At 42.7% G+C, this 144,179-nt stretch overlaps 4 protein-coding genes across 4 annotated transcripts in view; 3 read left to right on the top strand and 1 right to left on the bottom strand.

The window, feature by feature from the left end:
- Window positions 1–21,478, top strand: part of LOC145395755 (2-Hydroxyacid oxidase 1-like) — a 31,210-nt gene extending 9,732 nt beyond the window's left edge. The window contains exons 2-10 of the mRNA XM_080269297.1: window positions 4,596–4,762; window positions 5,671–5,822; window positions 6,514–6,634; window positions 9,450–9,584; window positions 15,871–16,002; window positions 18,437–18,569; window positions 19,304–19,420; window positions 20,183–20,294; window positions 20,927–21,478. Coding sequence (XP_080125423.1) covers window positions 4,626–4,762; window positions 5,671–5,822; window positions 6,514–6,634; window positions 9,450–9,584; window positions 15,871–16,002; window positions 18,437–18,569; window positions 19,304–19,420; window positions 20,183–20,294; window positions 20,927–20,994 — 1,107 coding nt within the window. The 5' untranslated portion in view covers window positions 4,596–4,625 and the 3' untranslated portion in view covers window positions 20,995–21,478. The remainder of the gene's footprint in view (window positions 1–4,595; window positions 4,763–5,670; window positions 5,823–6,513; window positions 6,635–9,449; window positions 9,585–15,870; window positions 16,003–18,436; window positions 18,570–19,303; window positions 19,421–20,182; window positions 20,295–20,926) is intronic.
- Window positions 21,479–33,942: 12,464 nt separating this feature from the next.
- Window positions 33,943–48,646, top strand: LOC145395765 (2-Hydroxyacid oxidase 1-like). The gene is made up of 9 exons (XM_080269308.1): window positions 33,943–34,103; window positions 34,475–34,626; window positions 35,350–35,470; window positions 41,981–42,115; window positions 44,790–44,921; window positions 45,699–45,831; window positions 46,698–46,814; window positions 47,558–47,669; window positions 48,277–48,646. Exons 1-9 carry the CDS (start codon window positions 33,967–33,969, stop codon window positions 48,342–48,344), a joined length of 1,107 nt encoding a protein of 368 aa, XP_080125434.1. The 5' UTR covers window positions 33,943–33,966; the 3' UTR covers window positions 48,345–48,646.
- Window positions 48,647–67,381: 18,735 nt separating this feature from the next.
- On the top strand, window positions 67,382–73,752 carry LOC145395744 (single insulin-like growth factor-binding domain protein-1). The gene is made up of 3 exons (XM_080269286.1): window positions 67,382–67,448; window positions 70,542–70,665; window positions 73,133–73,752. Exons 1-3 carry the CDS (start codon window positions 67,390–67,392, stop codon window positions 73,265–73,267), a joined length of 318 nt encoding a protein of 105 aa, XP_080125412.1. The 5' UTR covers window positions 67,382–67,389; the 3' UTR covers window positions 73,268–73,752.
- A 5,859-nt stretch (window positions 73,753–79,611) lies between these two features.
- On the bottom strand, window positions 79,612–140,024 carry LOC145396792 (uncharacterized). The gene is made up of 10 exons (XM_080270084.1): window positions 140,013–140,024; window positions 136,608–136,777; window positions 129,495–129,689; window positions 122,358–122,472; window positions 113,452–113,521; window positions 110,648–110,771; window positions 103,154–103,280; window positions 97,734–97,862; window positions 93,125–93,279; window positions 79,612–79,908 (listed from the first exon to the last, which is right to left on the bottom strand). Exons 1-10 carry the CDS (start codon window positions 140,022–140,024, stop codon window positions 79,746–79,748), a joined length of 1,260 nt encoding a protein of 419 aa, XP_080126210.1. The 3' UTR covers window positions 79,612–79,745.
- Between the last annotated feature and the right edge of the window lie 4,155 nt (window positions 140,025–144,179).

Below are 144,179 nucleotides of genomic sequence, written 5' to 3'. Positions count from 1 at the left end.
AGGTGTTCCCCCCGAGATGGCCTGTAGCCGCTCAACATCCCTCCTGAAGGAGACGGCCTGTAGCTGCTCCCGCCTTTGTCAGATGGCTGGTAGCCACTCCGAAGGCGTTCCCCCTGAGACGCCCTGTAGCCGCTCACCCCTCCTGAAGGAGATGGCCTGTAGCCGCTCACCCCTCCTGAAGGAGACGGGCTGTAGCTGCTCTGAGGGTAATGAGAAGACGGCCTGTAGCCGCTCCCACCTTCGTCAGACAGCCTGTAGCCTCTCCAAAGGTGTTCCCCCTGAGATGGCCTGTAGCCGCTCAACACCCCTCCTGCAGGAGACGGCCTGTAGCCGTTATCGCCTTCGTCAGACGCCCTGTAGCCGCTCTGAATGTGCCCCCGGGTTTGCTGGCAGCCACCCACTCTCTCAGGCCACGGCCAGTAGCCGAGCCTTGGCGACGGCCTGTAGCCACACCCCTAGGAAGCCATGGCCAGTAGCCGGGCCTTATGGCAGGAGACGTCCTGTAGCCGCTCCCCTGCCTGGAACTGACGTCTGTTCCTCGACCCCTGACACAGAGGGAGTCTCGGGCGTAGAAGAGTATTGGAGAGGCCCTGTAGTCTCACCCGGCCTCTGCTCCCTACAACTGGCTCTGGAGGAGACCCACCTGACGGACCCTGACACAGACCAGTGCCAGTGCCACAGCCCCTTCCTGTCAGCGCCTCCAAGCCCCGGGGACCGCAGCCCTTGGGAACCCCAGACCGCCCCCAGAACTCCCGGGCAGGAACTCCCCATACCTCGACGGCGTAGGTCCTCATCCTCTGTCACGAGTCTGAACGACCGATTAAGGCAATTGTTCGGCCCCAGTCCTGAGGGCCACACTCCTGTCCCAAGCCCTGACAGCGCTGGACCCTTCGCCACCCACAGCCCTGGACGAGACCGGACGTCCCTGCGTGTAATCCCGTGCCCTCTGAGTACGGAGGCCCCTGGTGGTGCCCAGCCCCGTCAGTAACGGAGCTGTGCCGCCCCTCTGCCCGCGCCCCTGCCGCCAGATACGACCGGAGTGGCCCTAACTGTGCAATGTCAGTGATCAAACAGTGCTTAGGCAAAACAGTGAATTGGCCCTTTTGCAGAAGTCAGTGACAATACTAAGTGTTGAAGAGAATAATAGATACAGTGAACAGTGTACGGAATAATACAATAATAATATGAAAGTGGTAGAGTAAGTGATAATAACTGGTTAAAAGCAAAATACGAGTGGAGGGTAACAAAGTAAATACGCTGCCATCAGAAATTATCTCGCACTACTATAATCATAATCAGACCCCAGTGCCTTACACAACCCTCCCCAGTGTGAAATAACCTTAACAACTCCACACGCATAGAAACCCTGGACTTCCCTAATTAAGAACACTCTGCCTCAAGTGCTATCCACTGTGACTCAAAACAGTATCTTGCGAGATACTACTAACCATATCTAGATACAAGAGTTTATAATAGCCCAGTATACTTGGTCTGTAACATCTACTTATTCCCCTGTCTAACTAAGCAAGGCACGTGTAAGGTTGTTGCCTGGAGTTTTTGTGTCCTGCCTGTCTCTTATTTGTCTAAGCTCTGGTCTCGAAAGAGAGCCCCGCTATACGCTAGGCGTTTACGGAACGGGAAGCCGAACCTAAAACACCTAGCATTACAGTATGTATATTGAAAGGGAATTGAACTGAGACAATAGATGTGTTAAGGTGTCCTGCCGTTTTTATGCACTGTTCCTTTGTAAGTGTTCTACTTCCGATCTAGAAAGAGGACCCCGCTCAGTCGCTGGTGTCTTTAGAGCGAGAAGTCGGTCTAAAAACATCCAGCATAACAAATAAAGTGGCAGAATTGGTCGTAGGCTTCAGTCACTACCTTACCTGTGAGGAACATAGTGTTCAGTGTGATACTCGTCTGAAAGGTGAATACTTCAAAATACTTGATAGCTGCTCTTGAGATAGTTTAAGAATCTTCGAGTCCTTGTATATTACACTGCATAAACTCCAACTTAATAATACTATATCATCCCATACCTTAAACATTGCTTAATTCTCTTCTTTACCACTATTCTATCTTTAGTGCGCTTTGATATTTACATGTAAGTAATCTTAATCATTTTATCATTTTAGACATAAAGGAAATGTCGAAACGTCTGATAATAAAATCCAGTATGTTTGTCATGACATTGTGTTTACTTTTCCCGCAAGCGATGCCATCACCCAGCTTCCTGGAGCGTGCGTTTTCTGTCAGCGAGGAAGGCCTGAGCCAATGATAACTCAGCAAGCTGCGCGGTGCCCTCTGGTTGGCTGCCGGGCTAGCGGGCGTTGACGTAACTGTAGCATTCCCTGACCTTGTGGTTTGAGACTTGAGTTAGTTGGCGCGCATCTCTCGTACTGCGTACAATCTCCACTGCTGTTGCGCACGTTTCTCATATGTTGTAGTACTGAGTGGTGAGTACTGACATTATTCAGTCTCTGCAGTCTAGATTGATGATTCCAGTGCCAATACATTCATACCGGTAATAATGATATTGTTATTAATGTCAATAATCAACCATTCTAGATTTTAGAGAGTATACTGTAGTTCTATCAGTTTTTAATTATGATAATAATTATTAATTACGCCATGATTTTGGATAGGGGAATATCGTGGCATGTGGTTTATGTGAAGCTACAGAACGTGGTGAATGTTTGGGGCGTATCTTGCCAGGATTCCGGGGGCTTGAATGATGTGTGAATGGAAGCGTGGCCTATTAGACTGGGCAAATTGGGCTGTTTGGACATCGCTACTCCTCACCCTGCCCTAGGGTGGGAAAGGAGGTCCGGATGTTGATGATGATGATGATGATGATGATGATGATTATAAAAGTAGTGGTAGTATTATGCTAATATCTTTTCCAGGTATCATCCTCTCATTTTCATCAATTGAGTATCTATTTACCACTCAATAATTGTTGGAATTATGTTCTGTGCTATTACAATTGGTAATCACAAACAACAATAACTGTACCATGCTATTTTATTATTTTGTTCGGCAAATTACTCTTAAAGTCTGGCACTAATTTTGACAAATCGACATGTTAAAATCAACCTTGTTCAAAACCATTTGTACGAATTTCAGTGACTTTCACAGTTATTTTTAGTATACCTTAAACTCCATTGTGACCAAATATGGTCACACTGGCATTAACAGTAAACAAAATATACAGGACGCTTAGCACCGTTACTCTAGGCATCGCCTCTTCTGTGGGTTAGGTTAGGTTAGGATGGGCCAGGTTAGGTTCCATAGAATGTTATTTTTTGTTAGGTTAGGTTCTGTACTCCTCTTTTCTAGACATAATTGGCAGGGCCGTGCCCAGGATTTTTGAAAGGGTGGGTTGAAAAAAAATATCATAACAGTTTAGCTTATCCGCTGTATTTCATTCATTCATCATCTAATCCTATGTTGACCCACAAGGAGCCCAGCGCTAGGCAAGTTGGTATTGACATTTAAGATGAGAGTGACCAGTCTCACGCATCCCTGAGTGGCATTACCTGAGGCTCAATCCGTTTGAAGCGCCTAAATTACCCACTAAATGCAATACTGCAAACTTAGGTACTGTAACTAAAGTGCTGAAAGGATACAAACTCAGGGTAATTTACATACTGAACTCTACAGAACCTTGGAAGTGAAACAGAGAATTCGGTCGATACTTGACATCTTTCACTGAAAAATACAGGAAAAACGATAGAAAACACTTCTTCACTCACTGATTTCTGCCAGTCCTCACTCAGCACTGAAGTACCTTTTTTATTCCCTTATGGATCATTCTAGATTTTTCTATTACATTCTACAAACTTTTTTTTCAATAGCCTCCCCTGACCTTCCATTATATTCTCTTCGGTAACAAAACATTATAGGACCTTCGTGAAACATTTTAATTCGTTCTTTCATATATTTTGTAGAATAGTAACACTCTCAACAGGGTTTAATTTAATGAGTGTGCGTTTTTAGCATTATTTTCATTTGCATTATTTATTCTTTTCAAATGGGGGACCCCAACCCCCCCCCCATGTGCACGGCCTTGATATCTGGTTAAGCTTGGAATTACATTATTACAGTATGTCAAGAAAAGAGAAGTGCAAAACCTAACCCTATCAAAAAAAATAACTTTCTGGGCAACCTAAGCTATTCCACCCCAATCTTACATAACCCATCACGTTGGGGCAGTGTTGTTCCAAATCCTTACTGAGGTGCGAATGAACCAGAAGGGAAGTGTGTTGAGAATCTTGACTTGATTGCATGTTGGTGACGCAGCTTTCGAGTATGTGACTATGACGAAGTGTATGCGGAGAGGAAGCTCAATGTCGTTGCTTGTAAAAATTAGATTATCATATCTGAGAAAATTATTCATTCAAGTTTATGGTTATAAAGTACACTGAGAATTATTTATACTTTGGACTCAGAATAAGGTACAATTAGCTGAAAAAGAAGATTTTAAATGCCTTCGAATAGCAATGAGTAAGTATCAAGGCATGGATGGTGAAGTGCAAACTGCCTGTAGGCTACTGTACTGAAAATTAAAGTTACACTGTTAAATGGATCTGTTACAGTATCACATCACTACTCAGTCTGAGCTGAGGATGGCACCTCCATTAGTGTGTGTGAGCGATTACGAGAAGGAGGCCCGCAGACTACTCCCTCTCAATGCTTTCGGCTACTACCAGTCTGGGGCACTGGATGAGGTCACACTCAAGGAAAACAAGGACGCAATGAATCGGTATGAACTTTGCCAGTACTGCTTTGTGCTCGGATGGTATCTAGGGCTGCCATAATAAAAAGGACTTCGACATTATCTATTTCCAACCTGAAGGATGACCTCCACCTTGAGTAATACTATCAAATTTACTGCATAGATATAACTTAAAACACCCGTATCTACATTGCACTACCTTTTTGGATGGCATGCTTCCTCCAGTTTAACAAATAGTCTGGTGGCAGACAAAATAATTCTTAAGTGTACCGGTATTCATTGGTAGTTAAGTATGCTTCCAAACAAATAAACACATAAGAATTACTCAAAGCCATATATTCATCCTGTCACACAGGTATATCATATTTTGGTATGTACAGCTTCGGCCAAGTGTAAGTATCCACCCTCTTCCAGCCAAATCGTACATGTGGCACCGTCGCAACTATGGATTTGATGGGTGGAGCAGGGCAAGACTCATCAACCAGAGTCGAATCAGTTACTTGAGCTAGCGAGATGGTAATAAAAGGCAATGTTTCTCATTTATGACAGATGGGCATAGAACATTATATAATACTCGTAATTATATTGTCACCTATACAGTTCACGCGGTATCTTTATGTGCCGTATAATACTCATGCCATTTTTGTAGCAGGTGGACTCATGTAACATCTATCGTTTTCAGGCGTATCATTAACAATATTTTGTCTCTAGGTTCCCATTGTGCAGAACCTCGACGAAAGTCGTTCAAACGATAACACACACACACACACACACACACACACGGTCTCGCTGATCCGACTCAGGTTGATGAGTTGTGCCCTGCTTCACCTCTCGTATCCATGAGTGCGATGGTCCAAATGTCCGGTTTGACTGGAGAGGGTGGAAACTTACACTTGGCCGAAGCTGTACAAGCTAATTCACACCTAGATTTCCAGGTGGTACATTCGTCCACGGCTTCTGCGTGATATGTCCCAAAGAAGCACGTCCACCACAATATTGGGTCACAAGGTCAGTGGACCGATTGGCATTGCACCCACTGCCATGCAGAGGATGGCAAGTACAGATGGGGAGTGTGCTAATGCCAGAGGTGAGCTTAACAATACTTAAACGTTTATGTTCAAATCCCATTGCTATATTGTACCTAATACTGTACTGAACTATATAATGAATATGATGCATAAATGGTAGGTACTCTATTAAGTGGACTGATGTGGTGAGTGTGTGAAAAGGCAAGATCATGGAGCTGATAACGGTGATTGAGGTGGCTGGATTTTGTACTGTACGTATGAAGCAGCACATTACAAGAATTTGACACCTACTTTTGAACCTGACAGTCAATGAAATGATTCTACCTTGCAGGGGAATGTGGAGTGTGTCCATTAATAAGAACACAAAATAAACTTTGAGAAGAGGATTAGGCCTGTGAGGTGGAGCCAGTACTCCAGGGGTTTGAAAGATGTGTGAATGATTGTGTGGGCCATTCCACTGTTGTTGACAGGGCTTCACTTTCATACCCTTTTTTTTTTTTTTTCCCTTGTTTCTGGATCCTACCCCAGCCAAGTCTTGAGTGGGAAAAAAAAGATTACCAAGATGATTATGGAGAAGACTATACTGTACATACGGGACAGAAGAGCCTGCAACCATAATTTTTACATACCTACAATTTACACTCTGTAATCAGACCCTAATAAGAAAAATATTCAGTCAAGGTCAGTACCAATCATTAAAGAAATAGGGAAATGTCTTGAAACAGATTTTTTTGTTGTTTCCCTAATCAGCCGCAGCAAGGTTTGGCACTGTCTTTACCATGAGCACCCTCTCAACATCCAGCATTGAGGAAGTTGCTGAACGCGCACCATCCTCACTACGCTTCTTCCAGGTCTACATTTACAAGGACAGGTAACAAACTGAGACTGCGGCTAATAAGAATTAATGTATAGATGTGAGGAAAAAAGTTCATAGAATCTAGAACAATGAGAACTACATGGAAACAAGACAATAATATAGAAAGCTAATGGGAGACTTCTGGAAATCATCTGCCACCAGATGTCTCTTATTGTTAACAGCTTCTCTGTCCTGATCACATTTCAATTACCGTGATCTTTGTTGATGTGAGAACCTGCATGGCAAAATACTGTCATACACTATTGAAGTATTGAAAAATCTTCGTAGCAAAATTATAGTAGAGGAGACTACATTGCTCTTGTTTTATTTCCCTGAAAACGAAGCCCGAATTTTGCAAACCTGGCACTTATATATATATATTTATTTATTTTTTAAGGAAGCTCCTATAAGGCTGAGTTAATTCTTGTCCCCTGAAATGTTGGATACAGTACAGTACATACTGTAGTTTTAGCCATGCACTTGTTTGTTTCAGTCTCTCTTTTGGTGGAAAGTTAATGATGTATTATTCTACACCAGCCATCCTAGCTCAGACAGTCCCCGTTCCAAGATCTGATCATGACTTATCCCCCTAGGAATACCACTGAGCTATATGGTATGGAGGGGCTATCTCCGCAGTGAGCATGTGATTTTGGCCGCCACATTAAAACACCCACACTCGTCACTTCCACCATGGTAATGCAATTGGAACAGTTTTTACCTTGCAGTTTCTTTTTCACTGTTGCTTACATAAACTGAGCAGTGGGCGATGGCACTATATTTTAGCTGCTCAGTGGACCATGGCACCATATTTTCCAAATTCATTGGCTGATTTCAAAAGGTGTGGACTTCAGGTGTAGTGCATATACATGATCAGTGCTGCCCTGGGCCCATGGCATCAGGCACACAAACTATGTGACGCTACCCATGAGAAAGCCCCTCCGTATAAAAAAGCTCAGGAAAATGCTCTAACACCAGTTTCAAATAAATCATATAATCTTGGAATGGGGACAGTCTCTGAGTTAGGATGGCTAATGTAGAATGATTTAACCCACCCCGTCCCGACCGATTTTCCACCACTGATTCCCTTCTATCCCGACCAATTTTGGAAAAAAAAACTTTTTTGGCTCAAACCTCTGCTTTTAGTGAGAAACATCGAAAATTCACAGAGAAATTGCTCACCTGAGGTTTAAAATACTCGATACAGCTAGCAGTACTCCTTACCTTACTGGGTTTTCTATCGGGCTGGCTCCAAAGAAAACGAGTTCTATAGGAGGGTAACTGTTCCACACCACTCATAAACGGTATTTATTTATTTATTTGGTACGAATTTATATGTAGTACGAGAGTATTGTGATTTTCACACAGTAATATAGGCAATGTGAACATTGTTTCACTCACACATCAACATACCTGACCTTTTTTGGTGACATTACCTGATCATCATTTCTGGCTGTTTCTTCCTCTAATGCTATGTAAACTTTGTCCTCCACATTGTCATCGATTGGGGAATCACTCTGGCCCTGAATGTCTTTATTGGCCAGGTCACTGATAACATGTGAATTGCGGAGACAATGGTGTGCGAGGGGGGGGGAGGTCATGCACGATAAGGCATTGTCCCTGCCTGGCATCTTGTAGAGGAAGGTGTCCCGTGTTTATGTACGAAAAATAACACGCAAAAATTGAAAATTGTGCAAATTATGAACCTTGCAATTGTGCAACCTACTGGTACGACGATGAGACTAGCTGTGACAAAATGTTGCGACGTACCCATACGTCGACAGGACGCCTCGGGTTAATACATCATTAAATTTCTGCCAAAAGTGAGACTGACACAAACAAGTGCTTGGCTGAAACTACAGTATATATCAAACATTTCAGGAGGCAAAAATTAACTCAGCTTCGTAGCAGCTTCATTAAAAATGACGAAAAGAAATATATAAGTGCTGGGTTTTCAAAATTCGGGCTTCGTTTTCAGGGAAATAATACAACAAGAGCAATGTATTCTTCCCTGTCATATTTTTGTTACGAAGTTTTTTCAGTACTTCAGTAATGTATGATGGTATATTGCCACACAGGTTCTCACATCAACAGAGAAAAACCATGATAATTTAACATGTACTTGGAGCAGACAAGCTGTTAACGGTGGTGGCCTGTAGCAGCAGGCAGCTTCACAAGCCCCTCATATAAATGTCTATCTACTTATAACCAGACGCCAAAATCCTGAAAAAGGTGGCCATTTTTCTTTGAGTTAATCGTTTTATGGGGAGGGACATTAACTCTCCGCCAACTCACTTGTTGACATAAGGAACACATATGGGTTGGTTATATGGTTACCACCCAGTATTGTAAATGGTTACCTGGCTTACAGGACACCACTCAGCTTGTCATTCAGTGTAATGCCAGCTGAAATGGAAAGAAGAGTATGGGAGAAATAGGAAGAGAGGATGGCAAACACAGAAAAAGATGACAAAGGTCAAGGAAGAAGTAGGTAGGTAGGTAGCACTACATCTAGTGAGTGGATGATGGTCGCCACTACCTACAACTATAATATAAACGTTGTATGCAATATTTCTCGCATTATACAAGCATATTGAACTTTATCTTAGAATAAATGTGTTGAACAATAGATTGCCTATACACTACATAACACTATCATACACCGATTAAATGATGCAATAAAACAGTACAATACAGGGAATATGGTAGAGGAAAAGTACCCAGTGAAAAACATTAATGAGACAACTGAAGCATAAGATTAGGAATAAAAGTAATCTTATAGTCAGCTCCTAACTACTAAATAATATCTCCAATCATTATATCCCCAAACCAGAGAAGTAACAGCCAAACTAGTGCAAAGAGCAGAGGCTGCAGGGTTCTCAGCGTTGGTGCTCACAGTTGATACACCCAGTCTTGGCATACGCAGAGAAGACGAGAGGACCAAGTTTACTCTGCCCTCACACTTAAAGTAATGTCAATTCACTTCTTGCACAGCTTTTTTTTTAGCATCTTAACAATAATATATGCATTTTGCTACTGATATACTTTACTTTCCTACTAACATTCCTGACATCTTATTTCAGCATAACAACTAATGACCATGTTTACTATCCCACCAGCATAACTTCACACACGGCTTAACACCTGAACAGTAGTGATGATTTGTATTTTACTTCTACGACCAAAGTCAATTCAGGTTAATGGGAATATGTTATGCAGCGTATCCTGGGTTCAACTTCTTGAACTCAGCATACGGAAATGGACTTGGGTTCTTTTGTTTAGGACTGGGCAAGAGCATTCAATAGAGGAATAGGGCTCAAACACAAACTAACCAGTCTTACACGTATATTACAAAAATACAGTGGACTTGCACAATACAAAACTATAGAATACACAAGTAAAGCACAGAGTCTAGATAACAGATAGGTGCTGGTGGCGGCCAGATGTGGGAGGGGGGGCCATCAGGGCTGCGCTCTTGGGAGAGGCACTGGTCTCGGGCTGTGTAGTTGGGTATCCTGTGTAGGCTGAAGGGTGGCGTTGTGGGACGCCCTTTCCTGGTGGGGAGCATAGGGGTGTGGTGGCCCTCGGTCCAGTAGGCATGCCGCTCGGCACCTGCCCTTGACTGTGGTGGGAGTCCTGGTGGAGGGTCCAGGTTGGTTCGGGCCTGGGGTCGTTGGGGCACCCCTCGAGGGTCGGGGGCTGCAGTCTCATTGAGAGGGGGAGGACTCCCCTGCCACTGCTCGCTCCTGGGGAGTCCAACAGCTACTGGAGGCATCGAGGGCTCGGCTGCAGGGACAGGACGCCCAGGCTCACAACAGGTCCGCTCCAGACGTTGTCCAGCAGGAACTCTGTAGGGGAACAATCTCCACCCTTAGGGGTACAGGGGGAGCGTGAGGGGCGTCTTGCTCAGCCTCTGGAGGGGCAGACTGAGCCAGGGATGCTGCCCTCGGCAAGAGCCTCCGGAGTAGTGGAGGGAAGACCGGTTGTCTTTCCTTCAGGTTGGCAGGTCTGGAAGACTCTGCCAGAACTCTATTCCGGGGTACTGGAAGGAGATCCAGTGGATTCTCCCTCCACCTAGCAAGTCCGGTGGATGTTACCAAGGTTCTCCTGGGGTGTTGGAGGAAGGAAATCCAGTGGACTTTCCTCCCACCTGGCAAGTCTGATGGACGTTGCCGGGACACCACCCGTCCTGGGGACAGCAGGAGGAGGAAGTCCGATGGATGTTCCGACTCCTTCAGCAGGTCTGTTGGACTCTACCATGGTCCTGCAGCTGGGAGAAGGTTGCAGCCGAGGGGTATCTGGTGGATTCCCCCTCTATGGCAGGTCCAGTGAACTCTACCAAGGCTCTACTCCCTTCCATGGGACTGCAGTGGGGGAAGTCTGATGGACGTTCCTGTCCCCCTGCTCCCAAAGATGGGTGGCACAAGAAGGAGGTCCGATGGACGCTCACTCTACAGTAGATCCGGTGGACCCTACTGTGCCACTGCTCCCCCTAGGGTACGTAGGACTGGGAAGTTATTCCTTCTCTTCTAGTGGCAGGTCCAGTGGACTCTAGTGCTGAGGGCTTATGTGGGACTGTATCAAAACAAGTCCCATCCTGAGTCTGGTGAGCGCTGTCCTGGTCGAAGGGTAATGCACTTGGGCGATGCACTTCCCGCTGGTCTCACTGGGTGGAAGAGGGGCATATGGTAGTGGGGGAAGTGGGCCAGTGTGGCTCAGAGCCTCTGTGCACCTCCCTGTGGCTTCCTCTTGGGGTGGGTGTAGTGCCTTCCACGGGGTCACCTCGTTGGCTGGGTATTTTTGAAAATAAATGAATAAATAAAGCAATAAGTTAATGTCAGTTCACTGTTTCGTTTCGTTTTTGAAGACTCCAACATGCATGCATCAGCCTTGGTCACCTAATTGCAGCTCTCCGTGCTGCTCAATCTATGGCAGCCTCCCTATTAAGCACCTTAACCCTGGGGTCGCACTTAACGGCCTTGTCCCACGTCTTTTTCGGTCCACCATTTGCAACCCCACCCCCAATATTAATGCCTCACTTTCTGCATCCAATTATCATCCTATATCTTCTCCACATGCCCAAACCACCTTTATCTACCTGTCCTCATCACAACACCAATAAACCCCAGTCCCATCCTGCCTCTCATCTCGTCCATCGTAAACCCAGCCCCCCCAGGCCTTGCACGCAGGGACGCACTGCACATCCACCTAATGATTGTCATTTCTCTTTGTTTGAGCCTGCGAATATCCTCTTCCTTTGCTGCCCAGGTCTCACCATACAGTATTACACTCCTAACACATGCTTCATGCTAAGATGCCTTAGTACATATGGAGAGCCCTCTCAATGTCAGGAGAGTCAACAGCTCCCTGAACTTCTTCCAACCACTTCTTACCCTAGCCACAGAGCTAGTTCTAACCCCACCTCCAGCACACAACTTGTCTCCCAACTAACAAAACTTCCTTACACTCAAGAGACTCACCAGCAAGTTCAGTCCTTTCATACCTGACAATCTCCACCTGCTCTCCCCAGCAGGCAGCACACTGTGCACACATAAAATCAGTATTATCTCGCAGTCCACCTCTAATACCACTACATCACTCATGCACCCATTTATCATAAACACTGCACAAGATGGAATTACTTCCCACGCCCTTGTGGCAAACTGCACATGGCCACTCAGCCTTTTCATTGACAGAACTGCCACCAGCCCTAGATACCATCACTTATTTTATCTGCATTTACGCTCATGCCCTTGTGCCCCATACCATTTCTCCACTTCCTATATCATTCCTCTGCCTCCCTTTCATTCTCCGCAGCCAACATCAGATCATCAGCATACATCTCCCACGGGAGTCCATTTCTGAAATCACATGAGAGAGCTTCAAGTACCATGTTAAACAACAATGGACTCAAAGCTGACCCCTGATGCATGCCAGCATTCACAGAAAACTCATCACTCAAGTCTCCATTCACTCTTACCTTGGTGCAAGCACCCACATTTATGGCCATAACCACCCTAACCAGCCACTCCTCCATCCCAAGCTTTCTCATTGCCAACTTCACCACCTCTCTAGGGACTCTGTCAGAGGCCATCTCCAAATCAACAAAAGGTACAGTTCTCTTTTACATATATTTTTCCTGAATCTGTCGAACAGTGAATATGGCATCAATGGTGCCCCTGCCTGGCATAAACCCAAACTGCATCTCATCAATATTCACTCTCTAATCATACCTTGTAGAACCCTCTCCATTACCTTCATTATCTGATCTGAAAGCTTTAAACCCCTATAATTTCCTCTTTCCGGGTCATCACCCTTCCCCTTGTACGCATTTACAATTACACTCTTCAGCCAATAATCTGGGACTACACACTCATAGATAATCATATTTATCAGGTCAGTGACTAGCCTAACCCCTTATCTCCTGAGACTTTCAACATTTCTGCAGTCGACCCATACACACCTGATGCCTTCTCCACCTGCATCCTGCCCATTTCACTCACAGTAACAGCGTCAATCAAAGGCCAAAGGCCAAACACTGGATCTGCTGGATCCAAACCTTCCCTATCCCAGTCAAACTCCTCATTCAACAACCGGCTATAATGCTCTCTCAGTGCATCTTTGATATCCCCACTGTTCACCACTACCCTTCTATCATCATTCTTCACACACTGCCCACCTGTAATATCCCGATTATCCCTCTTCGCCTGATTTGCCACCTTAAGTATCATATTCTTCCTTTCCACACGATATAGTTATCAAGGAAAAGTCTCTGTGACTCAGACTTCGTCCAGTATACCTCTCTTCTTGCCCTACGCTTGGCAGCCAAGTATTCCTCTTTGTTACCACCCTTCTTCCATTCCCGGAGAAGCCTTCTTTTCTCCTTAACTGCAGCTTCTACATAATCATCCCACCACGAAGTTACTTTATGTCTTGGTGGGCCTCTTGTCCAACCACATACTGCATCAGCAACTCTCAAGAGCTTGTTTTTTAGGGCTCTGTACTGTTCAACCCTTAAACAGCGGGTTACTTTTCAATTTTACATTCGTGTGGGACGAATTATTATGGAAAAAAATAAAGTGTTATGAAATCATGCAAAACATGCATAAATCGATCAGAATAGCTGAAAAATGAAAGAATTTAATGTTACTGTCTTTAAATTGCGCACTGGCTGGGTGGTGGTGAGAGGTGAGAGGGGTGGTGGTGTGTCAAGGTCACTCTCAGTGTCGCTCGACTGAAAGCAGGCAGGCAGAGAGTCTTGTTTTCTGCTCTTATTTGTAACAGCAGCCTAAAATATATTTTTACATTATGTACACTGTTCTGTGTGTTCGTGGTGCACTTCGAACGCAACACACTATATTTTAATGTAAAATTTTTCTTATCAGATGTCTGTACAGTTATAATACAGGAGACGGCCGGTAGCCGCTCTGAAGGTGCTCCTAACAAGATGGCCTGTAGCCGCTCGACCCTCCTGCAGGAGACGGCCTGTAACCGCTCGACCCTCCCACAGGAGACAGCCTGCAGCTGCTCCAGAGGGAGCCAGGAGACAGCTGGTGGCCACTCCCGCCTTCGTCACGAGACGGCCTGTAGCCACTCTGAAGGTGCCCCTGAGTCGGCCTGTAGCCGCTCCCTTCCCCAGGCCACGGCCAGTAGTTGGGGCTTAGTGACGGCCTGCAGCCGCTCCCTTCCCCAGGCCACGGCCAGTAGTTGGGGCTTAGTGACGGCCTGCAGCCGCTCCCTTCCCCAGGCCACGGCCAGTAGTTGGGGCTTAGTGACGGCCTGCAGCCACGCCCCCACAAGGCCAGTAGCTGAGCCCTACAGTAGGAGACGGCCGGTAGCTGCTCCTCCGTTAGGTGCTGACTCCAGTTCACCGACCTACGACCCAGAGGGAGCCCCCACCCTGGAGGAGTACTGGAGAAGCCCCTTGACTGCCACCGGGCTCTTCTCCCTGCAGCCGGATCCTGAGAGGACTCACCTGACAGACCCTGACGTAGGCTGACGCCGCAGCCCCCTCCTGATGGTGTCTCCAAACACTGGGGACCGCAGCCCTCGGGACCTTCGGGCCGCCCCCAGGATCCCCGGGCGGGACCTCCCTACACCCAGACGCCAGAGATCTTCGTCCTCCGTCAGGCGCCTGAGCGAGAAGTTCAGGCAGCTATTCAGTCCCAGCCCCAAGGGCCAGACTCCCGCCCCAAGCCCCGAAAGCGCGAAACCCTTCGCCACCAGCAACCCTGGACAAGAGAGGACGCCCATACGCGTGATCCCATGGCCCCTGAACACAGAGGCCCCAAGCGGAACCCAGCCCCACCAATAGTGAGGCTGAGTCACCTCCGCCGCCCTTGTACCTGACCGCCACGACGCCCAGACCTGAATGGAGTGACAGTGAAAGTATAGTGTCCGTGAAATAGTGAAGTAAAGGCAGAACAGTGCATTAACAGTATAAAGGAAGTCGGTGAGAAAAGCATTAGTGACAATATTAAAGAGTGTTGGAATAAGTAAGGTGACAGTGAAACAGTGAACACGGCAAGACAGTGAAATACGGGTCTATCACAGTGAACACGCTACCAGATAATAACGCCCCACCACACTAAGATCATACGCAGGCCCTAGAAATTAAAGTAGTAATTACCCACAGTGAAATAGTACCATCAATTCCACCAATATATAAAACTTGGACTTCCTGCAATAATAGTGCATAACCCCTCTGCCCTAAGTGCTATTCACCTTACCCGACCTTGACCTGAGTAGTATCCTGCGCGATACTAGCAACCCATATCTAGGCCGAAGAATTATAATTGCCCAGTATCTCTGTATTCGTGACATCTACCCGTTCCACTGTAGAATTTAGTAATACACGGGTAATGTTGTTGCCTTGAGTTTTTGTGTCCTGCCTCTTTCCTATTTATCTAAGCTCCGGTCTAGAAAAAGAACCCAGCTACACACTAGGCGTTAGAGGGACGGGAAGCCGACCCTAAAACACCTAGCATTACAATATCTTATATGTTTCAAACTTACACATGATGGATTTCTCAACTAAAAAATAGATACAATGTTCCGGTAATAAAAATACTCTAATAATACTACTACATTCCCCACTTTAAAATTATTTGAAACACCTGAATGAATCATGAGTGAAATTCATATTCTGTTTTTCAGTGGGAAATAAGTTAGGATGAAGACGAATATAAAAATTTTAGACAGTGCTAATACTGTACACTATTAATTTGTTTATGCTTCTGCTGTTTCCACTGCAGGATAGCTAATTTCCTGACAAACGACATGTCAAGCAGGATGAACACTTCTGCTGGCGGATCTGGTGCAAATGAATATGTGAAGAGTTTATTTGATCCTACCCTCAACTGGGGAGATGTTGACTGGCTTAAGAGGTAAGAAGTTCTTACACCTTCCATCCCTCTGTGCAGTATAGTACTTCTCCACCAGGAGTGTAGGCCCCTGGTTAAGGTGCTCAGTCCATACATTTAAGGCAAAAGTGAGTAGCTGTCTCCATAGTGGCATTATGTGAGCAATAAATGCCAACTGCCTCTCAAAAGTAGAATCTTGTTTATGACATCTGGTTAAGAATGCCCAAATCACTAGACCACCAGGTATATATATATATATATATATATATATATATATATATATATATATATATATATATATATATATATATGAAAACAAAATCCATGATGGCAACCAGACTAATAAACTACATCAGTAAACAGCACGACGACCCACCCTTAGGCCCAATTCACACTATAGGGACGGTCGCGCTCCGCTCACGGTCCGGTCAAATATCATTACATGCATTTCAGTGCAAGCATTCACATTGGCAGTAACGGTCCAGGAACGCTCCGCTCACGATCCATGCAAAAGATATTTTGACCGGATTTCGTTCGTTCGTTCGTTCGGAGATTTCCTGCACAAATAGTGCAGGCCGGGCCATACGTTAGCCCGGTCAGTGGGGTATGGGCTGATTAAAAAGTAGTAAGTGGGGAGGACAGGACCTGGGGAATGCCCAGCACACACGTCCTGCCTCCTGACTGGCTTTGTGGTGTGTGATTTTATTTTATTTTGACCGGAGCGAGAGTGGACCGTGAACGGAGCGAACCGAAGCTGTGAACACCCGCCACGGTCTCACTCCGCTCCGGTCTTGATTCACCCCTCTGAATGATGTGTTTTCCTTTTTCAGGTCATCTTCAGTTTTTGATAGTATTTTTCAAATGTTCCAGTGTTCATCCTAAAATAACTGTGAAATTTACTTTCATCATCAATCAAATGAGGAAACAGTGTATGGAATTCCCCTTCACTTTTCCTATCTCGCAAGATTGGATGAACCCTTTTTTCGACTTTATTTTCAAAGTTGTTTTATTGTTTTATTTTTTTTTTGTGGTAGGTGGGGACGCTTACCATCCGCTCACTCGATGTAGTGCTGCTCTCGGGTGTCTGCCCTTTCCTCTCCTCCATCTTTCTTTCCTTGTCCTTCTGCCTACAGGTGACTTAACATTCCCTCTTCTGTCTTCCTTTATTCTTTTCTCCTCCTCCTGCCTGTGAGTGACTCTACACTGAGTAACAAGCCAAATGGTTTCCTGTACACCAGGAAGCCATTTACTATGCTGGGTGGTAACCATATAACCAAATTTTGGCGCCTGGTGGTTTAGTGGGTAATTATTGCGCTCTAATCGGATTGAGCTGGTGGAGGTTTATATCCAAGGGATGGTTGGGGTTGACTGCTCATGTAATGCCACTCAGGGATGAGTGGGGCTTGTCACTCATCTTAAATGTCGGGACCAACTGCCTAGCCCGGTGCTCCTACGCTCCTCATGGGGCAATGTAGGATTGAATGATGTATGGATGGTTTTCTTCTTTCTTCTTCCTCATCCAGTGCAGTGGCGATCATTGCCAACTCGGCTCGTGAAAAGTCACACATCCTCCGTCAGTTGGTGGTGGCACTTCTACTGTTGAGGGAGAGGGGATGACGGGACCGTGAGCGACGCGAGAGCGGACCGGCCGTGTGAATGCACCAGGACCGTGAGCGGAGCGAGAGTGGAGCGTGACTGGAGCATGGCCGTCCCCATAGTGTGAATAGGGCCTTAATGTCCCTGTGTGCACTAGACACTGTCCCAGAAAGGGGAGAGCACTGATTTGTGACATGGGATGTTCTTACACAAGTCCTCAATACAGGCAACCTACATCAATGCCACAACACCATCTACTGTTGAAAATTAGAGATTTTACTGTACATTTTGCACTGGATGAGTTTATGGAAAAGAAAGACTGTTCAAATGTAAGGAAAGCTTCATTGAGATTTGATGGTGTATTGAAGGCTAAGTATTCAGGGTGGTGCAAAAGTACGTTGACATGTTTTATCATATTTGCAAAAGTGTTTTGTTATGTAAAACTTTTATGTAAAAGTCTTATGTTATATATTAACCATTTATTCCAACACAGCCATTTACCATTTATTCCAATACAAAAGACACACTAAAAGTGTGTATTTTGTGTTGGAATAAATGGTAAATGTCAACCTACTTTTGCACCACCCTGTACAAACATGTTTAGATTCAGATGAGCAGGTAGTTCATATTGTAAGAAACAGTAAATAACAGAAAAATTGTATCAGCTAATAAGCTTAAATTTCTCATCACAAAGCTGGTTTGCCAGTTTTCTACAATTTACAGTGCTAGGTGTATGATAAACTGTGACATTTTGGAACACATCCTTCATTTATATTGTACTGAATGTTGCCTGTGCTGTATTCTTATATAGTATTAAGTGCTCTGTACTCAATAAACCTCACTAGCTAACATTATTTTCCAGGCTAACCAAACTACCCATTGTGTTGAAGGGCATACTAACAGCAGAGGATGCCCTGCTGGGTCTGGAGGCTGGTGCGGCGGCCATATGGGTATCAAACCACGGTGCTCGCCAGGTGGATGGTGTGCCACCAACAGTAAGTATCTTGTTACAGAAAACTTCACTATACAATACAGAAGTTTTTTGTTTTTGTAGCATTAAACTTTTATTAGCACATCAGAGCCATGGACGTCTTGGGCTTGGCTCCTCAATCAAGACATATCAGGCAGGAGTAACCAGTCACTTACACAAATGGTACAGTATTATGGGTAAGTAATTTGTACAGTAACACCTCGTTATAATGCACTCCAGTTAATACATAAAGCCCCACTATGTTTAGTTCTGCCTGTTACTGGAAACTTAATAATAACGTACTTTATTAGACTTTCTTCAGTATAACTAATAAAAAAAATAATGTTCGGGCTAACTTCCGTTTTACACATATTATGCTTCATTAATTTTAACATGTACTGTATTTCTTTCTGCATTATTTACTTTGTTGTTCTCAACTGAAATACTAGCTAGTATGGTAAAACTAACATTAAAAATTTATATTTACTCACAATTCACCAGGAAAGAATTGCAAAACATGAAGTAGCTGCATTGTGAGGATATTTACCCCTTGAATCTGAATGACATCCTTTGTATTTAAGTCTAGTTACTATCAGATGATTTTATTCAATCTTGGAAAGACCTCATATTGAATAGGTTTATTAAGGCTATTTCTAACTTGTCTAGTTTTATAATCTATGAAAAGCCAAATAAAACTATCGGAAGGTAAGAATATGATGAAAAAGACATCTGAAATCATTAAATATCTTCCCAAATCAGATAGAAGCCCTGCCTGAAATAGTCAAGGCTGTGGATGGTCGGTGTGAGGTGTATGTTGACGGGGGATTTTCTTCAGGCACACACATCTTTACAGCTCTTGCCCTTGGTGCTCAAATGGTACGTACTGCACTATTCCCTCTTTCTCTCTCTCACTTTCTTGAAATGAGTAAATCTTCTTCATCATCATCCTAACTCTTACTCCCAACTAAAAAGATGAGGTGATGTGCAAACCAAACACATACTAGAGGGGCAGTCAGAGAGCGCATACCTCCGCCAATATTGGATCCGGATCCGCCCGAAAATATAAAGAATTCTTTCTTGGCCCATGGCTCACTTTTCCACAAAATTTCATTGAAAGTAATTGAGAAATTCTGATGATACTGTGCGATAGAATCCGGATCCTGATCCATCCCAAAATTTAATCAATTACAAACAAAAAATTCTGGATCACAACCAAAATATAATCGATTGTTCACTGGGCCATACCCTATCCCTCAAAAAAAAAAAAAAAAAAAAAATCAACAATATCCATTCATAACTTTTTGAGTAATTCTGCTAACAGAAAGACAGGCAGACAAACAAACAAACGCGGGGTAAAATACATATTGTACCTCCTGGCGGAGGTAAATACTGTAAAGCATAAATGTGTGAGAACTATAACAGAATGCCCTGACACCAAGCCTCTACTCCAACATCACTTAATGATTGCTAAAGAGCCCCAAGATAGATAGATGGATAGATAGACAGATAGCCAGATATCACTTTGCATATTTTCTTCACAGATGCAAGTTACATACAAGTAAATCATACAATACAAAGAACCAATACTCTCAGGAATTCCTAAATTACAGCAGTAAGAGCTAATGTGTATGTGTGCAGGTGTTCCTCGGGCGTCCGCTGTTGTGGGGGCTGACATGTGAGGGTGAGGAAGGGGCTTATAACATCCTGAATATCCTACAACAGGAGCTGGGCTCGACCATGGCACTCTCAGGTAAGCATATGTCATCATGATACAGTTGCAGACTATATCATCCCGCTTTATGATCAAACAAATCTGACACTCACATAACATCCTTTAATAACTGGTTGGCTTCCGAAGATTATAATTATCACTGTTCTTGGTTTCAATAATCTCTGCCCAATCTCTGTCATTTATCATACAGTACAACTGATACCATTTAAAACTCTGGCCTACACTACCACTGAAGGCTAATTTAAATATTTATAAACCATCTGTACCGCTATGGATATAACATAACCTCAGCACCCAGCATATACTGCATGCAGCTTCATACCTCCTACAGCACAGCAGGAAGAGTATGTGCTGTTTTGTCTTTCCTGATTCATAGCCCGAAAGAAACGGAGTATTACTCTGTATACCACTGACTCAGGTACACCTAATAAGTAGTAGCTAGTCGCACTCATTAGGTACTGGCAAGCAGTTCTACTGTACATAATTAAGAAATAGTACCTGGACGCATTCAGTAGTACATTACTGATGACTGCTCATAAATTGCCTATGCTCCTGACAAGACCCATAACATTTTTGCAACACACAGTACAATAAGCTTACTGTATATCACTAACAAAACAGTGCAGTAATTTAACAAATTATATCCACAGGTTGTGCTACAGTGAAGGACATCACAAGGGACATGGTTATTCGTAAAGAGTTTTACTCACGTCTCTGAAACAGCACACAGTTTTAAGCAAGTACAGTACCTATGCTAAAGACAGGCAGCTTTTATCACAACTAAATCCAAATACAGCACCAAAGTCTGTATATTATCACTCATCTGTGGGTGATAAATACACCTTTGTTCACTACATCTTATTCAAGCATCCTGCAATAAGAAAGAGGAAGGAGAGGGAAAGAAACTTTAGTATATGACTGTACAATGAACTCGTGGGATCTATTTTTGTCCGCTATGAAGCCTCACTATCACCTCTTCCTTGGGCATTAACTTTGCATGTTGCATCTAGATATTTTCTTGCATCAATGTTATTCGTACAAGTACCTTTATAAAATTAGCAGTTTGTATCAAAACATTTTGTATGCCACACCTGAATATTCTTTCACATCCATATTAGTCATACGTTAATGAGATCAACAAAGTTTGCATAAATATTACTGACAAGAATATTAAAATGGTGTATGACAACAAACTGTTAATAATGAGGTACAGTAAGCCTCTTAACTAATAACACCATGGGCAAATGTGTATAAATGACAATCAATACATTTCCAATGTTGGTGTTTCTTTTGCAGTATATATATACTTTAGGGCTAATACAGGTATAAGAATATTCCATAGTGCTTTACAATATTGTATTACAATTCAGTAGCCAAATACATGGCATTATACTAGATAGTTCTGCACCACAGTCTTCATTTAGAGGGTTTCTATTATCGAATGCAATAATATTGTGTATATAAAAAAAGACAATTTAGAGAAATTGTTCTGCAGGTGTCTCTTCAATGTATTTACCGGAAACAGTCTCTAAACTTCATCATCATCATAAAGCATTTTCCCCCAAGTAAGGGTGTCATAAGGTAGGATCCAGAAACTGGGAAAAAGAAAGCATGAAATAAAACACAAGAATTCAGTGTCTAGCTCATAGGTTCTCAAACTGGGAGCCATGGCCTAAGGGAGCCACAGCGGGATTTTAGGGGAGCCAAAGTGGCCTAGTGTAAGTAGTAAATCAGAGTGAGTCTGTGTAATCACACTTAGAGTCCACTTGCCATCTCTCACAATATGTTTATGTGAATCTGATTTCTCCGCCCTTCTCCACATGAAAAGTAAAAACCGAAACTGGTTGGATATGGACCCAGATATATGAGATGTGCGTTATCAGTGACTCAGCCTCGACTCAGCTGAATGACTGAAAGCAGTGTCATCCATCCCACTGATATGGAACAGAATATGCATTCTGATTGATAGTTGTAAGGATTAAAATAAATGGAGGGCACCAAAACAGTCTTTTTTTTTTCATAATTTGTGATGGGCTTGAGAGAAAACTGAAGGGGGGGCTACGAGGATGTTAAGATCCTCACAAGTGGGCAATGAAGTGAAAAAGCTTGAGAAACACTGGTCTAGATATATATATCCCAACATGTCCCAGCCTTAGCATGAACTATATGAAGTGGCCAAAAGAAAGAAAAAAACTGTTGTTATATTCGAGGGGTTAAGAAGACTTTTATGAGATTCTTAATTAACCTCCCAAATAAGTAAATATTTAAATAAACAAAATACATAACAAAAATAACTCAAATGTTATCATGGTGAAAGAGTTCAAGGATATTTTGATCACTTCACTACAAGAGATTAATCCTCAACAAAGAAGAAATATAGATATCTTTGCAGGAAAAGAATGAAACAAATATTGAAGTAAAAGGCAGATATTCTGATTCTTTCACTACAGGAGTTGCAACCTTATCAGAAAATCAAAAATGCAGTGAAAAAACTGAAACAAAATTAATCACATCAGTAAAACGATACGATTGTTTTGAAAGGGTCAAAAAAAAAAAAAAAAAAAAATACATGCCACTTCGTTTTTACACCATCCTCTACATAAAACTGAAAATTTTGCACTTAATGGTTTAGGGGTGTCTCTGCAGCGGGTGTATGTGGGGTGTATGGAGTGCATGGCTCCTTCAACTCTGGCGCTGGGGTCATGAGTGTCATGGGAGGAGCATCATATTCAGGAGGAGGTTCATACATACGGATGTGCTTCCCTCCTCGACGCAACATCTTGTCTGGAAAACGAAAAAAAAAAAAAGGGTCAGTACTGGTATCAATCTTTTACTACAGCCAAACACCTCAGACCCAGAGGGGGTGGCCACAAACAGACTCCAAGTCACCATGTTCTATGCAATCAAGCTGCCTTCCCTGCCTCACACCACTCTCATACCTTTCCACACGGTCCATTCACCTAACCCTCAGTCTCCACCCTCCGAGTAATCATATACAGGCAGTTCTCATTACCTGTATGTATAAGGAAAGAACCAGATTTGATAAACAAACATATTCATTTTGCAATTGAATAGTAAATAACTGGAATGTATTACCTCAATATGTAGTGGATTCGAAGTAAGTTTTGCAGTCTGAGAGATATTTAGATAAAATCTGAAGTACTCACTAGGTTTCGTCTCGTTTTTAAAGGCTCCAACATGCTTGCATGCGTTGGCCTTGGTCGCCTAATGGTGGCTCTCCAAGCTGCTCGATCTCAGGCAGCCTCCCTATTCAGTCCCTTATCCTTGAGGACACACTCAGTGATCTCGTGCCCGTTCTTCTTCGGTCTGCTTCTGGGAACCTATCACTAACGTTAACACTTCTCACATTCTGCACCCACTTGTCATCCCCCATCCTCTCCACATGCCCAAACCATCTCAATCTACCTCTGCTCATGACAACACCAATACTGTGCTCTCCAGTCCCATCCTACCTCTTAACTCTTGCATCGTAAACCTTAGTCCTACTCCCCTCAGGCTTCGCATTCAAGGACACACTGCACATCCAACTAATCATTGTCATTTCACCACGTTTCAGCCTGCAAAAATCCTCTTCCTTTACTGTCTGGGTCTCACTACCATACAGCACTGAATATTAAACTCCCAACACATGCCGCATACAATGATCCCTTAGCACAAAGGGAGAAGTCTCTGAATGTCAAGAGAGGCAATAGCTCCCTGAACTTCTTCCAACCACTCCTCATTCTAGCCACTGAGCTAGCTCCATCCCCACCTCCTGCACATAACATGTCTCCCAAACAACAAAACTCTTCCAGACTTGAGAAACTCACCAGGAAGATCAAGCCTTTCAAGCCAGTCTCCACATGCTCTTCCCGACACACCTCACAAATGAAATCATCATTATCTCGCATCTACCTCTAATACCACTACATCACTGATGCACCCACTCATCACAAACAATGCACAAGATGGAATTATATCCCACGCCCTCGTGGCAAACCACACGTGGTCACTCTCCCTCATTTTTGACAGTACTGCCACCAGCCTTGGATACCATCACCTTTGTTTTATCTGCATTTACTCTCAACCCCTTGTGCCCCATACCATCTCTCCATTTCCTAAATCTTCCTATGTCTCCCTTTCATTCTCTGCAAATCAACACCAAATCATCAGCATACAACATCTCCCACGCGAGTCCATTTCTGAAGTCACGTGAGAGGGCTTCAAGCACCACAGTAAACAACAAGGGGCTCAAGACTGACCCCTGATGCACACCAACATTCACAGAAACTCATCACTCAAATCTCCATTCACTCTCACCCTGGGTTCAAGCATCCACATACATTCCCATAACTATTCTAACCAGTCACTCCTTGATCCCAAGTTTTCTCACTGACCACCTCACTACCTCCCTAGGGACTCTGTTAAAAGCCCTCTCCAAATCAACACAAACAAAGTACAGACCCCTTTTCTTTTCTCTATATTTTTCCTGAAGCTGTCAAACAATGGATATGGCATCAATGGTCCCTTTGCCTGGCATAAACGCAAACTGAATCTCACCAATATTCACTCTCTTGAATCATATCTTCTAAAACTCTCTCCATTACCTTCATTATTTGGTCCGAAAGGTTTATGCCTCCATAATTTCCTCTTTCCAGGGCATCATCCTTCCCCTTGTACACATATACAGTCACACTCTTCAGCCATTCATCTGGGACAACACAGACAAATTTAATCATACTAATCAAGTCAGTAACTAACCCCACTCATGTATTTCCTGAGGCCTACTGCATTCAGTAGTCAACCCAAACACACCTACCGCCTTCCCCACCTGCATCCTGCCTATAGCCCTGTTCGCGGTAACCATAGATATATATACATGGATGCCGAACGAGGAGGCAAAACATGCGTCAGCTTGGCCGCCATGTCGGAAAGGTCGAGTGCACGTCGTCTGTTATGATCTGCTGTAAAATTGTACCGCCTTTAACTTCTCTGTAGTGCCACAGTGTTACACTAACAAGCGAACAATTGGCACCAGACAACAGGGAATAACTTTGCATGGGTAAGTATAAACAATTTGTTGTACTATAAAACCAATACAAACGTCATATAGCCCTGCACTGCTCAGACTGATGCATCCAGACGTGCAGTACTTCCACACTGAGTTTAGTTGTAATATAAACAAACTAGTCAATCTGAATGTTAGGTGACCTTATAATATGACGTTTCACAGTACCACAATGCATTGAATTCTTCTTCAGTATGGTAATCAGCGTACAGTACTCAGATTCTTATGTACTATTTGTCTCTATCAATTGCCAGACGTCTTAATCCCGTAAGAGGTGGCCACAAACAAATCATCTCCATGTCGCCCTGTCCCCCGCCATTTCACTGCCAGCTCCCAGCTCAGGTACTAGGGCACGTACTATTGCGGACAGGAGTTCTCAACCACCCTCGTCCAGCCAACCTGTGTATGTGGCAGTTCCGTGTCAGTACACAAATGTGTATGTGTGTGTGTGTGTGTGTGTGTGTGTCTCTCTCTCTCTCTCTCTCTCTCTCTCTCTCTCACACACACACACACGATTATATATATATATATATATATATATATATATATATATATATATATATATATATATATATATATATATATATACCTCAGACTAGTTCCAGTTTGGGTTCACATCGTCAGCAACAGTAGAGGAAGAACCTGGACTTCAGGCCATGGCTACGTGGGCCTGTAGTAGTAGCAGTTAAAATATACGATAATTTTCACATGCATCAGATATATTTTTACGATAATTTGGGTGGGAAAACGATCATTTTGAAACATCAGTACGATAACTCGATCAAAAAAGTCTGGCAACCCAGCTGCGGCGGGACCGATGGGGCGCCGAAACCCTTTAAGTGCCGTCCACATCTCTGCATGCAGTACTCCCCTACGGGGTTCATCTTATTATAAATGCACTGCATTAGAAATTCAGAAATATAGTCGATAATTAGTAACATTTATATATTGAGACGGTTACCTTAAAATTCTTCCCAGCAGCGCCACTCAATTACTTTCACGTCCATGAGGTGCACACAATTTGTAACACCAAAGACTAGGTAACCAAATATCCAGAGTTAAGTTGCAACACCTAACCAACACCGATTCCTCCACAATGTTTGGAGGAGAGGGTGGGAAAGAGACAGCGATGAAGACAGTGAAATGACGAGGTTACCAAATGGGTAACTAGTGTCAGTTAACACTTGCAGCCGTAGGGTTCTTCTCTCATTTAAATATGTAATTATATAGCTTGACGCTAGTCAGTCCCCGGATTGAAGTTGTTAAGCCCCGTCCACACTATCTATCTATCCATCCACCCATCATCCAATCCTAATTGCCCCACGAGGAGCGTAGGAGCCCGGGGTTAGGCAAATTGGTCCTGACATTTAAGATGTGAGTGACCAGCCTCGCTCATCCCTGAGTGACATTACGTGAGCAATAAACCTCAACCATCCCATTGATATAAACCTTCACCGGCTCAATCCGATTGGAGTGCCGTATTTACCCACTAAACTACCAGGCGCCATAATTTGGTTATATGGTTACCACCCAGCGTTATAAATGGCTTCTGGTGTAAAGGAAACCATTTGGCTTGTCACTCAGTGAAGAGTCACTCATAAGCAGAAGGAAGAGGAAAGAATGAAGGAAAGAAAGGCAGAAGAGGGAGTGTAAAGTCACCAGTTGGCAGAAGGACGAGGAAAGAATGAAATAAAGACAGAAGAAGAAGGAAGGAGAAGAGGAAAGGGCAAACACCCGAGAACAGCACTACATCGAGTGAGTGGTTGGTAAAAGCCCTCACCTACCACCATATATCTGTATCTACATCATTCTATCTATTTATTTATCTATCTGTCTATATCTATCTATCTATCCATCTATCTGACTGTCTGTCTGTTTGTCTATCTGTCTATCTATCTATCTATCTATCTATATACTCGTGTGTGAGTGTACAGTATATATATATATATATATATATATATATATATATATATATATATATATATTGTGTGTGTGTGTGTGTGTGTGTGTGTGTGTGTGTGTGTGTGTGTGTGTGTGTGTGTGTAAGACGTTTGGGCCAATAATGTTAATGTTTTTTACCCTGCGAGGAAAAATCACCACAGCAACTGTTGCGTTCCACGATAAGGGAGTGGGAGGTCCTCAGGTGGAAGTCTCTCATCATTCAGAATCACGTAGCGTCACTACCCGACCGCCTTCAAGATGTGATTGCCTGCAGTGGTCTCTGGACAAGATATTGGGTTGAATTAAACTGGCAGACTTATTTTGTTTCAATTTCATCCAATGATGTGTTGTTTTCATGCAATAATATTCGTTTATACAATTATCCGAATAAAACAGGAATATTATTTATTTGTCGTATATAGATCACATGTTATTCTGAAGAGAACATTATTTAATATTGTTATGAGGAGTGACTATTCTGTCAGAGGAAAACTCAATGCAAATTATTTTGATTTTATTCTATACCTACCGATGATGAGATATATTAAAGCTGAAACATTATCAGCATTAGAGACAAATGTTAAGCAGAAACAAACTCTCACAACTGATTACCTTGCCGTCCCTGTATTCATTTTCACCACATCAGAAAACATTTCCTATGGAATGATTGCTATGAATTTTATTGCACAGGATAAAAGGAGATAAAACCCCAGTGAGATACGTGTTCGGGGAGGCGATGGTTCAATCGGTAGAGAGATGGCCTGCAGTCCTAGCGGACTCGGTTCGAATACCGGCTGAGGCAGGGAACAGTTTAAGGATTTGAATTTCATTAAATCAGGCTTTACTGATCTACCAGAAGACTCGCCGACATGTCGTCAAAATACCCCCGCTAATACCAATACACAAGTCCTATATGAGACAGCCCTAGCATGTATTCAGTATGGACGGTGGGTGTTAACGCCGAAGTGGTGACATGTAGAGGTGTATGGTATGTAGGAGGATTGCTGGGCCTTGATAGCAGGCTGTGAAGCCTATGCCCAGAGTCGAACACATTAAAAAAAAAAATCAGCGCCGTGCTCATCTCGCAGCTATGTTGCACTCGTTAATATCCAGGCAATCGATAGCGAATGCCTGTAAGTGGTACAAAAGTAAACTGTGCAACATATCAAGGCAAGCATATGCTCTTAAACCCGTCCACACAAGAGGGCAGTGCCCGGCGGGCACGAGTGATAAGCCTTTCATCGAATACTTTGTGGCATGCTTTGACGGGCAAATCACCGGACAGCCAGTGCCAGTACTTCAACGATATCACCAGACTCTTCCCAGTGGTTTAGCGCTGGACATGGGCCGACGACCCTGCCATCCTCAAAAAGTTACATCTGGCTCTTTAACCAGATTGTTTTTCTGCACTCTTTTCTATATTACAATTGCAACAATTAAGATGCTATACTGAGCTTTTTATTTTTCAACTGTGTTGTTCATGGTGATACCGCAATCAAGCGCTGCCGACCACCTACAGACTATTGGCCGACTTTACTGCCTGAGCAGCTACTCAGCAGTGTGGACATCACAGTCATGCCCGACAGACTGTGCCCGATTAGGGCCCAGTCCTCCAGTCACTGCCCAGTAGTGTGGACCGGGCTTAACTTCAATCCGGGGACTGACTAGCGTCAAGCAATATAATTACATATTTAAATGAGAGAACAACCCTACGGCTGCAAGTGTTAATTGACACTAGTTACCCATTTGGTAACCTCTTCATTTCACTGTCTTCATCGCTGTCTCTTTCCCACCCTCTCCTCCAAACATTGTGGAGGAATCGGTGTTGGTTAGGTGTTGCAACTTAAAACTGGATATTTGGTTACCTATACCCAGTTTTTTTTTTTTTTTTTTTTTTTTTGTATCGAAGCGAAGATGCACTTGACAGGTTGATGATGCTTGGCTGAATGCAACATGTCCGAGTAACGTCGCTGTATTTCTTATATTTACTGGTAATGTGAATCGAAACCTAGTAATTACCTAAAGTACAATGATGTTATTTGGACATGAAGCATTCAGCCAATCATCACCAGTCAGTTAAGTGCATCTTCGCCTCGATTAAAAAAAAAAAAAAAAATGAGTTGTCCCTGTTTGGTGTTACAAATTGTGTGCACCTCATGGACGTGAAAGTAATTGAGTGGCGCAGCTGGGAAGAATTTTAAGGTGACCGTCTCATAATATATGAATGTTACTGATTATCCGACAATATTTCTGCGTTTCTAATGCAGTGCATTGATAATAAGATGAACCCCGTAGGGGTGTACTGCATGCAGAGATGTGGGCGGCACTTGGAGGGTTTTGGCCCCCCGTCGGTCCCAAGTCAATCCCTTTCCGCTCGTCAGCTGTCCCTCCTTTCCTTAATTCTTCTTTCCCTCGTGCTTGCTGTCCCTCCTCTCTTGTCTCTTCTCGCTTGCGCTACAAGGTATTTCTGGCCTAGCGCAGTCTTCTCTCTTCCTATTTCAATATATCATACTGAGATAAAAGGTGATAGGGCAACAAGTTCAGTATTAATTTCATGCCGATGCATTTAAATAGATGTCTTGTGTCACAGAGGATAATAACCCTAGAAACTGATGAAATAGAATATCAATATTAGATTCCTTAAAGAAAGAATTGCCGGTTCTCTTCGTTAGAGGTCAACATCTATTAGTCTGATTCACTGGACTTCTTTTCAGCAGGTCCGAAGTTCATGAATAACTGAAATTACCAACTAACATGCTGCTCTTCTGTGCCCATGTTGCCAGCTACGTTTTACAGATTGCTAGCGCTTATTACTCTTTTATATTCCATGTTCGTTCATTAAATACTACAGTATTCTCTAAAAATTGTTTCCTACCACTAATTAGTTATTAACTTTCATTTCCACATAACAGTGCGAGATATTTGCTTCACCACCATTGAAAAGCTCAGCCAATCATGTTCCACCTGACACAGTGACTAGGTTCTGCGTGATTCAGTCATAAAGATACGTGGGCATACTACAGGGGACTGCCAAATGTCTCCATATACTCCCTTTCGCACTTTCTACTTGTCAAATTGGACGTGTGTATGTACTAAACGTGTATATGAAGGTGTGTGTGTGTGTGTGTGTATATATATATATATATATATATATATATATATATATTGAAAAGAAGGAAGGCTCCTAGAGATGAAACAGCAGCAGATTTACTGTCGGATGCAGGAGTGGCAGTACAAAACGGGCTCACCCACATTTGTTACCCAGTGTATAAAAAGGAAGAATATTAGCAAAACATGGTATAATGCCATAGTTAATTTTTAAAAAAGGCGACTCAAAAGATCTTAGTAACTATCGACCCATTAGCTTTTTATCAGTCATTTACACATTCTTCACTAAAGTCCTTACGAACAGAATAACAACAAATTTGGAAGAAAACCGACTTCGTGAACAGGCAGGATTCCGAAGCGGGTATTCGACTACTGATCATCTACACAATGAATCAGTTAATTGAGAAAACCATAGAATAAACCACTGTGCTTAAGTTTTGTTGATTACGAAAAGGCTTTTAACTCAGTGTAGCACATACTTATTATAAATCCATTGCGTGAACAAGGAGTAAATGAGAACATTGTAAAACTGCTCGAAAACATATGAAGAGGGAACTGCTAGAATTAAATTACATAAAGACTGAAAAAATTTAGACTGAGAAGGGCGTGCGTCAGGGAGATAAAATTTCACCAAAATTATTTAAGGCATTAGATGGAGAAAGCCTAAACCATTTAAGATTTGAAGATGACATTGTCCTAATCTCAGAAACAGCAGAGACATTGCAAGAAATGTTAAATGACCTGAACAGAGAAAGTCTCAATGTAGGGCTAAAAATGAACTGGAGTAAAAGTAATGTTTAATCCTCATACACCAAAGAGCATCACCAGAATAAACGAAGAAATTCTTGAAGAAGTCAAGGAGTACAATTAGTTGGGGCAAATATTGAAATTAACGAAATACCATGATAGTGAAATAAAATGTCACATAAAAATTGGATGGAAAGCTTTTGATAAACAGAGACATTATGTAGAGTATGAAACAAAAAAGTATATAACAAATGTATAATTCCAGCCATGACGTATGATTGTGAGACCTGGAAATTAACGAAATCGATGGAAAATAAACTAATCCGTTCTCAGAGAGCAATGGAAAAGTCAGTGTTGGGAATATCCTTAAGAGACAGGAAAAGATCAACTTGGGTGAGAGAGCAAACTAAAGTCAAAGACATTATAGAAGTTATAAAAGAACAGAAATGGGTGTGGGAAGGCCATGTAGCAAGAATAAGGGATAACCGATGGAGCAAGAGGCTGACTGGCTGGACACCAAGATACTGTAAGCGTAAGAGAAAAAGGTCAGACAGGAGGTGGGGAGATGAGATAGAGAAATTTGCAGGGAAAAAGTGACGGAGATTGGCTCATTCGAGTAATTCGTGGAGAAGGTTGGGGGAGGCTTTTGTTCAGCAGTGGACTTATAATGGCTACTGATGATGATGATGATGATATGTATACATATGTATATGTACATACATGTCTATATATTTGCCCTAATGACCAGGGGCTTCGGCCCCAATGCTCGATAGGGAAATGCTAAAAAAAAAAAAAAAAAAAAGTGGCAGAACGGGTCGTAGGCTTCAGTCACTACCTTAGCTGTGAGGAACACAGTGTTCAGTGTGAAACTCGTCTATAAGGTGAATAATTCAAAATGCTTGATAGTTGTTCTTGTGACAGTGTAAGAATCTTAGAGTCCATGTATACTGCACTGCATAAACTCCAACTTAATAATACTATATCATTCTACCCCTTAAATATTGCTTAATTGTCTTATTTACCACTTGTATCTTTAGTGCGCTTTGATATTTACATGTAAATAATATTATTAATTTGATATTTTTAGGCCACTGAAGATGACATTAAGGAAATGTCGAAAAGTTTGATAATAAAATCCAGTATGTTTGTCACGACATTGTGTTTCCTTTTCCTATAAGCGATGCCATCACCCAGCTTCCTGGAGCGTGCGTTTTCTGTCAGCCAGGACGGCCTGAGCCGGTGATACTCGTATCAGCTGCCGGGCTAGTGGGCGTTGAGTTAACTATAGCATTCCCTGACCTTGTGGTTCGAGTTAGTTGGCGCACATCTCTCGTACTGTGTATTACCTACTCTGCTGTTGCGCACGTTTCTGCTGTATATTACAGTACCGGTGAGTGCTGACACTATTCAGTCTCTACCAGTGCACCATTGCGCTCTAGTGAATATCGTTTGTGAACTGCACGAGACCATGCGCAATATTGAGCTTTCGCACATGAAAAGGTAGGTGTGCAAGAGCAAATTTAGTTGCGCTTGCACAACTAAATTTGAGCTTGAGCACCTGTCCTGTGGACTGCGCACTGCGCAATCCAAGGGACACATTGTCTTGGGAGCTTCCCGTATGTCTGGACAAGGAGTGGGGGAGGCTCGGGGGGGTCACTAGGGTTCTGCTGGGGGCAGGCGGGAGGGACGGAGGGTAGTAGCATTTCTTAAAATGCTTCAACAGAGATAATGTATTTTAATATTTATTTTTTAATATTATTATTAGTAAATAATAATAAATTAAAATACATTATTTATTAAGAGTAGCATATGCAATTCCTTACAAAAATCATTAAATCCATCCATCCATCCATCATCCAATCCTACATTGACCGATGAGGAGCGTAGGAGCCCGGGGCTAGGCAGTTGGTCCCGACATTCAAGATGATTTTTGCTGATTTCTGCTCGTCCTCACTCTGCACAGAAGTACCGATTATATACCCGTATGAAACATTCTAGAAATTTCCATTATGTTCCACAAACTTCCACTTTTTTCAACGGCCTTCCCTGACCTTCCATTATATTCTCTTCGGTAACAAAACATTTTATGACCTTCGTGAAACTTCTTAATTCGTTCTTTCTTATATTTTGTAGAACTTTTGAACTCTTTCTATTAATTTTCTATATCGTAACATTCTCAACACGGTTTAATTTACTTACTGTATTCGCATTTTTCATTCTTTCCAAATGGGGGACCCCCTAACCCTCCCCCCCCCCTGTGCGCGGCCTTGATACCTGGTTAAGCTGGGTATCAAATTATTACAAAGTGTCAAGAAGAGAGAGGTGCAAGAGCTAACCTTAGCAAACATAACATTCCGGGCAACCTAAACTATCCCACCCCAATCTTACGTAACCCATCACATTGGGGCAGTGCTGTTCCAAATCATTACTGAGGTGAGAATGAACCAGGAGGAAAGTGTGTAGACAATCTTTTCTTGTTTGTATGTTGGTGACGAAACTTTTGAGCAGCTATGTTAAGTGACCGTGACGAAATGTGTGCGAAGAGGAAACTCAATGTCATTGCTAGTAAAAATTTGATTATCATGTCTGAGAAAGTTATTCATTTACGTTTATGGTTATAAAGCATACAGAATTGTTTCAACTTTGGATTGAGAATGGGGTACGAGTAGCTGAAAAAGATGAGGATTTTAAATGCCTTCAAATAGCAATGAGTAAGTATTGAAGCATGACGGTGAAGTGCAAACTGCCTGTAAAAAAAATTAAAGTTACAATCAGTGTTCAATGGCTCTGTTACAGTATCACACTACAAGTCAGACCGGGCTGAGGATGGCACCACCCTTAGTGTGTGTGAGGGATTACGAGGAGGAGGCCCGCAGGCTACTCCCTCTCAATGCTCTCGTCTACTACCAGTCTGGGGCACTGGATGAGGTCACACTCCAAGAAAACAAGGACGCAATGAATCGGTATGAACTTTGGCAGTACTACTTTGTGCCCGTATGGTATCTAGGGCTACCATAATAAAAAAGATTTCAGCATCATCTTCCAACCAGATGGATGTCCTCCATCTTCCATAACACTATTAAATTTGCTGCTTAGATATAACTTAAAACACCCATATCTACATTACAATGTCTTTTTGGATGGCATGCTTCCTCCAGTTTAACAAATAGTCTGGTGGCAGACAAAATAATTATAAGTGTATTCACTGGTGGTTAAGTATGCTTCCAAACAAACACATGAATCAGAATTACTCAGAGCCATATATTCATTCTGTCACACAGGTATATCATAAATATTTTGGTACGTACAAGCCAAGTTACACCTTGTTTTCCAGGTGGTACATTCGTCCACGGCTTCTGCGTGATTTGTCCCAGAGAAGCACGTCCACCACCATACTCGGTCACACTGTCAGTGCACCGATTGGCGTTGCACCCACTGCCATGCAGAGGATGGCAAGTACGGATGGGGAGTGTGCTAGTGCCAGAGGTGAGCTTAACAATATTTAAACCTTTATGTTCAAAAGTCATTAGGCCTACTATATTGTACGTAATACTGCACTGAACTATATAATGAATATGATGCATAAATGATAGGGTACTCGATTAAGTGCATGGATGTGGTGAGTGACTGTGAAAAGGCAAGATCATGGAGCTGATAACAGTGATTGAGGTGGCTGGATGATGTACTGTACGTATGAAGCAGCACATTACAAGAGTTTGACACCTACTTTTGAACCTGACAGTCAATGAAATGATTCTACCTTGCAGGGGAATGTGACGTGCATCTATTAATAAGAACACAAAACAAACTTGAGCAGATGATTAGGCCTGTGAGGTGAAGACAGCACTCCAGGGGTTTAAATGATGTGTTAATGACTGTGTGGGCCATTCCACTGTTGTTGACAGGGCTCCCACTTCCATACCTTTTTTTTTTTTCCTTGTTTTTGGATCCTACCTTAACCCAGTCTTGGGACGGGGAAAAAAAAAAATACCAAGATGATTACAGTATAAGGACGACTATACATACAGGACAGAAGAGCCTCGAACCATCATTTAAACATACCTACAATTTACAGTCTGTAATCAGACCCTATTATGAAAAATATTCAAAGTCTAGGTCAATATCAATCATCAAAGAAATAGAGAAATGTTTTGAATGAGATTATTATTATTATTATTATTATTATTATCATTTTGTTTCCCCAATCAGCCGCAGCAAGGTTTGGCACTGTCTTTACCATGAGCACCATCTCAACATCCAGCATTGAGGAAGTTGCTCAACAAGCACCATCCTCACTACGCTTCTTCCAGCTCTTCATTTACAAGGACAGGTAACAAACTGAGACTACAGCTAATAAGAATTAATGTATAGATGAGGGCAAAAAAGTTTATAGAATCTAGAACAATGGGAACCGCATGGAAACAAGACACAATATGGAAAGCTAATGGGAGACTTCTGGAAATCGTCTGCCGCCAGATGTCTCTCAGTGTTAACAGCTTCTCTGTCATGAACACATTTTCATTTACCGTGATCTTCCTTTGTTGATGTGAGAACTTGTGTGGCAAAATATAATTATACACTATTGAAGTATTGAAAAATCTTCGTAACAAAATTATAGCAGAGGAGAATACATTGCTCTTATTTCCCTGAAATCGAAGCCCAAATTTTGAAAACCTGGCACTTATATATTTCTTTTCGTCGTTTTTAATGGCGTTCCTGCGAGGCTGAGTTGATTCTTGCCTCCTGAAATGTTTGATACAGTACATACTGTAGTTTTAGCCATGCACATGTTTTGTTTGTGTCAGTCTCTCTTTCGGTGGGAAGTTAATGATGATGTATTAAATTATTCTACACCAGCCATCCTAGCTCAGACAGTCCCCTTTCCAAGATTTGATCATGACTTATCCCCCTAGGAGTACCACTGAGCTGTATAGTATGGAGGGGCTATCTCAGCAGCGAGCGTGTGACTTTGACTGCCACATTAAAACAACCGCACTCGTCATCTCCACCATGATAATGCACCTGGAACACTGTTCTTGATAGCGTGGTCTTAGGTCCTTGTAGAGAGATAGGGAAATCGGTTATGGATTGCTAAGCTCAGCCAGAATAAATTAGTGACATGTAGTGTCAAAAAGGTGAGTTACAGCACCCTTGGGTTATGGAGTTTTTTGTACACAGTTATAATAGTGAATTACAGTGTAGCGGAACGTGACCCTAATGTCGGACCTTCTCTTTAGTCCTTTCCCCTTTCTCTGCTCTGAAGGGAATCTCTCCGACATTATATACAGCTTGGAGAGGATGTGTGTGTTGTAATATCTGGTAGATTTCCATCCACGTGGACTGATTGACTAGAGCTGGTTACTCCAAGTGTCTGAATACGTCATGAAATTCTTGGTCGTCTGGAATATGAAGAAGTTTGAGATTAATTATATGGTTAAGGATTCTTGATGGTCTGGGACAACAAGGTTGTGGTTATTTTATGTGAATTGACATTCCTAGTGAGAAACTGAGTATGTCCCGAGGAGACATTACATCCTGTACATTGTGTTTGTGAGATATATCCTAATGCCTATATAATGTCTACATATCGCTAGATCACGCGAAACTGGCGTACCATCGACAGTAAATATTGTCCTAACATATTAATGCATACTATATACACATTACAATTAACTTGTAACTTAATTAAGTGAAATACATAATACTGTAAAAGTAACATAACTGTATGAATATTGTATTATTGCAGTTACATTGTGTTAATGCTGTTGTAGTTACATCATTTTAATGCAACTGTTATGCAGGTGTGACTAACATAACATTCTTTTAATGCAACTGTTACATGATTGTGTTGGTCATAAAATTTTAGTTACATCTTGTTAATGCAACTGTTACATAATTGTGTTGGCCATAAAATTTTAGTTACATTTTTTTAATGCAACTCCTCCCCTGTTTCCTTGCTCGTTGTTGTCGAGGGGGAAGCTTCGGAGATGTCGATTGGGACCTGATGTGTAGGGGAGCTATAGCAGGGTACCTTAATGCACTCCAAAAGTGTGGGAGTCTGGTTGCTAGGTTGATGTTGCACTCACGCCTCCACTCTGCTCTACCCTCTTTCCTCTCCTTGAGTCCCTGTCACTGTCTCAACTAATTTTGCAAGGCTTTTTCCTTGTACTATTGCTTCTTCTTTCCTTTTCTCCTATCCTCTCTATCCTATCTTTGGCATTAAATAGTGTGGAAATTTCCACGTCCATCAAAAGTCTCATCTGTGACCTCGAGTAAAATGCAGCAGGAAGGATATGGGTGTGCCCGTGGGCTATTGGTCTGGCCAATGGTAGAGATCATGGTGGTTCGGCACCACCCCAGTATGTGGACCTTTGCAGAGATAGACCTCTGCAGAGGTGGAGTGGCAGCTTTCGGTTCCAGGGGTGCTGTCACTTGGGGTAGGACTCTCAGCCAATAGCCGGTGGCCCAACATTGTGCTAGAGGACTTGGTCCTCCCACACAGTGTTGCTATCCCTTCTAGTGTAGGGTAGGGAGTGCATGCTGGGAGCTTGACCTCTACTTGGGTCATTGGTCAGGCCTCTAGACTCCGCGTTCCGCACAAATAGTACTTTCTTTTTCAACAGTCACAATGACGTTTTTCCTTTCCTTAGTTAAAATTCATGGCTATTGGTACAGGTTCCCCCTCCCCCAGTTCTGCTGATTGGTTCACCCCAGCGACGACCCCATCCTCTCTTCCTGGACTTTCTCCTTGTCAGGCAGATTTCCCCCTCCCCTTCTTTTCCACCACATTCCTTCTCTTCCTGTTCTCCTCCTACTTTGTCTTCTTCCTCCTCTCCTCATATAGTTACATCACCATCTACGTTACCCCAACCTGTCTCTCTCCCTGACGTCCACATATCTCCAATTCCCTCTTCCTCACCCTCCCTCATCGTCACACTAAAACCTTTCCAGGTCCCAAATGGCATCACAGGGTCTTCAACCCCCTCTACCAACACGTCCCTGGCCTCCTCTACTTCATTTGCAACCCAGTCTCCACTCCCTTCTTGTACTTCTTCTATTTACTCCGTTAATTCTTCGTCTACCTCTATCGCTGCTTCTACCTCCCCTCTCCTCATCTCCTCCCCCCCCCCACTCTTCTGTCTTCTCTATTGCTCCCCCTCCCTCTTCCTCACTGTTTGACCCTGGAACTTGGACTAAGTTCTTCAGTATCCCTGCTGGCTCTCCTCTCTCTTCTGATGACCTTCTCTTTCAATCACAACTCATCTCTCAGGTTGGTCCCAGTGTTCTCTTTCACGCCCGTTTCGATGACTCACGCCTAGTTACTGTTCACTCTGAACAAGCTGCAGCCACGTCTAAACTTGTTGACCCATCAGGAGTCCCTATCCCTGTTCAACGTGATGAGCTTCATAACTCATGTACTGGCACAGTTGTCTTACCAACTTCCCTTAAACTTGGAGACAGGTCTCTTCTAGAGTGTTCCCCAATAATCTTAGACATACTCACTGAACAGGGTTTTCCAGTCCAGACTGTGACATGATATTCTGTCCCTCCGCGTCGGGCGGCTTTCAGCTGCTCCTGGATGTCATGTATGGGACAGCAGTGGTTACATGTGGAGAACTCCCATGGATTAATAGAGATAAAGTTGGTGGTCTCTCTGGGGTTAGGGTGCTTCTTTGTGGAGATGGTCCTTGGTATGATGGGAGGCCCCAGGGGCGCCGTGTTTTTGGGGGGGTGTTTGGGGCTTGGCAGGGAGAGGCTTACAGGTGGAGACTCGGGTCAATGCCCCAATTTGTTGGGGAGTGGTGCGGGCGGCGAGTAGGCGCCTAACCAACTGGACATCCTTGTCGAGGTCCCCAGTAGGATCGTAGATTGTAAAATGCTCTCTGACGACGCTGGGGAGGATCCTCAGGAGGGTACTGAACACGTGTTGGTCCCAGGTGTTGGTATCTGCCTCCGGGTAGGCGGTGGCAACAAGACATTGGGTTTGTATGAGGGTATCATCTAAGTTCCCACTATATGTAAGGGCATCTAACTGGGAGAAGGCAATGACCTTTCCAAGCGAGGGTGTGATGGCCTATGTCACAGTGTGTTGAAACTGCTCCCATTTCAGCTGTGAGACATTTTCTGTGGTGATGCTCGATACAATTTTCCCGAGATGTGGAAAGGTGACTGCTGTTTTCTCACCGTCATTTTCAAAATATATAATACAGATTTGATCATGGACATATAAGTGCGTATATCGTATAGTTCGGGGTCGAACGTAGGGAGTTAATCGTGTGGTTTGGCAGCCATGTTTGCAAATTTTCCTTCTTCCTTGTTGCTCTTACTGCCGGATCAAGAACCACCGCTAGCCACCAGTGTTATGCAGCGTAGTCTGCCCCCGACTCCTCGGGTTCAGGTACGGTGTGGGCCTTGGGTTCTTTGTTCTTGACCAGGCCAGAGTATGCAGACAAGGAAGGGAAGCCCAAACACCAACCAATCAAAGGCACACATATATTGAATACAGAACACCAAGGTCCATAACCAGACCTAATCAATATAATACATTAACCACTACAGAGAAATAAAGTACACACTTGTATAGAATAATTCCACGATACGATATGCATGTGGCACTTACAATACACTGAGTATGTCTCACTAGAATATACACAGAGGTGAGGACACCACAGAACCTCTAACACAGTCTATCTCGATATGCATACATGCGAGTGACAGGGACAGGAATATTCTCTCATTCCATAACACCTCCCCGTGACATAGACGCAATTTTATATCACCTATAACACATCCGCATGACATAGACGAGATACAAGCTGTCTTATGTTACACTCGCGTGACATGGGACGTGGGGATATATCACTTATTACCTACTCGCGTGACATGGATTCACAGAGTACGAAGTATTACCCTTAGCACACTCACTTGGCATTGACAGGATATCACTATGGGGAACATATTGTATACAACAACTCAGGGGACAGAGACACAACACTGATATGTCTATGGGCTTAACTGTGCATTACATGGGGAGGGGGGGTGCACACGTGAGTCAGCCGGGGCCGAGTGCCTTTGCACAACTATTAGCCTTAATGTGAGTTCTTTGCTGGGTTCACCATTCACTGGATGGGGGGGTGGGGGAATATCACAAGGGACACTGGGAGGAATCTACTTCACACAAGATTGTACTCTATCACACAAGGGGGAACACTGACAGGAGATATAACAATAGTCTAGAGTTCTTTTACTCACGGGTACAGGCAGTGAGTGGCGCTTAGGCACCCCGGGGCCCACTATGCTTGCAGCCGCAGGTGGCGGCCGAGCATAGGGGGTGGGCCGTCAGGAGTGCACTCCTGGTGTGAGTTGCTGTCGGGATCACCAGGTGTCCTGGTGGAGCTGAAGGGCGGAGTGGTGGGCAGTCCTTTCTTAGTTGGGGCCCTGGGAGAGGAGTGGCCTTCAGGACTAAGGGCGAACAGGGCTAGGAGGCACGCGGCAGTGCACGGCACCTACCCTTTGTCGTGGTGGGTATCCTGGGGGAGGACCTGGCCGAGTCTGGGCCAGGGGTTGGCTGCGAAACGGGCAGTGACCTCCTGGAGCTGCAGTTGCGCTTAGGGTAGGCAGCCATCAGGGGATGGCAGTGGCCACCTGCACTGGGGGGAGTCCAGCAGCTGCGGTGGGTGGCAGGGGCAGCTTGTTGGCACCAGGGGCTGTAGTCTCGCCTCAGGGAGGAGGCCATCAGGGGTGGTCTGCGGCCACTCACTCTAGGGGAGTCTGGCAGTGGCTATCGGTGGCAAGGGCGGTGCCGCAGTGACAGGGTCCCTGGCCTCGGGGTGGTCTTGCCCTGGCTTGTCTCTGGCGGGGTACCTGCTGGGGAGCAGTCTCCACTTTCCGCACAGGAGGGGAGGAGAGAGAGGCATCGGGTCACAAGAGAGATATGTCGTTTCTGCTCGAAGCACGGAAAAACCTCCCCATCATCTCCTTGTGAGGTGGGGGGTCAACACCTTGTGCCCTCCTCCTGGGGTGGTGGTGTCCAGCTCGCTTTGCTGAGTGGGTATTTCAATCAGAACCACCCTGGGCCCCTGACATCAGGCACACAAACTACGCAGCACTACCCATGAGAAAGCCCCTGCATATAATAGAGCTCAATGTGGAAAACACACTATCATTTCAAATAAGTCATATAATCCTGGAACTGGGACAGTCTCTGAGTTAGGATGGCTGATGTAGAATGATTTAATACATCATCATTAAAATTCTGAAAAAAGTGAGACTGACACACACAAAGCATGTGCTTGGCTGAAACTACAGTATATATCGAACATTTCAGGAGGCAAGAATTAACTCAGCTTCGTAGCAGCTTCATTAAAAATGATGAAAAGAAGTATGTAAGTGCCAGGTTTTCAAAATTAATGCCAGGTGAAATTGAAAGAAGAGTAATAATAAGTGACAGGAAGGATGGAAGAAATAGGAATAGAGGAGGGCAGACACAGAAAAAGAATGACAAAGGTGAAGGAAGAAGTAAGTAGCACTACATCAAGTGAGTGGATGATGGTCGCCACCACTTACCACTATAATATACACGTGATTTGCAATATTCTTGCATTATACAAGCAGATTGAACTTTATTTCAAAATTGTGTTGAACAATAGATTGCATATACTCTGCATAACACTGTCATACACCGATTAAATGATGCAGTAATACAATGCAGTACAGGGAATATGGTAGAGAAAAAGTACCCAGTGAAAAACATTAATGAGGCAACTTAGTACTAAAAGTAATCTTACAGTCAGCTCCAAACTGCTGAATAATATCTCCAATCATTATATCTCCAAACCAGGGAATTAACAGCCAAACTAGTGCGAAGAGCAGAGGCTGCAGGATTTTCAGCGTTGGTGCTTACAGTCGATGGAAGCAGTCTTGGCATACGCAGAGGAGACGAGAGGACCAAGTTTACTCTGCCCTCACACTTAAAGTAATGTCATTTCACTTATTTTCCACGGCTTTTTTTTAGCATCTTAACAATAATATACTGCATTTTGCTACTGATATACTGCACTTTGCTACTGATATTCCTGACAACGTATTTCAGCATAACAACTAATGACCCTGTTTACTATTCCACGAGTGTAACACCTCAACAGTAGTGATGACTTGTATTTTACTTCTACTGCCAAAGTCAATTCAGTTTAACAGGAAAATAAAATAAATAAATAAATAAATAAATAAAGCAATAAGGTAATGTCAGTTCACTTCGTTTCGTTTCGTTTTTGAAGGTTCCAACATGCTTGCATGCGTCGGCCTTGGTCACCTAATGGCAGCTCTTCATGCTGCTCGCTCTATGGCAGCCTCCCTGTTAAGTGCATTAACCCTGAGGTCACACTTAATGACCCTGTCCCACGTCTTTTTCGGTCTACCCTTCGCAACCCCACCCCCGATATTAATGCCTCTCACTTTCTCCATGCAGTTATCATCCTGTATACTCTCCACATGCCCAAACCATCTCAATCTACCTCTGCTCTTCACAACACCAATACACCCCAGTCCCAACCTACCGGTAGCTCTCAACTCTTCCATTGTAAACCCAGCCCCCCCAGGCCTTGCACACAGGGTCGCACTGCACGTCCACCTAATCATTGTCATTTCACTACGTTTGAGCCTGCGAATATCCTCTTCCTTCACTGCCCAGGTCTCACTACCATACAGTATTACACTCCTAACACATGCCCCATACAAAGATCCCTTAGCACGTATGGAGAGCCCTCTCAGTGTCAGGAGAGGCAACAGTTCCCTGAACTTCTTCCAACCACTTCTCACCCTAGCCACAGAACTAGCTCTAGCCCCACCTCCAGCACATAACATGTCTTCCAACTAACAAAACTTCCACACAGTCAAGAGACTCACCAGCAAGTTCAGTCTTTTTATGCCTGACAATCTCCACCTGCTCTCCCCAGCACGCCATACACATAAAATCAGCATTATCTTGCAGTCCACCTCTAATACCACTACATTTTTCATGCACCCACTTATGAACACTGCACGAGATGGAATTACTTCCCACGCCCTTGTGGCAAATTGCACATGACCACTCTGCCACTTCATTGTGTGTGGTATTCGGTAAAGCAATTAATACAGAGACCCACACCACACTCAGGGCACCACATACATCTCACCATTTACCTGGGAGTCTCACTGAATTCTTGCACACAACACACCTCCTCAATTGTTTACGGCCACTTGCATCAACTGGAAGTGACTCAAGGTGGTGTCGTGAGATATATTCATGTCCTAACAGACACTGTTGCCATATCTCCCATTTGTTTCATATTATAGGCCCGCAGAACAGGAATGTGTTCCAGAACGTCAACCGTCCGGGACGGTCGGGAATGTTGACCGCCCTTCAGGGGTTAATGCCTCTGATTACGGCTCCCTGTTCAGGCACCACTCTCTTCTTCTTGCTATAGAAAGCATCCCTTACTGCTTGGTTTTCCTGCTTCCATATTTTCCTCCTAGGTTCATAACTCCTCTTTTTCATCACTCATTCTTTAAGCACCATGTCACATATAAATAATTTGTGCTGCTGCACACACTCCTCACTTCCTATAACTTTTACAACCCTCACTAACCTCCTATCAGCCCTCCTGACCAGAAAATAACCTATCTGACTGCTATTTCCCCCAGACTCATATGTAATCAACCTACTCTCTCGTTTCCTAAAATGTTTGTTGCACACAATCATGTATATTGCCTCCCCAAACTCGAGTATCGTATTCCCTTTCTCATTTCTTGTACCATATGCACATTCTCTATATACTCTTTCATATCCTTGAGCTGTTTTACCTACATGACCATTTAAGTCCCCCTCCCAAAAGCACTATCTCATTATCCCCCATACCACTTACTTCACATATTAAGTCATCACAAAATCTATCTTTCTCTACCTCATTCAAGCCTGCCTGTGGAGAATATGCCGATATAACTGCAAACATCATTCCACCGAACAAAATTTTCACCACTAATATCCTATCACTCTCATAACATTCATAACATATTCCACCCATTTCTCCACAACCAACACACCCACACCCCCATGTACGTCTGCCCCCCTCCCCCTTGCCAAAACAACTTATAATAGCCATCCTTCCCAACAATCTTTCTGGCTGATCCATCCGTGTACCGGACTTCCCGCAAACATGCCACATCCACCTTCCTCCTACTGAATGCCTTAATGACTCCCCCTGTTTTTTTTTGTTTTTTTTAGTTAAGTAACTACAGTGACACACTGTATTTTATTCTTGTTCCTACCAGACATTTCAGCTCTGAAGAAACACTTTTTAGTGTATGAGTAAAGCCTACAGAACAACGTCTAGAATGTGTATGCAATATCTTACGTGTATGTTTCTAACTTGTACATGATGGACTTCTCAACAAAAAAATAGATACAGTATTCCGGTAATGAAAATACTGTAATAATACTGCTACATTCCCCACTTTAAAATTATTTGAAACACGTAAATGAATCAGGAGTGAAATTCATATTTCATTTTTCAGTGGGAAATAAGTTAGGATGACGATAACTATAAAAATTCTAGACAGTGCTAATACTGCACACTATTAATTTATTTCTGCTTCTGCTATTTTTACTGCAGGATAGCTAATTTCCTGGCAAACGACATGTCAAGCAGCATGAACACTTCTGCTGGCGGGTCTGATTTAATTGAATACATGAAGAGTTTATCTGATCTTTCCCTCAACTGGGGAGATGTTGCCTGGCTTAAGAGGTAAGAAGTTCTTATACCATCCATCCACCTATCCAGTATAGTACTTCCCCACCAGGAGTGTCGAGGTCCCTGGCTAAGGTGCTCAGTCCATACATTTAAGGCAAGAGTGACTAGCTTCTTGACCCTCAGTGGCATTATGGGAGCAATAAATGCCAACTGCCCCTCAGAAGTACACTCTTATGTATGACATCTGGTTGAGAATGCCAAAATCACTAGTCCACCAGGTATATATAAAAAAATGCATGATGGCAACCAGGCTAATACACTACATCAGTAAACAGCACGACCGTCCACCTTAATGTCCCTGTGTGCACCAGACACTGTCCCAGAAAGGGGAGAGTACTGAAGTGTGACATGGGATGTTCTTACACAAGTCCTCGGTACAGGCCACCTACATCAATGTCACAACACCATCTGTTGTTGGAAATCAGAGATTTTACTATACATTTTGCACTGGACGGGTTTGTGAAAAAGAAAGACTGTTCTAATTTAAGAAAAGCTTCAATGAGATTTGATGGTATATTGAAGGTTAAGTATACAAACATGTTTAGATTCAGATGAGAAGGCATTTCATATTATAAGAAACAGTAAACTAAAGAAAAACTGCATAGGCTTTGTCAGATTTCTGCATTTTACAGTGCTAGGTGTATGATAAACTGTGACATTTTGGAACACATCCTTCATTTATATTGTACTGAATGTTGCCTGTGCTGTATTCTTATATAGTATTAAGTGCTCTGTACTCAATAAACCTCACTAGCTAACATTATTTTCCAGGCTAACCAAACTACCCATTGTGTTGAAGGGCATACTAACAGCAGAGGATGCCCTGCTGGGTCTGGAGGCTGGTGCGGCGGCCATATGGGTATCAAACCACGGTGCTCGCCAGGTGGATGGTGTGCCACCAACAGTAAGTATCTTGTAACAGAAAACTTCACTATACAATACAGAAGTTTTTTGTTTTTGTAGCATTAAACTTTTATTAGCACATCAGAGCCATGGACGTCTTGGGCTTGGCTCTTTAGTGGCCGCCACTTCCTTCCCGGTGCGTACAGTGGCCGTCACCACAGGGCTGCAGGGGACAACAGCTGAAGGGCATACAGTGGGCGTCCCTTCCTAACCAGTGTGTACAGTGGCCGTCACCGCGATGCTGCTTGGGACTGTACTAGGACAAGTTCCACCCCGATCCTGGCAAGAGCTGGCCCGGCTGTGATGTAGTCTTCCGGGACTGCATTCCTGCTGGTGGCTGTGTTGAGGGGAAGAGGGGTGCAGGGTCGTGGGGAACCTAGGCCCGTATCGCCCGCGCCTTGCGCTCTCCCTACGCGCCTCACGGTGATCTCCTCCTGGGGTGGGTGTGGGGCCGTGGGGCATTCCTGGGGTGGGTTACACATACTGTACTTCATTAATATTCATACCGTTATGTATTTCTTTCTGCATTAATTTGCTGTTCTTAACTGAAACACCAGCTAGTATGGTAAAACTAACATTGAAAATTCACACCTACTCACAATTCACCAGGAAAGAATTGCAAAACATGAAGTAGCTGCACTGTGAGGATATTTACCCCTTGGATCTGAATGACATCCTTTGTATTTAAGTCTAGTTGCTATCAGATGATTTTATTCAATCTTGGAAAGACCTCATATTGAATAGGTTTATTAAGGCTATTTCTAACCTGTCTAGTTTTATAATCTTTGAAAAGCCAAATAAAACTGTCAGAAGGCAAGAATATGATGAAAAAGACATCTGAAATCATTAAATATCTTCCCAAATCAGATAGAAGCCCTGCCTGAAATAGTCAAGGCTGTGGATGGTCGGTGTGAGGTGTATGTTGACGGGGGATTTTCTTCAGGCACACACATCTTTACAGCTCTTGCCCTTGGTGCTCAAATGGTACGTACTGCACGGTTCCCTCTTTCTCTCTCTTACTTTCTTGAAATCAATAAATCTTCATCTTCATTACCATCCTAACTCCTACTCCCAACTAAAAAGATGAGGTGATGTGCAAACCAAACAAATACTTGAGGGGCAGTCAGAGAGCGCATACCTCCGCCAATGCCGGATCCGGATCCGCCCGAAAATATAAAGAATTCTTTCTTGGTCCATGGTCCACCCTTCCACAAAATTTCATTGAAATTCACTGAGAACTTTTGGAGATATTGTGTGGTAGGATCCGGATCTGGACCCACCCCAAAATTTAATCAATGGTTTATTGACTCATGGCCCACCTTTCCACAAAGTTTTATTGAAATTCATTGTCAACTTTTGGAGATACAATGTGAACAAACAAACCAAATATTCCGGATCACAACCCAAATTTAATCGTTTGTTCATCGGCCATACCCTATCCCACCAAAAATTCTCACCAAAATCCGTTCACAACTTTTTGAGTGATCCAGCTGACAGACAGACAGACAAACAAACAAGCAAACTACTCCAACATCACTTTAATGAGTATATACTTTAATGAGTACTGAAGAGCCCCAAGACAGATGGATAGATAGACAGATAGATATCACTTTGCATATTTTCTTCACAGATGCAAGTTACATACAAGTAAATCATACAGTACAAAGAACCAATACTCTCAGGAATTCCTAAATTACAGCAATAAGAGCTAATGTGTATGTGTGCAGGTGTTCCTCGGGCGTCCGCTGTTGTGGGGGCTGACATGTGAGGGTGAGGAAGGGGCTTATAACATCCTGAATATCCTACAACAGGAGCTGGACTCGACCATGGCACTCTCAGGTAAACATATCATCAAGGTACAGTTGCAGACTATATCACTTTATGATAAGACAAATATGAAACTTACATAACATTCTAAAAAAGTTATTTGGGTTCTGAAGATTACTGTTCTTGGTTGCAGTAATCATTGCTGATTGTCTGTCATTTATTATACAATACATCCGATACCATTTTAAACATTGGCCTACACTACCACTGCAGACTGATATAAATATTTAGAAACCATCTGTACTGCTATGAGTATTACATAACACCCAGCACATACTGCATGCAACCTCATACCTTCTACAGCACAGCAGGAGGAGGTGTGCTGTTTTGTCCCCCCTGATTCATAGCCCAAAGAAACAGAGTACTACTCTGTATACCACTGACTCAGGTACACCTAATTAAAGTAGTTAGTCTAGACACATCAGGTACTGGCAAACAGTTCTACCATACATAATCAAGACATGGTACCTGGACACATTCAAAGGTACATTACAGATGACTGCTCATAAATTGCTTATGGTCCTGACAAGACCCATAACCTTTTTGCAACACACAGTACAAGAAGCTTACCGTATATCACTAGCTAAACAGTGCAGTAATCTAACAAATTTACCCACAGGTTGTGCTACAGTGAAGGACATCACAAGGGACATGGTTATTCGTAAAGAGTACTACTCACGTCTCTGAAACAGCACACAGATTAAAAAAAGTACTGTACCTATGCTGAATACAGGCAGCTTTTATCACAACAAAATCAAAATACAGAATCAAAGTCCGTTTGCGTCTCCTACCTCTATTTTATCGCAGAATTCATTAACACTTGAACGGTATGTAGTGGACTTAGGTGTATATTATCATTCATCTGTGGGTGATAAATACACCTTTGTTCAATACATCTTATTCAAGCATCTATGAATCTTGCAATAAGAAAGAGAAAGGAGAGGGAAACAAATTTTAGTATGTGACTACAATGAACTCGTGGGAGCTATTTTTGTCTGCTAAGAGGCCTCACTATCACCTCTTCCCTGGGCATTAACTTTGCATGTTGTACCTGGATATTTTCTTGCATCAGTGTAAATCGTACAATTACCTTTATAAAATCAGCAGTTTGTATCAAAACATTGTACATGCCACACCTTAATATTCTTTCACATCCACATTAGTCATACCTTAATGAAATCAACAAGGTTTGCATAAATTTTACATACAATATCAAAATCATGTATGGCAAAATAAACTGTTAATAATGAGGTGCTAGCAAGCTTCTTAAGCTATTAACGACATGGGCAAAGGTGTATATATGAATTGAGGGGTCAATCAATACATTTCCAATGTTGGTGTTTATTTTACAGTATATATATGTTTTAGGACTAATACAGGTATAAGAGTACATGGCATTATACCAGATAGTTCTGCACCACAGTCTACATTTAGAGGGTTTCTGTTATCGAATTCAATAAAAGTGTGTATATTAAAAAAAGACAGTTTAGAGAAACTGTTCTGCAAGTGCCTCTTCAGTTTATTTACAGGAAACGGTCTCTAAACTTCATCACAAAGAATTTTCCCCCCAAAGTAAGGGTGTTTTAAGGCAGGATCCAGAAACAGGAGAAAAGAAAGCATGAAGTAAAGCACATGAATGCAGTGTCTAGATCACTGGTTCTCAAATTGGGAGCCATGGCCCCCAAGGAGGCGACAGAGGGATTTTATGAGGCCAAAGTGGACTAGTGTTAGTAGTAAATCAGAGTGCGTCTGTGAAATTACACTTAAAGTCCACTTGCCATTTCCCACGACATGTTGATGTGAATCTGGTTTCTCCGCCCTTCTCCACATGAAAATAAAAAGCCGAAACTGGTTGGATGTGGACCCAGATATGATAATCATGTGCGTTATCAGTGACTCAAGCTCGACTCAGTCGACTGACTGAAAGCAAATCTTGTCATCCATCCTATTGATATGTAACACAATATGCATTCTGATTGATGGTTGTAAGCATTAAAATAAATGAAGAGCACAAAAACATTTTTTTTTTTCATCATTATTTGTGAGGGGCTTGAGAGGAAACTGAAGGGTAGCTACGAGGATGTTAAGATCCTCACAAGTAGGAAATTAAATGAAAAAGCTTGAGAAACACTGGTCTAGATATATATCCCAACATGTCCCAGCCTTAGCATGAAGAACTATACGAGTATGAAGTGGCCGAAAGAAAAGCTGTTGTTATATTCGAGGGGTTAAGGAGACTTTCTGAACCATTAATTATGAGATTCTTAGTTAACCCCCCAAATAAACACATAAACAAAGTACATAATCAAAATAACTCTTAAATGTTATCATTGTGAAAGAGTTCAAGGATATTGTTTTTATCCTTGCACTACAACAGATTCCTTCTGAACAAAGAAGAAAGTGATATTTTTGTAGGAAAAGAATGAAATAGAAATATTAATGAAGTAAAAAGGAGATATGCTGATTCTTTCACTACAAGAGGTCCATCCTTAGCAGCAAAACAAAAATGCAGTGAAAAATCTGAAACAAATTTAATCACTGCAGTAAAACGATACAATTGTAGTGAAGGGATCAAAAATACAAAAATACATGCATGCCACTTTGTTTCTACACCATCTCCCTAAAAACTGATTGTTTTGCACTTGCTGATGTAGGGGTGTATCTGCAGCGGGTGTATGTGGGGTGTATGGAGTGTATGGCTCCTGCAACTCTGGCGCTGGGATCATGAGTGTCATGGGAGGAGCATCATATTCAGGAGGAGGTTCATACATACGGTTGTGCTTCCCTCCTCGACGCAACATCTTGTCTGGAAAAGGAAAAAAAAAGAATGTTCATTACTGGTATCAATCTTTTACTACAGCCAAACACCTCAGTCCCAGAGGGGGTGGCCACAACCAGACCACAAGTCACCATGTTCTATGCAATCAAGCTGCCTTCTCTGCCTCACTACACTTTCAATCATATACCTTTCCACACGGTCCATCCATTCACATAACCTTCAGTCTCATTCTCCCTCTGAGTCATAATATACAGACAGTTCTCATTACCTGTATGGATAACGAACGAACTAGAATAGATAAATAGAAATTATTACCTCAGTATGTAGTGCATTTGAAGTCAGTTTTGCATTCTGAGAGAAATTTAAAATTTGAAGAACTCGCTCATTTCGTTTTGTTTTTAAAGGCTCCACCATGCTTGCATGCATCGGCCTTGGTCGCCTAATTGTGGCTCTTCAGGCTGCTCGATCTCAGGCAAGCTCCCTATCCAATCCCTTATCTTTGAGGACACACTCGGTGACCTCGTGCCAGGTCATTTTCGGTATATCTCTGGCAGCCTTCCTCTAACGTTTACACTTCTCACATGCTGCACCCAGTTATCATCCCTCATCCTCTCCACATGCCCAAACCATCTCAATCTACCTCTGCTCATCACAACACCAATACTGTACTCTCTAGTCCCATCCTACCTCTATCCATCGTAAACCTAGTCCCCTCAGGCTTCGCACTCAAGGACACACTGTACATCCACCTAATCACTGTAATTTCTGCACTTTTCAGCCTGCAAATATCCTCTTCCTTTACTGCCCAGGTCGCACTACCATACAGCATTACACTTCTAACACATGCCGCATACAAAGATCCCTTAGCACGACGGGAGAGCTCTCTCAGTGTCAAGAGAGGCAACAGCTCCCTGACCTTCTTCCAACCACTCCTCACTCTAGTCAATGAGCTAGCTCCAGCCCCACTGCCTACATATAACATGTCTCCCAAACAACAAAACTCTTCCATACACTTGAGAAACTCACCAGCAATATCAGTGCTTTCAAGCCAGACAGTCTCCACCTGCTCTCCCCGACACACCTCACACATGAAATCAGCATTATCTCTCATCTAAATCTAATGCCACTACATCATTTACGTACCCACTTATCACAAACACTGCACAAGATTGAATTACTTCCCACGCCTTTGTGGCAAACCGCACATGGCCACTCTCCCTCATCTTTGACAGTACTGCCAGCAGCCTTGGATACCAACATCTTTGTTTTATCCACATTACTCTCACGCCTTTGTTCCCCATCCCATCTCTCCACTTCCTACATCTTTCCTCTGCCTCCCTTTCATTCTCTGCAATCAACACCAAATCATCAGCATACAACATCTCCCAAGGGAGGCCATTTCTGAAGTCATGTGAGAGGGCTTCAAGCACCATGATAAACAACAAAGGACTCAAGACTGACCTCTAATGCACCACAGCATTCACGGAAAACCCATCACTCAAATCTCCATTCACTCTCATCTGGGTGCGAGCATCCACATACATTGCCATGACCATTATAACCAGCCACTCCTCGATCCCAAGTTTTGTCATTGCCCACTTCACCACCTCCCTAGGGTCTCTGTCAAAAGTCTTCTCCAGTTCAACAAAAATAAAGTACAGACCCCTTTTCTTTCCTATATATTTTTCCTGAAGCTGTTAAACAATGGATATGGCATCAGTGGTCCCTTTGCCTGGCATAAACCTAAACTGCATCTCACCAATATTCACTCTCTCGAATCATACCTTCTAGAACTCTCTCTATTATCTTCATTATTTGGTCCGAAAGGTTTATGCCTCTATAATTTCCTCTTTCCAGGGCATCACCCTTCCCCTTGTACACATATTCAGTCACTCTTCAGCCAATCATCTGGCATAACACACTCATATGTACGTGCATTTATCAAGTCAGTAACTAACCCCACTCCTGAATCTTCTGAGGCCTTCAGCATTTCAACAGTCAACCCAAACACACCTGCCGCCTTCCCCACCTGCATTCTGCCTATTGCCCTGTTCACGGTAGTCAAATATATATATATATATATATATATATATATATATATATATATATATATATATATATATATATATATATATATATATATATATATATATATATATAGAGGTGCCGCACAAGGAGGCAAAACATGCGTCAGCTTGGCCGCCATGTTCGAAAAGTCGAATGCATGTCGTCTGTTATAGTCTGCTCTAAAACTGTACCGCCTTTAACTTCTCTGCAGTGTCAAGGTGTTACACTAACAAGCTAACAACTGGCACCAGACAACAGGGAATAGCTTTTTATGGGTAAGTATATACAATTTGGACTATAAAATCACAAACGTCTTATAGCCCTGCACTGCTCAGACTGATGCATGCAGTCGTGCAGTACTTCCACTCTGAGTTTAGTTGTAATGTGAACAAACTAGTCATTGTGAATGACAGCTGACCTTATAACTTTTGACAGTACCACAATGCATTAGTTCTACTGTATTTCACCACTGTGGTCAGCATACAGTAATCAGACTCTCATGTACTGAGCCACGTAAATATAGGCATGCATAATTGTTAGGTAAAGGTCAAGCAAGCCCACGCCACCTCACTTTCCAACTTTCGTTATTTCTTGCAATTTGTTGTTGGGATGGCAGTGTATACACATGATGCAAGCAATAGTAGAGAATGGTGAATATGTTAGAATTGTATTTATTCCAGGATAGCAATGTTGGGTCCCAGTAGTGTTGGAGTGAGAACCAGGAGATAGTAACAGCAAGGCCAGCTTGAGAGTTATTCTATTAGGTCCAGTTATGGGCGTACCCTGCCTCTAGCATGGCCTGGGTGAGACTGCCGGTCATTAGGGGTGGGCGTACTGCAGCCTCGTATCGATACCAAAATATCGATACTTTCGATAACAACTATTTAAGCTTAAGTATAGATACTTGTGCCGAGGTATCGATATTTCGATTACTAAAGAAAAATATTTCAATTTGGCAGTTTTTAAGGAGAAATTAAGTAACTGCAATATGCAGAGAAATAATTATTTAGTACGCTGAAAGGCAAGGATAATATTTTTGCGTCTGTCAGCCCGGTGTATTTGTCTTTTGTCGTTCACCTGGCTTGTGACCGATTGACCGTACTGTACAAATCAGTCACACCACTGACCGTGAGCGGAAATCACTGTTAGGGCAGTGGTGGCACCCCTGGGCTATATATTAAAAAATAACATTAATCAAAGGTCGAGGTATCGCTATCGGTAATCGATACTGCCGATACTAGTCAAAAAAATAATCGGCATCGTATCGATATGAAGTAGCTGGTACCGCCCACCACTACCCGTCAGGCCCCGCCCTTCCCCACAGACGCGGGCGGTGGCGCGTGCGGGAAAACTTCCCACGCAAATACAAACTCCAACACCCCCTCTCCGTTGCAGTGAACTCTCCACTTCCTGCAGTATTGATACAAAACACATTAATCGAGGAGGAAGGAGGTCACTGCAATAACAAAACAATGGGCAGATACTGATACTCATATAACTTAAGACTAAGCGTTACATGACTCTGTCCTGGCAAAATTTACATAATAGGCTACATATATCTATCTATCTATCTATCCATTGCCAGACGCCTAAATCCCATACGGGGTGGCTACAAACAAATCGCCTCCATGTTGCCCTGTCCCCTGTCATTTCACTTCCCTGCTCCCAGTTCACAACCCCCTCTCTCATATACCTCTCCACTCCATCCCTCCATCTCATCCTTGACCTCCCCCTCCCTCTCCCCCCCTCCACCTCTCACATACACTCTCCTCATCAGTCTCTCACTCTCCATCCTCTCCACATGGCCAAACCATAGTAATGTGTTTCTCCTAAAGCTTCCTATCACATCCACATCCACATCATAATGCTTCTTCACATCCTCATTTGTCAGTCTGTCTCTCCATGTGACTCCACATGCTCCTCTCAAACAACTCGTTTCCACCTCTCTCTTGACTTGTGTCCCTCCAACAAGGTCCAAGCTTCACTGCCATACATTAGAGTTGGTAGCACAATACTGTCATGTAGTAACTTTTTCACTTCCATGCTCTCTTCCCTGTTTCTTATCACTGCTGCTTTAAAGGAACCAGCAACCTTTCTTCCTTGCTGCACCCTTTCAAGCACTTCACCCTCCAAACTTCCATCCTTACTCATCACACTACCCAAGTACTAAAACGTACGCACATTTTCCATTTCCTCCTCATCCAACCTCACTGTGCATTCACTGACTTCACTTCTTTCGAAGACCGTAACTTTACTCTTCCCTACATTCACCTTTAGATCCCGTTTCTTATACACACTCTCCCAAACTCATCCAGCAAACCTTGCAGCTCCCCTTCGTCTGCACTTAACAACACAGTATCATCTGCAAACAACAGTACAGGGAGTTTCCAAACACTGCCCTCTCTCATTAGGGTCACTCCAACATCCACTGCCCTACCTTGTATCTCTTTTACAACCCCATCCATGTACAGATTGAACAACCATGGACCCAAGACACATCCCTGTTTCAACCCAACCTTCAAACAGAAACATTTACTCAGTTCACTATTCACACGCACTGCAGCCTTAGCGCCCTCATACATACTCTTCACAGCATTCAATAACTTCCCATCTAGTCCATATAGTCTTAATACTTTCCACAATCCTTGTCTATCCACCCTGTCATTATTATGTTTTCTCCAAATCCATGAAGGCCACATTCAACTTCTTTCCCTTCTCTAGAAACTTTTCCACTAAAGATCTAAGAACGAATATCTGATAAACACATCTTCTCTTCCTAAAACCCTGTTTTTCTCCAACTAATTCCTCTGTTATTTCCCTAACTCTGTCAATAAGTATCCTACCATATACTTTTCCTATTACACTAAGAAGACAAATGCCCCTATGATTACCACACACTTCTTTTTCCCCTTTTCCTTTGTACAAGGGAATAATTATACCTGACTTCCAACCCTCCGGGATTCTACCTTCCTCCCTGGCCAATCTGCACATCTTCCACATCCATTCTACTACTATCTCTCCCCTATGCTTGAGCATTTCACCACACACTCCATTAATTCCTGGGGCTTTCCCCATTTTGACTGTCCTCATGGCTTCCACAACTTCCATCCTACTGATTTCTTCCTGTCTTCTCACATCCCTCCTTCTTCCAGCCATTCCTGTAGAAGCGGAATTTGTCTGGGCATAGCGTGATCCCATTTTCTGCACACGTTTGCAGGAACTGGTATGTGTACCAGAAAGCATTAGCGATGCTACGGTCGTGCAGGAGCGTGTCATCAACATATTTCAGTTTCCTGGGGATCTCTGTTGTTGCATCGAAGCACTTGGTAAGGTGTCCTGCCCTTCACAGTGGCCCTTGGGTGTGTGCCACTAGGGGAAGCAGCCCCACGGGGTGATGAAGGTGGTCAGCTTCTTGCTTTCCTTGTCCAGAGTGATCTGGTGGTATCCTGAATAAGCGTCTGCTACTGTTCTGAACGTGTGCTTTGGCACACTGGTGATTGCATCGAATGGGGGGCGGGTGTGGTGGGTCTCCTGCCAGCTTGCCTGGCTGAGTCGCTGATAGTCCACTGTTCTGCATGGCTGCCCGTCTTTCTTCAGGACCACCACCATATGGGGACATTGCTCTGTGGGTTCTCCAGCTGGTACGGGCCCGAGGATACCTTTCCCTGTGTCCTTTTGTAACTGCTGGTGAACTTCGTCGTAGAAGTGGTGGGGGACGGATGCTGGCATGTGCACCGCGTAGGGGTTTGAACCGTGGCACAGGTGGATGTAGTGGGCTGGCCCTTTCATCTCTGGCAGGGGGGCGTGGTTCACTGTGAATGTCGTGTGCTCAAAGTGCTCCTGGAACCACTTTTCCAGCAGGTTCACATTTACTTCCATCAGGGCGTATGGGGGAGTATCAGATTGGGCGGGGATTGGGGGCTCTACTATAGCCTATTTCACGGAAGAAAAGAAATTGCCGCTCGGCAACCCTCTTCCAAACTGTCTGATTTCGTGTATTCTTGTTGTTAGTAGCTAAATAATATACGGTGATGTTAAGAACTGTCTAAAATATCAAACTTACAGTGAGCATGGATGAAGCTTGTAACATCATTACCTACACTTTGCGAGGCTGTAGGGAGTATAGGCCTACTGCAGGTGTGGTCATGTGCGAGCATCGTTGAGTCAGTCAGGTTGACTCGCATTTTCTGCTGCAATCTGTTATCTCAGCAACTCTGCAGCACCAACATAATTATTATCACCTATGTCATCGTTCCATTTTCAGTAATTATTAAACAGTACTATAAAAGGTTATGTCTACCTTCTCTTAATGTATTACGCAATAACATGATACTGGGAGATGTCTGTGTCATTACTTAATAAGTCAGATGTTCGGTACAACTTTATTATGCATGTAACAACTGCCAGGCACCCCATGAAATTTAAATGTGTATGCTTAGCTTTTGTTTATTTCATCAGCTGACTGCTAACACTTATGTTACATTTATGTTTGTGGTTCAAAAAGCTAAATATATTTTATTCTGTTGTTTTTCAATTAAGGCTGCTGTCTTTAACATCACTGTATATTATTTAGCTACTCAACAAAAATGCACGAAATCGGACAGTTTGGAAGAGGGTTGCCGAATGGCAGTTTCTTTTCTCCCGTGAAATAGGCTATACCTGTTCAACGCTCCTACAGTTGCTGGCACGTTGGGGAAGTCATGTGGCACTATGCCCAGCGTTTTGCACATCTGCAGCGGCGGATACAGCTGCTGCATCCCATCAGCAAAGTGCAGGTTTGCCATAGCAGACCTTCCCCCCACGTTGAAGCAGCATTCCTTGCATCCCACAACACATATCCCCCCTCCCGCGAGGTGATTAATACTGACGGTAGGTCTCTGTAGATTTCACGGACTCAGCCTGAGGCCCTGTATGAGGTGGCGTCCCACTATGCATGCCTGTGTGCCTGTATCAGCTACCATTGACACTTCGCATGCTGCAGGTGGGTCATCAACTTCACTTCCACCCTGAGGCACACTGATGCCTCGGCACTGGCTATTGTGACACTGCTGGTGGTCTTGGCAGGACCGGGCTGCTCCGCCAACCTACACACTCGCTGGAAGTGGCCAACCCTCCCTTATCTGCAGCAGGTGGCCTTGACAGCAGGGCACCAGTGCTCCCCATTGTACTTGCTGCCACCACACCTTCGGCAGCCCTTTGCTGGTGGGGGAGGGGCACGAGGATGGGGTGGCTCTGCACCCACATGTTGCACCTGAGCAGCACTGACCGCTTTCGTTTCTTCCTTGTCACTCACTGAAATACCTGCCAATCCACTAGGACCGAGCACTCCCACCGTTTTCTCTGCCAATTCTAACACTTCACAGGAGTCTGTGATTTCGTCCATAAATCACAACACTGGAAGCTGCTGCAGCACTTCTGTTTTCATACTGAGGTTGTACAGCCCCATCACAAGTTTTTTTGATAGCATAAAATCATCGAGATTTATAGATCAATGGGGGCACTTAAAATCACACTCTACTGCCTTGGCTCTACATTTTCCCACATATGAACACACCATCATTGGGCTCCTGCATGTATGTGAAGAAGTCTGACTATGATCCTACAGTGCACGTGGGGCCCACCGACACACTCCTCACCACACTGATGGCCTCCTCCAAGCACAAGGCCTCGAATCCATGCTTGGCCAGCCATGTGTCCACGCACTGCGACACTTCAGGATCACAAAGCAATCTCACGTGATCTGCAGCCATGGGTGGAAACCCACCTGCAGCCACTGCTGTAACACACAACACCACGGGCCCATGCCTCAAACTGGAATGGCGACATTCCTATAGTAACCTTACCAGGAGTTGCAGGTGGTGCGCCACTGGGCCTGTGTCTCTGGGTGCAGGGTTGGGTACACTGGCTGGTACCCTGTCCCCAATCCTCCAGGCTGTAACTGGGGTGGTGGCACATTGTACATGTTGCTGTGCACTTGGTCTCCTGGTGCCATGTAGTGGAACCAGTCCTTTGACTCTGGATTTGCCTGCTCAAGCACTGGCAGCGTCATCCCTGGGTCACACGTAGAACTCCACTGAGCCGTGTTGGGATTAGGACCAGGAGGGAGATAGAAACAGTGAGGCCAGCTTGAGATTTATTCTAAGATGTCCAGGCATGGGCATGTTCAGTCTCTAGCACAGTCAGAGACTGAAAGCCCATCAAGCCCCAAGCGCAGACGGTGGGGCGTGAAGGACAATTTCCCACTCAAATACAAACTCCAGCAAGTATTGTATTTTCTTGTGAAATGACTACCCTAACACAGGCGAATCATTTATGAACTAAACAATCTCCGATGTTCAGCATTTCCAATATATATATATATATATATATTACCATTGGGGGTGGGGTAGTACCAAACCAATAGTAACACTTCTCACCTTCTGCAGCCAATTATCATCCCCTATTCTCTCCACATGCCCAAACCACCTCAATCTACCTCTCCTCATCACAACACCAATACACTGCAGTCCCATCCTACCTCTCAACTCTTCCATCGTAAACCCAGCCCCCCCCCAGGCCTTGCACGCAGGGACGCACTGCACATCCACCTACTCATTGTCATTTCTGTATGTCTTAGCCTGCGAATATCCTCCTCCTTTACTGCTCAAGTCTCACCACCATACAGCATTACACTCCTAACACATGCTGCATACAAAGACCCCTTAGCACATAGGGAGAGTCCTCTCAATGTCAGGAGAGGCAACAGCTCCCTGAACTTCATCCTAGCCACAGAGCTAGCCAGCCCTACCTCCAGCCCACAACATGTCTCCCAAATAACAAAACTCTTCCACACACTCGAGAGACTCATCAGCAAGTTCAATCCTTTCACGCCTGACAATCTCCACCTGCTCTCCCCGACACGCAGCACACATAAAGTCAGCATTATCTCGCAGTCTACCTCTGGTACCACTACATCTCTTGTGCATCCATTTATCACAAACACTGCACAAGATGGAATTACTTTCCACGCCCTTGTGGCAAACTGCACATGGCCACTTTCCCTTGTCTTTAACAGTACCGCCACCAACCCTAGATATCATCACTTTCGTTTTATCTGCATTTACCCTTAAGCCCTTGTGCCCAATACCATCTCTCCACTTCCTTAATCTTTCTTCCGTCTCCCTTTCGTTCTCTGCAATCAACACGAAATCATCAGCATACAGCATCTCCCACGGAGTCCGTTTCTGAAGTCACGTGAGAGGGCTTCAAGTACCATGATAAACAACATGGGACTCGAAACTGACCCCTGATGCACACCAAAGTTCACGAAAAACACATCACTCAAATCTCCATTCACTCTTACTTGGGTGCGAGCACCCACATACATAGCCATAACCACCCTATAACCAGCCACTCCTCCAAGCCAAGCTTTCTCATTGCCCACTTCACCACCTCTCTAGGGACTCTGTCAAAGGCCTTTTCCAATATTATGCTGTGAGATCCTGGTTTCCATGTCTTTTTCAGACTGTCCCATACAAAAATTTACTAGTTTTTGAATGGAATTTTATATGCAACACATGAATTGCTTTGATGGGCTATTCTTGATGAGTGTTTTCTTGATGGTGTTCTCATACTTGAAAGCTACTTGTACATTAAGGTTTTTTTTATTTTTTTTTATGTGAAGAACATAAAGAAAATTTTCGTGGAAAGGGAGGACAAGGGTTCTTTGGCTGATCTAGCCTTCTGACCTATTAGTTTTGCCTCTAAAGATGCGTTTCCATGCTGTATTATGACACTGGGTTAGTATGCTGAGTGGATATTTAAATTTCTTCCGTATTCTGAATCATTTGTTGTTCTTCATCTAAAAATCCGGGATCATGTTGTCTGTGCCCAGCGTCGGATGAAACACACACACACACACACACACACACACACACACACACACACACACACACACACACACACACACACACACACACACACAGTCCTTTCTAGCACTATAAAGCAAATGAAACACGATAAAAAATAATCTATCTCCTGTTAGCCAATTTGGAAAGCAAGCAAAAAATGAAGCAAGTGCGAAAGTAATTCTCAGAAGAGGTTCGAAAGTTATCTTCTCAAGAATAAGAAAGTAAATGGACAAGCAGACAGATATTAAAATCTTTTCCGTTTTGCTTCCTTCAGCCCAACCTCTCTCTCTCTCTCTCTCTCTCTCTCTCTCTCTCTACCAACAGACGATTTTTCAGCTCAGATTTTTTTTTTTTTTTACTGGGAGTGCTTAGATATTGCTGTTAGTAAACCTTTCATTGCTAGACTATTGTAAGCTGAATAAAATCATCTCGTAGAGGCAAGAATAAAATAAAAACGACCTACATGTTAAAGTTCATAAAACTAGTGAAGTGCCGGTCATCATTTACGGTACCATTATCATCATTATTATCATTATCGTCATCATCATTATCATCATCACCACCAACATTCATTCTCACCATACGTATCAACATCATCATTTTTATCAGTACCACTGCCATCATTATCATCATCATCATCATCATCATCATCATCATCATCATCACAGCCCCAAATCACTTCCCACGTTTAATAGACGTGGTCAAAAAAACATTAACCCATATGGGATGCCAAACTGAAGAAAAGAAAAATTGAAAATGTGTAAAAGAACTGCCGCGAGTTTACAGTTGCTGTCAGTAGTTCATTTACAGTATTTTGAAACCATATCATGTCAAAAAAAATAATGGAAATAAACAATAATAAAATGGACTGGAATTTCGCTTGATTACATCGGAACCCCGGATGTGTAAAGGATGTGTGTGTGTGTGTGTGTGTGTGTGTGTGTGAGAGAGAGAGAGAGAGAGAGAGAAGGGGTGGAGGGGGGATAGGGAGAGGGAGAGATCAACGGACAGACAGCAGACCGAACGTAAACACACGATGAGGGACAGCCAGGCTAACGGTGTGTATAAGTCACCAATCACTGAAGCCAAGTCGTGTTTGGTCAGGAAGGGGTCAGTGAACGATGGGGTGTGTGAGAGAGAAATTACTTGACCTCTCCTCTTTATTTCCTTGACTTTTCTTTCCTTCTTTTTGTATTTCTCCTGCCCTGTCCACGCATTTTTTTTTTATTAATTTGTGAGCTATCTCTGTCGGCCACATATACAGTATTTTTTAACTGGCTAACTGTCAAGCTAATTTATTTAGATATAGAAAACTGCTGTTAATCTGAAGTTATTATGTGAATAGGAATAACAATTAACAAGAGTATATAACTGGAACTGTCTATACTCTTTTAACTCTAACTTGCTTAAAATTGTCATTTCTCCATCTTGAGAGCTCAGTTGTAACAGTAGATTAATACAAGAAAATGATGCTAGTCACGATGAAGTGCTGTGGAAATGATGTAGAGTCCTAGAATTGTCTTTTGCTGCCAGTGAGTTTCGTGAAATAAGCTATAAAAGAAAAAGCTGGGCAAAGTTAAGGTGTTTTAAAAGAGTATGGTGACTTATTTGTAGGCAGCAATACAGGGTGTTCCGGAAAATCATTAAGAAATTTCAGGGGATCATTCTTGGATTAATTTTGAGTAAACAATACTCTCAACGAAGGTCCAATTCTCAACAGTTAGTGCTACAATTAATAGTTACCTTATGAAGAAATTATTACCCTCATAATTAACACGTAAGGTCATCAGTAACTTCAGCTTCGTAAAGGTTGAGAATTAGACCTATGTTGATGCAGCATTTCTTTTTTTTTACTCCGTAATAAGTCTGATGTTTCTCAAAAATTTCCAAGACACCCTGCAGTTACTAGTATTTAAATGTAAATAATTACGGATATTTAAAGGGAACAGTAGCATAATTACTGGTATTTAGAGGTACTTGCAGTTTAATCACCCATAAAGTTATCCTCATCAGTTTTATCATTATTTGATTACTTTTCCAATATCACCTGTGTTTTCTTACACTTCCAATTATTATTATTATTATTATTATTGTTATTGTTATTATTCTGGCTGGTGATCAAGCGGGTTACGATCAGTCAGAATGGTAGCTCTTCTCTTGGCTCGTATTGGTTCGAATTTCCACGTAATGTTGCCAAGGGCGTAGGATGAACTGTGGTAGATTAGCCTCAGATCTCTAAATACCACAAAGGGGGGAAAGACTGGCTGGTACTGTGTTCTATCATCCTCATTATTATTATTATCATCATCATCATTATCCAGTACAGTCCATTATCATCATTTTCTCTTTCTTCTTACTGCCTGACCGCGCACAGCCTCGTTGGCTCCTTACCTGAGGCCGAGGCCGAACAGTTCTTCTACGTGACACAAGCCTTCACGTGTCAAAGCTTCGGCGCTAATAGTCACCGTTCATATTAAATACATTCTAAGATCAGTCATATCATCCTGCGCTGTCGGCGATAAATTCGTGAACGTGCTTCACTTCTAAATTACCGCGGCGCAGCAGACGCCCCCTTCACCCTTTCCACCATCCTGGGTGATGGGGACATTGTTATGACTGATAAATTGATGGCTTTCTTGAGAGAGACCGGACTGATCAGAGTGATGTGACTTTTTTACTGTGTGGTTATGGTTTTTATCACCTGTAAATATGTATATATTGTAATATTAATTAGGGTTGACAGTTGACGTATTTTAAATAGTTCCTCCTCCCACTGATCTATTTCTAATATAGATGTCCCCTACATTAAGCCAAGTTCCTCGCCTGACAGTCACCAGCTGATGAGTGCAAGTGTGTAATATAGGAAGGTATTGGGCACTTGCAGTCGATGGTGGTCTGCTGGGCGAGGTTCTTAATATTTTGTACAAATTATGTAAATACATTATATCATCTTGCTTAAGTTATTCTAATTAGGGACGACAGCTGACGTATATGGAAATGTTCCTGACTCGTCTGGTTCCCTTTCATATATTGATGGCCCCTATATTAGGTTGTGCCTCGACTGACAGTCACCAAGTGATGAGTGCAGGTATGTAATGTAGAAAGGCATTACATATCTGCAGTCGATGGCGTTCTCTTGGTCGAGGCTTTTTTACCATTAGTGTAGCTCTAGTTATTTGTCTCTTAGGATTTAGTATAGGTTAGCGATTTGTCTGTTAGGTGGTTAGTTTTAGGGACTTTAGATTAGGTATTTTTGTTTATAAGTAATGTAAGGTTAAAAAAAATAAATAGATAAAAAAATAAAAATTATTATATATATATATATATATATATATAGCTACACCTCGGAAATCAAAGTGGAAAGATGGTAATTTTAGGCCAAGTTAAGGTTGTTGTGCTACCCGTTTGTCTGATCGAACACACCCATCAACCGTAAACAAACAACCGTCCTTGCGGGGCCGTTCCGTACAATGAATCGATGTTCCCATGCAGCTGGCGGAGCCTCGCAATAGCAAGGCACGGGGATTTGTGTGGAGGTTTGGTTCCTGGGTGGACGCCGCATTTGCGTCTCCACCCAGTTAACTAGGGCATCATAGTAAGCAACAAGTCACCCAGTTATTTGGTTATCTATATGGTTGCCACCTAGCGTTATAAATGGTGAGTTATGGGAAACTATCTTAGTGTAGAACCAGCCACCTGAAGTAGAAAGAAGAGTAATGAAAAGCGACAGGAAGGATGGAAGAACTGGGAAGAAAGGAGGACAGACACAGGTAAAGAATGATAGATATGAAGAAAATAGGCAGCGCTACATCAAGTGAGTGGATGATGCTCTCTCCTACACCTACCACCAGCCACGTTAAAGTAAATAGGGAAAACATCCAGACCATTATATTTCTAAGGACAGTGGAAAGATAAGGGAGTCGCCATTAACCCTTCCATTACGCTATTTTTATTCTCGCTAACCCCTAACTATTTTTTACTGTTAGTGTCAATAAATTCTGTTAAACGTGGAGGTACAATCGCCATCAGAAGTCCTATCGCCTCTCCTCTTTTCTCTCTTTGAACTCTGAAATTGTGGTTGAATCCGCAGCAGCCGACACGGATGACACGGGCACGTATTCTTATCGGGTAGGGAAGCTGCTTAACACTCTTCTTTAGCAGTTTATTCTAGGATATGAAAGGGTAATATAAATTTTTATGCTGAAAATGATGATAAAGAAATGATTTAAATGGCACAGAAGAGGATAGTAGGAATAAAATAAATTGCTTAGGAAGAGATGTTAGGGAGCTTTCTTAATCGACGAGAGTACGGACCACTGATCTACAGCTAAATAAATTCATCAGTGTAAGGTGTTACGGGTCTGATACACTAATGCCTATGGAGAGAGAAGCGGGCGAGGCTACACGACTATTGATGCATACTATACAGAGACAAGCATCATCCTACAGTCCGACCAGTGCATAACGAAAAGAATTGAAGCATTTGAAACACGCAGTAGCAGAGATAAGGTTTTCATTGCATTTCGTCAGCTGTAAAATCTCTTCGGACTAACTGGGAAGAGTTATATCTGTGACTCATCGCTCGTACTGAAAGCGGCCAATACCAGTTTGCCTGCGACCACGGCGGGAAGTCCAGAGTTGCTGCAATTTTTTCCTACTCTCAGGGCGGACTCTCTGTGGGTCCCTTGTGAAAAGTTAGACATATTTATTAATCTTTCTTTTCTCAGAAGCTAGGTACTCTCTCTCTCTCTCTCTCTTGTACAGTGGTGATGTAGGTTATGGTGAGCCGAGTGTGTGCCCTATAGTGAGAAAAACTGGACTAACAAACTGCTTAATATTCTCCCATCAGAAAGTAGAATATAGGGCGTCTTGTGCATCGTGTGTTGTGAAAATTGTGAAAGAATGTGTGAAAATAGTCCTCATTTCCACCACCACCCTCGTAGAAAGAGATTTATAGGGCATTTTTGCTTATTCATTTCCAGCTATTGTCAGTTCTATTCAGCAGAGCGAGTAATAGGAGCCAGAACGTTAAGCCTGTCACCATTAACCCTCTCCTCGTCGGGACAGTTCTTTCTCTTCCAGCTAATGAGAGACGATTGCATTCAGCCGAGAGCGAATCCGTGTTGCCTGGGAGTGTTAGGACTGCCATCATTAGCTCTCTGCTAGGGCTGTCACCATTAGCTCTGTTTGGGCTGTCACCATTAGCTCTCTGTTAGGGCTGTCACCATTAGCTCTCTGTTAGGGCAGTCACCATTAGCTCTCTGTTAGGGCTGTCACCATTAGCTCTCTGTTAGGGCTGTCACCATTAGCTCTCTGTTAGGGCTGTCACCATTAGCTCTCTGTTAGGGCTGTCACCATTAGCTCTCTGTTAGGGCTGTCACCAGTAGCCTTCTCTAAGCTTCACTGTCAAACTGAGACCAACAGCAGTGCAATGTAAAGAACAGCTGAACAAGTTACCAGGTAGAACAAAAAGAAACTATACATAAACAGCACTTAAAACTATAAGACAAAAAGAAAAAAAAAATTCATCGAGGCCCTATGCATCCCCGAGGGTGCCACAGGAAATGATTGATTGATTGATTGATTAATGAAACTAAAAGAAACAGATAAAGCAAGCCCACACAAATTTCAACAGGACTGGATCAGGATAACTGTTCCACTTCCAGTTTACGTTCGGCGATTTGATTCACCTGGAAGTGAGTCATAGGAGCTGCGAGTGCTATACCCTTTTCACTCTAACTTGGCCTAAAATTGCAGTCTCTCCTCCATGAATAATAAGCTGTAACAAGATATTAAGAGTGGAATATGATGCTAGTTACGAAGAAGTGCTATGGAAAGCATATAGGGGCACAGCATTGTCTTTTTCTGCCACTGGGCTACGTGAAATAAGCCGCAAAAGGACGAAAATCTGGACCAGGTTAGAGTAAGAAGAGTATAGTTCTGTTACCAACAACACTTCTCATGATCACAACACTACGAGTATTTTATTTCACCTACGTGGACGCTTTTCTTCAGTGGAGAGTGGGTCGTGGGAGCCTGAGTGGTAATGCCCTCACTATTAAAAAGTTAGAATGTCGGGGAAACTATGATACTCGATTCTATCAAACGCCAGACGATTTTATGCAGTTGAGGTTGAATCACTTGTGCCTGTGCAAAATTACCTCTATCGGCGTTTTTTTTTTTTTTCCACCTCCCCCCCTTTTGTTTTCTTTTATCTTCGTCCGACAATGTTGATCCCTTCAACCCATTTAGTTATTTATATTTAGTTCTTGCTACCTCTATACGAAGTTATTCAGGTAGTGGAGAGACATCAAGCTGTGAAGTTATTAATGGACTTTGTTTCCAGATTCGTTACTACACCTGGTCCTTCCAGTGTTATGAAGATCGTCTGGAGGTGCTTAGAATTAAAAGAAATGCACCATCGTCTTCCAGGGTTATATAATTTATGTTATAGTCAGGAGACGCTTACTTTAACTCTTCAATTTGATGACATTTTTCTGCTCTTGCATCCTTCAAACGACTTGATCCAGCTTTGAGTCCTGCTGAATTGAAGAGGTAAATTATGACGATAAAATAAAATCCACACATCGAAGAGCTCATCACATATCAATAAAATCGCCTGGAGGCATTAAGAACATAATCATTATTAGGTCATCGTAGTGAAGTGGTTAATATTCACGTAAACTCAGTGTTCATTTGGAAAAGAATCGACCACAAGAAATGCAACTATGTGTGTGTGTGTGTGTGTGTGTGTGTGTGTGCAGTCTCTTCTCCAAGCTGTTATATAAAAGTGCAATAAGAACGAAAGCATAGTGATAATGGCAGGATTTTCGACCGTACCACAGGCCGTCTCCGAGCGTCTACCATCCATGGATTCTCACTACGTTTTGTCCAAGCCACGTAAAGGCCTTGTCACACTGAGGCTGGAATTTAATGTGGCGTGGAGAGGGCCAAGGGCTTTACCTGGCAGTGCATTGGTGACCGTCACAGAGGAAAGATGTGCGCCAAGCAGCTCTTCGTGGTGGTGGTGGTGGCCGTGGCGGTGGCGGTGGTCAGGTAAGCTAGGTTTTTAAAAGAGTACCGATACTGTTAACTGTTGTGCGAATATACAGAGTATAATTATCACAAAAAGTATAAAGATAAAAATAACTATCGGCAAATTTCATTGAGTTCTATCTTACGGTGTTAGTGTTACAATCATTTAATATTCTACCATAATGCAGAATACTGAGGCTGACGCTTGTGCAGCATAAAACTAGACCAGTAATGTGATCTCTCATCTGGTACGGTTAGTTATAGATAGATAGACAGATGAACAGACATATAGATATTGCCTGAGCATCTTAAGTGACTTTAGTGAGTGTGGGTTCTGAAATTGTGGCCTGATATATATAATAGGTTGCCTGTGCGCGTGCTTGTTTGTATGTATGTATGTATTTATGCGCGTAGCCGACGTGCGAAGGTAACACTGTACAGATGTGGGGCGCTTGTGTGTGTGTGTGTGTGTGTGTGTGTGTGTTGATAACCCTTCAACTGCTTAAATATCTCTCAGCTAAACAAAATCCTCTCGCATTATCCTAAGTACATTTCTATTTTCACCAACACTAGCGACAGGGGTACTCGAGAAAGTGTGTTAAGCCTCTTATTTCCAGCATTTATTTCAGCAACACACTCGCCTGGGTTTGGTAGAGAGAGAGAGAGAGAGAGGAGGAGAATACCGAAGTGTACCAACATAGCAAAAAGCTTAAGTTTATTTTTACCATTTTCCATGTGCACTTCAGACTAGAATCACGAAGTACGATGATGATGATTGTTACAGTAGCAGTAGTAACAATAAATAATAATAATAATAAAATGGCAAAACTATCAAGGTACGTGCAGTGCGTCTACTATTTTTCTTGAGATGTAAATTCAGACGAAATCCTTAGTCAGCATCTTGGACGGGCAAAAGCAAAAAATAATTAATTTTCCACATGCTTTCAGACATATGGGACATCCTGAATATTTGTAGTCAACATTAGTAATAGTAGTAGTTGTTGTTGTAGTAGTAGTAGTAGTATTGTTGATGTTATTGTTACAGTTATTACTATTATTTGTACTAGGCACTGTACACCTAATAATAATAATAATAATAATAATAATAATAAATACTGTCTGTTCCCTCACTAAAGTAAAAAATATACGATGTCATCCTGATTTGAAAGTTTCTCTGAATTACCGCACACACTACAACTTCCTTTAATACGGTGACGACATTTCCGTTCCCCCCTCCCCCCGCTCTCTCTCTCTCTCTCTCTCTCTCTCTCTCTCTCACACACACACACACACACACACACACAGGAAGGAAGGAGAGAGTAGTTTCCAGGGAGCAGGTCACATGAAGGTCACGCTCACCCAATAAGGAAGTTACGGACCCCCAAATGACCAACACTTTTTATTATGGTCCTTGTCTTTATTTAATTTATTGCCATTTTTCTTTCGTCCACATTATTTATAGTTTTCCGTGTTTTTTTCACCTTATTTTCTGCTTTTCTTGGATTACATTGTGCTTTAGTTATGTTACTAAATATAACTGTAATATAGTTTTTTTTTCTTTTCCATTTTTATGCCATACGCCATTTTCTATCATTCAACATTTCTCACGTCTTTATTCCTTCTCTTACCCCCTTCTCTCTCTCTCTCTCTCTCTCTCTCTCTCTCTCTCTCTCTCTCTCTCTCTCTCTCTCTCTCTCATGTTTTTATCTTAATGGCCATCGATTCAAGTCTTCCTTATTTTTTCTGTCGTTTTATTATAAAATTTATATATATATATATATATATATATATATATATATATGAAGGCGACTACTACAGTAATATGTCCTTCAGTGTAGCTACTTCCTCCCCGACACTTCCTGCTCCTATCATCCATCTCCCTGACTTCATTCCACGCTGGCTTTATTTCTGACTTCATTCCACTGACTTCCAGCTTCATTTCACTCGGATTATTTTCGTGATTTTCTAGACTTCACATTTGACTTCGTTCACTCTGATTATATTCTTTTCCTTATTCGATTTACTTCACATCTGACTTAATTTACTCCTATTTCACCCCTTATTTCATTGACATCACATCTGACTTCATCCACTGTTGATTTTACTCCCGACTATTTCATTGACTTCGCCTCTGACATCATTCACTCTTATTACTTTTTTCCCGATTAGCCACCATTGACTTCACATCTGACTCTGTTCAGTCTTATTTTATTTCTGATTAACTTTGACTTAACATCTGACTTTATTTTCTTCCAGATTTTAATCTACTGACATTACATCTGACTTCATCTCACTCTGATTTTATTCCTAGTTTCATTCTGCTGATTTCACATCTGACTTCATTCCCCCTCGATTTTGTTCCTGACTTTATTCCATTGACTTCACGTCTGACTTCTTTTGTTTTAATATATCTATATATCTATATCTATCTATCTATCTATCTATCTATATATATATATATATATATATATATATATATATATATATATATAAATATTTTCATTAACTTCATTCTAGAGTTTATTCCTGCTCTCTTTCCACCCTACTTTCATCCCACTTTCATTCCAACTTAATTCATTCTTATTTCATTCTACACATGACTTCATTCCACACATTCCACTGGCGTTAATGGTGACTTCATTCCTCTTGCACTTGTATTTTCATTCCACACTCCTCATTCCCCTCCCCGACTTCATTCTACTGGCATCATTCCCTTTTTATTTATTTCAGTGTTGAGCTTATTCTGCTAGTATCATTCCAGAGTGACTTCATTCACCACTGACTTCATTTCATTCCATTTTCATTCCCCATGCACTTCATTCCTAATCACTATAATTCTCAGTGGCTTCATTCCATTTCGATTCATTCCCCACTGACCTCATTCCTCCCCCTCTCTCTCTCTCTCTCTCTCTCTCTCTCTCTCTCTCTCACACACACACACACACACACACACACACACACAGCGTATTTCCCGTCATAAGTAAAAGGCCGCCACAAGGAGTAGAACCGGTACTGGACCCCCCATTCCCCCCACCCCCTGCGACTCTCTCTCTCTCTCTCTCTCTCTCTCTCTCTCTCTCTCTCTCTCTCTCTCATCCCATCTCCTCCTCACAGCGGCCAGAGAAGGACAGAGTGCCCGGAGGTGTGTCCAGAGCTGCATCAGTGTCCATTCGGCCGAGACCAGTGTCCGTGGGGAGCGGTGAGGGACGCCTGTGGTTGCTGCTTCCAGTGTGCCAAGGTGAGAGAGAGAGAGAGAGGGGGGGGGTGCGTGTGTGTGTGTGTGTGTTCATTCCCATTTCCATTCATTCGTACGCTAATGCTTACATGATTTCTATCTACACACACACACACACACACACACACACACACACACACACACACACACACACACACACACACACACACACACACACACACACAGAAAAGTAAGTGACGGCCACATCGCAGTCTGCCAAGATGTACTGTGTGTCCTTAGGAAGTTCAGTTTTTGTCAGATATTTCCGGGAATGACCGTCATAGAAAGTCCATCTAAGGCCCGTACTCTCGCAGATCCCCAACTCCTTTTCCTTAGCGATTTATTTTTGCATATGGATGGTTAATACCCTTTTGTCCGTCCTGTATGCAGGGTATGGCGATATTGGAAGGATTTATGTAACAGAAGAGCAAATAGTGTGGTGTAATAAAATAAATCGCAATGGAAAAGATGTTAAGGAGCTTCCTCAAAGAACAAGAATAGCCTAAACCTTTCACTGCATAAAATTTGGCTTAGGGCGATATTCTCGTGTGGTTAGGAAGCTTACTAACACCTCTTCCTTTCCGGTTTATTCCAGACTGTGCTCCGTTACTTTATTCTTGTGTGTTATTCATGCAGTCTATGTCGATAGTAAAAACATGTAGGAAGCAAAATTTAGGATACTAATGTGTACTTTTGAAAATCAATCGCTTAGGAAGAGATGCTATGGCCTTAAACGCTTCCTGGCACTGAAAGGGCTTGGGTGATGACTGGCTGAATATCCGGATGCCCTTGTGGTGTACAGTCTGGGAAAATATTGTTACGCTGATGAAACTGACCGTGTGTGTGTGTGTGTGTGTGTGTGTGTGTGTGTGTGTGTGTGATTCTACGAAGGGGCTGTAGAGGTGAGCATAAGGAAGGGTGTGAGTGGCTTAGTAGGAGAGTGAATGTGAGTTTGAGGGAGTGCAAGTGTGACAAAGTGTGAGTGACAGAGAGTGTGGGAAACGAGGGACTGCAGATGTGAGAAAGAGGGAGGGTATGAGTGAGTTAGTGACAGTTGGAGAATGACTATGAGTGAGTTGGGTGAGTTTGAAGGAGTGCAAGGGTGAGTGAGTGAATGAAGTGGGGATGTGAGTGAGAATGGGAGGCATATAAATGTGTGATTGAGAGAAAGCAGGAGTGAATGAGTGTGGGTGAGTGAAAGAAAAAGTTTAGATAGTGAGTGCAGCAGAGTGAAAGAGAGAGAGAGTGGTAGCGTAAAAGAAAGAGTAGGATAGCGAGTGTGAATGAGTGTGTGTCTGTGTATGGAAATGTGTGAATCATTGGTATGGAAAAGCGAGAGAATGTGAGAGATGAGAGTGGGTTTTTGAATGTGTGTGTGTGTGTGTGTGTGTGTGTGTGTGTGTGTGTGTGTGAGTGTGAGAGAGAGAGAGAGAGAGAGAGAGAAAATAACTCTCCTTGGGTTCCGGTATGTCTAGTGGATGCAGTCATTTAAGTGTCCAGGAAATAAACTTGTGCTGTATTTTACTTGCATATACTACTACTGCTATTACTATCGGTACTACTACTACTACTACTGCTGCTGCTGCTGCTGCTGCTGTTATTATTATTACTCTTGTTACTTGCAAATAATACGTATCTCGGAAGGTTTAACCTTTACAATATATATTTACTTAATCTGAGGAAGACGAGTAATATTGCTGACTACTGTTTTTATAGCGATAAGTAGGTGTGATCATCTCATCCTTTCATACCCAGCAAGAATATTTACAAAATCTATTAGATACTCTTAATCGAATTCTTTGCATCCTCTCTCTACTTAGACAAGTGAAACAGCTATCAGTTTTAACAAGGTCTTACTAAACTATTATTATTCATTTGATTTTCCTGACTTTATACTTCTTAAGTTTAGTTTTTATTTATATATTTCTTGAGGAGAGTTTTTCATAAGCATTGTTCGAGGGTCTGAAGGCCAAGGTTGTTGTTGTTTTTTTTTCTTTATATTTCCTTATTTTTTGTATACTTCCTCTTCCTCCATGATTACGGTGCGACTTTGGGTTTTCCCTCCTCTCTCTCTCTTACACACACACACACACACACACACACACACACACACACACACACACACACACACACACACACACACACACACACACACACACCAATCCTCCCTCCCACCCCTGTCACCCTCCTTCCCCCTTAACACTCCACTCACACACTCTTCCCGCCTCCCTCCACCCTTCTCCCGCCTCTCTCGCTGCGCAACTGTAAACACAGCTGAATACCGGAGCCGGTCAGACTCTGATGCAGAGTTTGTATCTCCCATGCCCTTGCTAACCCAGCAGTACATTTGGGAACCTGGAAGAAATTGTGATTGTTGCGTGTCGTGTTAACTTTGAGAAAACGGATTGTCTCTTTGCGAACCTCGTGCAGTTGACAGGCTTTAACTCCTCTTTTTTTCTCGCCTCCCCAGGGCCCAAACGAAGCCTGTGGTGAAATTGAAGGCAGATGTGGGCCAGGGATGAAGTGCCAGGACATTAACCAGCAGGGAGTGGGAACCTGCAAGAGAACGCCCTTCATCCCTCTCTCTCCTCTGGGATCCGGCTAAGGAAGGATGGGATGGCGTCTTTTTCCTTTTTTTTTTTTTTTTTTTTTTTTTTGGCCAAGAGTAGAAAGTAGGGTTTAAATGTAGGCCTGAAGGGGATTAATGGCAGAGGATTTGTTACTTTAGGTCTATATTCCAAAGAGGCTTGTGGATTTAGGCTTAGTTTTGTAGGGGACCTGTGCATTTTGGTCTGTTTTTGTATGGTACTTGTGGATTTAGGGGTGATTTATTTTGTAGAGGATTTGTGGATTTAGGCAATTAGAGGTTTACTGAAGAAATATTAGTATCCTCAGTCCAATGACGTATTTTGCATTTTGTTTTTGCTGTTACGTGACAATTTTATTCAACTTATCGAAGGGGGGAGGTTAGATGCAGCCTTCATTAACCACTTCGATGAGAGAAATCTTAAATTCAGTAAAATCGTCTGCAAGTGGCAAGAATAAACCAGCGATATACGTGTACGGGTAAGGTTTTCTAGAACGCCTGTTGAAGAAAGATCAAGCCAGCGCTATGTAGACTAGTTTTGTTTAAACGATAGAAAAGTTAAATTAACCTTTTTTAAACTACTTATTTACGAAAGTAATATCTTGAAGCTTGTTTTATAAACTTTAAGTTATATAAATACTTTTTTAATATATTTTCCGCTATTTTTGTACCTTTTGGGTAACAATTCAATATACTCGTAGTAATTTGGTTTGGTTAAAGTGGCCTGACTGGAGAGTGAATGAATGTGTGACCAGACTTATGAGGTACAGTACTATCTTTAATACTCGGCCTCCTATGACTCACTGTCAACTAAATAAAATCGTCTTTAGTTATGTGAAATAAAAATTAGAGTTGTCCCGACATGAGAGTACAAGTCGACTTGAATGAAAATGTAATGAAAGGGGGTTCATTATTTACAGCATTATTTTTCTTAAGTCCTTCTAATGTTTTCCTATATTATTTTAACCTATGTCACGTGATATCAAGCATGTGAGAGCAGCACAGTCAAATTTTCTTGTCTGGTGTGCCTGCCCAATACCCAATTAAAGTTGTTGACCATATGAAGTTTCGTTCGGTTAGTGAGAAGTACAGTTTCTACTCAGATTCTGCCCCTATTGAATGAAAGTTTAGCCAAAGTTTCAGACCGATGCCAGGCTTAGAACTACCACCAGATTACTAAGTAACACGTCTTCTTTCGATGTGAAACCCCAGGTAAAACTTGCCTCCAACCAGGCAAAGAATAAGAGGGCGAGTAACATAAGTGCCTCAAGACATGTGCACATCATCCTTTAGCGGTTGTTGTGGTACAACGACTGATTTGGAGGCGGTTGATGATTAAATCCATATTCAAAGTGAGGGCGAAGTGATCAGGCGAAACAAACATGCTACAAAATATATCAGTGTGCGATGCATATTCTCCAATATATGTTCGAAACAAACGGACCATTCAGCTACACTTCCACATCCACACTTGTCTGTGGCAGTGCTCTTCACTGTGTTTGTGGAAACGAATCATCTATTCGCTGCTGCAACAATGGCATTGTATTAAGTGAATACGCAGTTACCGATATTAGGTAAGTGATGGGCATGGCCAGAACGCCCTAGTAGGAAAGATGGCCTTGCATACGTTTAATCCCCAACATGTTATTGGGGGACCTTCTGTCAAGTAATACCACCAAGGTGCGTACATATTCATTAGCCCTTAAATGTTCTGAACAAATGATCGAGCCCCAGCACATTGAAGGGATAATATAGGTCTGGCCGTTACTGTTCTACCATAACCAGAGTGGACACTAATCGAAACAGTGTACTGTAGGTGGTTATATGATATGAGGTAATGTTGGACTTTGCGATATTCGTTGTTCTCTCCTCTAGCGCTCTAGGGCTGCCTCACCGGCAATAGCTTTGTAAATACCCCAATAAAGGTTAGATCAGCTAGTTCTAATATTCCTCCCTGGCCTTAGCAGATATAGTAGGTGTCTATATCTAATTCCTGAGATCGCCTTTGCTTACTCACCTCTGGAGTGTACCCCCCACTGATCGCTCTGGGGTGTGAGTTACACACAGGCGCGTCCTCCCGAGAGTGGTTTGAGAGGGTAATCTCAGACTAGGTGTGTCTTCCCCGGGTAATTTGTCCCTTGGTCGTTTTTCTCTTTCTTCCCACTTCCCCCTCACGGGGGAAGTGGTACCTATGGCGGACGCCTCTGCTGAAGGGGGGAGGTAGTCCTGACCGACCCCCGACTGTCTCACGGACGGACTGCCCCCAGACTGAACGGCCCCAGACACGTACCCGTCTTGACATTAACATACACAACGCCGAGTTTGTCATGATTCATGCGGTTGGTTCCACTCCCCTGTCCAGCCTCAATCCCTTCATCATCAAGAAGGTGATTGATGGGTGTGCAGGAGAGGTGGAACAAGTGAAAAAACTTGCGAGTGGAGACCTTCTCGTAAAAACCAAGAATTCAGCTCAGGTCAAGGATTTGCTTAAACTGAGGAAGTTCCACTGTCACGATGTCCAAAAAACGATTCCGCACGCCATGAATTCCTGCAAGGATGTTATCACCTGCAGGGATCTTGTGCTTATGGAGGAGGAAGAAATCGTACAGGAACTTGCTCAGCAAGATGTAATAGAGGCCAGATTCATCACAAGATTTTCGGAAGGCATAAGGACGAAGACCGCAACAGTTGTTCTCACTTTTGGCAAAGTATCTCTTCCAGCCAATGTGAAGGTTGGATACGAAATTGTAAATGTTAGACCATACATCCCGAACCCTCTTCGTTGTTCAAAATGTCAACTCTATGGACACCACGAAAAGGCTTGTCGGGCTGGAAGAGGGCGGGGCACAAGAGAATCTCGCAAACGCTAAGCGTATACAACGTAGATACAGCTCACACACTCCTAGCCCAATCACAACATGGTTTTAGGCCACTACACTCCACAAACACTTTTCTTACAGACCTTACACAAAGAGTTTTTGCCGGCATGAATTCAGCTGGGCCACCACACAGAACATTCCACAGTGTAGAGACTCAAAGCTTTTGATGTCACAACCTCACAAACAAAATATTCAACACAAACATGCACAATAACATAAAAAGATGGCTGGCAAACTACTTAGCAGGCAGATGTGCACATGTAACATTTGTCAGTCTGTCTTCGAACATCAGAAACTTCACAAATGGCGTCCCCCAAGGATCTGTTTTGTCCCCTACACTCTTATACCTACACATGCACGACATACCCACACACCACAGACATACTGTACATAGCTTCCTATGCAGATGACATAACAATCACATGTACCCACCAAAATGCAAACAAAGCAGCATACATCCTCAAACCCTACCACAACACACTATACGAATGGTTCATCACAAACAGGCTCAAAATAGTCCCAGCCAAGTCTACAATGACCCTTCTTACAAACTGGACGGCAGAACAGTCACATTCCACACCTCACCATAAACAACACTCCCCTACCACACACACACACACACACACACACACACACACACACACACACACACACACACACACACACACAAACACAATCCTTGGTGTAACATACATCAATGTCATTTAAGCAACACATCACCAACATTAAAAAGAAAACAACACTAAGACTCAATGCCTTAAGGTAACTTGCCCATACAACATTTAGACACAACAAAGAAACCACCACCACAGTATACAAACAATACATACGTTCAGTGATGAATTATGCAAGCTCTGCTTGGGCTCCTAACCTAAAACACACAACACTCTACAGACCATACAGAACAAGGCCCTAAAAACAATCACAGGCTGTACAGCTACTACACCCACAGACCACCTACATCAAGAAACCAAAGTCCTCAAAGTCAAGGATCACCTAGACATGAGAGGCACCCAAATTCTCTCTGCAGCCTCCACAAACCCACAACATCCACTACACTAAATGGCAACACATCCACACACACCAAGGAACATCAAAACAACACTCAGCACACAATATCATACACAAATACTGTCATCCTTCCCACCTCGCTCACCTCAGACCAGCTTCCAGACGCACATTCATACTCAAATCACTCACTGCTCCATAAAGACAACACACAGCTGCATGCACGGCCTCCTGATATCCACCCCTCCGAATCCTATCACCCCCGTAAGGACAGGGTCCACCTGACCAGGCTGAGATGTGGGCACCATCCAGCCCTCTTAAGTTACCAGAAGAGGCTGGATGACTCCGTCGCTGATGCATGTCCAGGATGCAACACAGCACCCCATACTATTAAGCACATTATGGAAGACTGCATTGCACACAATCACCTATGCCAACAACACAACATACACTCCTTGAGAGCTCTGTGGGAAAGCCCAGTCTCTGCCATGGTCTTCCTCAGGGACTCGGGGCTGTTCGGCCAGACTGCCTAGGGAACAACTACTACTACTACCACTACTACCTCAGCACATCCCCATGCCTTGCAGCACAGGATGGCCCTGCAGGAGCAATTGCTTGTCTGTGATTGATGGGTCTGCTCAACCAGACAGACCTGGGTTAGTTTGCTGCTACAGTACATAATGGTATCTTTACTTCTTATGTAGTACTTCAAGATTTCAAGAATTACATGTACCCTATTGCATGACTTAAGCAAGTTAAATATCCATCCATCCATCATCCAATCCTACATTGCCCCATGAGGAGCGTAGGAGCCTAGGGCTAGGCAAGTTGGTCCTGACATTTAAGATGAGAGTGACCAGTCTCACTCATCCCTGAGTGGCATTACGTGAGCAATAAACCTCAATCACCCTTTGGATATAAACCATCACCAGCTCAATCCGACTGGAGCACCATAATTACCCACTAAACCACCAGGTGCCAAAATTTGGTTATATGGTTACCACCCAACATAGTAAATGGTTTCTTCTGTACAGGAAACCATTTGGCTTGTCACGAGTGTAGAGTCACCCACAGGCAGAAGGAAGAGGAAATGAAGGAAAGAAAGACAGAAGAGGGAGTTTAAAGTCACCCGTAGGCAGAAGGACGAGAAAAGAATGAAGGAAAGAAAAACAGAAGAGGATGGAAGGAAAGAAGGATGGAGGAGGGGAGGGCAGACACCTGAGAGTGGCACTACATCGTGAGTGTTTGGTAAGCGCCCCCACCTACCACAAAGCTGGTGCAGTATATACCTATCTATATACCTAGGCTGCTTCCCCCAGGGAAAGGGAGGTAGCCGAGACAGGATGACACTCCCAATTTACTCATCCACTCAAACACAGTCATTCGCATCTTAGCCCCAAAGGAAAGAAGGGACAGATCCTCACCGCACCACACTGCATGAGGGTCAACTGTGCAATGCAATCAGTGACATCCGCAGCAGAGCCCAACAGCAGAGCTGGTGTACCCCTGCCACATCATAATGGACCCATCCCCTTACCCAGGCCAGTATATACCACTGTCATAATAATAAAATTTTCATGGTAATGCATAATATAAAGTCAAACGATCAGGGATAAAATAAGCCAAACTGTTAATCAAATTTAATGGTTAGTAAATCTACATACTGTAATTTCAAAGAGTTTAAGCATATCTACTGCCGGTAACAAAAAGTGAAACATCTGGTTATGAACAGAATAAAGTGAGTGCCAATTACTGTTTGTATCTTTGGAAAGCTTGTAATATTTTTGTAAAGCTGATACCTATTCTCAATATAATCAACACTGATAACACCTACCATAATGTACAGTATTACAGTAGAGATCAGCCAGTTATATTTAACACCAAACAACTAACTATTTTGTACTTTCGCTTCTAGTAACTACAGTTCAATGACAGACCAAATCCACTAAACTGTACATCATTGGCTTCTGCAGAAAAAAATCTGTGATCTGAACAGCTTACATAAATATATGACCCCTAGATTATGTGGTCTTCTGTCTCATCATCATCAAAACCAGCCCCTTACATATGAAGGAGGGTGGGTCATACTCTACATCTGATCTAAACCAATGCTGTAGAAATAATTAGAACTACAGTATATCTGCTTAATAATCAACTAAGTTTTAGATAATGAATATAGTTTCTAAGCTGGCATGGATCTCCTGCTGATTATACACATTTTATTTTCAGTGTAAGGTTAGTCAGTCAACAAAGAATCTGATATATTTTGCATTATTACACTAAGAGCAAGATCAAAAATTTAGTTCATAAACATGTTATTATAAAAAAGGCATAAAATTTCATATGATATTCTGTTCTATCTGTGCTGGATCATTAACTACTTCATATCACATACAGTACTTTTGTAAATATAACTTCATTCTCGTTCACTGGAACTGTGAACAATATTTTAGTGACCGATGAATTAAGGCTTCTTTTTTGGCTGCTGTGAAATTTGAAGTCCAAAGAAAATTCTGTGTAATGAATCAACGGGCATATGTCTTTATGACAATAATAACAGATTAGCTGTTAATTTTCAAAAGGTACCGATGACTGTCTCACTGCTGACACTATGGCCAAGGTGTCTCATTAAGTGCATCCTGAATGAGGTCTTTGATGGTGCCTTCTAGCATGTTGGTGATATCCTCCCTTACTAAGTTGATCACGGCTTCAGTCAGTTCTCCAGTCATGTGGCCCAGCAGTCCCATGCCCTCAATGTTTACATCGATGTGGCTGGCAGGAAGGCAAGCAGGGTTGGATTAGAGATGAAGGTTATCAGAGGACCTACAATGGTGTTGAGAAGATGGAATATGGAAGATGACATAAGGAACACATAAAAGGATATACGGAAGTTGCAAGAGAGGAGATGGGTAAGACTAGGGAAAGGAAGAACTGACAGAGAAAATCACAATGAATAGTTGGAAACTGGTAAGACTAGGAAAAGGGTGAATTGAAAGGGAATAAAAAAAATTTAGTTTGGGTGAAAGACAAATAACGATAAAAGATAGGTATAATTAATAAAGGGTGGTAGGTGGAGGCGCTCACCATCCACTCACTCAATACAATGCTGCTCTCTGGTGTCTGCCTTTTCCTTTCTCCCTTCCGTCCTCTTTTGTCTTTCTTTCCTTTATTCTTTCCTCATTCTCCTGCCTACGGGTGGCTTTACACTCCCTTTTCTGTCTTTCCTTCATTCTTTCCTTTTCCTTCTGCCTAAGGATAACTCTACACTGAGTGACAAGCCAATTGGTTTCCTATACACCAAGAAACCATTTACTTTGCTGGGTGGTAACCATATAACCAAATTATGGTGCCTAGTGGTTTAGTGGGTAATTAACGTGCTCCAATCAGATTCAGCCTGTGTAGGTATATATCCAAGGGGTGGTTGGGGTTTGCTGCTCACGTAATGCCACTAAGGGATGAGTGAGGTTGGTCACTCTCATCTTAAAATGTCAAGACCAACTCGCCTCGCCCCGGCATCCTATGCTCCTCATGGGGCGACATAGGATTAGATGAAGGATGGATGGATGGATAATTAAAGAAAGATGAAAAATAATGGTTTCAGTCAGAACTCTATATAGTCATTCATTTGATCCCACAAAATCCCAACTCCTCAATGATTACATCACAACTACTGGTGGGATGTGTGGCATGGGAAGGTCAGAGATAGAGGAGGGTACAGTCATCTCTTATTTTTTCCAGGAACTGGGTAACAGACACATTACGAATAGCAAGGTCTGTAAATGATGAAAACCCATCTAAATTGGCCTTCACTGCAATGATTTAACTTAGTGACTCCCTGAAAACCCTTTGCATTGTCAACAAATATCACCAGACATCAGAATCTACTTATTTAAAGTGTATTTTCAAATACAATACAAAAACGGCACAATAGTAAGGGATGAAAATTTGGGCAGACTGAGAGAATATTTTAAAAGAACTGTTACATTTAATGAACAAAAGCAATGCAAGTATAACTGGTTAGGGAATGGCTGGGAGGAAAAGAAAAGCATGAAAGGAGGAAGAATTTGGCAGTAGGAAAATACCTGAAGCGATGGAGGAAAATCAAAATGGGGAATGCCTCAGGAACTGATGAAGTGTATTGTGAAATGTTGAAATATGGGGCAGAGAGTGACAGAATGAGTATGGAATATGTGCAAATTGGCCGGGGAGGAAGGTATGGTCCCGGAGAATTTGAAGTCAGGTATAATGATTTCACTGTACAGAGGAAAATGGCAAAGAAAAGTGCGTGTGGCAATCTGAGGGTATCTGTCTCTCACAAGTAACAGGAAAAATATATGGAAATAGACTTGTTGACAGAGTTAGAGGAACAACTGATGAATTAGTTAGAGATGAACAACAAAGTTTTAGGATGGGAAGTAGGTCTGACTGGTGTTTATTGAAAAAGCACCAAGAGAAGGGAAAGAAATTGTATGCGCATGGATCTGGAGACAACATATGACAGAAAAGATGGGCTAGGAATGTGGAATGTACTGAAAATATATGAGGCACTTCGAGCCAGAGGGGCGACCATGCAATTTGCTTATTTTCGGTAATTAGTTGTTAAACTTTGACATGACTCATTATGTAGTGGTAAAATTATACTTATATGCATTTTATTGTTTAACTTGAAAGTGCTCGCCAAGATGATTAAAATGGTGGTAAACATGACATGTTTAAAGTATATTCCAGTTTGGTAATTAGATGTCAAAGTAAATAAGCAAAATGCACGGTCGTCCTTCTGGCTCGGAGCGCCTCACATGAAACAGACAGGAAGCTACTGAATGATATCAAAGGTATGTACGAAGGACCTTGGTCTGCAGAACACATGAAGAATGAATTTAGCGAGTTCCTTTATTTGAATGCTGGATTGAAACGGGGATGTGTCATGTCTCCATGGTTGTTCAATATATCAATCTATCTTTTATATATATACCGGTATATATATATTGGTGGTAGGTAGTGGTGCTCACCATCCACTCACTCGATGTAGTGCTGCTCTAGGGTGACTGTTCTTTCTTCTCTTCCTTCTTTCTTTCCTACCTTCCTCTTCCTTCTTTCATTTTTTCTTTACTCTTCCTTCTGTCTATGGATGACTCAACACTGAGTGACAAGCCAAATAGTTTCTTGTTCACCAGGAAACCATTTACTACACTGGGTGGTAACTATATAACCAAGCTATGGCGCCTGGTGGTTTAGTGAGTAATTAAGGCACTCCAGCCAGATTGAGCCTGTGTAGGTTTATATCCAAGGGGTTTGTTGCTCATGTAATGTCACTCAGAGATGAGTAAAGGCCCTTCCACACGAGAGGCAAATGCCCGACGGGCACTGGCCGCTCTCGCTTTTTTAACAGTGTTACCAGATCAACCAGTCCCTGGTAGGCATTGGCCATAACTAGGCGCACCTCTGAGTTGGACCAGACGGCAGACTGCAGTCAGAGCTGTGGTGAACATCAGGCAACGTCGGGCAGTGGCCTACACTTGGTGCTCCGCATAACTGAGTGCAGAACGACAACATGGGAAGTAAGAATTGTCGCAGGACAAAGCTAAACGTATAGCTCTGTGTACCATAATTATTGCTATGTGCATGAAGAAAAAGGACAGTAGACAACAACGGGCAGAAGCATTTCGAGGGTTTGCCCGTGTTTCCTCGTTTATGACGTCATCTACTCTCGTGGCCGCCACCCATCCACAAACTTGGTAACAGTGTTTGCCCGTCGTGCATTTGCCTCTCGTGTGGAAGGGCCTTAAGGCTGGTCACTCTCATCTTAAATGTCAAGACCAACTTGCCTTGCCCCAGGCTACTACACTCTTTATGATGCAACACAGGATTAGATGATGTAATGATGTAAATATATATAGATAGATAGATAGATAGATAGATAAACACTATATATATATATATATATATATATATATATATATATATATATATATATATATATATATATATATATATATAGAATGTTAACAACTGAGGGACTTTGATGCATGGTCGTGAGGAGCGTAGACGTGTTTTCTGTTGCACTCTTCTCTAGTTTTCAGGGCTTGCTCACCGGCATTAGTTTTTTTTTTCACCCTTCTGGTGACACTTAGGATTAGCTAGTACTAATTTTCCTCCCTACCCTTGCTAGAGATATAGTAAGTGTCTATATCTATTTAATAAGATTACCTTTGCTTACTCGCCCACGGAGGGTCCCCCCCACTGATCGCTCTGGGGTGTGAAGTAACACGGTCGGGCCTCCCTGGAGTGGTTTGAGAGGGCAATCTTAGCCATAGGTGTGTTGTCCTGGTTTTTTTGTCCCTTGTTTGTGTTTTCTCTTTCTTCCCACTTCCCCCTTTAGGAGGAAGTGGTCACTATGGCGGACGCCACTGCTGCCTCCCCCCCCTTCAGGGGGGGAGGTAGTCCTGACCGACCCCCGACTGTCTCACGGACGGACTACCCCCAGACTGAACGGCCCCGGACACGCCCTCTGCTAGACATTAACGTTAACAATGCCAGTTTTGTTTTGCTGCACGCGGTTGGTTCTACTCCCCTGTCCAGCCTCAATCCCTTCATTATCAAGAAGGTGATTGATGGATGTGCAGGAGAGGTAGAACAGGTCAAAAAACTTGCTAGCGGAGATCTCCTAGTAAAGACTGCAAACTTGTCCCAGGTTAAGGATTTGATGAAGATGAGCAAATTCCATTGCTATGATGTTGTGCCGACGATCCCTCACTCCATGAATTCCTGCAAGGGAGTCATCACTTGCAGGGACCTCATGGTCATGGAAGAGGACGACATCATACGTGAACTTGCTCATGAAGATGTAATTGAAGCCCGTTTCATCACGAGATTTTCCGAGGGCAGGAGGACGAAAACGGCAACGGTTATATTGACTTTCGGTAAAATGACTCTCCCAACCCATATCAAAGTGGGGAATGAAATTGTTAACGTAAGGACATACATCCCTAACCCACTTCGTTGTTTACGATGTCAGTTATATGGACACCATGAAAAGTCTTGTCGGGCTTCTCAATCAGTCTGTGGCAAGTGCGCAACGCAAGGTCATGATGCTGACCATTGCACATCAGAGGGTGTCAGCTGCTTTCACTGCAAGGGTGCTCACTTCACTTCCTCTAGGGATTGTCCCAAGTGGAAGGAGGAGAAAGAGGTCTGTGCGGTGAAGGCGACTGAGGGCATCTCTTTCTACGAAGCAAGGAAAAAGGTGAAGGAGTTGCATGCAACTCCCACACCGAATAGGTCCTATGCTTCGGCAGTGATGTCCCGCCCTGTGATGTGCACTGTGGAGACGCAGACTGATCTCGTGCTTGTTAATCAAGTCACTCACTCTACCTCCACCTCCACCTCTAAACCTCCTGTACGATCCAACTCTCTAACTGACCTCCCTAAAGCTTCATCATACTCACAGGCCGCTGCTGCTTCTCAGTCAGTCAAGCCTAAATCGAAGCCTGACAAGACTGTAAAACATAACTTCACCACCCTTTCAAAGCCACGTCCTCATGTCCTCCCTGCTCCTAGCCCAGCGAGGGAGAGGAAGAATAGCTCTTCCTCGGTGGAATCTGGGAGCCTTGTTATTGCCGATAATATGGAGGTTTCCGTCAGCAAGCACCGGGAAAGGTCCCCCGGTAGCCACTCGCCTGGTCGCGGGGGGCATAAAAAAACTAAACACACTGGCCCCCCTCGTAAATCTTAAACCGCCGCATTCACTATACTACAGTGGAATTGTAGAGGTATTGGGAATAAGTTACACAATATAGCAATCTTGCTTTCTATACACAGGCCAGACGTTGTTTGTTTACAGGAGACGCGCCTGGAGGATCACCCTGATCCTCCACAGTTAAAACACTACCACTCGTATAGAAGATATGAAGGTCACGGAGTAGCCATATACACACACAAATCACACCCACAAACGGAAGTGATTCTAAATTCTACTCTGGAAGCGGTCGCGTGCAGAGTAAAATTTAATAACACGTATCTGTCTATTTGCTCTCTGTACTGTCCTCCACATGGCCCCATTGATAGTGATGCTTTAAATTCACTAGTTAAACATCTCCCTGGGAATAAGTTAGTGTTGGGCGATTTTAACGCCCATCACTATCAATGGGGTAACTGAAGGATTGATGGTCGTGGGAAGCAAGTAGCCGACCTGATACTACAGTCCAACCTCTGTCTTCTGAACGATGGTAGAGCGACTCGTGTAGATGATCGTACTGGTAACTTTTCGGCCATTGACTTATCTTTGGCTTCCCCTGGTATACATCAAGATTTCTCATGGGACCCTTACGACTCCTCCTTGGGAAGTGATCATTTACCCATCTGTCTGTCTTATACACGCGACATCATTTCGGACCCTCCACCTCCAAAATTTAACTATAAGAAAGCAGATTGGGGATCCTTCTCAAGGATCGCCAATTTAGATATATCTGGGGAGACCATAGATGTTAAGGTCGAAAATATAACTACTTCCATATTACACGCAGCTGAGGCTGCTATTCCCAAGACTTCTACAGTTCATGCGAAGCATAGAGCACATTGGTGGACGCCGGATTGCCGACAAGCATTAAGAAAACGCAACAGGAGATACAGGATTTTTGATAGTCAGCCCACTGAGGAAAACTTTATTGCATACAAACAGGCACGGGCTGAGGCAAGGAGAATAATAAGAAGGGCCAAACGTGACTCCTGGCGGTCCTTTGTGTCCACGGTGACTCGTACAACACCATTACGTAAAGTCTGGTCCACTATAAGAATATTAAATAATAAAGGCCCATACATACGTATCACCACCCTACGGGTTAATAACAACATCTATGACGAGCCCGTGGACGTTGCTAACATCCTCGCCAGGAGTTTTTCTCATGTAAGTAGCTCAGCCAATTATGATCCGCGTTTTCAACATCATAAACGCACGGCTGAGCTACAGATTATTGAGTTTGCCAAGAAGATGTAGGCTTCCCGTACAACCAAGAGTTTACGCTAGATGACCTGCTCCTTGTCCTAAAATCCTGTAAAGACACCAGCCCTGAACCAGACACCATCACGTACGGTATGATCCAGCATCTTAATCAGGACAACCTGATTAAGATGTTAGCATTGTACAATGAGATTTGGGCGTCTCGAACGTTCCCAAACTCATGGCACTTTGTGCACGTCATACCGATACCCAAAGAGGCTGGTCGTCTTATGAATCCCACTTCATTTCGTCCTATTGTGTTGACTTCTTGTCTATGTAAGGTCATGGAACGTATGGTTAACAATAGGCTTCCTTTTGTTTTAGAGTCGAAGAATTTGTTAAATGATCAACAACGTGGCTTCTGTAAATACAGAAGTTCACTAGATCATTTAATGAATTTGGAGCATTGTATTGCAGAGGCATTTGCCAATAAAGAATTCATGATAGGGGTGTTCTTGGACATCCATAAAGCCTATGACATGACATGGCGACACGGTATACTAATGAAGCTCTATGCTTATGGTTTAAGAGGAAATTTACCTGTTTTTATTTCAAATTTCTTAAGGGACAGAACTTTCTGTCAAATTGCCCCGTAACGTAACATCGGATATATTTATCCAGGAAAACGGGGTGCCGCAGGGAAGTGTGCTTAGTCCTACTTAATTTAGTATTATGATCAATGATATTCTGTCATCAGCTCCCATCCCGAGGAATCTTAAATACTCGCTCTACGCTGACGATTGTGCAATATGGCACTCTTCCCGTAATGCACAATTTTCGGCTGGGCGGATTCAAGCAGCCCTTGACTCCGTCCACCAATGGGCCTTGCAGTGGGGATTTAAGTTTTCCGTACGTAAGTGTGCCGCTATAGTTTTCACTAATCGTAACGTACCTAATTTGTGCTTAACTTTGGATAATCAGGCGGTACCTTTTCAAAATTCTGTAAAATTTCTAGGAATACATTTTGATCGTAGAATGAATTTTAATCTTCATGTTAATACTTTGCTTGCTCGTTGTGATAAACCATTAAATGTCCTCAAGTACCAAGCGGGTACTACCTGGGGTGCCGACAGAATATCTTTATTAATGGTGTATAAGTCCCTTATTCGATCGAAGCTAGACTATGGCGCACAGGTGTATGGCTCGGCATCCGATGCCACTCTGAAAGGATTGGATGTGTTACAGAATAAATGTTTGCGAATGTGTCTTGGAGCCGTCCGGTGTACCCGTGTGACTCATATGGAAGTGGAGGCGAATGTGACTCCCCTCCGTATTCGCCGTGACCATCTGGCCTTGTCCTACGGCATAAGGACGTTAAGGAAAAGTAATATCGGCAATGTGGCCTGTACCCCCCTGCGTCAATACCACCACCTTCTGCGGGGGGTACGTCGGCCACTTACTGACGCAGGAGCTTGATGTGGACCCCAGTGACTGTAACAAGTTGGTGCTTAAAAATATAGCGCCTTGGTAGCCACCCGGCTTTACAGTCGATGTTACATGGCTCCCAGCACCAAAGGCCAAGGCGCCGGAGGCGGAGGTCCACCACTTGTTTCATAACATCATTGTTCGTCACTTGGAGTCCCATCAATTGTACACAGACGGCTCCAAGTCGAGTGGATGTGTGGGTGCAAGTATGTGGTCGACTGAATGTGCCCTCAGGTATCGGTTGCCGACTCATACATCTGTGTTTACTTCAGAACTTTTTGCTATTGACAAAGCCATAGACTATGCTCTCAATTATTGGCATGACTCATTTGTCATATTTTCAGATTCAAAATCAGCCCTTCAGGCAATTGCATCTTGCACTACGGACTCATGAGATCCAGGGCCGCATCGTTAATAAGTTGCATTCATGCAACAAGTCATTCACGCTGATCTGGGTGCCTGGTCATTGTCGTATCTACGGCAATGAGCAGGCTGACTTACTTGCAAAGTCGGCTGTAGAGCTCGAGGAGACTTGGGACGTTCCTCGTGATCTACGGTCGAGTCTATCTCTCGGAAAGAAATCAATAAATCTTCTGTGGCAAGGTCAGTGGACCAGACTAAATATTCCAACTTGTAAGCCGTACCTGGGCGACTGGGACACTGCCAACCGTCCCAGTCGCCTAGAAGAAAAAGTGTTGGCACGGTTACGGCTTAATGCCACCATTTTAACCCACATAAAACCATATATGGAAAGACGCTTCCCACCGCACTGTGACATCTGTAATGCGGTGTTATCTATCAGTCATATCATCCTGCGCTGTCGGCGATTTATTCGTGAACGTGCTTCACTTATAAAGTACTGCCGTGCAGCAGACGTCCCCTTCACCCTTTCCACCATCCTGGGTGATGGGGACATTGTTATGACTGATAAATTGATGGCTTTCTTGAGAGAGACCGGACTGATCAGAGTGATGTGACTTTTTTACTGTGTGGTTATGGTTTTTATGAACAGTAAATATGTATATATTGTAATATTAATTAGGGTTGACAGTTGACATTCTAAATAGTTCCTCCTCCCACCGATCTATTTCTAATATATATGTCCCCTACATTAAGCCAAGTTCCTCGCCTGACAGTCACCAGCTGATGAGTGCAAGTGTGCAATACAGGAAGGTATTGGGCACTTGCAGTCGATGGTGGTCTGCTGGGCGAGGTTCTTCACTTTTTGTACAAATTATGTAAATACATTATATCATCTTGCTTAAGTTATTCTAATTAGGGACGACAGCTGACGTATATGGAAATGTTCCTGACTCGTCTGGTTCCCTTTCATATATTGATGTCCCCTATATTAGGTTGTGCCTCGACTGACAGTCACCAGGTGATGAGTGCAGGTATGTCATGTAGAAAGGCATTACATATCTGCAGTCGATGGTGTTCTGTTAGTCGAGGTATTTTTACCATTAGTGTAGGTCTAGTTATTTGTCTCTGTAGGATTTAGTATAGGTTAGCGATTTGTCTGTTAGGTGATTAGTTTTAGGGTCTTTAGATTAGTTTGTCTTTATAATATAAGATATAAAAAATATAAAACCAAGAAAAAATTTTAAAAAAATACAAAAAAAAAAAAATAAGATTAAAATTATTATATATATATGTACAGTACGTTTGCATGAAAGTGTGTCTGTATGTATGCATGGAAGTGTGTGTGTGTGTGTGTGTGTGTGTGTGTGTGTGTGTGTGTGTATATGTTTGTATATATATGTATATATGTTTAAATGTATATATATATATATATATATATATATATATATATATATATATATATATATATATATATATATTATATATATGGCCTTAATAACCATGGGCTTCGGCGCCAATGGTTGATAGGCCGGGAAAAAAAAAAAAAAAAAAAAAACTGAGGATCCAGTAGGGAACCTGATGGCATATATAAAACTGAAGACCATGACAAGGAAACGATGGACTGGGGTCATGTTCACAATTTATTTCAGTGACGTTTCGAGGAAATCCAACCTCATCATCAGACAAACTAAAATACGTAAAATTAATTACAAAATGAAGTATCACCAAAACCTCATTCACAAATTAATAAAAACCAATAAAATATATACAAATTAAATTAAAAAATGTAGTAAAAAAATAAAAATCACAAAATTACTAAAAATCTAACCTAAACACGTCCACACCGTGGCAACTACACAAAGCAACTAATCAGTAGAGGAAAGTCTGTGGAAAAGTAAACTTGGTCGAGCTGTATGAGACTGCTGAATCGAATCCGTGAATCAGTGGGTAAATAATTTAATGGAAGACTCATAGGTATTCAGTGAAGGCTTTAAGTCATGTATAAACAATGATTCCGCTATTCTAAGACTAGTTTTATCATTATTTGTCATTAAAATCTCAAAATCATCCAGATCAAATGTATGACCCGAAACAAATGAATGTTCCCTAATTTCCGAGAAGGGAGGGTTTGAGAGTGGTAAAGTGGTTCTATAAGACAGGCCTTTGTGTTCGAACATCCTAATTTTCAGGTTTCGAATAGAACTCCCAATATATCCTGCATTACAGTAGGAACAATTAAACTTGTACACAATGTTAGAGCATAAAGCTTTGGGGATTCTATCCTTATACCTAAAAAAGGATCCAATAGTATATGAATTTTTAAAGATGAACCTAAATGAGACCTGTGGATAAACTGTGGATAAACTGTATTAAGCAGTTTATTTAATTCCTTTCTGATGTGAAAACTGCTGTGCCCATAATGAGGGAAGCTAATATGAAGTACTTGTTTGGGAACTAAAGACACAGGCTTTGTCTATCTATCTATCTATCTATTGCCAGACGCCTCAGTCCCGTTTGGGGTGGCCACAAACAAATCGCCTCCAAGTCGCCCTGTCCCCCGCCATTTCACTCCCCTGCTCCCAATTCACACCCCCCTCTCTCATATACCTCTCCACCCCATCCCTCCATCTCATCCTCGGCCTCCCCCTCCCTCTTTCCCCCTCCACCTCACTCCCATACACTCTCTTCGTCAGTCTTTCACCCTCCATCCTCTCCACATGGCCAAACCACCTCAGTATGTTCCTCATAACGCTTCCTATCACATCCACATCAACACCACAACGCTCCTTTATATCCTCATTCGTCAGCCTGTCTCTCCATGTGACTCCACAGGCTCCTCTTAAATAACTCATTTCCACTGCTCTCACTCTTGACTTGTGTCCTTCCAACAACGTCCAAGCTTCACTTCCGTACGTTAGAGTTGGTATCACAATACTGTCATGTAGTAACTTTTTCACTTCCATGCTCACTTCCCTGTTTCTTATCACTGCTTTCAAAGAACCAGCAACCTTTCTTCCCTGCTGTACCCTTTCAAGCACTTCACCCTCCAAACCTCCATCCTTACTCATCACACTCCCCAAGTACTTAAACGTACTCACATTTTCCAATTCCTCACCATCCAACCTCGCTGTACATTCACTGACTTCACCTCTCTCAAAGACCATCACTTTACTCTTCCCTACATTCACCTTTAGATTCCGTTTCTTACACACTCTCCCAAACTCATCCACCAAGCCTTGCAGCTCCCCTTCGTCTTCACTCAACAACACAGTATCATCTGCAAACAACAGCACAGGGAGTTTCCAAACACTATCCTCTCTCACCAGGGCCACTCCAACATCCACTACCCTACCTTGTACCTCTTTTATTACCCCATCCATGTACAGATTGAACAACCATGGAGACATGACACATCCCTGTTTCAACCCAACTTTCAAAGAGAAAAATTCACTTAGTTCACCATCCACACGCACTGCAGCCTTCGCACCATCGTACATACTCTTCACAGCATTCAACAACTTCCCATCTACTCCATATATTCTTAACACTTTCCACAATCCTAGTCTATCCACCCTGTCATATGCTTTCTCCAAATCCATGAAAGCCGCATACAACTTCTTTCCCTTCTCTAGAAACTTTTCCACTAAAGATCTGAGAATGAATATCTGATCTACACAACCTTTCCCTTCCTAAAGCCTCCCTGTTCTTCTCCAACTAATTCCTCTGTTCTTTCTCTAACTCTGTCAATAAGTATCCTACCATACACTTTTCCTATTATACTAAGAAGACAAATGCCCCTATGATTACAACACACTTCTTTTTCCCCTTTTCCTTTGTACAAGGGAATAATTATACCTGACTTCCAATCCTCCGGGACTCTACCTTCCTCCCAGGCCAATCTGCACATCTTCCACATCCATTCTACTACTATCTCTCCCCCATGCTTCAGCATTTCACCACACACTCCATCAATTCCTGGGGCTTTCCCTGATTTAACAGGCTTTGTGCAACTAAATAATTTAACCAGGAACGTGTATAAGGTACTTTCAAAAAGATGCAAAGGATATCCATTATTCAAGAAATATGTTCTAAGCCTAGTAATTTCTAAATGGAACAAATTCCAATCCGAGGAAAGGTTATAACACCTGAATAACAAAGTCTTAATGGAGTTGAATTTAAAGACCCTGGGTACAAAAGACAAAAAATTAAGACCAAGTCCTGTAAAGGTACTCTTCCTATAAACAGAGGTACTGAAACTGGAGTCATTTCTATGAACTAAAACATCAAGGAAAGGAAGCCTTCTGTTTTCCTCTGTTTCTACAGTGAATTCAATATTAGGGTGCTTATGATTAATGTAATTCAAAAAATCATTTACATGATCAGACTGCCTAAATAACAAAAAACAGTCGTCAACATATCTACGGTACAGCAATGGTTTAAAATGAGCAGGGCAATCTTTAAGCCATGACACCTCATGGTGACAAAGAAATACATTAACCAAGGTAGGACCCAAAGGAGAACCCATTGCAACCCCATCAACTTGTTTGTAATAGTTATTGTTAAAAAAAAAATGCAGTTTAAATCTCTTCTCGAATTTGCAGTCAAGAATGATGGGAGAAATAGGAAGAGAGGACGACAGACAAAGAAAAAGAATAATAAAGGTGAAGGAAGAAGTAGGCAGCACTACATCAAGGATGATGGTTCCCACCACCTACCACCATTTAATAAGTGGGGGGGAGGAAGGCATTTTCGGGGCTTTATTATACCTGTTATACTTGTAAATTAAGCAATAAGACTGATGCATATTAGGTATCACATGTCATACTCACAGGCCAAGAAGTGCCACAATGGATGAGAGGCATTTGTCCAATGGCCCTTCTTCCTTTCCCATGTGCATACTGCCTGTTGGGCCAACTGAATGCAATAGAGTTGATGGCTCAAAGTCAATATTATGGACTCCTGACCATGCTAAAAGGGCCAATATTCGTTCCTCTGGGGGCAAATCATCAATCTAGGCAAGGGAAACAAGTTGGAACCAGTAGGTCCATTTTGCCATTTTTAGTTGGCCCTTCTTCAATGGAATGCCTCAAATCAACTATAATATTGTATGATAAGCTGTAAATGAGACTTAAAAGTGGCCGATGATCAATCCAGTTAATAAATCATTAACATTACAATATCATAACAATCATGAGTTACACTTACCCAAACTCAGTAATCACAAACTGGTCAAAGTCAGTGTGGTGGATTAGCACATCCTGCCGTGCCACAAAGTAGATGGCCACCTTCCCTACCTCAGCACTCACTTGTGCCCCAGTGGTCAGGGTAGTGCCAGAGGTGACATTGGCCAAGAACTGTGTCTGTAGGAAGATACATAAAAAATTAGGCAGGACACTGGGAAACAAGAAGGCAGTGAGATATCAAGGTAATGCGTAATATGGTATGGACATAAAGAGAGAATAAATATAAACAATGTGGTGAGCAAAGGATTCGTGAATGAGCTTAATGATAGGAAGAGGTAATGTTAGCAAAGATCTGTATCTGAAACTGGGGACAGCAGAAGTAAAATAGGTTAATGGAAAGATTTGAATACTGAGGATGTAAGAAGTAAGACAGGCCAACGGAAAGATATGAAGATAATGAACCATCACACTATGAACAGTCTTCACCATTCTAAGTCAGGTATAGCTATGTTCCAAAATATTACAACATTTAACTTTTCCTTAACAACTATCTATCTATAAACCTATGCTGCTTCCCCCATGAAAGGGAGGTAGCTGAGACAGGACGACATACTCCCAATTTACTCATCCGCACAAACACATTCATTCGCATCTTAACAACTGGTACAAGAAGATGTGTGAAACTGGCAAATCAGCTTATTTGTACGATCAGAACTTTATTGGGCAATTTTTCTGTACTTTACTATAGACTTTTGTAGCAAACAGAGATGATCCAGACTTACTGCATAGGGATGAAACGGATATGATCAGGATGGTGAAAAGGGAATATGTGAGTGGTCTGATGGTAAGGGTAGGAATCACAGATGATGGCTGATTAAGTGAATGAAAATGAAAATGAGGTACCGGCATTCCCCAGTATTCAAATGAGCGATGTCTGAATCGTTGCTTAATCAAAGTGCCATTTTTTGCGCCAAAACCCTTGACCTGATTCACCATTCCCATTTATCCAAATTTCCACTACAAAATAATACCCCTGTGAATGATTTTTATTTTAACTATACAAACTGCTAGACACAAAGAAATGTCCAGCCAATCCCCCAAAAGCATAACTATACTGTATTTTTGCACCAAACCCTTTAACAAAATCAATATTCCTGTCTATCTGGGAATAATCCTCTACCACCACTTGACACATCCCCCAAAACTTATGTTTCATTGTTACCAAAATTCTCTTGTGTGTATTGTGCTACTGTAAATGTGTAATGAGTATAACATGACTGGATATATACTTGGGGAGGGTTACTAAAGTCACACATTAGTAACCCTCTATGGCTACTAGACATAATGCCACATAACTCTTGTGTTATTGTTATCCAAATTCTGTTTCAGGTATTCTTCTGCTGGAAGTGCATAAAGAATGCGGCACATTATGACTAGATATGTACTTGGAAGAGGGTGACAGAAGTCACATACAAGTAACCCACTAAGGCCAACTGACATATACTGTGTGTTATACAAATTCTGTTGCAAGTACTCTATTATGCTGCTGCAAGTGTGTAATGAGTATACAAGGTATGTCCAAAAAGAAATTGAACCTTCAAAATTGCTTACCAACTAGCTGGCATAGCATGACTGTGATGGGAATGCTGTGTAGTAGCGACTTTGAGCTTTAGGCAAACACTAGCTGCATCATGCCACACCACTTAACCATTAAGGTACACACACTTGAGTGAGCATGTGTTTAGTGCACTTGGCAATTTGCTGCAAGCTAAACAATGAAGAATCTTGAAGGGCAACATCTTTGAGTGAAATTCTGTTTCAAATTAGGAATACTTTTATGGAGACCTTTCAAATCATGCAACAGGCTTATGGGAAGGATTGTTTCAGCTGTACACAATGTTACATGTGGTTCTAGCAGTTCAAATCAGGAATAACATCCACCAAAGATAATTCCAAATCTGGACAGCCTTCCACGTCAAAAGACAATGATCTTAATGAGAAAGTGCATGCAATGATCTATGGAAATTTTCACCTGACATTCTGTGAAGTTTCCAAAAAAGTAGGCATCTGCAAAAGTTTGTGCCAACAATTTTAACTGGAAAACCAAAAATGCATTGTGTTGCCACAAAATCTATGCCACATCTGCTGACACATAAGCAAAAAGAGAACCATGTCACAGTAAGTCAGAAGCTGTCTGACTGTTTGAATGGTGATGAATACTTTCGGGAAAATGTCATAACAGTTGATGAAACATGGGTGTATGGCTACAATGTTGAAACAAAAAGGCAGCTGTTGCAGTGTGTTGGAAAACTGTCACCGCGACCAAAAAAGCACATCAGAGTCGCTCAAGTGTGAAGGTGATGTTGATCATCTTTTTTTATTCGAAAGGTGTCATTCCTTCTTGCTGAAAGTTTGCTCTCATTCCCAAAGAAGGGTGACCACTCCCAACCCTCCAACTATCGTCTAATTGCTTTAACGTCCTGTATTTCAAAAGTTTTCGAGTCAATTCTCAATAGAAAAATTTTAAGGCATCTTTCCTATCACAACCTTCTTTCCGATCGTCAGTACAGGTTCCGTCAGGGACGCTCCACTGGCGATCTTCTCACCTACTTTTCAGACTCCTGGTCATCCTCCTTTCGGGACTTTGGCGAAAGCTTTACCATTGCACTTGACATCTCAAAGGTTTTCGATCGAGTCTGGCATAAATCTTTGATTTCCAAATTGCCCTCCTACGGTTTCTATCCTTCTATCTGTGCCTTCATCGCTAGCTTCCTTTCTGGTCGTTCTATAGCCGCTGTTGTAGATGGCCATCGTTCTTCTCCTAGATCTATCAACAGTGGTGTTCCTCAGGGCTCTGTCCTATCATCAACTCTCTTCCTTTTATTCATCAATGATCTTCTAAGCTGTACATCTAACCCTATCCACTCATACGCTGATGACTCCACCCTTCACCTTTCCATTCGGTTCCCGCAAGGCCCATCTCAGCAGTTACTTCAACAAGCAAGGGATGAGGCTATGGCACACCTAATGTCTGACTTGGCTCGTATCTCTGACTGGGGTAAAAATAATATGGTTGTTTTTAATGCATCTAGGACTCAGTTCTTACACCTATCAACCCGACAAAATCTTCCACAGGTATACCCACTAATGTTTAATAATATTCAGCTTAATCCTGCATCATCCTTGAACATGCTTGGGGTTTCATTTACTCGGGACTTATCTTGGAAAGATCATATTACATCTCTTGTAAAATCTGCTCCCAAGAGATTGGGTGTGCTAACCCGACTCCGCTCTTTCTTTACCCCTGCACAATTGTTGACTCTATACAGGGGTTTTATCCACCCCTGTGTGGAGTACAACTCTCATGTGTGGGGAGGCTCCCCACATACAGCTCTTCTCAATAGGGTGGAGTCCAAGGCTTTTCGTCTCATTAACTCTCCTCCTCTTACGACTCCCTTCAACCTCTGTCTCTTCGCCGCACTGTTGCATCTTTATCTCTTTTCTATCGCTACTTTAATGGTCACTGCTCCTCTGAACTGTCTACTTGCATTCCTCCACCTCTACGATGGGGATGGGCGCGGAGCACCCATCTGGCAGCAAACTCATCCCTTTTCTGTCCAACTCTCTAATGCAAGAGTTAACCATTACTCCCAATCTTTCATTTATGCAACAGGTCAACTCTGGAACTGTCTCCCTCTGTCTGTATTTCCTGCTGTCTATGATCTCCAGTCTTTCAAACGCAGTGTGTCCAGGCATCTCAAAATGATCGGATCTTGAATTTGGCTCTCTATTGTATTTTGTTTTTCTCTTGGAGGGAACTGTTACTGCGGGCTCATGGCCTTTGGTTCCTTCTTCCTCGCATTAAAAAAATAAAAAATAAATAAAAAATAAAAATTACTCCAGAGGCTTCCAGCAAGGGAAATCCTTCCATCTACTATCTCTGCATGCTCTCCCAGACACACCACACACATGATATCAGCCTTTTTATCTCAGTCTTCCTCTAATACCAGTACATCTCTTATGCACCCATTTATCACACACACTGCACAAGGCTGAGCTACTTCCCACACCCTTGCGGCAAACTGCACATGGCCACACTCCCTCTGCTCTGACAGTACTGCAACCAGCCCTAGATATAATCACCATTGTTTTATCTGTATTTACTCTCAAACATTTGTGCCCCATTCTGTCTCTCCATTTCATGAATCTCTCCTCCATCTTCTTTTCATTCTCTGCAATCAACACCAAGTCATCAGCATACAACTCCTGAAGTCAAATGAGAGAGCTTCATGCACCATGACAAACAATGAGGGGCTCCAGACTGACCCCTCATGCACACCAACATTCATGGAAAACATATTTTTCTATGGCACAGCCAGGAAGGGGCTGTGGCAAATGTAATCTGAAGAAACTTTGGCAGTGATATAATTTTAAAAAGCCATATTGAAAAATGTATTCCACCACAGCACTGCCAGTGAAGTAGAAAATATTATCATCATCATCACCATCCTGACCTTTTCTTCCATCAAAATATGGGGTGAGGTAGATGAACAAAGAAGATGAGAGTGAGTGCCAGAGAAGATGGTAAACAACAGTACTATATATGAACATTTCTCCATCTTCATACTCACCTGAAATTCCTGGCAAGCAATGTTGGCATAAAGGAACAGCCAAGAAGTGGCTCTGTCTATCGTGCAGGTGCCATCACGGTGCAGGCCTGACAGACCACTTAGGCTCCCACCGTACAAACTGGCTGATCCCTGTAAATGGCTTAAAATGAAAATGTTGTATAGCTAAATCAAAGAAATAAATATAAAAAACACACACACAAAGATGCACGCATGCATGCATGCACATGTGTACACACATGCCAGAGCGAACAGACGTACAGTATCTCAACTGCTCCCAGCCACTGCTGCAAACCTTAAGTAGTTTTCAGGAATTATATTTGTCCTGTCTCCTATGGTCTTGTTTGAAGTTTATAATACTGTAAGTTAATACAGACTACCAAAAATGTAAAGATTTATTGGCAGAGTGTATACATGAATGTTTGTAGTATTTTCGGTAAGAGCTGTTTTTGATACTGTAACCAATCTCAAACATGGCCGATAATGTAAACATTGAGGGAATTGAATTTCCAGGATTTGATAGTAATACTAATGTCATGGATCTGGTTAAAACACTGATCATGAAGATTGGTGAACTTGAAAAGAAAGTGGAGAATCTAGTGTTAAAGGACATGTCTGAAAATACCACGATTACTAAACAGAGTCTGATCCAGTCCAATGAGACGGTGAATGAGATCAGGAATCTGAAATGTGAAAATATCGGATTGAGGAGAAAACTAGAAGAGAGTAGTAATAAAATGGAGAAGGTGAGTAGTGTATTAGAAGAGCATAAGGCAAAGTGGGCACATGTAGAAGAACAGAAAGAAAGAAAGAAGTGGTCAGCTTAACGGACATCATCCAGGAAGAAAGGGAAATGAACAAGAAAAAAATGGAAGAAAATGTAGTGAAAATACTGAAGAAAAAAGAGAAAATAGTAAGAGAAACTGTAGAAAGGAACAGATGTGTGGTAAAATTTGGAAATGGGGGAGGAAGCAAAGGTTAGATCTGTGAGACTCGAGAGAGACACGAACCTGGTGAGAAGAATATTAGGCAAGATTGATCCTGAAGGAAACAAGTGGGAAAAAGAAATTGAGGAAGTAAGGAGGATAGGGCCTTATAATGGGAAACAAGACCAATGAGAGTCAAGTTGTCATCAGAAAGTGCAGTAAATGATATACTTAAAGTGACCTGGAAACTAAGCAAAGAGGCAGGGATGGAAAATATTATAATAAGAAAAGATTTGAATGAAGAAGAAAGAGAAGTTTTAAAATCACTGAAAGAACAAGTAAAGGAAAAAAATGATAAGAGGACAGAGGAAGAATGTAAAACTTTTTTTTGAGAGTGATGGATATGAAAGTAAGGAAGTGGGGGAAATAGAAGTGAAGGAAACTAAGGGGGATGGCTATGAAAGATCAGAAATTGAGGAAGTGGTACCGGCGGAGAGAAGGAGAGAAGAGGGTATAAAAAACATCAAAAATAATTTGAAGGTGATATATACCGGTACTAATGTTGATAGTTTAATATCGGCAAGGCTTGAAATTAATGATTTCTTGAGAGAACATGAACCTGATGTCATGTGCTTTGTAGAGACCAAGTTAAGAGAAGATATTGATGTTCACTTGGGAGATGGTAAATACAAACTGTGGAAAAGAGACAGAAAAGAAAAAACAGGAGAAGGAGTAATGATAGCAGTGAAGAACAACATAAATGTAGATACCGTGGAACTGGGAGAAGGCAGGGCCGAAGTGATAAATATGAAACTAGAAACTGGAAAGAATGGCATGAGAGATATGGCAATAGACAAGAGCATGGAATGATGACAAATACCAGGAGATGTTGTCAGATATGGCTAGTTATTTACAAAAAATAATTTAGAAAAGCAACAATATAACTTTGGTGGGTGACTTTAACTGTAAAGAAGTGAACTGGGAGGAATGGGACTCAGGAGGCAGCAAAGATTTGTGGGGCACTATATTATTAAATACAGTAATCCCTCTACTTTCCAGATGCTCACTTTCCAGACGCCCACTTTCCAGACATCCCCACTTACCAGACATAATCGTCCCGGGATACAATATTCCCCCCACAAAAAAAAACATCCCGCCCATAATCTGAACGTGGTGCGTGCGGCGCAGGACAGCTTTGTTGTGGTGCGTTATTCCTTCGACGTCTGCTAGAGCGCCCCTGCATCCTCCCCACTTTCCGCCTGTCTCTTGTCGTGAGTGAACGCTCGTCATCATGGCTGCCCATGTGCTCGCTTTTGTGGTGGTGCCTTACCTGCTGCAGGCACTCCTGCTGCTCTAGTGCCTCTCCTTCGTGTGTGTGATGATAGCCCCGCCGCCTGAGAAGAGGAAGAGAGTGGTTTTGACTCTGGAGAAGAAGCGGGAGATATTGGAGAAAGTAGATATGGGATGGTCTTCGTCACACATCCTCCGTGAGTTCAACCTGGCCCGATCTACTTTGTTTGATATTAAGAGATCCCGAGACAAGCTCATGCAGTACACGGCTGACTTCTCGTCGAAAAGCAAATGCAACGTGGAAAGGAAGATGATGTTTACTCCCAAGTTTGCTGAAGTCAACCGCTCCACGTTGATTTGGTATCGACAGCAACGTGCTGCTGGTGTGATGGTAAGTGGTACGGAGCTGAAGGCTGCTGCTGAGAAGTGGCTCCCAGACAGGTTTACAGCGAACATTACCGTCATCTTACACTTCTGGAGCTTGCGACCAGGGGCTTGTTTCTGTCTTTTAGCAATGTAAGTTGATATTGGCATGGTCTTGTAGGACGTTTCATCGATGTTGTAGATCTGGTCCTTGGTGTACATCCCTCTTCAATAATCGTTTTAAATATTACAGGATAGTCTCTCGTGGCCAGCTCATCAGCAGAGGCACGTTCACCAGACAATTTCACATAACGGAGTTCCTTGCGCTTGGGAAAACGGTCCAGCCATCCAACCGATGCCCTGAACGGTTTTTCCACTTTTAACCTTCGAGATGCAGCCTTGTAAAAGAGCTGGGCTTGGTTCCGAATAAATCTTCCATTGAGTGGAACACCTTCCTTTTCTTTCCGCATTATGAAAATGGCAAGATAGTGCTCCATTAATATCATAGCACAATTTCCCAACCGCGAACGGCCGTCTAGGTCAGAGGCACCGTACGTCTTCACTACAGCCTTTATGGCTTCACGGTTCTTCCACACAGTTCTCACTGTAGATTCAGCCAGTCCCAGGGTTCTCCCGATAGCCGTGTTTCCTTGACCTTCCTCCTTCATCTTAATTATCTTTAACTTGGTGGCGTGCGTCAGAAGTTGCTTTACTCTTGGGGTTGGAGCCATGGTGCAGCAAAGTACAGGCAGCACAAAAAACACCACACGTTGTACACGACAGGTTAGCTGTAGAGAGCGAATCCGCAGAGTGCACGAGCCGGGACTGTTATGGCACGCCTGCACCCTTGTACCCTAAGCTGCACAGTAGAATGCCCGGGAATTTCTACACATCAACATGACGACACGTGACACGCTCTGTGAGGGGTGGTCGCGCACTAGTAGAAAATGGCATTTTTGAGCCACTCCTTGCCTCTGCCTCGCGTTCTGTGCGGTAAACTCGTGCATTAAAGAGTTTTTGGTTATGATTTTTGGTCACTCGTGCACAAGGCGAATCGTGCACTGCGGTGACGGGCGCTGTGCGAGCCCACTGTACTTAATCGTACTCACATTTTCCATTTCCTCATCATCCAGCCTCACTGTACATTCAATGACTTAACTTCTCTCGAAGACCATACCTTTACTCTTAAAGATGAGTGGTGATGGGCTTGGGGGGAGGAAGGCGGGGTTTTTTGAGGCTGTAGGAGGTCCTATTGATCCCCTGGAGGAGGGCCTTCAGGATCCTGAGGAGGCCTCTCTGCCACAACCTCCCTCATAAATCCCTCATCTCACACACTGACACACTGTCATCTTCATCATCAAAGGGAAGTGCAATACAGTAATCCCTGTAAAAACCGGACGCCCAATTCCCGGACACCCCAATTTCCGGACATTTTGGGCCTGGGCCTTCGGAACCCCAAAATGGCAAAAAAATGAAAAAAACAAAACAAAAACAAAAAATTTTTTCCCACCCTCAATTTGAAATTGGCATGCAGTGCCGAACAACTGTGTCTACACAAGGCCCCTTCACCCCTTCCTTCCTCCTCCCTCCCCAGTTACCGTCTAACTAACATGGCGAGTAGATGCTCATCACAGTGGATGCTGCATGTGCTCGTTTTTGTAAATAAACAGTGAATAAACTGCAATACCTAACCACTAGACCACATGGGAATTTACAGTGTTGTGCAGTGTTAGGAAATTAGAAATTAGGATGCAAAGGATTAAGTGTGGAGTTCAAACTGGCGGTTGAAACTGGCGGTTGAAATTGGCATGGCGCAGTTAAGAACAGAATGTGCAGTATTAAATAATTATAACTCACAGTGCAAAGAATTGAGTGTAGCACAACACTGGATTACTGTGTGTGCTTCAAGAGCATTTTCACCACTGCCAGAGTCTTAGAGGAGGATGCCACAGACGTGCTGTAGGTACCCTGTACACTACTAAATATTTTCCATACTCACTTCTAATTCCTCATTCTCTGGTTCCTTTTCATTTAGTTCATGCTTTATGTCCATTATTGGTGTGAATAGGGTCTTAAATATGTGCTATGCATGTCCAGTAGGGAGTTATTTAGATGGCTTTTAAAGTTACGCTGGGTTAGGGTCCATAAGTACCAGTCCAGGAGGTAGGGGCCCATTATCTGGACAAAACCAATTCCCGGACATGCCTTTGGCTATATTACATCGGATATTGGAGGGATTACTGTATTGCAGTTTGACTGGCACACGTCACAAGTCACGAGGAAGGCATACTGAACTGGCACGGCAGTACTAGGGAAACGTTCCTCAGTGTTGGCCTTCTTCCCACTCGCGCGCAGGTAGTAGTACTGGCTACAGCACGTTAGTACTAGAGAAAAACTCCTCGGATTTGGCCCACTTTGCCCTGATCCGTACTAGCCCAGCAAATCTGTACTACAGTAATAAACTATATAATTTTTTTGCCAACAATACTGGACGAGATTAGTACTGGACAAAAGCGTACTGGACGTGAGGGTACTCTCTGGGATGGGAGATAGTGTGAGCAAGGAATATTCATACGCTTAAAAACTATACTGGATAAAAGTAGCTGACAATAAGACAACACATGCTTAGCTCAAAAGCCAGTATACTACAATAGGCATATACAGTACAAGTAGAGGATGTAGGCACACACAAGCATACACATACATGACAGACACACATGCATGCATGCACACATACATACCTAGACACGAATGCACACATATGCCCGTATGCACATTTATGCACACATACATGCATGTATGTATGCACACACATGCACACATGCATGCACACACACACAGTACCTCGGGGAGAGGAAGCGTAGCATCAGGGAGGGGTGCAGGGTCTAGGCCACTCAGCAGAATTATTTCATCCACTTCCGTCAACACCAGGTCCACAAAATCATTTGCATTGCCCAGGTCGTGTGGTGCACTGGATGGGTGGGATGTTATGCAAAATTTGTTAGATTATAAGGCAAAAACTTTGCTAATAATAATCTAACATACAATTTTTTTCTTTTTCACTTTTAAAAATGTACTTACCATATAAAAATTCAACTGGATTTATCATAAGATGTTTTGCTAAAAGCTTAAAATCTTAGTAACTAGTCACACAATAATTACGGTACTATTAGACAAAGGAATTAAAGGAACTCAGAAATATTCAAATAATGTAAAGTCCTAGATGAAGCTCTCACACTGATGAAAGTTTTATAAGTGAGAGAGGCATGTTGAGATATCATAGCCTACAGCTTGTTTTGTCGGCCATGCTACAAGAGAATATTCAAAAGGGAATAGGGCATCTGGGATGATGACAATAATGAAGCATCTAATTTCCTAACGGTGTCAAGAAGATGTCAAGATGTTATGTTGCTTTAGGATGTGGCTAAGCTTCCTGACCAACAGAAAACATCAGTTATATCAAGATCAACCCGAATTAGAAGATTTAGCTAGAGGAAGCATGGAACCATTTTGACTATGTGACTGATAAAAAATAAATCCAGACTTAACTGCAAGTAAATTTATTCAGAAGAGAAACTGTACACTGATAAACATGTCTTTTATTTACCTTATTGTGGTGAACATAGCTGAAGTGGTCAGGCAGTCCAGAGTGCTTCTGGCTTTATCGGACTTTTTCCGATATATAGGAATTTAGTCTGGTAGCTCATTGAGTCCGATAAAAGCAAATTCCGGTCTATTGAAGTCCCTTATATAGAGGTTTTACTGTATATATATATATAGTATGTATATATATTATATATAATATCTACAAGTATCTTTACCTATATCTATCTATCTATCTTTATATAAATATATACTGTATACAGTAGGACCTTGTAACTAGCGGTCTTAAGAGACTGGTGAAACCTTGCTAGTCGTGAAACCGCTAGTTTGGAGGCAAACTTTATATAGTGAAAAATAAAAATTGACGAACATTTAGAAAGTTCGACTGTTTTCCATTTTTGTCTACTTTTATTCATTAAATAGTCACATTATTATATACTCATTATAATTAATAGGACAAAGCAACAAAAAGTCACCATTAAATGCTCAGAATGCAGTTTATTGAAAGAAAAAGTTGGGAGTTGAGACTGTGCATGTTTACTGGGAGTAAGCACCACCACCACCATCACCACCCTCCTCTCCATCATCGCCACCCTCCTCTCCACCACTGCCACCCTCTCGAGCACCAGCCTTTCTCCGTATCTCCAGTAGTATCTCAACGTCACTTTCAAACCCTTCATAGTCATTAGGTTCAATGGGGCTGAGTGGTGCAACATCATCTGGTCCTTCATCTTTGTTGATTGTGTTGATAGCTTGTCTCACAGCTTCACGTTCCTCATTGTCTCTACGAAAATAGTGAGTAATGAGTGTCTGTTGACTGACTGGTATCTTTGTGTGAGCCATGAGGCTGGCGAAAATAGTGAACAATGGGGGTAGCCAGGTATAAAAAAAAAAGGGATAGGTCGCACTAGCATAGCGATAGGCAGGACAACAATGAATCGAAACACGCCATATGACTTGCTCGCTAGGTGCGGCTCACTCGCTAGACAAGACTCGCTCACTAGGAAAACGAGTTGAAATGTGCCTTGCAGTTCGCTCGCTAAATGACGATTGCCACGGAGTCGCTAGTTTCGAGGGGTTTGTCGCAAGTTATGAAGCTGAAAACAGTTTCTAGCCTGTCACTACGCTTGCAATCGCCAGTCAAAAAAACATTAATTGCAGGGCCCTACTGTACTGTATATATATCTGTATATAATATCTATATCCATCTATCTATCTATCTATCTACAAATTTAAGGATATGTACGATAAATATGGTTTAAGACAAGGGACAGTATGAGCCTGACTCATTCCTGTTAAGATACAATTAGGTAAGAACACACACACACACACACACACACACACACACACACACACACACACACACACACACACACACACTTTCTGAATATTTGTCGACCTATCTGTTTGTGCCTGTCTGTGTATTGCCACCCCCCCCTTTCTCTCTCTCTCTCTCTCTCTGGATCCTTTGTCTCATCCCCAGATTCCTTTTCCCTCATTCCCCTTTCTTTATAGCTATCTGCCCAGTCCCTACCTTCCTCCCTCCCTCTTTCCTTTCCTTCGTCTCTCTCCCCCTCTGTCACTCCCTCCTTACCTCACTCATCTTTTCTTTCTCCTATCCTGTGTCACAACTTTGTCTTACTTTTTTCATCTGTCACATGTCTTACCTTGTTTTCTCCATTACTCTCTCCGTATTTCTTTACTTGTACCAAATCCATTTCGTTCACTGCTTTCTTTCCCCAGTAATAACTGCACGCTCTTTTTCTCTCTCCTCTATCCATCTCTCCCTGTCACCCGAAATCTCTTCTTTCATTCTGCGCTTCCCACTGTCTTTCCCTTCCTCCCTCCCTCTCCCTTGTCTTCCATCTTAACATCCCCCTCCTCTTTCTTGCCCCCCAAATTAACCTATTTTCTTCCCACCCTTAATCTCTACTTTCTCTCCGCAAATTTCTTTAATTTTTCTTTTTCTCTCCCTCCCTATTTACTTGAATGTTACATTCATTCTACTCAGCCTCAATGCTTTTGTCTTATCCTGCTTAGTTCTTTCCCTGAGTCCTTGTCAGAATAACACACTTTCTTCCTCCTCCCTGTTACCTTGCCTCCTTTTCTAATTTTTCTCATTATCGTTCTCAGTATTCTGTTCCGTAGCTCCCTTTCTCACTTTCTCCTTTTGTTATCCTTATTTCTATGTTTGCTCCATTCCCATTTTCTCTCAGCTGTTTCCCCTTTTGTCTCTACTTCCCTGTCTCCCGGCCTTTCTATTCACATCTCTCTTTTCTCTTTCCCTTTCTCTCATTTCACCTCTCACTCTCTCTCTTTCTCACTCTGTCTCTTTTCTTAGCTCTCGTTGTTCTCTCCTTGCCTATTCCCTTCTTATTTTCTCCGTAACTGTCCTCTCACTTCTCATTTTTCCACTCGCTCTCTCTCTCCGCCTGTTGCTCCCTGTCTTTTAACTCTCTCTCTCTCTCAGTTTCGTAAATCTTTTCCTAACTTGGTTTATGATATATACTGTACTATTCCTTTATTAGCTGTTCGGACTACATGTAATTAGAGAGGTGCTTGAAGTACAGAAACCCCTATCTGGTTGTGAGCGAGAGTACGGAGGGTACCGGGTGGGGTTATGGGGTTGGAGAGAAAAGTGTGGGGGGGGATTGGGTGGGAGTGTGGGACTATGAGGAAGGGAGGAGGGGATACCTCTCCATCGAGCAGTGTTACAAACACCTTAGTCCATGGAAAAGGAAACGAACTTATTCCGACACCTGTACATAGAGTGATGTATAGGTAGGGGGTTTATTGGTATTCAGTGTGTGTTTTTTTTTTTCATGGTTTGCTTGGTGTTTAGCAGTACTTTGGATATTCCTATGTGTGCTTTGATGTCTGTGTCTGAATGACCAGAAAACATTGCCAAATTAAGCACAGATACTGTACAAATAAGTTAAGTATAGGTTGGAGGTGGATATAGGTAGGGTCTGAGTGTGGCAGGGGAATAGTGTTCATTATCCGGATGTTGCCACTATCTGGAGATGCCTTTGGCTCAATGATGTCTGGATTTTTAGGAATGTCTATTAGTTGCTTTTTGACATTTTAAAACTTTCCGTAGAGGTTAGACAGTGGATAAGTGTTATAGGGTTGGGGGTTAGGGGTCCCTAGGGAAGGCTTTTGCATAACCCGTCATTATGACAGTATACGTCAGGCCTTTGGCTCTATTATGACAGATAATTGGGAGTTTACTGTACTGGTGCAGATACAGAGCACATACAAAGATGCATTACCTCACATGTGAATGCCCAGGAAGATCTAAATACTGAAAACCATCTCATACGGGCTCTCGGTGGGTAAAAAATTCTGATACTGCCATCTTTCTCATCATCTTTGTAGGTAAACAGTGTGCTTAATCTACTGGTACAATTTCTGTCTGAAAAGTTGGGTAGAAAGTGGGGCTTGAGGGAATATTGGGTCAAGGCTTGGATAGGTGAAGTCCTAAGTTAACTTTCCTATTAGATGCAATTTTGCCTTACACACACGTTTTCTATGCCCCCAAAATTATATACGCAGAGGCTCTCCTATAACTCAGTGAAGTGACAGGAAAGAGAGGTAAATGTGTAGAGGGAATGAAGACTAATGGTTCAAGCATGAAAAATTGCTTATGCTATGAAGGCCTTGATGTCGGAGGGTTAAATGAAATGGCTGCAAAAGGACTGCATGGTGTGCTACTGCCTACACTAATGTGCGAGACTTTGTTATGGCATGAGTTTGTAATGTTGAAAGTGAGAGACGGGGAAATGGGACTGGTAAGAAATATGTGTGTTGTGTCATTTTAATAACAACATAGGTTTTTGAGAATGATGTGGTTTACAGTGAGACCTCACAATAATGTGCTAATCAAGGAAAAAGGCAGACATTACATCCAATGGTTCATTATATAAAATATCTGATAGGGACCTGCTATACTGGATCTAGGGTTGGTATATATGAAATATAATCTAGTAGGCACTCCACGAAACACAAGTTACGATGTCATTAATCAGTATTGTTAGCCTGTGTTTCTCCATATATTTATAAACAAGCAATACAGAACTAATGCTGCCCTCATAGTGAAAGAATGAGGAAATACTGGGCCAGGGTTTGGCATTAAACAAATACAGTAATCCCTCATTGATCCAGACATAATAGAGCCAAAGGCATGTCTGGGTAGTGGCAACATCCAGATATTGAACATTATTCCTCTACTATACCCAGACCCTACCTATACCCAACCTCCGACTACACCTAACCTATATGTACAGTACCTGTGCTTTCTGGCAGTGTTTTCCAGTCATTCGGGCATATCTAGACATCAAAACACACAAAGGAATATTCAAAGTAATGCTAAACACCAAGAAAACCATGAAGAAAAAAAACACTGAAAACAAAAAATCACCCAACTTATACACTACTGTATGTAGAGTACCCCTCCTAATTTTGGCACTGTTTTCAGGTCAATCTGCCATATTTAGACATCAAAACATACATAAGAATATCCAAAATAATGCTAAACACCAAGAAAACCATGATAAAAACACTGAAAACCAAAGAATACCTGACCTATACACTACTGTACGTACAGTACCCTTCCTAATTTTGGCTCTGTTTTCCGGTCATTCTGCCATATTGAGACACCAAAACACACATATGATTATCCATATTAATGCTAAACACCAAAGGAGCCATAAAAAAAAAAACACTGAAAACCAAAAAACACCCGACCTCTACACTATTGTACATATATTGTACAGTAGTACCCCTCCTAATTTTGGCTCTGTTTTCTGGTCATTCTGCCATATTGAGACATCAAAAGCCACATAGGATTATCTATGTTAATGCTAAACATCAAGAAAACAATGCAAAAACAACAAAAATCAAGAAAACAATGCAAAAACAACAAAAATCCACAAAAACCTGATGACAGTTGAAAATCTGTTGTCTGTAACAAGTTATTGCTCCCACGGCCAAATATGCCACTGGACATTGGTTATATTGGTATAAATGGTATACCATTATCTTTGCTGGTGTTTATACTGTAAGATAAGCTAATAAAAATACAGTACATAAAACTTTAAAGTAAACGTATTTAAAATGCAGCAAGAATACAGTGTTCAGGAGTAAATTTACCTTCATATAACTTCTCACCATTCTAATGCAAAATTCTGCCAGCACCTTCCAAGTGTTAAGCATATGTCTATATGCAGAATTGTTTGAGCTTTCTCGTGATCACTTCGGAATTTTGATACAACCAATGGTAGTTGAATAAATAGCAAAAAAAAATTTGAAAACTCACAAATCAGTGTTATCACCACAGAGGAGGGTAGGGACTGAGGGAGTGAGGGGGGAGCCGGGAAGGTATAGAGGAGGGACGGGAGGGGGGGAGAAGCGAGGTTGTGGGGAGGATTCTTCCCCTTCTGTCAACAGGCGGACGGGCACTCTTACCACACACTTACTCATGGCTTGAGGTCTGTTAGATGTCAAGTGGCTATGCGGAAACACAACTCACTGTGACTGGGGGAAATTCGATGTTCGGTGGAGAGGCAGATGGCTGCGTATTCATGGCTTGTAGTCTGTGTTTGATGGTGGTGGCGGTTGGGAAAGACTTAGCCTGTAAGCAGCGTGATATTGAACATTCGGTGGAGATGAGTACAGACATTTTGACACCACTTGCAGATTAGTCATATTACTTGGGTGCTGGAGGTTCGTTTGGAGTAATACGATGAGCGTGTGACTTTTACCATTCAGTACAAGGGTGGACAGACATTCTAGCTCTGGTTGTGGGTTATAAAGTACTTCCCGCTCACGGCTCGAGCCCAGCAGCCATGATACCGAATGTTTGAACGTGTCAGCTGGCCAGCCGAAGTTCTTGGGGACTTTTATGTCCAGATAATAGCAAGTAAATTCAGATGACGGTTTATCAGAGCCATGGTCCAGCATCTGGATAATGAACACGTCCGGATACTGAGCATCCGGATAAATGAGGGACCACTGTATGTCCGGTAGGTCACAGGATGTGCTCCTTGTGCCAGACCTTGGTTCAGTATTTAACAAACATTGCCCAGCAGGAGTCAAGAGGTCCATTATGGGCCCATTAATAAGAGAGTTTACTGTAATTACAAATCTACTAATCAGTGGCTAGAAGAGTGCGCTTACATGTTATGAGCATGTAAATTTCAAAAGGCTACATGAAAAGTAAATAGATCAGTGACCCATCTCACAAGGCACTCAGTTGATAGTTCTCTCAATTTATTGGTTTCTTTTCCTACACCTGGGTCCTCCCACCCCATTTTTAGTGACAAATAGTGTTATGATGATGATGATGATGATGATGATGATGATGATGATGAGGAGGATGGCAATGACATATGTACACAACACGGACAGGGTTTATTGATAATGAGGTGAACAGTGCATACCAGCTTAGGTATAAATCACTGTCATGGCAATTTCTAATACAATGCTCTCCAAGGGATCCTTTAACTGTGAGTGTCTTTTCTCAATGTTGTACTATTCCTCTTTCTTACACCATACCACAAATGATTTCTTATACTGTTCTCAACTGTGCCGTTGAAGATTTTAGGTACTTGTTCTCACTGTGTGAATATCCATTATGTTAAGAACCTCATTATCATTCCTTCAAATACCCTACCTCATCACAATTCTTTATTACAGTATACCAAAGAAGCCTCTTTCCACTCCTTCATTACTCACATTTTTTCAGGTGTGATGATGTCTGAAATAGATATGTTCTTCAGGATTTCATTTATTCCATTCTCCAAGGCTGAAGTCAGAATGGGGTTGATGGCATCCCAGATTGCATTGAACATGGGTGGTGCTGGAAAATAATATACAACATCAGTACATCTCCCACACTCTACCAGTGCAATATAACCCTCAGTGCCTTCCCCTAACACAGACATCCAGTTCTATCATTTCTGGGGACTTTGATACTCTACACACTGCCTGGTAGGAAAACAACTACAACAACCACCAAGGCCTTGAAACTGCATCACAGCTCAACAACATATACATTTTCTGTCACTTCACAGTATACCTACCTCTCACACCAAGCACTCCACTCCTTCTCCTCCTCACACAAAACATTCTGTTCACTCACACTTTCATATACCCCCCCCCCAGTGGTTCACACTCAAACTCTTTTCAGGTCACCCCCATATCATCATCACCACTTGAATACAATCCAAACATGAGCGAATATACATCGTTTACACACTCTAACAGAAAGCAGACAGGACAAAATTCCCATAAGATACAGGACAATGCATCAGCACATTAAATAACACACTCGTGACCAACCATGACAGACTATCTATCTATCTATCTATTGCCAGACGCCATAATCCCATAGTGGGTGGCTACAAACAAATCGCCTCCAAGTTCCCAGGTCCCCTGCCATTTCATTGCCCTGCTCCCAGCTCACACCCCCATCTCTCATATACCTCTCCACTCCATCCCTCCATCTCATCCTTGGCCTCCCCCTCTCCCGCTCCACCTCACTCACATACAATCTCCTCATCAGTCTCTCTTCATCCTCTCAATATGGCCAAACCACCTCAATGTGTTTTTCCTAATGCTTCCTATTACATCCACATCCACACCACAATGCCCCTTCACTTCCTTATTTGTCAGTCTCTCTCTCCATGTGACTCCACATGCTCCTCTCAAATAACTCATTTTCACTGCTCTCACCCTTGATTTGTGTCCCGCCAACAAGGTCCAATCTTCACTTCCATACGTTAGAGTTGGTATCACAATACTGTCATGTAGTAGTTTTTTCACTTCCATGCTCACTTCCCCGTTTCTTATAACTGCTTTCAACGAACCAGCAACCTTTCTTCCCTGTTGTACCCTTTCATGCACTTCACCCACTAAATTTCCATCCTTATTCATCACACTACCCAATTACTTAAATGCACTCACATTTTCCATCTCCTCCTCCCTCAACCTCACTGTAAATTCACTGACTTCACTTCTCTCGAAGACCATAACTTTACTCCTCCCTATATTCACCTTCAGATTCCGTTTCTTACACACTCCCAAACTCATCCACCAAGACTTGCAGCTCCCTTTCATCTTGAACTGTTAACTATGACAGACATACTGTGATATTTAACAACAGCAAAATTTAATGCATGAAAACACTGTATTCCATGGGTAAACAGAAAAAATTACAACCTAAATTATAAATTTATCTGATGATAAGCAAGAAGTGGAAGGAGAATATAAGAGAGTATGGAACAGTGGGTGCAAGGATTGTATGGGTGAGGATGAAAACAGGTATACATGTGTGGGAAATTGTATGTGTGTATGCTCTTGAGTGTGTGAAAGAGTTCTGTTATTTAGGAGACATGTTATGTGCTGCAGGAGGAGCCAGAGATAGCTCTGTGGCTAGAGTGAGGAGTGGTTGGAAGAAATTCAAAGAGCTGTGGCCCCTCCTGACATTGTGAGGGTTCTTCCTCCATGCTACGGGATCTTTGTATGTAGCATGTGTTAGAAGTGTAATGCTGTATGGCAGTATGACTTAGGCAGTAAAGGAAGAGGATATTCGCAGGCTCAAATGTACAGAAATGACAATGAATAGGTGGATGTGCAGTGCGTCCCTGAGTGTGAGGCCTGGGGGGGCTAGGTTTAAGACGGAAGAGTTGAGGGCTAGGATGGGACTGTAGTGTATTGGTGTTGCGATGAAGAGAGGTAGATTGAGATGGTTTGGGCATGTGGAGAGGATGGGGGATGACAACTGGGTGCAGAAAGTGAGAAGTGTTAATGTTAGGGGTAGGGCTGTGAGAGGCAGACTGAAAAAGACCTGGGACGAGGTCATTGAGTGCGACCTCAAGGATGAGGGGCTGAACAGGGAAGCTGCCAAAGACTAAGCAGCATGGAGAGCCACCATTAGGTGACCAATGCCGATCCATGCAAGCACGTTGGAGCCTTTAAAAACAAACGAAGGAACGAAGAGCAAATGCCACAATATGTCACTTTAAATCTATGCTATGTCACTACTTTATGTTTGTATTACCTATGAATAGTAGAATAGGTCTTTAAAGGCATATCAACAAGCAAGTTAATGTCATTTAATGTTTTTAAGGGGGTAAATGGAGGCAGAGACAAGATTACATGGTTCAAGATATGCGAATCCCATGTATGCGGATGGCAAGGTAACACATTAGCCATTGGGGTGGGGGGGGCCACTGTACTTGATTACACATTTTAATCCTTGCTGCCAAATATCACACCCTGAAAATCTGCTGGAGGTGACAAGATAAAAAGTTCACATATATATTTAAAAAGAAGAAGAAAAAAAAAAAAGGCCAGCAGAGTATGAGATAAGATCAATATGAAATACTCCATCAAATGTACTTGTAATTTACTTAAAAATAGATCCAAACAATCCACAAATCTAATCAAAATCCATAAACACTCAACTTGGATCAGCTTAAAATCCCAACATCCAGTTCACCTAAATCAGTCCATGCAGTCAAAAAAAATGTACTCACCAACTTCATTGATCGCACTGTTGATAAGATCCGACATATCGCCACACCCAAGAATACACTCCAACACAAGCTGGTCGAAAACAAGTGATGATTCCCAGATAAGCAAATGATTGATATTTTTTTTCAAAAAATGTATATTATGTTTAGGAAAATAAAATTAGTAACACCTCAAAATGTCATCATGTAAAGTAAATTACAATCTGCTAAAAGCCTACACACTGCTGGAAAAACTATTACTGTTCTTCACTTCAATTTTACAGTGATATAAACAATACAGCCCTGGCACTGAGAGGGCTCTCCCTCCATGCTATGGGATCTTTGACTGCGCATGTGTTTGCAATGTAACGCTGTATGGTGGTGAAACTTGGGCAGTAAAGGAAGAAGGTATTCACAGGCTTAAACATACAGAAATGACAATGATTAGGCAGATGTGCAGTGTGTTCTTGAATGTGAGGCCTGGGGGGGCTAGGTTTACGATGGATGAGTTCAGAGGGAGGGTGGGAGTGGAGTATATTGATGTTGTGATGAGGAGAGGTAGACTGAGATGATCTGGGCATGTGGTGGGAATGGGGGAAGGACACTGGGTGCAGAAAGTGAGATGTGTCAACACTAGAGGCAGGACTGTGAGAATCTATCTATCTATTGCCAGACACTTTAATCCCATAAGAGGTGGCCACAAACAAATTGCCTGCATGTCACCCAGTCCCCTGCCATTTTACTGCCATCCCCCCCAGCTCACACACACCCTCTCTCATATACTTCACCACTCCATCCCTCTGCCTCATCCTTGGCCTCCCTCTCCCTCTCTCCCCCTCCACCTCACTCACCCTCTCTCATATACTTCTCCTCTCAATCCCTCCGCCTCATCCTTGGCCTCCCTCTCCCTCTCCCCCCGTCCACCTCACTCACATACACTCTCCTCGTTAGTATCTTGCTCTCCATCCTCTCCACATGGCCAAACCACCTCAATGTATTTCTCTTAATGCTTCCTATCACACCCACATCACACCACAATGCTCCTTCACTTCCTCATTTGTCAGTCTGTCTCTTCATGTGACTCCACATGCTCCTCTCAAATAACTCATTTCCATTGCTCTCACTCTTAACTTGTGTCCCTCCAACAATGTCCAAGCTTCACTTCCATATGTTAGAGTTGGTATCACAATACTGTCATGCAGTAACTTTTTCACTTCCATGCTTGTTTTGTATCATTGCTTTCAACGAACCAGAGACCATTCTTCCTTGTTGTACCCTTTCAAGCACTTCACTCTCTAAACTTCCATCCTTACTCATCACACTGTCCAAGTACTTAAACACACTCACATTTTCCAATTCCTCCTCATCCAACCATGCTGGACATTCTCTGACGTCACCTCTCTCGAAGACCATAACTTTACTCTTCCCTACATTCACTTTTAAATTCCATTTCTTACTCTCCCAAACTCATCCACCAAGCCTTGCAGCTCTCCTTCGTCTTCACTTAACAACACAGTATCCTCTGCAAGTACAGTACAGGGAGTTTCCAAACACTGCCCTCTCTCATTAGGGCTGCTCCAACATCCACTGCCCTACCTTGTATCTCTTTTATAACCCCATCCAAATACAGATTGAACAACAATGGAGACATGACACATCCTTGTTTCAATCCAACCTTCAAAAAGAAAAATTCACTCAGTTCACTATCCACATGCACTGCAGCCCTACTGTAGCACCCTCATACATACTCTTCACGGGCATTCAACAACTTCCCATCTACTCCATATATTCTTAATACTTTCCACAATCCTTGTCTATCCATCCTGTCATATGCTTTCTCCAAATCCATGAAAGCTGCATACAATTGTCTCTGTATCATTTCTGAACTCCTCCATAATACTCTCATAACTGTACTTGCCATTTCACTAATCTTCCTTAAAAGTGAACCCACCTCAACTTACAGTTCATTTATTGCTGTGTCTTTTTTGTTTAATTCCTTTACTAATGTTCCATTTTCTTCTTTCTGCATGCAAAATTGCTTCTTAATTTCATCTATTTCACTTTGAAAAGTTTTCTCCAATTTGTTCACTTTCTCTACTAGTTTATTATATGTTTCCATTTCAACCAGTTCTTGGCAGAAATCATCCTGTTTTCTACCTTTATCCCCTTTATTAACTCTTTCCATGTTCACATTACTAAAGATGGTGCTCACCTTGTGGTATTCACTTTGAAAGGCCACTTCTACTTATAAGCATGCATTTCCCTACTACCTGCCTGGTGACATACGGCACTCATCTGATGATGCGTTGATCAGTGGATTCTTGCACTGATTGGATGTATTCTGCTATTTGGACAACACTCTGGCAGATACTTGCTCTACTATATTAGAACATCATTTAGTTTAACCTAGTACAGAGCTTGACTCACATAAAGATACTTCTTAGGTGTGGCTAAGGATGGCCAGCATGGAGTGAGGAAATGGATGTGTTGTCTCAAACACTGTGTGTGTGTGTTTACCTATTTGCAGTACACAGGAATTGAGTGATGCTCGTGTTGTCCTGTCTCCATATCCACATTTACCTAGTCTACCTTTACATACATGAATGTTTTTCTCCTGCACCACCTTTTCGTCTAAGTCGTTCCAAATACTTATGTATTTACCCAATATACATAATTGTGATACACACAAAATATGCTAAGCTCGTGATTTCCCATCGCTGTATCTCACCAAGTCAAATTTAGCTTTAAACTGGTTTAAGTTTTTAGACTGGATGATCTCTTTGTCCAGGCTGTTCCATAAGTCTATACCTCTGTAAGGAAAGCTATATTTCTTGATGTCCTTCAAGCAGCTTGACTTTTTCAATTTCATTCCATGTCCTCTTGTTGCTCTCTTATCCCATAAAAACAGAACTTCTCGGTCAATTTTATCTACTCCCACCATGGTCCTGAACACTGCAATCATGTCTCCCCTCTTTCTCATTTCCTCTAAGCAAGGCAAATCCAGCTTTTCCAGCCTCTCTCTGTATGACAGATCTGCCAGATTGGGGACCATCTTCGTTGCTGTTCTTTGTATTCTCTCATTCTTGTTTATATCTTTCTTTTTGTGTGGGGACCACGCTACTGCTGCATCTTCTAACCTGGGGCGGATCATGGCCACTATCAATTTTATCATCATCTCCTCATCCATATAATGAAATGCTACTCTTATGTTAGTCAAGAGTTTATAAGTCTCTCTAACTATCTTGTTAATGTGCTTTTCAGGTGACAAACTATCTTGGACCAGCACTCCCAAATCTTTCTCTTCTTTCATTTTTGTGATTAATTCATTACCCAACAAAAAGTTCAGTGATGGCCTCCTGGTACTTTTACCCATTTCCAATATTTTACATTTCTTTACATTAAATTTCATTTCCCACGTGCGGCTCCAATCATGTATCCTATCCAGATCCTCCTGCAGCATTTTACAATCCTCCTCAACCTCTACCTTCCTCAAGACCTTTACATCATCAGCAAACAGACTTGCAAAACTGTTCACTCCATCTACCATATCATTTACGTAAATCAGGAACATTACTGGCGCCAACACCGAGCCTTGAGGGACTCCACTTGTTACTTCACTCCATCCAGATATCCTATCCTTTATCACTGTCCTCATTTGTCTGTCTCTCAAAAAGTCTCTCATCCATTCCAGGAGTTTCCCCTTCAGTCCTCCTATATATTCTAGTTTCCACATTAGTCTCTTATGAGGTACCTTGTCAAAGGCCTTCTCTAAGTCTAAGTACACACAATCCACCCAACCATCTCCCTCCTGTACATCGTCAATTGCTCTTGAGTAAAAACTCAACAAGTTAGAAACACATGACCTTCCACTTCTGAATCCAAACTGACATTCAGCCAAAATATTCATCTCTTCTAGATATTTTATCCATCTGTCTTTCAGGGTTCTCTCGCACAATTTTGCGACCATGCTGGTTAGAGACACTGTATAATTCAGGGGTTCTTCTCTGTTTCCTCCCTTATAAATTAGTACCACATTTGCCCTCTTCCATTCTTGTGGCACTTTCCCCTCTTCCAGAGAGCACATGATTAAACTGTGAATTTTTTCCGCCAGTTGTTCTCTGCATTCCTTCAGTACCCAATTAGAGATTCCATCAGGTCCTGGGGCTTTCCTTACATCTAGGGTTTCCAGTAATTTATACACTTCCTGTACCTCCACTTTTATACCTTTTAGCACCAGTACATTTCTAATCACTCCCTCCCCTTCTACAAACTCTTTTTCATTAGTGAAAACCGATTGGAAACATTTGTTCATTATTTCAGCTTGCATTGCTGCATCTTTATAGACCTCTCTTTTTACTTCAATTTGGTGATTCCTTCCTTTTGTTTCAGTTAGCCATTAACAAATCTATAAAACAGCTTGGGTTCATCCTTGCATTTGTCTATTATACCTTTTTCAAAATTCCTTTCTTCTTGTCTACATATTCTTGTGTATTCATTTCTAGTTCTTTTATATTCTTCCTTTGTTCTGTTGTTACCTCTCTTTCTCCAGTTATTCCATGCCTTATCTCTCTCATTTTTTGCTATCATACACCTTCTATTAAACCACTCCTTTTTCCTGTTTTCTTTCCCTCTTATTCTTGGTACAAATTTTTCCACTCCCAAATTACAGAGGTCTAGAAAGATATCCCACTTCCTTTGTATCTCTCTTGTTTCTCTGAATTTTCTCCAGTCCGCATTTTCAAAAAATTTTCTCAATCCTGTGAAATTTGCTTTCCCAAAATTGTATCTTCCCTGTCTATGAAGCTCGTCTCTTGGCTCAACTTTCCCTATTATCATCTGGAACACAATGACCATATGATCACTTTTTCCTATAGGACAGAAATACAGTAATCCCTTCAATATCCGACGTAATAGAGCCATACGCAGGTCTGGCTAGTGGTCCTGTCCGGATAGTGGGCACCAGCTTATATAAGGACTTGTACTTATGAACCCTAACTCAGAGAAACACCTATACTTGTACAACTCCCTCTGGACATGCATAGCACCTATTTAAGACCCAAATCACACCAATAAGGCACATAAAAGACTGAAATAAATGCAAAAGAAGCATAAAATGAGGTATTTGAGGTAGGTTCATACAATATTCAACATTCTGGGTACTTACAAGTCCCTGGCTCCTGGACTGGTAGTTATGGACCCTAACCTAGCCTAACTCAGAAAAACACCTTCCTACTGCACATGCATAGCACCTAAGACACAGCATATTCACACCAATAAGGGACATAAAAAAATGAAATGAGGTGTTTGAAGTAAGTATAGTATGGAAAATACAGTAAAGTACAGTATAAAACATTCTGCCTACTTACAGCAAGTCCATGGCCATCTCGGTGAAAAACCGCCTCCTCTCAGACTCTGACAGTAAGAAGGATTTCCTGAAGCACTTGCAGTACACTGTTCATGAAGTCTTGCACTGAACTTAGTCATTCGCACTCAGAAGTCCATTCTCTTCACAGTGCGCACTCTTGTCTAACTTATGCTCCATTGTAACTTACTAAGTGTTGTACTCTGCACTTTAACTTTTCCCACTCTTCTAACCATTTTCTAAAGCAAAAACACACAAGTCTATTTACATTAAATTTAGTTCAAAAATCACCTTTTCACTCACAACTGTAAATCCTTAACAAAACGTTGTTTTTTTCACTGCACAACACTGTAAATTCCCTTGTGGTCTAGTGGAGAAGTTCTTGGGGTCTATTCACTGTCAGAGTCTGAGAGTATCACTAGCAGGTGACCTAGGGATGCGTCGCTGGGTCGTGGTGATGGCGTACCCACTGCAGATGACTCTGAAGATAGACGCAAACTCACGTCGAGCGGTGACTCCACAGTGGCTGATGTGCTGGGCTGTGGCTCGGAGCATGAGGGCCTGTCTTGGGGAGGCAACGGAGTGGAGCCAGGGCTGGGCACAGCGGGGGTCATGGGCCTGAAAAAACTGTCAATCGTTGATTGATGCAAGGAACGACGATTCTGACGACTGATGATGCGCTGCCTGAAAGCCAGCACTTCCTCCACAAGTCCCAAGGACCCCATCTCCCTGTCGTAGTCCGGGTGTTCCAGGTAGTCCAGAACGAACTCTAGGTGTTCCCGGAGTGCTCTCAGCTTGGGGATGGCTGGAGTTGTGTCATGCTGAGAGGAGTCCGCATCATCGTCGCCGTCCTCGTTGGAATCTTCAAGCTGGGTACTGACACCTGCAACTGAAGATGCGATCTCGATATCAGACAAGGTCTGATACCCAGGATCGCCCTCGTTGTCATCCAACCACTCACGCACATCGTCCACATCAACATCGTCACCATGCGTACGTAGACGTGCATGGAAGTCATCCACGTCAAAACCTAGGAAATCGTACTCCACATCCGTTCCGAGAAGCAGACGAGACCAAACATGTTCTAGAGTCTTGACAGGGACTTCCTTCCTTGCACTGGCCCAGTTGTAGATTGCAGACTTGATGTTGTAGCGGCGAAGGTTTTCCAAAGTCCACTGGCCTCGCGTGTCCCGTCCCTCCCTGCGCTCGTCCTCATCCTCGAGAATAACCATCACCTCGTCCAGGAACTTCCTTCGGTATAGGCGCTTTGTTGCCACGATCACTCCTTGGTCCATTGGTTGGATGAGAGCAGTTGTATTAGGTGGCAGAAACATGCACCTAATCCGGCCATTCTTAGCCACCAAGTCCTTGTTGCACGGGTGGGCAGATGCATTGTCAAGGAGAAGGAGGGCCTTTACCTGGTCGCGTGGGATTCCCAGTGTCTCCGTCTGGTAATGTATGACCTCCTTGACGAAGTGGCGGTGGAACCAGTCTTTGAAGATCTGGGCTGTAAACCACGTCTTCAAAGAATGGTACCAGACAACAGGAAGGACATCCATCACCCCATGAAGACACTGAGGCTGCTTTGCACAGCCAACAATACCGGCCTTAAGCCAGTGCATGCCGTTAGCATTGGAACAAGACAAAGCAGATATCCGTTCCTTGGAGAGCTTGCGGCCAGGTACACACTTCGTCTCCTCGGCTAGAGTGTTCGTTGGCAAAGAGCGATATAATAAAACAGTTTCGTCACCATTGTAGACTTGACCGAGAGTGAGGCCCTCCCTGTCGATCAAGCCCTTCACCTTGTGCCGAAACTCGTCAACTCCATCCTCGTTAGCATCCAAAGCTTCGCCATGAGCTTTACGGTCGGTAAGGCCATGCCGTAACTTGGATGCAAAGAGAACGGGCGGGAAATTTTTTTTTTTTTTTTTTCGAATTTTTTGCTGTTTTCGGACCATTTTAGGAATATTGGATCCCGGGACGATTATGTCCGATTAGTGGGGATGTTTGGATATTGGGCGTTCGGATATTAGAGGGATTACTATTTCAATGATTCTATTACATCGGGTTCTTTGGTAAACAGTAAATCTAACCTTGCTGGTGTGTCCTCACCTCGGAACCGTGTCTCTTCTCTGACCCATTGCGTCATCACATTATTCATTATTATATTTAATAACATAGTGCCCCATGAATCCTCGCCGCCTCCTGAGTACCATTCCTCCCAGTTCACCTCTTTACAGTTAAAGTCACCCACTAAAATTATATTATTGCTTTTCTCAATTATTTTTTGCAAATAGCTAGCCATATCTGACAACATCTCATGGTATTCGTCATCCTTCCATGCTCTCGTCTTTGGGGGAACATACACTACCGCCATATATCTCTTAACATTTTCTCCAGTTTCTAATTTCATATATATCACTTCGGCCCAGCCTTCTCCCATTTCCACAGTATCTACATTTATGTTGTTCTTCACTGCTCTCATCACTCCTCCTCCCTTTTTTTCTCTTCTGTCTTTTCTCCACAGTTTGTATTTACCATCTCCCAAATGAACATCAATATCTTCTCTTAATTTGGTCTCTACAAAGCACATGACATCAGGTTCATGTTCTCTCAAGAAATCGTTAATTTCGATCCTTGTCGATATGAAACCATCAACATTAGTATATATCACCTTCAAATTATTTTTGATGTTTTTTATACCCTCTTCTCTCCTACTCTCTATCCGTACCACTTCCTCAACTTCTGATCTTTCACAACCATCCCCCTTAGTTTCCTTCACTTCTATTTCCTTAAATACCACTTCCTTACTTTCATATCCAATACTCTCCAAAAAAAAGTATTACATTCTTCCTCTGTCCTCTTATCATTTTTTCCCTTTACTTCTTCCTTTAATGATTTTAAAGCTTCTCTTTCTTCTTCATTCAGATCTTTTCTTATTATAATATTTTCCATCCCCGCCTCTTTGCTTAATTTCCAAGTCACTTTAAGTATCTCATTTATTACACTTTCTGATGTAAACTTGACTCTCATTGGTCTTGTTTCCCCTTTCTTGTAAGGCCCTATCCTCCTTACTTCCTCAATTTCTTTTACCCACTTGTCTCCTTTGGGGTCAATCTTGCCTAATATTTCTCTCATCAAGTTCATGTCTCTCTCGAGTCTTACGAACCTAACCTTTTCTTCCTCTTCCCTGTTTCCAGACATTACTATACATCTGTTCCTTTCTACAGTTTCTCTCACTATTTTCTCTTTTTTCTTGTGTGTGTGTGTGTGTGTGTGTGTGTGTGTGTGTGTGTGTGTGTGTGTGTGTGTGTGTGTGTGTGTGTGTGTGTGTGTGTGTGTGTGTGTGTGTGTGTGTGTGTGTGTGTGTGTGTGTGTGTGTGTGTGTGTGTGTGTGTGTGTGTGTGTGTGTGTGTGTGTGTGTGTGTGAGAGAGAGAGAGAGAGAGAGAGAGAGAGAGAGAGAGCCAATGCATGATTATGTTCATGTGAGCCAATGCATGAGTGTGTTCATGTGAACATACATGGAGGTGTATACCAACTAAGGAGTTCTGTACTGTACTATCTCACCTCAAGGTCACTGAAGAATATATCCAAATGGAGGTTCTTTATAGAAGCAATGTCACTGATGGGATTGTAGCTGATGGCTGCCCCTCCAACAATTCCAGCATCATATGCATCAAGTCTGTAGAATAAAAAAGAAGTCACCAACCCTTCAATATGATGTTTTCTTTTACTTCATGTTTCCTACCATTACATACTTTAAGCTTATCAGTTCTGCCAAAGACATGTTAATTAATTCTGTCAGTATGGTGTTTTTTTTGTTTTTTTTCACTCATTACCTAACATCCTATAATTTTATTCCACTGAGTCAGCTGAAGCAAGAGATGATCATTAACCTTCTCAAAACAATTACTTTATTTTCTATAGCCTTGCTACCATCTGATATATAATTCTAATCACCTTAGGAAAGATCTCTCATAGCTGAACAGTTATTAGTATAGTATGTGATCTTTCTCATGAATGGCATACATCTGGTATTATCACTTTTCACAGAACCATCTACTTTAATTTCCTGTGCCACTTCTTTTCACTTATTTTGCACATTTAAATCATCCAGTGGCAGTAAGAATGATAAAAGAAAGTGTCACGACTATGAAAGATTTAACTATATTGTCACTCCTTGTTTAATCTTTTCAGCATGATTATGTCTTACATATTCTTGTTTGGGTGGGGATTTAAATTGTCACGTGGATGAAGCAGATTATGGATATGAAGTACATGGGGGATGAGGATATGGTATAAGGAATGCAGAAGGGGAAAGGATACTCGAATTTGGGGAGACAATGAACATGATTGTGTGCAACAAGCATTTTATGAAAAAAACAGGCTGACTACATATAAGTCTACGGATAATAACAGCCAGATTGACTATTTCCTAGTCAGATGGGCTGATAGGAGTTCATGAAGGATGTTGAAGTTAAAGGGAATGAAAAGTGTGTGCAGCAACACAAGTTACTATGTGACACAGTGCTTAAGGAGTGGATGGTGAAGAAGAGGACCTATGCACCCAAGAAGAAAATATGGAAGTTGAAAAATCAAGCAGTAAGGGATGCCTTCTTTAGTGAGATGAGTAGAGTGGTGGCTGAACAGGGAACTGCTGAAAAAAGTGTTAATGAACAGTACAGAGCTCTCAAGAAGAATCTCTTGTGAGTTACTGATTCAATGTGTGGGGGGACATGGGGTCCTCCAAGAGATATGGCAACAACTGGTGAGATGAGGGAATAGAAGTTGCAGTTAAGGAGAACAGAAGCTTTCTCCAGGAATGTAAAGGGGACAGGACAAAATATGAGTATCGACTCTTACTGCATAGCCTAAATACTGCTAGAAGGAAGAATATGGTATTTGAGGCAGCAAATTAGACGAGGAGGGAAAACAGGGGTCCTCCAAGACATAAGGTAACAGTTGGTGGGATGAGGGAGTAAAAGATGCAGTTAAAGAGAAAAGAAGACTTCTCCAGGAATGTAAAACGAACAGGGCAAAATCTGCGTTTCGACTTTTACTGGATGGCCTAAATACTGGTAGAAGGAAAAAATTGGCATTTAAGGTGGCAATTTCGATGAAGAGGGAAAACAGGGATATCATAGGTGAGCAGTGTGTAAAGAATGATGAAGGAAAGCTAGTGGTGGGCAGTGAGGACATTAAAGTCACCTGGAGAGAGCATTATAACGGGTTGTTGAATGAGGAGTTTGACTGGAACAGAGAAGGTTTAAAGTCAATGGATCCAGTGTTTGGCCCTTGGCCTTTGATTGATACTGCTACTACAGTATATGAAGTGCAATGGGCAGGATGCATTTGAGGAAGGCTGTGGTGTGTTTAGGTTGACTACTGAAATGTTTAAAGCCTCAGGAGATACAGGAGTGGCAAGAGTGTGATTATAAATGTATATAAAGGGAAGGGTGATGCTCTGGAAAGAGTAAATTACAGAAGCATACAACTTTTGGACTAGATAATGAAGGTAATGGAGAGGGTCCTAGAAGGTATGATAAGGGAATAAGTGAATACCGATGAAATACAGTTTGGGTTTATGCCAGGCAAAGGGACCAATGATGCCATATTCATTGTCCAACAGCTTCAGGATTTTTTTTTTTTTTTTTTTTTTATGTGAGGAAGAAGGAATTAAAGGCCATGAGCCTGCAATAACAGTTCCCTCCAAGAGAAAAACAAAATACAATAGAGAGCCAAATTCAAGATCCGATCATTTCGAGATGCTGAAATGTACAGAAAAGAAAATGGAATTGCAGTTTGTTTTGGTAGATTTGGAGAAAACCTTTGACAGAATCTCTTGAGAGGTGGTGAGGCAGGCAATGAAGAAGCCTGGGATTGAGGAGTGGCTGGTTAGAATGGTTATGGCAATCTATGTGGGTGCTTGCACCCAGATGAGAGTGAATGGAGATTTGAGTGATGAGTTTTCCATGATTACTGGCATAAATCAGGAGTCAGTCTTGAGACCCTTATTGTCATGACGCTTGAAGCTCTCTCACATGACTTCAGAAATGGACTCCCATGGGAGATGCTGTATGCTGACGACTTGGTGCTAACTGCATAGAATACAAGGGAGGCAAAGGAACGATTAGGGAGAGATGGAATGGGGCACAAGAGTTTGAGAGTAAATGCAGACAACACAAAAGTGATGATATCTAGGGCTAGTGATGGTACTCTCAAAACAGAGGGAGTGTGGCCATGTGTAGTCTGTCACAACTGTGTGGGTAATTCCATCTCGTGCAGTGTTTGTGATAAGTGGATGCATAAGCGATGTTGTGGCATTGGAAGCACACCGCAAAATCATGATGATTTCATGTGTGTGGTGTATCAGGGAGAGCATAGAAAGACTGCCATGCATGAAAGGATTAATCCTGATGGATAGTCTCTCGAGTGTGTGGAAGAGTTTTGTTATTTAGGGAACATGTTTTGTTCTGGTGGAGTAAGGTAAGGAGTGGGCAGAGGACATTCAGGGAGCTATTGCCTCCCCTACCATTAAGAGAGCTCTCCCTCCATGCTTTGGGATCTGCATATGGCATGTGCTAGGAGTGCAATGCTGTATGGTAATGAGACCTGGGCACTAAGGGAAGGGGACACTTGTAGGCTCAAATGTACAGAAATGACAATGATTAGATGGATGATTATTGCATCCTTAAATTCAAGGCCTGGGGGGCTAGGACTGCAATTGATAAGTTAAGGAAGAATCGGACTGGAATGTATTGGTATTGTAATGAGGAGGGGTAGACTGAGATGGTTTGAGCATGCTGAGAGGATGGAGGATGGCAATCAGGTGCGGAGGTGAGAAGTGTGAATGTCAAGACTAAGGTTGCATGAGGCAGACTGAAAAAAAAACCAGGAGGAGGTCATAAAGTGTGACCTCAGGGATAAGAGACAGACTAGGGAGGCTGCCAGATATCAAGCAGCATGGAGAACCACCATTACTTGACCAAGGCCAATTCATGCAAGTATGTTGGCGCCTTTATAAATGATATGAATCAATGAATGGTAAACAATACAAATTCTCAGGTTCATCTGATTTTGCTCAGGGGTACTTGATATGAAGGGAATGGGTAAGAGTTCACTAACCCCATCACTGTATTCATCAAACAACAGAACATACACACTGCCATCTTACAAGAAATAAAACGACACAGAGCACAGAAAACACCGACATTTCATAACTTCACCCCCATTTGACAAGACTGGGCCGACGGCGGTGGCGGTGGACTCATCACCCTGGTACACAAATCCATCAACTTTCCAGATACCAATGCACACACAAAGTCGCTTCTCCCCCCACAGGACACCACAACAGAAATACAATCAATTAAAATATGCACTGGTAACAAATCACACATAACAATAGCTAACACATACATTCCCCCCCAATCGTCCCCCACAGTACCACACAATTACTCTCCACAGACTGACGAAGAGAGTGTATGTGAGTGAGGTGGAGGGGGAAAGAGGGAGGGGGAGGCCGAGGATGAGATGGAGAGATGGGGTGGAGAGGTATATGAGAGAGGGGGGTGTGAGTTGGGAGCAGGGGAGTGAAATGGCGGGGGACAGGGCGACTTGGAGGCGATTTGTTTGTGGCCACCCCAAACAGGATTGAGGCGTCTGGCAATAGATAGATAGATAGATAGATACACTACATCACCAACATACCCAACATCATCCTGGGTGGTGATTTCAATGCCAAATTGTCGGCCTGGCATGTCAACAACCCTGACACAGACAGAGGGCTGATACTACAATCCCAAACAGATCAAATTTTCATACTGAACAATCTAGACCAACATACCCATTTCCCACACCAAGCCCTCTTCCTCCCATCAACCCCAGACATCACCTTCTCCCCCCCAGACCTCGCCCCCACTACATCCTGGAGAGTGGTCAAAACCCTACGTTCTGATCTCCTCCCAATCATCATCACTGCCAAAACCAGAATCATCCCAGCTGGCCACAAACACATCCATCATCCAATCCTACATTGCCCCATGAGGAGCATAGGAGCCCGGGGCTAGGCAGTTGGTCCCGACATTTAAGATGAGGGTGACACATACACTAATTATACGAGAGCCAACTGGGAGGCCTTTGTAACTGAAACAGAATAACACTTTGAAACACTAAACAGTACACCCATCACAAACATTAACACCGCTGTGCACACTTTCAATACAATTATACAAATTGCAGACAATAGACACATCCCCAGAGGCAACAGAAAGAGACACAACCCCAACTTCACACCAGAAATTCAAGGCCTCATCAGACAACGGGACACACTGTGACACTCCCCAACACACCATACACAAGATGCCGTACAACAAATACAAGAACTTAACACTCAAATAAACAATAAAATATCAGAATAGCAAACACTAAACTGGAAAAATTACCTCCAAACACTTGACCACAAAACAAACACCAGTAAACTCTACAGAACACTAAACAGCATCACACTTTCCAACAGCAACATCACACAATCACACGCAGCCATCACAACAACAGACACCATACCCTCAAACAAACAACAAGCATACACTCTCATAAATCATTTTTCACAAGTCAGCCATCTAAACCCCCATCCCGAACACCGAAATATCATCCGACGTAAGAGACAGTTCCCCACAGACCAAGACCATGCACCTTTCGCTTACAACCAGACGAAGCACATCATTAACAACCTTAAGCACTCATCTGTCTGTGGACCAGACAACATAAGCAACATTCACCTTAAACACCTTGGACCACAAGGCATACAAGCACTCACCAACATATCAAACTACAGCTACTCACACAACATAATACCCAACATCTGGAAGCATGGCATTATCATCACTATCACCAAACCCAACAAAGACCCCACGTTACCTTACTCACACCGCCCCATCACACTCCTCTGCATCCCCTCTAAAGTCACTGAACGACTGGTACTACAACTAGTCACACCTCACATTCCCCTAGCCCAATCACAACATGGCTTTAGGCCACTACACTCCACAAACACCCTTCATACAGACCTTACACAGAGAGTTTTCGATGGCATGAATTCAGCTAGGCCACCACACAAAACACTCCTAATCACACTAGACATTAGCAAAGCTTTTGATGCCATCTCCCGCCACAGCTTCACAAACAAAATACTCAACACAAACATGCACAATAACACAATAGGATGGCTGGCAAAGTACTTAGCAGGCAGATGTGCACACCTAACATTTGTTGGTCAGTCTTCTAACATCAGAAACTTCACAAATGGCATCCCCCAAGGATCTGTTTGTCCCCTACTCTCTTTATCTATACATGCATGACATACCCACACCCCACACACCACAGATACACATTGCATCTTATGCAGATGATATAACACTTACATGTACGCACCAAAACGCAAAACAAACAGCACACATCATCCAACCTTACCTCAACACACTACACGAATGGTTCACCACAAACAGGCTCAAAACAGCCCCAGCCAAATCTAGTGACCGTTCTCAGAAACTGGACAGCAGAACACAGTCACATCCCACACCTCACTATAAACAACACTCCCCTACCTCCCCAAAATCCTTGGTGTACCATACAATACATCAATGTCATTTAAACAACACATCACAAACATTAAAAATAAAATAACACCAAGACTCAATGCCTTAAGGTCACTTGCCCACACAACATTCAGACACAAAAAAGAAACCACCACCACAGTACACAAACAATACACATGTTCAGTGATGATTTATGCGAGCCCTACCTGGGCTCCTAACCTCACCAAAACACACTACAACACTCTACAGACCATACAGAACAAGGCCCTAAAAATAATTACAGGCTGCACAGCTACTACACACACAGACCACCTACATCAAGAAACCAAAGTCCTCAAAGTCAAGGATCACCTAGACATGAGAGGCACCCAGTTTCTTGCTGTTGCCTCCACAAACCCACAACAACCACTATATTACATGGCAGCACATCCACCCACACCAAGGAACATCAAAACAACACCCAGCACACGATACCATACACAAATACAGTACTGTCATCTCTCCCCCCTCGCCTGCCTCAGACCAGCTTCCAGAAGCATATCCATACTCAGATCACTCGCTGCTCCATTCAGTCACTTAAAGACAACACGCAGCTGCATGCATGGCCTCCTGACATCCACCCTTCTGAATCCTATCTCCCTCATGAGGACAGGGTCCACCTGGCCAGGCTGAGATGTGGGCGCCATCCAGCCATCTTAAGCTACCACAAGAGGCTGGATAACTCCGTCGCTGATGCCTGTCCAGGATGCAACACAGCACATTATGGAAGACTACATTACACACAATCACCTACGCCAACAACACAACATACATTCTTTGATAGCTCTGTGGGAAAGCCCGGTCTCGGCCATGGCCTTCCTAAAGGACTCGGGGCTCTTCGGCCAGACTACCTAAGGAACAACTACTACTGCTACTACCACCCCATCACTGTTACGATGATTGCCCATGCTGTAATTAATCAACTGATGGTAGTAAGAATACAATACAAATAACACTCCTGGACTGAAGGGGTAAAACCATCATCATCATCTTCATCATCATCATCATAATAATCATGATTACCACCATCACCACCCTCCTCCTAATGCTTATCATAAATATCATCACTGACCTGTAATCACCACTTCCAAAGACAGGAAACAGATGTGCAAATAGTCCATCCACTGCATAAATGCCATCCACATGGAAATCCTCAACCCTCAGGTCCATGTCGAACTTCTGGGAGATGCCAAGGGAGAAGTTGAGGGAGCATACGATGTACGTGGACAAATTCAATACCCGTGTCTGGTTCAGTTGTCCATCCAACCTGCAAAAGAAGGAAATAAGTAACAATGGATGGAGACTGGGAACAGAGAGAAACACGTGGAGGAAATGGACAATGCAGATAAATGATAAGGTACAAACGGAAAGAAAATGGGACACACTTAAACAAACTGTATACCTGTGTTTGTTTTACAATCTATTCAACCTGTAGGTGAGAAAGGTGGTACTACTGAATACTGTGCTACACTGAGGAAAAGTATAAAACAGACAGAGAGGGAACAAAAAGAGGGAACAGTGATAAGATGAGGAAGAAATAAAAAAAACTTGAAGATAGAGAATGGGGAGGTGAGATAACACCAAAAAAAAGTGGTAGGAAATAGAAGAAAAAAATAAACAACATGTGAATATGGAGGGCAGAAAGGGAGATGTGACTGATGCAAATGATACTCTATACTTGGACAAACTTTTTTTTTTTTTCTTAATGTATCAAAGAAGGAACCAAAGACCAGGGGCCTGTAAATTGCTCTCTCCAAGAAAAAACAAACACAAGATAACAGAAAGCCAAATTCAAGATTCACTCATTTCGAGATGCCTGGACACACCGCATTTGCAAGACTGAAGATCATGGGAAGTAGGAAAAACAGACAGAAGGAGACAGATCCAGAGATGACCTGTTGCATACATGAAGGACTGGGAGTAGCAGTTAACTCTTGCATTAGAGAGCTGGACAGAAAAGGGATGAGAGTTTATTGCTAGATAGGTGCTATGTGCTGGCCACAGTGGTGGAGGAATGCTACCTGACAGTTCAGAGCAGTGACCATTGAAGTAGCAACAGAAAAGGGATAAAGATGCAAGAGCGCAGTGAGGAGAGAGGTTGAAGGGACCCAGTAAGAGGAGGACAGTTAATGAGACGAAAAGCCTTTGACTCTACCTTGTTGAGAAGAGCTGTGTGTGTGGGGAGCCTCCCCACACATGACAGTTGTACTCTACACAGAGGTGAATAAAACCCGTGCATAAAGTCAACAACTGTGTAGGGGAAGGTAAGGAGTCGACTTTGCACACCTAATCTCTTGGAAGCAGATTTTACAAGAAAGGTAATGTGTTCTTTCCAAGATAAATCCTGAGAGAATGAAACCACAAATATGTTTAAAGATGATGCAAGACTGAGCTGGATATTGTTAAAAATAAGAGGGTACTCCTGTGGAAAATTTTGTTGGGCCGATAGGTGTAAGACAAGAGTTTTTGATGCCATTAGCCCGCTGTGTGCCAGTGCCGTTTTAAAACAGTGCAATGAAAATCTGCAGTCAGTGTCAGTGCCATTTTAAAATGACTTAAAATTAGCAAATTCACTGTGACTGCATTTTTCAAGATTTGATGGTAAAAACTGGCAGGCATGTATGGTAACTGTTCCTCTACCATGCCACAGGCAGTCAAGGCCATACACCCACTCGCTCTCCCCCCCCTCACGCTCGCTCTGCCTCACTCTGCCTGTGTGCCTCACCCACTGCTGTACATAGTGAAGCCATGTTGTAAATATTTTCACCTAAGTGTAAGGACTATACATAGTGAAATCAAGTTGAAAATATTTTCTTGCAAGTGTACGGATTGTACATAGTGAAGTCTATCTATCTATCTATTGCCAGATGCCTCAATCCCATTTGGGGTGGCCACAAACAAATCGCCTCCAAGTCGCCCTGTCCCCCGCCATTTCACTGCCCTGCTCCCAACTCACACACCCCTCTCTCATATACCTCTCCACCCCATCCCTCCATCTCATCCTCGGCCTCCCCCTCCCTCTTCCCCCCTCCACCTCACTCACATACACTCTCTTCGTCAGTAGGTGCAAAGACTGTACATAATGAAGTCTGGTTGTATCTATCTTCAAGTAAGTGTAAGACAATCCATTCACAGTGAGAGAGACACGCAAACTGTAACAGATGTTGAAGTAATAAGTACTGTAATCACAAAAGTGTACTAAACATTGCTATACCTTCCCAGGATAAATACCTGAGTAGACCTTCATCCAGATGATGATGATGATGATGATGATGATGAACTTTATTTAATAGTACTTTAACTTGCACATTAACTTACCAAAACAGTTATGTAAACATTTAACTTAGAAATACAGTACTGTGGAAAAGCAGTACAGCAAACCTTTATCCATCCATCCATCATCCAATCCTATTTTGCTTCATGAGGAGCATAGAAGCCCAGGGCTAGGCAAGTTGGTCCTGAGATTTAAGATGAGAGGGACCAGCCTCACTCATCCCTGAGTGGCATTACGTGGGCAGTATGCCCCAACCATCCCTTGGATAAAAAAAACCTACATGGGCTCAAACTGATTGGAGAACCTTAATTACCCACTAAATCACCAAGAGCCATAATTTGGTTATATGGCTACCACCCAGCATAGGAAATGGTTTCCTGGTGTACAGGAAACCATTTGACTTGTCACTCAGTATAGAGTCACCAATAGGCAGAAGGAAGAGGAAAGAATGAAGGAAAAAAAGACAGAAGAGGAAGTGTACAGTCACCCGTAGGCAGAAAGGTGAGGAATGAATGGAGGAAACAAAGACAGAGAAGGAAGGAAGGAAGAAAGGAAAGGGCAGACACCCACAGCAGGAAATCTTTAACGTACAAATAAAGGCAACATTCTGACACCTATCAGGTAAACTGGTTATATGACTTTATTTATTGATTTAATGTTAACAGTACTTTAACTTGCACATAAACTTACCACAACAGTACTGTAAACTTACAAATACTGTGGAAAATAGTCAACATTCCAATGCCTTCTTCGGAGTTGACTTATAACCAAAAGTGGACGGCTGGGGCTCGGAAGACTTGGTGCTGAAAGGGTTTCTGATGATGGTGCTGAAGATGTTGAAGATGAAGGTTGGGAGTCTGCTGGAGGCAAAGGACGTGGCGTAAGGAACATCATGATGGGGACTGTTTCCTTTGCCTCTTCACCTGCTCGTACAGCTCCTTGTATGCCTGCATCCCTTTGTCGATAATCCTTTTAAATTTAATACTGCAGTTCATGTTGGGGTCATTCTCTATGGCAATATCCTGGAGAATACAGGCTTGTCTGAAGATGTGGGCAAAGGAATCCAGGGTCCATCCACTAGAGGCAGCTTCTCCTTCCTCGATGTCATGACTATCGTCATCTTCTTTCTTAGATGACCTGACAAGCTCCTGAAGGTCGTCATCTGTCGGTTCTTGCCGGTGCTCATTTATATGCTCTTCAACCTCCTCCTCCAGCATGTCAGAAAAACTCTTGCCTTCGATACTCCTGGCCAAATTGACTATCTTTCTGACCACGGGACCAACCTTGGGGACGCCCTTGAAGTCCTGCACGACCCTGGGCCACACAGGCCTCCAGCAGGCATTCACAGTCTCACGTTTCAGACTTCAGCATGTTTCATCGATATATGTGGTGCAGTCCAAAATCTCGAACTAATTCCAAGATTCGGTGAGTTCAGTATTGGTGTCGTCATCGATGAAAAGTCAAGTGGGTGTAGGCTGTCTTGGACACCACTATTATTCCTTGGTCAAGGGACTGCAGTATCAAGGTCATGTTTGGCAGAAGGAAAAGAACCTGAACATTCTCATTCACATCCATGAGGGACTGTGGGTGGCCTCAGGCATTGTCAATAATCAGCAGGACACTGAAGGGCAGCTTCTTGTTCTCAAGGTATCTTGACATACGGGACGAAGTAGCGCTCGAGCCATTCTGTGCTGATAAGGCCCGTCACCCAGGCCTTCTTACTGAACATGTAGTGCACAGGAAGGTGGTTCAGGTTCTTCCCCTTCAGTGCCTGAGGTCTCTGCGCTCTGCAGACAACTGTAGCCTTTGGCATATCTCCTGCAGCACTGCCACACAACATGACGGTGATACTGTCCTTCCAGGCCTTAATCCCTGATGCCTGCTTCACCGTCTTCTGGATATAGGGCCTGCTGGGCGTCTTCTTCCAGATCAGGCCTGTCTCATCCATGCTGAATACCTGTTCTAGAAGGTAGCCTTTCTCCTCGATAATCTCCTTCAGCTCCTTCGGGAATTCTTGGGCAGTGCCTATGTCAGCAGACGCAGCCTCACCAGTAATCTTGATGTTCTTAAGGTTGAAGTGCCTCTTGCATTTTGCCACCCACCCAGGGCTGGCAGTGAACCCCTTTTGATCCTCCACAGGAAGTTCAGCCCAAAAAGACACGTAGAGGGATTTAACCCTCTCAGCCAGTGTTGCGGCATCCACAGGAACTCTGCGTAGTACCATATTCTCCAGCCAGAGACTCAGTGCCTTTTCTGTCTTCACCGGCTTTGTCCATGGGAAAAAAGCACACTTTCACTGTTGTGGGAGGTCAGGTTGGTGTAGGCCTTATGAATCTCCTTCTCCTTGTCTCTAATTATGCAGATGCTGGACTCATTTCGTCCCACCACATGCACTACATTATTCACTGACATACCTGACATTAATTGGTCTAAAATTTTCACTTTCTCAGCAACTGTGAGAGCACTACAAGACCTTTTAGGCTTGCCAGCCTCAACAGCACTGATCGCTTAAGCATTATTAATAGAGTTAAGGAATCGCAGTGTGGGATAATGTCCTACTGTACTTGGGAATGTCTCACTCACTGAATAATTTAAGATGGCCACTCAGGTGACCATGTGATCAAAACAAACCGCATGAGCTGCACTGATGTTCGAGGGTTTGGCTTTTCAAAGGTCCCTCTTGCATAAATTTATAGTTCTCGTAATGGCTCTTTAATCTTACGCTGTCTTATAGGTATCCCAGCATTTACTGTGTATAATAGCGGGTGCGTTCGGCACGAACACTTTCGGGGCTAGCTTACCATATAAGAATTTAATCCGGTCAGCTCCTCAACTCCAATAAATGCGAATTACAGTCTACTGAAGTCCATTGTAGTGAGGCTTTACTGTATCATGAATTGCTAATATGACGACTAAGAAATTATGATCTTTTATCGATATATGATCTAATAATTGCTTATATGATCAGTATGATCCTGTAACAAGCATCACTGGCTGATGTATGACCGCAATTTTTGTTTATGGTATATGATTGCTGACACAGACTCTTACAGTCATTTGTTTGTTCCAAGATGGTCTTTGAACTTGGTAAATATCTGGCGTGTTAGTGTCACTGATGGAACAATAATGTAGTGCTGGAGTTCAGGCAGTAATGAAAAACAGTGAAATGAAATTTACTACCAGTTTGTGAGCTGGAAACTAATTTTTAGACTTACTCTAGGGGGGGGTTAAGCAGCATGTGAAGTGCAATGAAGTGAAAAAACTAACAATTTTTAGACTTCATTGGGTCAATGACTCTTGGCCAAAAACATATACCCACTGAAACCACATTATAAATGCACCGATATACAATAAACTTATTCTATGGACTTTATCAAACATCCTCAACATAAAACGAGGGGGTGCTGTGTAGCAAGACCTTGCTTTACTGGACCCATTTATACCAAACTTGGGATATAACTGTCCCCTTCAACCTACCAGACAATTTATTGAATACCGAACCTAGGTCCAGTTTAGAAAGTGCATCCAGCAACCTACTGGACAAAAATACTTTAAAAACTGTACCCAGGTCCAATATTCCTCTACTTTTCACTATTATCTATTGAAGTGAGGGCCAACCATATTTCTGTACTGCTTATTGATCTATTACATAACATGGAACACAGGCCAAACCCATACAATACTGATTTATTGACGTCTTATACTACCGGACCATTTTTCATGTGGTATATACCGATCCTAGGTCTAGTATGATAAGATCCCTATAGGGTGTCTTATGTAATGAACTATCGGATATATCATCAATCTTTTTCCTTAATTATATCCATTATAACCAGCTCTCACTGTATATAAAACCAAACTGCTCCACTGCTCAATTATATCAACCACTATGTGAATGCATACCTTTGCATCATGAACTGGTAGCTATAAGATAAATACAGTATAGTCAGTTCTTATTTAAAGTTCAGGATGCATGAATTCAAAATGCCCCTCTATGTGAAACAACTTTGAGAGACACATGCTTCTGGTTCATAAGTGAAAGATTAAATGTTCATTTTTTACTTTACAACAACCTTACAACAGAATATGGAACTTCAGTTTAAGGAAAGGTGTTGCCTAAACCAGTAAAGTGTGCTTTGTGAGTGTATGATATGCGAGTGAGCACCATGTTATCATCATCAAAACAGCAAAAATGTTAAAGTAAAATTATTGATGGAATCTCCAATATTTTATTGCTAGAGCTGATGCCAAAAAACACAGTGTTACAACGAAAAATATTTTAAACTTTGATTTTGTGACTGAGGCATTCATCAATTAGAGCTGAACACTCCTTTGGAAAACTCAAGATTCCAAGGGGTTCCTATGCATTTATGGGTGAGTTTTTCATTGATAAAATCTACTGAATAAGTGTATCACATGCATAAAGACTTTCAACTCTGCTCCACGTAGCAGTAAAGTTCTTAGCTTCTGCTTAGCATGATGGTCAGGCAGGGCCGGTCCAGGCTACTCATTTCCAAACTTAACCGAGAGTAAACATTGCTCGCTCGCCTCACTTGTTTGTTTGTTATCAACAGCAACTTCGTGATGAAACAATATAAAACACAAATTCACTGTATATGTTGTAAAATACATAACACCCATCCATCTCAAGTGAATCTCAGGTGCTTGAAAAGGGCATCCTCATGTAGTGGCACCAACGTACAGTTATACAAGCCTCCATCATTTCCCATCATATATCCCAAAAGCACACTGGAACTGCAGAAGGGCAGCTTTGGACTGCAGCCTACTGGGTGCACATTCCAATGAGTCTTTGATCACAAGAGCTGCAACAACAATAACAACACAACAGCAACAACTGTCTCAACACCAACCTCTACCCTACATAACCACTAACTTGATACAACACCAAACCTGAGTGATTCCCCATCGACATGAAATTCTATGCTGCCAAGAGGACCGAGGGGATCCAGAGGAGGGATGCCAAGCGAGGGGATGCCATTGATGATGAGTGGCCGTGCTGCCTCCAATGCTGCCACAATAAGATTTGCAATATCGTTGTTCCCAGGAGGGTCGATGCAGCCCTCTGGAAAATAGAATTAGATTCATTTTGGATACTGGACTCTCTAAAGATAATACAACTCTGATGACATACTTATGCAGTTTATACTTGCTATCTACAGACAATTTTATTGAACTTAGAAGAGAATTTTCAAATTATTTAAGAGGAGCCTGTGGTCACATGGAGAGATAGGCTGACAAATGAGGATATAAAGAAGCGTTGTGATGTGGATGTGGATGTGATAGGAAGCGTTAGGAGGAATACACTGAGGTGGTTTTGGGGAGGCGGTGGCTCAATCGGTAGAGAGTTGGCTTGCAGTCCTGACAGACCCGGGTTCAAATCCCGCTGAGGCAGGGAACAGTTTAAGGATTTGAATTTCATAAAATCAGACTTTACTGATCTACCAGAAGGCCCGCCATGTCGTAAAAATACCCCCGCTAATAACAATACACCAGTCCTGTATGAGACAGCCCTAGCATGTATTCAATATGGACGGTGGGTGTTAGCGCCGAAGTGGTGACATGTAGAGGTGTGCGGTACGTAGGAGGACTACTGGGCCTTGAAAGCAGGCTGTGAAGCCTTTGCCCAGAGTCGGTCACATAAAAAAAAAAAAAAAAAAAAAAAAAAATGTGGAGAGGATGGAGGGTGAAAGACTGACAAAGAAAGTGTAGGCTATGTGAGTGAGGTGGAGGGGGGGAGAGGGAGGGCGAGGCCGAGGAGGAGACGGAGGGATGGGGTGGAGAGGTATATGAGAGAGGGGATGTGTGAGTTGTGAGCAGGGCAGTTAAATGGCGGGGGACAGGGTGACGTGGAGGCGATTTGTTTGTGGCCACTTTGAACGGGATTGAGGCGTCTGGCAATAGATAGAAATACAGGCGATCAAAAATAAATATGATATAACTGAAAACCTGGTAAGAATAGGAAAAAGTGAAGCAAAAAAGATGGCAAAATACGAAGAGTATAGGAAAAAATGAAGAAGAAATTAAAGAAGAAATGAGAAAAGGAAGTAAAACAAAAGATACAGCCAATCAGGAAATGGGAAATTATGTAGAAGAGCTGTATTTTTAAAATCTATCTATCTATCTATTGCCAGACGCCTCAATCCCGTTTGGGGTGGCCACAAACAAATCGCCTCCAAGTCGCCCTGTCCCCCGCCATTTCACTGCCCTGCTCCCAACTCACACCCCCCTCTCTCATATGCTAGAATAATATTTATGTTAAGGACCAGAATGATGGATGTTAAAGAAAATTTTAAGAAAAAATACGAAAATAACGATATGCAACTTATGCCAAAAAGAAAATGAAAACCAGATTCATATATTTAATTGTGAAGCCTATCATGATATAACAAGAGAAATACAGGGAAAAGAAAGTATTAATGAAATACTTAAACAAAATAAATTAGAACTAGTAGCAAAAAAAGTTAAGACAAATTTTTAAAAGAAGAGATACAATTGTTCAAATGAGGAATGAAATTACCGTAACAAATAAAAACCAGTATGAGAACCAAACAAAACTAAGGCATAGAGAAAAAGGTGTGGAAAAAAAAAACGAAAATAGAAAACACTCAAGAAAGCAGCCTTCAGTCAGAAGATGAGCTCCTGGATGGGAAAAGGTGCCAACGACAATGACAACGAGGAGAATGTACACTAGTGAGGTAGACTGGGGACAGGGAGGAGGGAGGCCGAGGATAAGATGGAGTGGAGAGGTATATGGGTGATGGGGGTGTGACCTGGGAACAGAGCTGTGAAATGGCAGGGGACACGGCATCATGGAGGTGATGTGTTGCAACAGATGCATGATAATTATGTATTAAACATAGGTTAGCCTACATATGAACGCCTCTTTCACTATGGGCGATCCTGATCACGATGAACAAAATCGTTTGAAGGCTGCAAGAATAAACTAACTAAATGACTTTGTGAAGGACTATTTTATGGTACCGTAAAGACCAATGAACGGATGTTCGTGAAAAATTATTCTGGACATGGAACATAATTCATTAGATATATTGAGGCACTCTTACCTTTCTTCCATTACACTATAATGACTCAAACAACACTTCCCCCTTTAATTTATTCACAGGTAATTATGGGGATCATTAGAATAGTTGCCACCCCCCCCACAACACAGGTTTGTTTATCAATGATTTAATAAAAGAAAACGCACAGTATAAAAGAAAACTTCTAATTTAGGGGAAACAAGCTAAGAATCCTCCACTTAGATATTTGTTTTATTGAATATTATCTTCCTCTACCTTTGTTTCCGTATTACCCTTGGTTACATATTACAATAATTTCTAATAAGTGTTTACAACGAAGAAAAACTGGCATACTTAAACTAAGTGGTACAGTAAAGGAAGAACTATGGCCAGTGAGATGAACTTCTTATGGTCAGTCTTTTGGTGTGCATCAGTGAGATCAACTGAGGCGCTGCAAATAAATAATGGCTTAATAAGTTCACTGTCTATATTTTCCAAATAATTCTGCTCATGGGTGATTACACTGAGTGACAAGCCAAATGGTTTCCTGTACACTAGGAAACCATTTACTACGTTGGGTGGTAATCATATAACCTGAAATGCCCACACCCCCGAGACACCCAGGGAAGGGTGTCGCAACACCCACCCCGGGAAGAAACCACGGAGGGGCATATGAAGAGAACGTCTGACCCCAGCGAGACGGGCCTAGGTGAACCACGGACCTATGCCCCTATTTCACGGAACACAACCACCTGCAGGAGAGCAGTTCCGGCCAAATACCTCGCAGATGGACCAGCCCTCGCCAGGACCGGGGTGTGACTAGTCCACAGTCTCAAGCACCAACGCGGTAACACCCACTGTACGTACCGGGGAAGGGACGGCCACTGTACGCCCTTCAGCTGTTGCCCCCTGCAGCCACCCCTGGAACCAGCACCGTGGTAATGGCCGCTGTACGTACCGGGGAAGGGACAGCCACTGTACGCCCTTCAGCTGGAAAACCAGGATGAAGCAGAACCACGGTAATGGCCACTGTATGTAGCGGGGAAGGGACGGCCACTGTACGCCCCTCAGCTATTGTTTCTAGGGTCCATGGAACCACGGTAACGGCCACTGTACGTACCAGGGAAGGGACGGCCCTTGGAACTACTCGTTCGGAGGAAGTCCCTGGCTCAGCCCACTACCCATCCGGAGGCTGAGTGGGACGTCTCTCTCCTAACAGGTGTAGTCCTTCAGAGGAGCTGCAGCTTGAGGAGTGTGGTAAGGACCTCTCCCTGACCTGGAGATCCATGCCTTACGGATCACCCCTGGATGACGCCCGATGCTGACGGATGTCTCAGGGAAGGACCACCACAGGTAGCTCCTGATGGCGGTCCAACTGAGTGGTGAATGCAGCCCCCAGCCCTCCAGGGACACCCCCAGGACCCCGGGGCGTGACCTCCCAAGCCCCAGTTCCAGACGATCCTTTACCAGGCGCCGACGCAGACAGGCACGCCTATTGGCCCAGTTTAGTCCCAGTCCTGAGGACCACACTGCAGGTCAAGGAACCACCAGGAGAGGGCCTCCCTGTACGCCGACACGGGACCAAAGCACAGGTCGAGGCCCCATAAGGGAAGGGCCTGTACTCTGACCCACAGCCCCAGCCAAACAACCTCGCCCCTGGCAGTAGTCCCATGCCTCCTGAGGGAGGACACGCCCGATGGCCACCTGTAACCTACCCAGGCCCAACACTCCAGAAAAATCAGACAGTGTGTTTCCCCCGTTTATAGTGTATGTGCATGGTGAAACCTGACAGTGTACCTAGTGCCCCAACCATATAACATCGTGTGCTCCCAGGCCTTACAGTATCTATATCTATCTGGCCGCTCACTGTTGTGTATACTTAGCCCTGACTGTGTCCACATCCATCGGGCCGTATAATGTCGCGTATACTCAGGCCTAACAGTGTTATATCCATCTGGCCAAAAACCATTGTGCATATCCAGGCCCATCCGTGTCCAGATCCAACAGGCCATATGAAATTTTATGAGAAACGGAACTTTACAGTATCTACTGTATATCCATCTGGCCATATGTTTTTGTAACATCGAGTATAGTGTGTGTATAGCTAGGCCCGCCAGTGCTCATATCTATCGGGCCACATATTACTGTATCTATTGAGGCCTGACAGAGTCCCTCCCAACGTGCCTATATTATTGTGTATAACCAAAGCCTGACTGTGTCTGTATAATACTGTGTACAGTACATACCTGTTGTGTATTGTTAAAGATCTGAATTAGGGCAATATATGTATAAGGTTGGTCTACAGAGTTTTTATGCCACAGTATACAAACTGAGATAAAATTACATAATTTATCAAACAATCACATAAATAAAGCATTATAGAGAAAAAGAGGAAAAAAATTAATGTACAAATAACAAAATACCTCAACCCACAAATAGCAGGGTAACTGGCATCTCTGACATGTAACGGTAAAATACGAGAAACACTGAGAAACTTCCAGTAAATCCCGCTTTTACCCCCTCCCTATAGTCCACCTGTCGTCCAGACAAAACTACACAGTACTTACAGACATATTAATTAATCCTAATGAAACATCACTACATGTCCACCTCACTACATGTCCAACACCCTTTTGCTACAATTGTAGATTTCCTTGCACTGCCCTGTTCTTGCTCCTTCTTCCATTTGTAACAATCCTCCTTCTTGTGTCCCGGCTTCCCGCAGAACCAGCAACCTCCTCCGGTCTTCTCCTGTTCCCTCTTCCACTTGTAGCAGTCCTCTTTTCTATGTCCTGGCTTTTCACAACACAAGCAACTTCCTTCAAATTTTTCCGCTTCACATACCTGCCCCTTTCTTGTCTTCAGTCCCGCACTACGACCTACTTGAAAAGTGGGTGTACTGGACCTGACATAGGGCTCAAATTCTAGAGCCCTGGCTAGTGCTTCTTCCATGCTTATTGGTTGTGCCTACTTTACTTGCACTTTCAATTCTGTACTATCAAGAGCATCGATGAACTGTTTCCTCAGAATAGCCAACAGGTTAGGTGCAGCTCCAGGGTACACCTTGTGTGCCATGCTCTCCAGGTCATGAGCAAGCTGCTGTAGAGATTCACCTCAAGCCCGTACACAGCTCTGGAATCTTGCTCTGTAAACCTCAGCCTGGTACGTGATCCCATGTTTGCGCTCCAGTACTTCTACTAGGGACTGATAACTGTTCCTCTTGTCTTCTGATATCTGGCCCAGAATTTCCACTGCAGCATTCTTGGGACTAATAGCCAGCTGCACTGCCCTCTGCCTATCATCCCAACCATTCTGATCAGCAAGTAACTCAGACTGTGCATGGTAAGCTTCCGAAGATACTTTGCCATTAAATTCCTGAAGTTTCTTTTTAACTGGACCCCCATTATAGCCATACATTTCACCGGTTTGGGGTTTAAAAACTGGGGCATCATAATTAAGTCCAGGACTTAAAACTTCTGCATTCTGATTATTCAACCCTGTAATGCTACCTTTAGATGCTCTGTATTTGTCAAGATGCACCATGCACCGTCCATTTTGTCATATGTTCTTCATACACTAAGCTGAGGCCAGGGGGATAGTTCAAGCCGTTCATGAAATATAATAATCCTAAAGGTGAGCGATAAAAACTAGTTGACCTTTGGTAGCCATTATGGTGACCTTGACCTTAGTCCCGATTGCCCATTTTCGAACTCGTCAAAGATTCTGGACATATCTTGACACCCTGAAGGTTTCGTGGTGATAGATGAAGCCGTTCATGAAATATAATGGTGCTAAAGGTGGGCCGTAAAAACTACTTGACCTTTGGCAGCCATTTTGCTGATCTTGACCTTGCCCCAGAGTCCCCATTTTCGAACACTGCCAAGATTTTGGTCATATCTTGATACCCTGAAGGTTTCATGTTGATAGCTCAAGCGTTCATGAGATATAATGGTTACACACACACACACACACACACACACACACACACACACACACACAGACGCGGGCAAAAACATTATTGCTCCTCCTTGGTAAAGGCGGGCGATATTAACTTTTCCTTCTACAATCAATACCTGAGATACGAGTTTTCGACACAGACAGACACACACACATACATTTCGTACAAAATTGATGACCATCGACTTTGTCTACCTGGCTCAAAAAGAAAACAGTATCATAATCCCTTTGAACAGTACAAACGGGATCAGCTACTTAATATCACAGTTTGTTCCAGTCACCAAGAATTAAACTGACTACCGATTCGGTATTTTCGTCGCTCCGCCTTTATATTCTAATAATGAATAGCAAAGTTTTATCAAGGTCTGAAAAGCTCTGGTAATCTGGAAATAGCTAACTAACCTGATGTTTTGGACACTGGAAATAATTTCAAGGATCATTCGGAAGTATATACAGTACTGGACAAGACTACCTGTCATCTGTGAGCCAGGTAGACTGTAAGAATACTGTTAGATGAAAACTTAACTGTTATGTATCCATCCTGTGTAACTTCCCAATGCTGGCTGGGTGACTTGTGAACTCAAGTTGTGACTCTAAAAAACTTTTATTAATAAGTTTTCCTTCTGCAATCAATACTTTCTGATATTTGAGTTTTCGACACAGACACACACAGATACATTTCTTGCAAAAATAATGACCATCGACTTCGTCTACCTGTGACTACAAAACAATTTTTACTAATAACCTTTACTTCCACAATCAATACTTTCTGAGATTTGAGTTTTCAACAAAGACAGACAAACACACATACATTTCGTACACAAATAATAACCATCGACTTCTTCTACCTGGCTCAAAAAAAGGCAAATACCGTTATATTTACATTCATGTGCCAGTGGCACAGATAGGGTTTGGTAACTGCACCCACGAATCAAGAACTGGAGGTCGTCCCTTCCAGCTGAAACTTCTTTCCGCACTTTCTCTGATGTTAAAGCACAAACTGTCAGTCAGAAGTCAGTTCCAAAATGACAAGTATAAAAAGTAACAAGATGCGGCCGCTTCAGGGTCTTTTGATTAGTATCCTTGGTGCAGTTCGATGTGGGAGAGTGCTTTTGTTTTGGTGGGGTGTGACAGGATAGTATGGTGCGATGTCATCAGTTGTGGCTTCGCAGTCTCTGAAGTTAAGGGGAGTCATGTATATCGTGTCCGAACATTGTTAGTGAGAGACAGACGTAAAGAACCATTCCTAGAGATGGTCCCACATTTAAAAATTACAGTAAATAATTACAAACGTAATAGGTTCAACACCCGGGAATCAGTAAATGCATATGTGTGAGCATGGTATTTAGTCCCTTGTCTTACCGATTTTCAGTCTGGTACGCTAAATTAGTCACCCACATTCACTACCATTGATAAATATGCACCACAATTTCTTTTTCTTTTACCTGGGAGCTGCGAGAGTGTGGAACCAGCGAGGGTGGAGAGG

Source organism: Coenobita brevimanus, chromosome 4 (assembly GCF_032717465.1).
Source record: "Coenobita brevimanus isolate Jiangsu-jjx chromosome 4, ASM3271746v2, whole genome shotgun sequence".
In the NCBI taxonomy this organism is placed as follows: domain Eukaryota; kingdom Metazoa; phylum Arthropoda; class Malacostraca; order Decapoda; family Coenobitidae; genus Coenobita; species Coenobita brevimanus.
This window is presented reverse-complemented; position numbering and strand designations above follow the sequence as displayed.

What these genes read in the sequence shown, in the direction of transcription:
- LOC145395765 (XM_080269308.1), top strand. Translation starts at nt 33,967, where the DNA reads ATGGCACCACCCTTAGTGTGTGTGAGGGATTACGAGGAGGAGGCCCGC. An exon ending in GGAGTGTGCTAGTGCCAGAG is followed by an intron (nt 34,627 to 35,349) that starts GTGAGCTTAACA and finishes TTCCCCAATCAG; the next exon opens with CCGCAGCAAGGTTTGGCACT. An exon ending in TTGCCCTTGGTGCTCAAATG is followed by an intron (nt 46,815 to 47,557) that starts GTACGTACTGCA and finishes GTATGTGTGCAG; the next exon opens with GTGTTCCTCGGGCGTCCGCT.
- LOC145395744 (XM_080269286.1), top strand. Translation starts at nt 67,390, where the DNA reads ATGTGCGCCAAGCAGCTCTTCGTGGTGGTGGTGGTGGCCGTGGCGGTG. An exon ending in GTGGCGGTGGCGGTGGTCAG is followed by an intron (nt 67,449 to 70,541) that starts GTAAGCTAGGTT and finishes TCCTCCTCACAG; the next exon opens with CGGCCAGAGAAGGACAGAGT. An exon ending in GCTGCTTCCAGTGTGCCAAG is followed by an intron (nt 70,666 to 73,132) that starts GTGAGAGAGAGA and finishes TCGCCTCCCCAG; the next exon opens with GGCCCAAACGAAGCCTGTGG.
- LOC145396792 (XM_080270084.1), bottom strand. An exon ending in CAGTGCGATCAATGAAGTTG is followed by an intron (nt 110,772 to 113,451) that starts GTGAGTACATTT and finishes ATTATTTTCCAG; the next exon opens with CACCACCCATGTTCAATGCA. An exon ending in TTTGTGATTACTGAGTTTGG is followed by an intron (nt 79,909 to 93,124) that starts GTAAGTGTAACT and finishes CCTTCCTGCCAG; the next exon opens with CCACATCGATGTAAACATTG.